This window comes from Gasterosteus aculeatus, chromosome X, assembly GCF_964276395.1.
Source record: "Gasterosteus aculeatus chromosome X, fGasAcu3.hap1.1, whole genome shotgun sequence".
Taxonomy (NCBI): Eukaryota; Metazoa; Chordata; class Actinopteri; order Perciformes; family Gasterosteidae; genus Gasterosteus; species Gasterosteus aculeatus.
This window is the reverse complement of record NC_135698.1, coordinates 12,997,680-13,126,663: the sequence shown is the minus strand read 5'-3', so window position 1 is coordinate 13,126,663 and position 128,984 is coordinate 12,997,680. Positions and strand designations below refer to the sequence as shown.

The window sequence follows — 128,984 nt, the reverse complement described above, 5'->3', positions numbered from 1 at the left end:
ACTTTACCTCAAGTCCTCAAATAACTGAGATGTGTTGTGTTTAGCAGTTGGCCAATGCAGGTTTAAAGACTTGAAAATATCCACTGAATCTCTGCATATTAATAGCTAGAAAATGCTTGTCTGGCATGAATTAAAGGTTTGAACCAACGAATATCAGTCACTTGTGTTACTGTAAAGTTATAAACTGGCTGAGAAATGAACGATCTTGGTGTGCAGCTGCAGCAGAGAACGAGCTGGTGTGTGTGGAGCCGCAGGAGGGCAAAGCGCCGTGTCCACAGGGTAAAGTAAGTTAATCAGAGGAAGACTATAGGGCAGCTATTGCCTTTGCAGTGACACTCAAGGAAGATAGAAAACTTAGTGTCCCTATGAACCATATTTCTCTCCGTATTGACGGATGATTTTATTGACTTAAGCAGGTTTATTTTCCCTATTTGTCAGTAACTACACATCGCTCAACAAAAGAGTGATGCTGACCAAACTGGAATTATGACCAGATCCATTTATCAATGGCTGATCATGGTTGGTCTTTCATAGTTGAATATCCTCAACATGACCTTTTTCTAAAACCAAAAGAAATTGCTTATTTTAATAAGTGACTAAAAGTAAAATGCACTTTTATAAAGGCAAAGATCTATAGTTAACTTTATAGTGCTGACAAAGATGCTCTAAAATCAATCACATGAGTGGCACCAGCTCAGGGACTCCATGCCCACCACCTTTCATTGGCTCCATAAATGATCAGGTTACAGCTGAATGTTTACTTTGTGTTGATAGCATTTCAAGGACAAATTATGAATTATAATTATTGTAAGGCACCACCAATGGTTCGTAGCCTGAGAAATGGGTCTAGCTGACATGCTAAATGCTAACATTAGCCTTAATAATTGCACGTGCACACAGAAACACTCCATACCAACATGCTTGCGGTGGATCATCATTCCGTGTTTAGTGAGGAGTTTGACGACTTTCGGCTGTTTGAGAATGACGTGACTGATCTGAGGCCACCATCAAACTACCTTATGATTCATACCCACTTTTGGGGTTAAGTGTCTCTACCAGTGAGCCACAGTTGCAAGTGTGTGCTACGTAGCCTGTGAAAACTTTTGTCTCTCATATGCATGATAAATATATACATATGTATATATACAACTGCATAAGATGCTGGAAGCTGAAAGACGAGTCTTTGCAAAGAATTTGAAAGTGAATTCTCGATGTTGAGTCAAACTTGTGATAAAACACACAGAGGTACCACTGAAATATGATCTAATACTTTGCTGAACATGTACAAGCAATTTGTGTAGCTCAAGTTACAAATTAACTAAGAAAAAAAGTCTCCACATTTGTGATTTGACCCAAGACTTTTAGAGGTGGAATTCCATGACAGTCAATGAGGCAGTTAAAGGGCTATCTGAAGGTTTGGAAGCAGAACATTTAGAATAAAAATATTTCGTAGACAGCACATCATCTCAAATAGGACACTAAAGTGAATATAACCTACATCCTGACAGCATTTACACTCTTTAATGGTATTTTCCCCACGTGTGCTGTAAAACATCCCAAAACGGACTCTCACTTCTCCCCCAGTCCTCCTCGGGTCACACATTAAGAATTCATTCTCTTTTTTTTTTTAATGTGAAATTTCTCTCTGAAGCTGAGACTCCATTCCACCCATGAACAATTCCTCTAATTTGTGTCTGTCTTGCTCCAGCAAACATGATGTGACCCCTAACATTAGGCGGCAGACATGTCTATTCTTCGTCTAATCCCTTCAACCCATGTCGCTAACAGTCAGGAAGACGTCCATCTGGCTAAGGCAGCAGCATGGGAGGGCAAATGGCAGGTATGCTGGTGCCAGGCCCCCCCACGCCGCCCTCCTTTCTACTCTTGTGTAAAAGGAATGTGACGGGAACAAGGCACAGGTTAACACATTAAGACTGGAGCAGTCTGGCCCCATAGGTCCTTGTCACACTCTGTGGTCACTTCACAGCACGACCCAGTGCTGCCGCCTGACAAAGACGTTTCACCTGCCAGAGGCTGACTTGTGAGCCTGAAGGTGAATTTATTCTGTAACTAAATATGGACAATTTCCTTTTAAATCATGTATGATAAAAGAGAAATTTGGCTTTTGAATGGGATTTGAAGTTCGGTTACAGAGGTTTTGAGTGAATTAGAAGATTAATGTGTAATATATAAACTAAAAACTAATAAAACTAAAATCAGTGCAGTTTTTGATTATTATACACATGCTTTTATAACACAGAATCAATACTAAATATCCTGTTTCAGAAACAAACTGAAGGGCTTCAAAACATCACCATCTTTAGTTCTTAGAAGTTGTGATTGGCAACAATGTTTAAAACCTGCCTTCAAACTGGCCTAGTGAATTGAAATGAGTTGATCGTTATTATTAATGAATGATGTCTACAGACACTGCAGGGAGTGATCAATGGACATCCAACCCGAGCAGTAGCAAGATAAATCCCGTCGAGGAGTCCGAACCTGGCGGTGATGTTGGCTGAGGAGGCTGCTAGAATGATTGATTCGATGAAGCGGATTAATCTGATGAACATTGGTCGGGGATGGAGAGGTGGAGGGATGCGGAAGGGGCTTAACGTAGTGAAGGTGGAGAGACATTCATATTTAGAAGAGACTGCAGCAAAGTTTATAGGCAATCATTGCAGTGGTTTCGTTGTGCTTTTTGACAGATGAAACACGTCCTGATTGACAGCTCCAAGCAATAACTGCCAGGAAATAATGAGTTTGCCTGCGTGAGGAGTGATGGGCAGATGCGAGAGAAATGCGCTACGGGCTTAGGCCTTGCATGCATGTGTATGGACTTCCTGTCTAAATCTGCTCAAGAGCTTCATTTGGTCAAATAGTTACTAAACCACTGGACCCTGACTTGATGCTTTGAGCCAAAGTGGATCAGTGGAAGAAGTACGGTGTATCTGAGATTCTTTAAGGTTCCTCAGAAAAACACTTTTTTGAAAATCCAGATCGAACAGTGAGATCACCAGCCGTCATCCTGAATAGTTTGGATATTCCTTTGTTGTTTCTGAGCAAGGCTTCTAAAATGGCCTCATCTAACGGCTGCTGATGATATCTGGTTAAGATTTCGACACCGTGTGCAACATGAAAAAGAACAGACATGACCGTTTATTTTTTGTAAAATGTCAACATTTAAAGAACGACTGGACACTTGCATGATATTTAGTCTTCCAACAAAACAGTAATCAATCAGTCTCCGGCTTTGGCAGAAGAAGTGGAATAGAAAATGGTTAAAGACCTCCAAAATAAACATTGATGTGATCAAGTTCTATGTCTGTGGGGATTGAATGTTTAAAATGTCTGTTTCTTGTTCTTATTGAAGTGAACTTAACAGTAGTACAATGTTATAATATATCTTCAAAGGAACAGTTGTGGGAAATATGCTAACTCTATTTCGGAGTTAGATGAGGAGGTCAATAGCAGCAATAGCAACAAATACACCGGATCCGGCGGTCGGCTAATTGAGCCAAACACAACGTGTGGAAAGAAGAGGAAACAGCAGACCTGACTCTGTCCGAAGGCAACACAATCACACCACTTGATATTAGGAGTTATGTACCGGATTATTTCACTTACTTCCTAGAGGCTTTACCTGTTTCCTGGCAACTGCCCCTAGCAGTGATTTATTATTTTAACCCTTTGATTTCTGTGAGGATTAAACAATCCAGCCGACAGACCTGAGAGTTATATCAATTTTCTCATCTAACTCTCAGCACAAGAGCAAACATGTTGAACTATTCCTTTAAATGCTTAGCCACACGACACCATCTGCTCTTAACTTTGTGTTGTGGCTCATTGTTTTTGCTAACGTGTGGCAGCCAGCTTAGTTTCATGGCATTAGAATGCTCAGACGTTTGTCACGTGCAAGCAGCGTGTAATGTTCCTTTTTCGGATAAATAACTCTTAACATCTGGTGTTACATGCTTTGTCAACCTGCCAATAACCTTCAATTTTGTAATACAGCATTTGCACAGGGGGTCTGGAATGTGCAGACTCTAAAACAAACTAAGGTGCTCAATGAGCCTTTTCGTCAAACAAATTTAATAAGCAATGTGTTAACTGATTAAGAATGCCAACTATCCCCTGGCTTATGAAGACTGAAGGGCCCCCTGCTGTGCTCTACAGCTCAACAGTTTTCCAAATAAGGATTTGGTGTGTACACAGTTACCATTATTCAACCCCCAGCATGGAAAGTATTGAAAGTTCAAAGTTCAGTAGCACATGGTGCTTTTTAATGGCTCATCTTACCGGTGTGTGTCTGTGCTTCCCTAACTGCGTTTTGCACACGGCACGGAGATGAAAACCTAACGTGAAATGCATACTTGTGCCGAAACAATAATTTAAAATCTAATATTTCTTTCTATTTTAATTTAACAGTCACTAAGAGCAGCGAGAGGGATAATTATTTTGACAAGTTGTAGGCTGCTCTTTGATCTGTTGGTTTTTAAAATCATTTACAGAGATGTTGTCATTATTATATAACACTTAACACAGTGATTCTAAAGGAATATTGTTTACTTTTCTTTGAGCAATGATACATAAATAATAATTTACAATAATAATAATCATTTCTATTTAAACTTTAGCATTTAAATGCACCCTAATTAACTCGATCCAGCAGATGAAGAGAACACGGGTTAGTTTGACCCTTTAATGCAACGTAGCACTGGATCGTCATGTCTGGAGGGCAAAGGAATACTTTGATGATTGAATACAGAATGGTTGATTGAGTTGGGAAAACGATTCCTTTGAAATGAGGGGTTCACAGGGAGGGAAATTGAACCTTGTGTGCAGGTGAATTGAATCAGGCATAGTGACGACGGACTGACTATGGTGTAACGGGTGGTGAAAGGTCGACCGCGCTTGCATGAAACTGGCCGCATTACTGACTATTTTAAGTCCAACTTATTTTAAAAACACTGAGGATTTAGAAAACAAATGACAAACAAAGCCCCTATATATTCACATGAGATGTACCCCAACATGTGCATAATAAGTCCTCCAGGCTCAAACATCTCCACAACTTTGGCCTTCAGCCAAGCTGAATTCACTGCAGGTGTTCGATGTTGTGTAACAGCTGCTTTGTCTGATATCCACCCGCTGAATTATGATAAAAAAAAAGGGGGAGTTGTGGAATGTGTCCTGAAAGTGAAGAATGCCTTCGCTTGCATTTCCAAAGCATTTCTCTGGGAGCTTTATTCAAGCCAAGGTCACACAGTAAGACGTCTTAATATTATGTAAACCTACAGGCTAACAGGACTAGCAGAAAGGTCGATATGTGGTAGTATTGTTAAATCCTTAAGGCATGAGGTGTGGCCATTTTTCCGTTCTTGCAGCAAAGGGAGGGAAACTCGTTTGACTCATTACAACTTGGGGACAGACTTTATTAAGGCGAGCTGAGCGCCGACTCGTGGGGACTCACGGCCAAGCAGCCGTCCAATGGGAAACACACCGGGATGAGGCAAAACCGCCATGAGGACTCGAGCCACGACCTTAACTTGACCAGGGTACAAGGGGACGAGCGCAGCAAAGAGGCAGAGAGAGAGGGGGAGAGAACGAGATAGAGGGAGTGGGAGAGAGAGAGAGAGAGAGAGAGAGAGAGAGAGAGAGAGAGATGCATAACGCATCCGAATAGGACTAAACTAGCTTTATCCATTGGTTGAACAATTAGACCCACTCATTATAAAATGTAATGTTCTATTTATTATATGTACCAAACACTACAGTTTGCGTTGCCACCATGTGTAGTATTTTTGCTTTGCTAATCAGTGGTGCAGCAGTTTGGTTTGTTTTGCACCATTGGGAGAATATACACAAAGTTATACATATTCAAATAAAGGCTACTTAATGGTCAAGTAGGCCTCTGTTCTGGTACATCAACAAGTAATTAGTAGCAATAGTTTTTAATGTCAACGTTGATATTGACAACATGTTCTAATTATTAAAATTCTAACGTATAAAGTGAGACAACATTTTGCCTGAGAGATGATGGCACACCTGCATATACGTAGATGAGTGTCGTGTGTGTAAAGTACTGAAAAATGTGCACACATCCCCACACACTAAAACACACTCACACACACACACACACACACACACACACACACACACGCACACACACACACACACACACACACACACACACACTGGATAATGGTTAATGTTAAAAAGTGACCACCAGAGGGCAGTTGTGTGTCAGCATTCTCTGTTTATGTATTCCTTTTCACCTCTCTGTGTCACTCGGTGTCTCTCTGACAATCATCAAAGTCTCTATTATTTTGATTGCGTTGCATTATGTTTCTTGGCAAGGCCAGTGTGGAAACTGATATATTTGGGAGAAGCTGAGGTTGTGCACACGTTGAAGTTTTTGCTCATAGTGAGGCACAAACAATCTTCTGTGAATCTGTGGGGATCATTTCACTTCTGTTGAGAAATGAGTTGCGCGTGAGTGTCGGTCGAGGAACCACATATGGAGAAGAACACTGGTGAGCTGCTTACAGGTGACTTGATTAGGAAGCTGATTGCGACACACAAGTGGGATTGCAGGGTATCAACCCACCTGTGAATGCGTACTATTGATATACTACTTTTCCCACCTTTGTCTACAGAAATGGTTTTACTCAGTCGGCTGATGAAATATCTTAAAAACTACAAATGTATTTTTGTGAAAATATGTATGTTCCCCACAGGATGAACTATACTGACTTGTTTTTTAATTTAAATATCGCAAAACAATTGGGTAGATTGCTATTTAATTTTATATTGATATTCATCCCCCGTCTCCGGATGAATCCCAGTGACTTTAATAATGCCTTTTTTCATCTAGCTGTGCATTTGCCCAAAGCTATGGTTTATGACTAAATCCCTGCAAATCTATTGAAGTTTTTAAAGGATTGCATTGGTTTTATGGCACCAACACCTGCTCAAAAAAGAAAAAAATAATGAATGTAAATATTTGGTTAAATATTCAGGCATATTTAAATCCCACCTCTAGAAATTAGCATAATATAAAAAACTGCAATTCACAAAGGTCAGCGGGTTGGTGGTAAATTAAGTGCATTTATACTGACACACTGGAATATTAAACCCTAAAATCATCTCTGTGACATATACATTTCTTGCCTGAAGTTTTGAGGAATGTGTCTGAACGGATCTTTTGTTTTGTTTTTTCTCTGCCAGTGTTTTACCTTCTGTGCTTTTGGTTCAAAGGGAACATTCATACTCTCCTCTCAATACCAACTTCTTCTAAAGAAAAAGCATACACTTAATAACACTGAATATTAAAATAATAACTGTTTTCATAATCAATCTTTTTGTAAGAGAAAGAGAAAGCAAGAAAGTAATGTACCACGGTAGAGTCTAGCTATTTTAAAGTTTAAAAGACTATAAAACTAGAGTTTCTGTGCAATTTTGATTTTAAAAGGAACATTTAAACTGAAGTCTGGAGAAGACCAGTAGTATGGAGCCTACTTATGACCTGAACACTTGTTTCTACACTTTGATGTTCAAACAGAATACTTGTGAATCCTTATAGCTGTAAGATATAACAGGAAATAGCCTAAAGTGTTCTCAATTTGCATACAAATTGTGGGTTCCTTTATATTTATGCTGGAAGCTGAATAGCGAAAGCGGTTCCGAAAATTTTGCTTTGCACAAAAAAAGGTTACAGCAACGAAAGCGGATTAGATGATTGCATTACTATTATTAGATGATAAGAAGACAACTGCATCTAAGTGATCAGCTGCAGACATATGAAGATGAGTATGGGTCCAATGTCAATCCTTTAAAGCTGGTTCAATTTGACATTGGTCTCTCCAATCTCTAGTGTTTACTTTGCAGTCAAACAAATACAGATGAAGAGTCTTCCTCTAGTTCTCTTTCAACAACAAACCCACACACATATGTTTCATTTTGGCCTCCCGCATACATTTAATGCATTCACTGATGGAGCTGTGCTGGAAATCAAAATATGTTATTTTCCTGTGCCTTCCTGAGTGTGTGCGATTATGGGATGGTTTCCACGCTCCCTCTGCAACAAGCACTCCATCGCGTTATGCAGTACGGAAGAGGAACATGCACCTACTGCTATGGGAGAGATGAAGAGGGCTGTCTGAGTCTGAGATGTCTTCAGTATTTATTCAGCAGATGTATTCAGCAGATCACATGAAGTCTTCAGGTCTTGAAAACATCTGTGTGGATTAAAGATACACTGATTCTACTCGACGAAATGTCACATTTCTCCCCCCTGCGAGTGACGAACATACAGGAAACATTTTGAGTTTTTTTGTCTGATCTTCAGTCTCAATAGAGAATATGTGAACAGATAATTTTTTCAGATTAAATGCTCTCTTCAACCCAAAGGATGTGAAAGCAACACACATCATTCAAAAGATAATAATAATATAATTATGAAGAAAATTATAAAATATAGTTGTGTAATTTTAATAATAGGTCAATCATGTCTTTCAGACAGCATTTGTGAATTTGAACTCACAAAACTGGCAATGGCTTTATCAGAGTTATTTTTTTGACTTTGTAATCTATAATAATGTTTTTGAATTTCTTTGTAAAGAAGGATAAGAAAATGAAGCAACAAATACATAATTTCTCCATCCTGAATACAATATTAAAATAAGATCAATGGACTTTAACAGACTTTATAAGAAAAAAAAGGATATATCAGCTTACAGCAATAAATTAATTAAGGAAAAGGTCACATTTTTTATGGCCTCATGACACACCTTACTATTGTCCTGTGGGGAAAGGGTGTTTCAAATGGACACACGCTTCAAACATTGTGCTTTGATTTTGACATACAGACATACGTATTTACATCTCATGTTTTCCAAATATGGCCTTTAACTTGACATCATACAGGTGTGCGCAGGCATCTCATGGAAGTCATCTGGTTCGATGATTATTCTTCCTGGTTGTGTAATACCCAATGAATACATTATATAGGCGCTGTTGCACCCAACGCCTCAAACTGCCCTCGGGGATTGAGACGGTGGCCCCCATAATCCAAGATGATAATGACTGCATTCTGATAAATACATGTATGAGAGGTGGTTCCTTGTCTCAGTTCAGAGTGAATGTATAGTATGACAGCGCTGAAAGAGTTCCTGATGCTGGTGCTGAATGTCATGTGTAATAATAATTTACACGCTTTTCTCATGCAGACTTCGCAGATACCAGGAGTTTGCTGCAATTTGTAGATATCCCACAAAATAAGCTCTCATTTAATCCAATAAATCATGAACCAAGGACAGAAGGTGGAGGGTTAAAAAAAAAAGTATTTGTTCACGTAAGATGCCTCAGGAGGGTTTGCATTGGAAACAGTTGAAAATCCGGTAAGTGGCATACAGCCTCTAAAAGGGCTCCGTGCTTTGTATTTCGATTAGGGTTATTGACCAGACATCTGTATTTGATGAGATGGAAATGACGGTTTGCCTTGATGTGGTCCATGCGGTTCCTGTGTGCGTCTGGAGCAGTAGATATTGGTGCCCTGAAGCAAAACGCCAACTGTGTGTTTGCTTGCAACACTATGGGCAGTGTTAATAATAAGGCCTATCGGCAAAAGTGGATCGTTTCTTTCCCTCTGGTCTCACCTACCCTCCATCAGCACATCTCACAGCTCCTTGTGCAATGCAGGGTACATTTATTGCTTTGAGAGAGGGGTCAATTCCTAGACAAATGTCATACAGAGTATACCAATTAAGATGCTTTTTATTTGATTTGGCTGATTGTCTTTATCATTGGTTGCATAATATTAGTAAATTTGGTTATTTTTGCCCCCGCAGAAATACTAATCCTGTAGAATACAGTTATTGAGGACGGCTAGACATTCCTCTGCTATTGCAGCTTTGGATCAATAAAGAGGAACAATAGATAATCCTCATCTGGCCCATCGCTGACTACTCTCATAACCTCAAGACATAAAAGATTACATAAGTATTTCATACAAATGCACCACTTATAATACTCAATATTTTGAATGTTTTTTTTCTAAACCCTGAAAAGAACCGTATTGTGACGATAAGCTGCTTTTTGGTGGAGCAGAAACAAACATCGTCTTTTAAGATTATCATTCCTTATTTTAAACATCCAGCAGATGTGTAAATAAAATGTTTCATTTTTTTTGGTGGCGATGTTTGAGCCCCCTTAAAGAATAGACACACTATCCTCTAGTTCAGTGGTACTCCTGATAGAAACGTGTCTTCTTAGCAATTAACGTCTTCACCATTTTCAGCAACAGGTCGCCACTAACTTTGACTGTCTGCGGTTTGGTGCTGAAGCGAGCTAAAAAGATCGCGGCCGACCCCTCCCACCCCGGACAAAAACTGTTTGTGCCCCTTCCATCTGGCAGGAGGCTGAGGTCCATCAGGACTACGACCTCCCGCCACACAAACAGTTTCTTCCCGTCGGCAGTCGGGCTCATCAACAGAGCCCGGTCCCCCACTGCCTGACTATAACATTCCACCGGTCACTCCCCCTCATACTGCACATGCCACTTTAACTGCAATTCATGACTTTGTCACTTGTCACTTTGTCTCTTGTCTGTTACTTGTTTGTTAGTGCACTTTATGCTTAATATTTTTCTTTTGAACTTTTTAATATTTAAAATTTTGTAACTTTATTCCCTTGTTTTATACTAACCCATAGCCTTAGCCTTATTCTACTAACCCATTGCATCAGCATTTCATTCCAATTTATTTTATTACTTGTGCACTGTTGTCTTGTCTGTCTACTGTCGCGCACTAACCGCCAAGACAAATTCCTTGTATGTTTGACATATTTTGGCTAATAAATGTTTCCTGATTCCTGATTCCTGATTCCTGAACAGTTGTGGTGAACCAATTAGTACTTTCCTGTTTTATTTCATAACTCTCCGCTCCCCTTGTTACAGATCCATTCACTTCCTGCCTCAAAGTCTGTGAGTGAAGGGTGGGGATTGGGATTGGCCCCACGTTTCAGATGTTTCTCGTTAGCACTCAGCAGACCTCCTGCTCGCCTGTTCTCACATCAGTCACAGAGTTCAGAGACCAGCGCAGCTGCTTTGACCTTTTAGGACCAGGCAAGGGCTTGTTACCGCTGTGCTTTTCCTTGCTTGCATCTTCAACTCTCAGTTTGTGTATGCCTTTTGTTTGATAATTAGTTAAAGTGCACCAGCAAAGCAACTTCTGTTGCATGCACTCCAACAACAGCAACTACGAGAGTAGTTGGAAAACGAAGAAACAGTGACCCGAAAATGAGTTCATCACGATGAGCGACACTTTTAAAACAGCCCGAGACAACCCTCATAGTCCTAGTTATTAAGTGTGCAGGGAATCTAATTCACAATGGGTGTCTTGATTTCATATTTCTATGTTCTCAATTACTTTGGATGTGTCCGTCTACAGGTGGGAGTCTGACCATCTGGTGTCGTGGTGCAGCCAGAACAACCTGGAGCTCAACGCTCTAAAGACAGTGGAGATGGTTGTGGATTTCCGGAGGAACAGAGCCCCACCCTCCCTCATCACCCTGTGTGACTCCCCCGTCACTATTGTGGACTCCTTCTGTTTCCCGGGCTCCATCATCACCCTGGACCTCAAGTGGGAGCTCAACATCAGGTCCATCACCAATAAGGGTCAGCAGAGGTTGTTCTTCCTGAGGCAGCTGAGGAAATTCAACCTGCCAAAGACGATGATGGTCCACTTCTACACGGCCATCATCGAGTCCATCCTCTACTCCTCCATCATCGTCTGGTACGCTGCAGCCACAGCCAAGGACAAGGGCAGGCTGCAGCGTGTCATCCGCTCTGCAGAGAGGGTGATCGGCTGCAATCTGCCGTCCCTGCAGGACTTGTTCGCTTCCAGGTCTCTGAAGCGAGCTAAAAAGATCATGGCCGACCCCTCTCACCCCGGACAAAACCTGTTTGTGCCCCTTCCATCTGGCAGGAGGCTGAGGTCCATCAGGACTAAGACCTCCCGCCACACGAACAGTTTCTTCCCGTCGGCAGTCGGGCTCATCAACAGAGCCCGGTCCCCCACTGCCTGACTATAACATTCCTCTGGTCACTCTCTTTCATTCTGCACACGTCACTTTACTGTCATTTTTCACTCGTCACTTTGTTACTTGTTCGCTAGTGCACTTTATTTAAAAAAAATATTTTTTAAGTTTCTAAATATTTCTAATTTTTAACTTAAACTTTATTCTCTTATTTTATACTAACCAATAGCCTTATTATACTAACCCATTGCATTAGCATTTCATTTTATTTTATTACTTGTGCACTGCTGTCTTGTTGTCTATTGTTACTGTCACGCACCAACCAACAAGTCAAATTCCTTGTATGTATGACATATTTTGGCAATAAATGTGTCCTGATTCCTGATTCCTAATTTTGTGAAAAAGCATTATCTGACCAGAGATGACAGAGATGTGTGCTAACTTCCAAAAGTAAACTGAAATATTTCCGATATTTCAGCTCTTGATTTCTCTGGCTTTCAATCCTTTAGTCTTTTGTGGATGTTTGTGGGTATTTTAATGTGACATGCATTATTTTTACTCAGAATGTATATTCCTTTGCAAGGTTTAATCCTACAAACAAGGTTTTTCTTATTATCCCAGTGTTGTACAAGCAAGAAGGTTGTTCACCTTTTATTAGAAGTTTCTCCTCTGAGGGTTAGCAGAGCTAACAAATGGTCTGATGTTGAGCTCCCTTCAGTCGCATGCCAAATGCATTTCTGGCAATGTTCTGCTCACTGGGAGCAGCTATGCTATAGGGTATCATAGAAGAATACAATGGCACAATCCCAATGGCTGAATCCCAATGGCTGGATCCCAATGGCTCAATCCCAGTGGCTGGATCCCAATGGCCCAATAACAATGGCACTCTGAAAACCTTAAACCCTAAACCCTGAGGGACTTTCTGACGTCACCTGAAAAATTATTGAGTGGTAGAGTCTCCAAGGATTTGAAAATTTTTAATTAATGGGAGAGCACTTTGCTGCAGCGGATCACGTCACCATGACAACGTAAAGAAAATATGGTTTACAATTGTGGGCATGAGAGATAATTTCATGTTTTTTAATTGTTTCTTCAAAACAGTTTAAAAGATTAAATTAAATGTCTGGTGAATAGATAAGCAAAGGTCTCCTTAATTTCATGTGTTTTATAATCTTTAATTCTTAATGTGAGTCATCTTCTATGCCGTTACTCCCTGGAAGGTCGCAGGGGGACTGCAGTCAATCCCGGCTTGCATCGAGCGAGTCATGGGGAACACTTTGGAATTACAGGGCTGACATAGAGTCAGACACCCATTTACACAACTACAGACACATTCAGAGTCACCTACTGTGAAAGCCTTTGGACTGTGGGAGGAAGCCGGAGTACCCGGAGAGACCCCACAAAGGTACAGGGAGAACATGCAACCTCTAGCCAACCACTGGACTTAAAGGCTGTGAGTCCGTAAGGATGAATGGGCCAAAATCATGCATTATTAGGGGGCTTTGGAAGCTTTGACAGTCTTGGACAATGAGATTCATCCCCATTTACGGCTTTCATTTTTTAAAGTTCAATTCAATTAGATTTTACATTTCTATGCTATCTGCTTGCAGCACAACATGAAGACATAATTTATTTATTAGAGGTGCATTTGCCTTTATGCTAACAATAAACACTCTAAACCAACATTTAAATCTGCTAATGCTTTGAAATAGTTTTTAATTGAATGTGATGTGGAAGGATGTTTAAATACATCATTGGATGTAAATATGAATATGTGTTGTTAGGGTTTGGAAAGCTCTCGAGGGAGGCCTCACTCCTTTGTTCTCGTCCCGGCCGGAAACGAAGAATCAAAAGAGTCAGCTTGCTTAAATTCAAAAATCAAAAAGTATTTAATAACTAAACAACGTTATAAGGAATACAATTACAAAGTGAAATACAAAGCGAACAGTAAAATATTTTGCGAAATAGAGAATTCTCTGAGCAAGTCTAAAGTGACTTATCAAAGCGGCTGCAGGAAAATTCTAACAGTCCTTTGCCCGCTTTGGTCATTTGAAAACTCTTGAGGTGTGTCTTCTTTGAATTGAATTGAATTGAATGTCATTGGCTTCTCCTTCAAAGTGTCACCTCCTGGATCGTCCCCTTCACATCGAGGTGTGAAGCTGCAGCTGTAACCTGAAACCTCTCTGTACTATCTGTCCCTCACATTCTAATACATTCAATGTAGATACATTTGGCTTTATGCCTCAATGAGTGAATATAACATAGCATGCCTAGTTTAAGTCTTCATCTTCTAACTAGTACACTTTAATTACAACACATCATAAATGATCACCGTTCATCACTCTTCATCATAAGATCTAAGACAGTTCATGTGGTCCAATTCTCAAGACATTTGCCTCAGTTGGCTGCCTTACATTAAGTTGTTCATTTACTACCTGACAGGAGAAAAAACTCCCAAAAAACCCTCTTTGGGAATACAATTGGGAGAAATCCATAAAGGACGGCAATTAGCATCCGTCCCCAGGTTTTAACATCACATTGTGACAGAATGTTAATGTGTACAGTGTTTATATGATTTAAATGACTATCTATTGTGTTTGATTCAAATTGCATTCACTTCATCTAACATGTTAATGTAATAACTAATATCTAACATCACAAACTACAATTCTAGCACTAAACATTATTACACATACTAAAACTTCCATGACTAGGGGTGCACTTCTGGCTTAAATCCCTAACAGTGTGGACAGAAAATGATGAATAAATTATTTGGAATCTTTATGATTACGATCTGATACTTTATACTGATTGTAAAGATAATGAAGTAATTAGTTACTATTGCTTTATATTACTTGGAAGGCAGGTAACAATAATCGATTATGAAATGAATAAGTCTTAGTTCGCTTTTAAATGAGTAACCCATAAACTAATCATTGATTCATTATTATAGGATATCATTCAGTTGATAGGGAAGTTTTTATTATTATTACTATTAATGATTCATCAATTACCATGTCGTTCCTGATTCGTTAGGAGTTACTCTTCAAATGTTCCTCATTTGTTATTTGGTGCCAACTCAAACTGTGCGTCAACGGAAGAATGAAGGAGCTCAGCAACAGCTGCAGTGACTGCAGCAGAAACGCATTGATCCCCCTCAGCACTCTCATCCTCAGCTCCATTCCTCCCAATTCAAGGTAAGCTATTTGCATCCGTCTCCAAATTTGGCTTCATTCACATTTCCTCCCTTGTCATTTTCTCCCTCTGGAGAAAATACCTGCTTACCTGCAAGAGCGTGAGAAAATCCAAGGAAAAGGAGCGTTAGAAGTTCAGCAAATAACGCTCAGGTATTGGCATCGTTGTTTTCCTCACCTGACGTGTTTAGTTATCTATTTTTCAGATAGGCTACCTTCTTCATTTATTTATGGTTTATGTATGTTACTGTTTAGGTGATCACTGTGCATGCTTCTGAAGATCTAAACTAGTATTAACGTGATGCTCTTTTACTGTGCGTAAAACAGCGAACGAACGAACAGCACCTGCACCTTGCGGCACCAGCTACCAAATCGGACCAATACATAATTTATTCATCTGTTACACTGTTGAAGTTCCAGTTAGCTGTGCAGATGGAGTAGACCGTATAACCGCGGGATCATTGTCTTTTTTCTTCCTTTTTTGTGTGCCTCCAGTTAGTTCATTATGTTCCACCAGCTGACGGATCAGACGGTGAACGGCAGCTGCCGGGAAGCCGCCTCAGCCTGCAACACCAGCGCGGATGGAGACGCGCTCCAGCTGCCCACTTTCTCCACAGCGGCCAAAGTCCGAGTCATCATCACCTTCGGTCTGTGCGCGGTTTCCGCCGTGTGCAACCTGGTCGTGCTGTACGCCGCCGGCAACGGGGGCAAGCGCAAGTCCCACGTCAGGATCCTCATCATGAACCTGACCGTGGCGGACCTGCTGGTGACTTTCATCGTGATGCCCGTGGACGCGGCGTGGAACATCACGGTGCAGTGGCTGGCGGGAGACGTCGCCTGCAGGCTGCTGATGTTCATGAAGCTGGTGGCGATGTACTCGTGCGCTTTCGTAACTGTGGTCATCAGCTTGGACAGACAGTCGGCCATTCTCAATCCGCTGGGCATCAGTGAAGCCAAAAGGAAGAGCAAGGTCATGTTGACCGTGGCTTGGACGATGAGTGTAATCCTCTCCATCCCTCAGGTAGGAGAAAACACCTTTAGTTTGCTGTGTCCAATATACTTCCCTCTGTACCCACACTCTTCTTCTTGTCACATGCTGGTTGCACACATCCATCAGCATAAAACCTTGTTAAAACAGAACACAGTGTGTTTAACTTTAATTAATACATCTCTTTATTCGCTGAGGGAGGTGAACATTCATTGGATAATTTGTAAAGTCTGCAGGAAACATTTTAAGTACATTGAGTTAATCAAGGCAAAAAACATTAAAAATAATTGACATATTTGTAAATATGTAAATTCAGCCTGCTCAATCAATTAAGATATTAATTTGTCCATGACAGGTTCTACACCTTGTGCTCATTAAATGAAGTGTAATTGTTAATTATAAGATGTGCGGAGCTTCATAATATGCATATGAAGGCCCTAGGCCTGTTGGAACAACACAATTCATCACACTAGTCCCGGAATTGGTTTTAGCCTGCCTACCACAAAGGAAGCACACGCTTGCTTGAATAGAATTGAATGTCTAATCCCGTGTAGCATGTTTTGAAGGTGTCATTGACCCGACAGGCTCTCATGAAAGCATCATGATAGCTTTTCAAGTGTGCCTGCTCAAACCTGTATTTCCTCCACCTCATCAAGTGCGACTGACACACTGGTGCAAAAGAAGTGAAGCTCTCACAGGGACTCCGTGTTGATTATTTGTCAGGACACAGGGATTATGTCCTCTACTCTTTTCACTGACTTTTGAAGAACATGTCAGTGGAGTTTTAAAAAAAATACGAATTGCTCACAAAATGGGAAAAATAAAAGTGCAACCGAGAGCTAAGCACTAAAATAAAACACATTGCAGTTATGAATCCATCCAGTCTAAAATCAGTATGCATTACATTCACTGATGGGAAATAAGGAGAAACTGCTCACAATGAGAACTGGTAGCAACCAGCCCTTAGCAACCCAATCCCTTACAATTGTTAATTCTGGACAGGTCCGTGATGAAGATGGTGGCGATGACACACGCCAAATGCCAATAAGACAGGAACTCATCTGGGGTTGCCCAGATGATATTTAATCATATATTCATAAAAGTCATTAAATGAATATGTGAGCCCTCTCAACTATACGTTGTTTGGCCTTGTGTCTCAAATATAAGAAGGAACATTGATGAATCAGTGCTTCTTCAGTGAACCCACCTGTGAGATGACAAGCTGGAGAACTTCAAAGACTGAACATCATGTCCGAGGGTCGGAGAGGCGGCTTGAAATTCAAAAAGCGAGAAAAAAGAATGAACTTACAGCGCTCCACAGTTGAAGGGTGAATATAGCAAAATATATTTTATCAGCAGGGAAAGCACCCAGTTATGGTGTTTAAGGAGTCATTATTTTTGAATACCTTCCCCCAAGATGGATAAAGATGCAATGCCTTTGAGCTTTCTTTGTTATCTCTGGAAGACGTGAGCCTGGGGTTAGGTTGTGCGTTAGACTGTGTGTGTGTGTGTGTGCGACTGTGTGGACATCCAAATATCCGCATAGTAACATAGGATGCTGGAGGAAAAACCGGAGCGTTTGACTCATAAGGCAAACTATACTTGACACATTTACTGTCAAGTGAAAGTAGCTCAGCTGTGAAAAGCTCAGTTTGTCAGTCAGTGCATTCACCTTAAGCTTGATTTCTGGAGGTGTCAAACAGACTTCACTAAATGTGTTGATAAAAAGAAATAGCCAGCAGCAACACTTCCGATATTTTCAATTTTGGGTGGCTGCAGGGTTTTTATAAAATTCTACTTGTGTCTTAGACATCCTAGAGATTTGCATCACAGTGGAGACTGCCTTCAGTTTAAATTATATCACATCATTTCATGAAAAAAAGAACTTCCAAACTGATATGTAGACCCTAACCGACAGATATTTGACACATTTAGGTAGAACGCATAAATGAACATTTTGTGCATATAGCATCTTCAACTCATAATGTGTTTTTGTGTGTCAATTTATTTATTCCCATTTTGTGTTTTCCTGAACAAAGAAGCACAGGAACTCCATGAAGACACTGTCCTGGGAGGCAGTTCTTGTTTTTGGTTACGAGAACACAATTGGCCATCAAATTAATGTGAGCACTTTTTTTACCTCTGAGGTTGCTGCAACTATTCACATGAATTGCAATTGCTTTCTTTAAGAGAGGATGGGAGGTGTTCATAAACCAACAGCCCAGATGACTCATGGGATCATCAACAAGTTGAATGAGGTTTTTTTATGTTGAACGCTTATGTCTTTTTTTGTCCAATGAAATGTGTTATTGTGTTCTTGTTACTGACGTAAGCACGTTTGTTCCCATTCATACTTTTCATCAAGGGACTTATTTTATATTTAACTTTGATTCAACTACGGACAGTTACGACGTGATAAAGAGACAGCATTCATATTGCATTATGAACAAGTCGGTTTGGAGCAGATCAGGTGCCGATCTGGCTGTCGGGAGCAAGTAGGGTTCAAGGATGCGTGAACATGCAGACGTAAGATCCGTATCGCCCTTCTACTTATTCCAACCGCTGCACCTACTGAGCTTTCACACTATTCAGTTAATAGTAACTTTGGGTTCTTTTCATTTGACAATCGTGACCCTGCGCTTCCTGCTTGAATAATAGGACGGAGGAATTTAATAATTCGCAGACAATCACAGTTTTTATGATGTAATCTCGTGTGCCATGTAATGTGAAGGGTTAATTATGTGACACTTAAGCCCCCCTACTGATTGCTCCTGTATCATACTGATTACGGGTCCATAATGACATCAGGGCATCATGGAATGTGCTGAAAAAAATATCAACAAGATAGAAGATTAAATGCTTCCATAATGGAAATGACTAATTGGAAATGTGGTATGAGACAATCAGCTGTCAAGTTGTGTGCAGATGTACTGTCTGTCCGTCCTTCACAGACACAAGCTGGATCATCATGTGACTATACAGCATACACAAAATATTAGGATGTTCTTACTGTGAATTTACACATGTGGTGTACTTTATTTAATTTTTACGAAGCTTATGGAGGTTCAGTTCCTGTTCCACATGTAATTTTCCAAATATACAGTACGATAATCATCATGTTCCATCAGATCCGCTGACCGATCAATAACTCACAAACTCCTTCCAGACGGTTGCGGTTTCAAGCTTCTTCTCCTCTTCTTCTTGTTTCCTCCATTCTGTCTGTCTGACTTATTCAGAATCATGACTGAGCAAAACCCTTCTTGTTTCAAATGCAGATGATTATATTTCACAATGTGACCATCACAGTCCCAGATAACTTCACCCAGTGCACCACCCATGGCAGCTTTGTCCAGCACTGGCAGGAGACCCTCTACAACATGTTCACCTTTGTGTGCCTCTTCCTCCTGCCTTTGGTCATCATGATCTTCTGCTACACGCGGATTCTCATTGAGATATCAAGCCGCATGGCCCGCGGTAACTGTAAGTTTCACATTTTATTCCCAATATGCAGTCGAAATGTGCTTGCTGAACGAGTTGTGCGTGACAGAAAATGTTGTTTTCCTCTCTTCCAGTGCAGTCAAGAGATGTTCATCTCCGCCGCTCCCACAACAACATCCCGAAAGCTCGGATGAGGACCCTTAAGATGAGCATCGTTATCGTGACGTCGTTCATCGTGTGCTGGACACCTTACTACCTGCTAGGCCTGTGGTATTGGTTATTTCCCGAAATAATGGAGGAGACGGTCTCTCATTCACTCACACATATGCTGTTTATCTTTGGCCTATTCAACGCCTGTCTGGACCCCATCACTTATGGTCTTTTCACTGTTCGTCTTCACAAAGGTCTTGTGAGGTGCTGTCAGAAAGCAAACATACAACCTGAAGTAGAAAACAACACTTGTCTTGTACACATGACTCACCTTTCAACCCGGAAGCAGCTTACGTCAAGTGTCGACAACACAGACACAGAGGAGAGGAAAGAAAACAACAGCACAAAGAGTGTTTCAAGGCCGATCCTCCCAGTGAGCAAGATGGTTTAGAGAATTTCAAATGATCTGCTCTTAAAATGCATTAAAAAAGTTGAGTTGTTGTAGAAAAAAAACTTCTTGGAGTTTGAATCAATTTACTGAACATGCCTTTCAAATATTTGTTTGTGCACCACTCTGGAAAACATTGGATTTCAGAATACAAATTGTGATTCCCAGTTAGAAAGCCACATACACACACACACACACACACACACACACACACACACACACACACACTGGAGGGATTTTATGGATGTTTATATTCGTATTACAATCCTTTGCCAGTCTTTGCTTATCGACTGCAAAATTATCATTTGTAATTCTGTATGTGCAAGAGGAAAGGCTGTGATTTTGCTTAATAACAAACCTCCTCTGTTGACCGTGACAGCCTGTTAAGCAGATGTTGTGGTGTACAGTTCTATGTATTTAATGTGTCTTGTTGCGCATTATTTATTCACTGAATAATTAGTCCAAAAACAATAATGTAGTATATGTGTTTTTAGCTTGTAATATTGTAAATCAGGTTGCTTAACCAAGAAAGAAATTCTTGACATTTTGGTTTGAAACTTAAAAAAATGATTGTATTGTTATTGTAAAATAAACATTTAACTGTTCCGCTTGTTTCCGATATGCAAAAAAAAGATCAATAGCATTTGTCTGTTTGTATGACATTGTTTTACAGTTATTGACGAGGTGTTATGTACAGTATATTTGCAAAGTGATTATTCGTTGAATTAAAATGGCATTGGCTGATGATGAATATAATAATGGCTTCCCACGGAGCTCCTGTACATTTCAACAAGCTGGAAAATGCTTAATCAGAAAGATGCCAAACTCTATCTGCCAATAAAGATAATGTGACACACAGTATTAAAGCTATTAAAAGGACCTCGTAGTTTGTTAATGTCATTAATGCAACTTGAAATTCAGTTTTTAAACCTGAATTAAAAAATGTTTCTCCTTAAAGTGATGTTATCATGCTGAAATATATTTGCCACTGACAAAAACCTTCATTCTCACTTTACAGTAATAAGTAATACCCCCAAATTTGACATCAAACAGAAAGTGCTGCAGCTGACTGCAGAAAACGCCTTTCTTTCTTGAGAATGAGCAGTTGAGACCAGGCCAACGACGGAGCCCTTATGATAGTAGAATAATTGATAGTTCCAGCATCAGTCAATTTTGTCCTTTTTAAAAGCTATTTCATTAAAATGAATTGCCATACTGTAACAGGTTTCCCTTTCAAACCAATGTTTGGATTTTAATGGGGCCTTTTGTTGGAATCAACATCCCTTGCGACTATCAAAGGTTTTACTGTTCGTTGGAATTCACTCGCAGAAAAAGGTCTTTATTAATTAGTAGCATCACAACATTGTTTCAATCAAGTGGTGCTGTTGATAATTTGTTTAAAGACATAACCATGTCAAGACATATTGTGTTGTTTTTATCGTGCATTGTTAATTTACAGTGTGACTATATTGTGGAACACTGTAAATGCTTCTTCACACAGAACAGTTTCCAGCACATGGGTCTTATCTGAATAATGAAGTGCTTTTTGGTTGAAAATCGTAATTTCAATAGAACAGATGTGAACCACTCGTGCTTCATTACGCTCCGCAATCTGCGCTCAGCGCTGGGTGACTAAACTACAAAGAAAAGTATAGGATGGCGCACGTTCACCTAAATTTGTCTTATTTACCTGGATACAAAAAGTGCATCATACACAGTGAACCCCACAAATAGCTCATATAATCAACCAGCTCAAATGAAATATCTTTTATTCTCAGTTGTGAACCTGTGAAAAAAGACATGAATGAGGCATTCATGCTTTAGTGTAATTGATGTTTCACGGTAGAGCGAATTACGAGGTAATTTATCTTTGCAAGACCACCGTTGAGGGTTGTCTTATTACTCATTATTATTGACACTATTAAACCAAATGTTGGTGCTGACTGTTCTCAAGGGAGGCAGCCACACAGCCAGTCACAAGAAAAGTCCACAGCACAATTAAAAGCTCTGCGCAAGATGAACAGAGTCAAGCGTTTCTTTCTTTCCTCTTGCCTCATGCAGCCCGCCAAACATGTGTGATATTTAGTTCTCTCAGTTTTACTGCAAAAATAAAAAATACATATACATATATATATGTATATATGTATATATATATATACATATATATATATATATATATATATATATATATACGTATACATACATATATATGTATACATATATATATACATACATACATACACCAAAGTCCACTCATAGATGATAAATGTTTTAACTTGAGCATTTTTTCATTTTCCTCATTCATCTATCTGCCCTGTTGTTTGCAGAATTACCCTAATTATAACATACCTATCAGTATCACATTGACCTTTTGTCTCACAGGAGATATCTCAGACACCACTGGAATCGTTTTAACTAGATAATCAAGGGATGTTGATATTTTTAGATGTGACGGGTCAGCTCACACTGAACTTTATTCACTCACTTATCAATGTGTCACAGACCATATTATACATAGTAATGGAAGGATTTAGATTTGGAACTCTGGGAGGTAATTAATATCATGTCTGCATGGTTGTTGTAGTGGCATATGGTGAGGAGGAAATACTTAAACTTACAATAAAGCAGTGAAATAAAACATAAAACCTACAAACATAGAAAAAGCAAGAGAGAAGCAAAGACACTACTGTCACAGCAGACAAAATGTTCCCCCCAAAACCACTGATGTAATTACTTATACAATATGTAAAATATTATTTTTATTTCTTTCCTTTCTTTTATTTACCACGAGAAGAAACGAGTCATTTAGGAACAATAAACCGTTCTACTCTGTTGTTTGTGTTCTTGCTTGCACAATAAATGAACAATGAACACTCATGATTGGGGAGGGTTGGAAAGGAACACGCCGGACTAAATACCAGGTTGCTGTGAGAGATAGTTTACAGCTGTAATATCAGCTCCAGAGAGAAAGAAAAATAATACTATATGTTAAAAACACAGACTTTTGTTGGTGTTTGAAACATTAAGTGAGACAGAGGGATACAGATATATTAATAAGGGAGACCAAGATGAAATAGTTAGTGATGATTGGGGGGATAGCTCATTTGGCAGCAAGGACGGATGACAATGACGCATAATATACTCCTATGTGACTCACAGGACCAATATGGATCCCCACCAACATCACAGCTAATGGCTTTACAATAAATACAAGCATTGTCCTTGTGCATGTACATACTGGAAATGGAATGTATCATGTTCTCTCTATTTACTCCTGTTCAAGAAGAACTGTGCCTCACCTGGAAAGTGGACGAGATCAGTGCGGCAGAAGCATCTTCTCGGTTCTCAAATGTTATGGTAGAAAATGTGGCTCAAACGTCCTGCAAAATGTCCCGCTGAAAGACTCTTCATACTCTTTAATAATGGTAGTGTTTTAGGTTCACTGGACGTCACATTGAGCGGGCTCAGTCAAGGGAAATCTTGATGGCAAAATGTGCCGAACTGTATATAAATGTTGAGGAATATCAGACCTGCACAAAGGACAATGAATGCACAATGAATGTCTCCTCAATCAAAGCACTGCAATGTCAATTCGAATAGTGAATGCAAGTAGAGACGCAATCAGCTTTCGTTATCAATGTGTACCTCCTGTTCTGAAGATGCATAAAAACACTTCAGCTCACAAGCTCTGAACTCTGTGTCACTTCCATATTCAGTCTGTCAGGTTTGTAGAAGCAGCAGTCCAATTTCTGGTGCAGAATTTGACAATCATATGTGTTTTCATGAATGTTTGTACTTGTGGTTTTCTCTTTGTATGCTCACCGTGTTGGATTGAGGACCAAATCATTCTCCATGTTTCTCCATTGCCCATTTTTTAAACCAGGCAAGGTATTGGGCCTTACAACTCCGGTCTGATCTCTAGTGATTAGCTGTGAAGCGATGATCGTACCCTCATCAGTCACGACACGTTTAAGGTCTTTTGTGATTCAGTGTTAATGTGAATGAGTCACCGATTAAATGATTAAATTGTAGCCCAGTTAACTCTTCAGTATCTTTGTAACACAAAGCAACGTGTCCATGGGGAGATATTATCTTCTGTCTCTGTTACTCTCCGCCGTTTTCTACCGAAATTCTCAAGGACCTTTGTTCTCAGTGTCTTAGTTTAGTTTGTGGCCTCCACATTCTTCTCCCAAAACTATGGAATTGTCTCTCGTCAGAGCTGCTTGCCTAAAGATTAATTTACAATCAACGCAATTGATGATAACCAGAAAGCCACGAAACACTTGATTGTCACTATGTTGGAGCCATTCCGGAGGCACAATAAACCCCAATGAATAAAACAAAAACTGTTGTTTCTTTTGAGGGTTTATTTGGCAAAGATCACAATCCCTCAAGGCTTATTTGAGACTGTTTCCATTGAGTCAGTAGCTGAAGCGAAGTTGGTCGGGAAGGCACACAATCTGAATATATTAGATAAATATGGTACGGTCTTTAAAACACTTGCTTCAGCGTGTTTGTTTTGTTACGTTCTGCCTGTGCCTGGCCATGCAACAGAGAGGGAAGACCACGCGGATGAGTTGATTGAAAGAAAATACCGTTTATTAAGGACAGCGAATGAGCAACGTAAAGTAAATAAAGTCAGTATAAGTGTTAGTCAGGAGAACTGAAAGCGAATGAAATCAGGGTATATGAAAAGTCATGTAAAAGGAAACAAAATCAGCAAAACGGTGCGGGAGAGAAGGAGAAGCGGCAGCCCTCCTTCCACCAGGTCTCTCCAGCTTTTAAACCCCTCAGGATACATAAAGCCATCCCAGGTGTTCCTGGAAGGAATCATAGGAAACCCGTCACACCTGTGCTCCGCTCACCTGTAGGGGAGATGCAAATAGACAAAACGAGGAGGAGGAGCCGGCAGGTCCGTAACAGTTTTGACAAATAGATTTTTCGTCTTTTCATCAACTATTATCACACAATATTATGTTTTTTTATTACATACTAGTATACCTTAGATTAATTATTTCCTGAATTTGAGCTATACTCTTCCTATGTGCAATCAATACCAAATACCACATCTTCTCTGGATTGTCAACCTATTTGTATTCATGAGTCAATCCTACTCACGCGTCCCTTAAACCAGTGAGGACGTCTGTGTTAACCTTGGTTCTGATAACGCTGTAATAAGTGAGTCGTGGCAACAAAGATATCCTCTTACTGAGGGTCAAACATTTTATACGAATGTTTTGCTCTGCCTGAAAATGTCTGCTTGTGCTATTTCTGAAAAAATAATGTCATAAAAACGTCTTTAATGCAGAATCAACAGGCAAATCAATCGTTTGTGAATAAGTAAAGAAAAAAGAAGCAGTGATGAGAAATATATCTTTTAAGTAGATTTAATATACAATGCGCAGTTTGTACTAGAATTGAAGTGTTCCATGTTTGTATTCATTTACAGCTTATCTCATCTTAACATTTTTCCTTTTCATGAGAAGATATTGTTGAGTAAAAATGATAAAAAGATAATTGAACACCATCCAATCGATAACATCATCATTTAAGTTAGCTGTTGACATTATTATGTTGTTTGCAAAAATGAAAGGCAGCATTTATTGAGTGGAAATTGTCACGACAAACCATTGTCGTTCCTCTTTTTTGATTGCCTCTTCGCTTTAGGACACATAATGACAAACAGGTTTATCCCAGTAATTGATGAGTGTGATGACATAAAGATTGACACATAATGAGTTGCTATGTGTACGACAGAACAAAATAAAGACTTGAGGTTTAGGGAAATATTGTGAATATTAATAGAAGACACAAAAGCCACTGGTCTTTGCAATGTTTTGGAAGCTTACGTGTTTGATATATAAAAAGACACAATCGTTTATGTTTAAAGATAACATGTGAGCCTCTGCTTACAGAAGATACATCTCAAAGAACGACCTTATGACTGCTCCTGAGGGCAGAACTCAAATGCGAAGAGAGGCATTTTTTGTTAATCATTCATTCTACCTCATTCAGGACCTCATCATTTAAACAAGCGCAAACAAGCATGAACTGAAGTCGATTCCTCTCAGACATCTGTGCGTTTACTGACGTTTCTTTCTGAACGTATAGAGTCTTTTGTGGCATTTCAGTCTGGATGGATAAGTCGGATGAAGAAAAGATGAATGTGTATTATGAGCAGATGACATGCTATGATAAAATCATGTCAGGTTCTTTGGCGCTCGTACTCTGCAGGGCGATTTTGGTGCCCAGCGGCAAGACAAAATCACCCGGGAAGTCCAGAGACTGGGGATGGTGGAAGCTGACGAGTTGATGAAAGGGCCTGAGCATACAAGATGCCTCAGTATGGAGGTGAAGTGATTAACAAACGGCCTCGCACAGCTTCCATTGAGGACGTCAATGTGATTATTCATCAAGAGATATCTGCAGCTGTGGCTTCAGCTTATTGAAAAACAAATGCGCGGGATATGTGTTGTCACACTCTTCATCACTTCAGCGTGCACGTAAAGAGCGTTGGGGGAAAATCGATCCCATGCACACTGCGAGTCTCTCAGGAACTCTGTGACGTGTTTTTACAGCGGGAACCCACGTGTTCCTGATCGATCCAGTTGTTCCTTCTGTGTGTCTACTGTCACACAGATGTGTGGTTGATGTGTGCATTCTTTTAACATGTGTTATCCTGCTCAATTTCCTGTGTAATAGTGTATTAAAGCTTTACACTAAGACGCTTTGTCAGACCTTCCTGCTCCTCTAAGGGAAAAGGAACCTTCTGTCCCTCTTCAGCTGAGTTGAGTCATGAACTCCTGTCTGTGGCTCATGTTTTACGATTTGTGTATTCTTCATGATTTTTCTGTATGTGAGTTTGTAATAAACACTTGAACGAGCTTACGATACTTTTGATTACTCACAAGGACATTATCCACTCGTTTCCACCACAATGAGGAACACTGTCACTGACATCTCTGTCTGTCTCTCTGTCTGTCTGTCTGTCTTTTCTTAACCATTATATCTGTTTGCTCTCACCTTCACAGAATTATTTCCTTGGAATCAACTTTATGTTGGTTGTCTGGGCTTCATCCTTCTCAAATTTCTTAACTCCTACTCGTCCCCCCCTTAGGTACTTGAAAACAAGCTCTTAGTCCTTCCACGGTTGAGACGGCAGCTTGTGGGAAATTGAGTGTTTGATGTCGAACCTCCTTGCTATGGAGGACGCTCCCACGCCACATCAGATCTGCTCCCATCACTGACACGTTCTCACAACCTTTCCCCCCCTTTGGCCCTTAAGTCTGCATTACACGCCAATACATACAGTGTGTGTGTGTGTGTGTGTGTGTGTGTGTGTGTCTCTCTATTTCTGGTTTAATGATTGTTTCACATCCGTCCACATCTATTCCTTCTTTTGCTATTGCACATTGAATAACTTCTGTTCAGATATACCCTAAACATTGAACTTGGAATTACATGTGGACATATGCTAATATCTTTGGGACGGTGTGTCCATGTAATACTGTCAAAACCAGCTGCTACATATCTAAATCTAAAGTATTTTAAAGATAGTTACCACACCACTGTTATTGTGAACTAAAGGAAAGGTGAGTTTCTTTATATAGAACATTTCAGCATCAAGACAATTCAACAGATAAAGAAAGGCATTATAAAAAGACATGCAAATACAAATACCCGGGTTGTGGTTGAAGACCAAAGTCAGACACAAACAGGGTCAAATAAAGGGTTGAAAGGGGATAATAGGTGGTGATGCTGTGTGTGTGTGTGTGTGTGTGTGTGTGTGTGTGTGTGTGTGTGTGTGTGTGTGTGTGTGTGTGTGTGTGTGTGTGTGTGTGTGTGTGTGTCAGGTAATGGATTGCGCTGTCAAGGTGGGAAGGCTTGAGGACCGGATGGTATAATTGAGGCACAGGAAGACAAGCCAAATGAAGATAGGAAACACACAAGTGAGCGGCCGCACACCAACAACTACCGCTGCAGTTGCAACAATGATTCGCCAACGAGGGGATGGGAAGCCAAGTTAGATGTATTGTTGAGAAGATGAGTTGTCAGAAGGCAGCTGGGTGGACTTGACAGGTGAGGTGAACGAGTGGTAATCAGGAGGAAGCTGGGGGGGACCAGGTGGTCCTGTCCTGGTTGTGACAGAAATTATAACATAAAAGGCAGCAGCAAAGAGAAAGATGTTGATTTAAATGATATGAAGGGTGGTTGATTTAATAGGTGATAGTGGAGTTTGTCAGAGAAATATTGTGAGGTCTGGATGGTTCATCAGAAGAAGGTTAGAAATGTGTTTTGGCCCTAAACCATTTAGTGATTTTTAAACCAACAGTAGTATTTTGAAAAACATTATTTGACAGTCAGGAAGCTGTAAAAACATGGCTATGAAAATGTTTGTCATCTGCATAATTTGAAATTAAGCAGAAGAGGAACCAACACGGAGCCTTGGTAAACTCTACATGTCATCGGATGTGTTATTAAGCTATAGACAATATGTAAGATTCAACCTTCAGTGACAGATAATTCACCATTATTCACCATTAAGTGCAATGCCTCATAGTGAACCTAGCTATTTTTCTACCAGCACCCGTCTTTTTTTTCTATACATATCAGAGTGGCATTTCTCCATGGAGGTATTTTTCTACAAGAGGCAGCCTTCATCTTATTGTTTGAAATAACAACAATAACATTCGCAATTTTAATTATATACAAGCTCATTGATTGACACCCGAGAGTTCAGGTGCGGAAGAGAAAAAGTGACCAGAGCAACAACACTCCCCACAAGCTTAGATATTTTCCCTTACTGAGAGAGGCCTTCTTCACATGCTGACTCTGTCTACAGTCATCAATAATACAAAACAGTTCTTCAGTTCCTGTGTCCTTGACAGGAATATTTTTTTCTTACGGATTAAGTATTTCATGTCTGATTCACTGTGCCTCCAAGAAAAATGTTTCTCAAGTTTGTCGGGACATTTTAAAATATATTTCTTATTTATTTTTCATAATCTCTCTACTTAATATCTACAAAGTCTCCTGAGAACCTGTTGCTAAATTAACTTGTCTTTTCAGTCCATATCAACACTCATCGTTCATTGAGTGTACTACTAAACCTTTGGACGTTGGAAAGAACTTAAATACAGTATGCATTACTTGCATCAATTTTGACTTGATGATGCCATCAAGTCAAAATTGAATAGAAACGGAAGTCATGAACGCCCCACTAAGCCTTCACAGAACCTTCACAGAACCTTCACAGAACCGTTCACGTGTCCTCCCATCAGCCGGCTTATTAACATAACAAAAGCTCAAATCCCACGCGCTAATGTGGGACCAGATTGTATTTTTAGGATAACATCTTCCTTAAAGCGATCATTCTGTTTGTGACTACCACTGTATATTTGTATCCCGTCATTTGACTACTTGATGGGTAAATTTCAGATAATGACTCGTCATTCAAGTTATGCAAAATGTCTACCAGTAAAGAGCTATTAGCTATAACTGGTTGTTGATTTGCAATTTAAGTATCATCTTATACTCTTCGTTACTCCTATACTCGTCTTTACAGCAGTTATTGAAGGAGACATCTCTCTCCCCACAGAAATTCCTCGAGTACTGGCGAAAATAATCAAAATATTTATTTTCAGAATTTAAAGCCTCGATTTTGATTGGATTTTTTGTTGTGCAATGAAGGTCAGCTTGCACAAGAACAGCATGTTTGACATTCACCTCCAACCATGTCTGCCATGCCATGTTTGATTGAAAGGTTTCTTGACCCTACCATAATGAAAAAGGAGGGACACTGGAGACACCGCTGAAAATTACATTGTAAACATATGATCCAAACTGAATACGTACATCTGTGAGTCTACAGTTAACAGTAGCCTAAAATCATCCATTCAATGCATGGGAACTGTCACAAAATCTGTTCACACATCAATACTAACATTATATAGATCTCCCCCGGGACTCATCTGTGTTACATACCGTAATTTGTCTTTAGTATAAAAAGTACAAGGGCCATGTAAATTGGGGTGGAATTCAAACTCAAAAATCTGAATTTATCTTTACCGTCACTTTTTTTTTTTATTAAAAAGTATTGTACAATACAGAACACTGATGATTTGTCTGAAACTTTAGTTACATTGTAAAAAATAAACGAAGCGAGGCCATGCTATATATTATTCTGTATTCTAACATCTTAAATGATGACGTAAAATGAAAAAGTTGCAAAAAGAGCAAATTAGGCACTTTTACAGTTTATTGCATCTGACCAAATATCTGCTGCCACATCGCCCCCTGTCGTTTAAAACACCGACGTGCATGACTGCACATTTCTTTGGCCTGATTTTAAAATATTTCTTCTTACTTAAAAGGCTGCATTTTTTTTTCAAAAGTGCGATTACTATTCAGTAAAATGTCCACAGTAACCGACGGTAACGCGCCGGTCCGTGAGTAAAACCCGTTAGGCTTCTGGTCCGTTTGCAAAGCCGTCCGTAGTGAAACAAGGTCAGCGCCCTTCGGTTCCCCAAACATACTAGGAAATTATCTGAGTGTGAACGTGCAAAAAGTTCCACAATTCAGATGATCTGGGTGAGTTTCAATCAGCTAATTGAGGTAAACCACCATCACCGACATTAAAAGTGACAAAAGTGAACACAACTAACGTTAACCGACATTAGCACGCTAGCAAAGCGATGTGCCTGCGGGTAAGGTCTCTGAACGAGGGTGCGACTATTAACTGACTAGAACAAGCTGTCCTTGTTGGATTCAACCATGGACGCGGTGGTACGATTCACGAACCAAAGCCAAGGAAAGGACCGAATATTCAGGCGAGTCTTTAACCTGCTCCTAAACTGTCCACCTCGTCTTGTGTTTACTTACAGGACCTTTGACACAAGTGGCCAGAGTGCAAACAGCATTTCATTGAACGTCAACTTTCTGCGTCTTCTTACACTCTTTTGTCTGTATTTCTTTGTTACAGGGCAGCTCAGTATGCATGTGCACTGTCTACATACATACTACGAAACCATTTGGAAAGGAAGGACCTTGTGGCGAAACTTAAAAGTCTGGAAAGCAGCATGAGCGCAGGACGTAAATGTGAGTTTGAGGTTACCTGTGGCTGTAAGGTGAGACGGAGGGTTCACCTGGTGCCTAAAGCACGTTCGGTTGGGGGGGGGGGATTTATTTCTAAATCAAGACCCCGAGGTGGTCTTATGAGGTCCCTAAAACAAAACCGTGGTTGGGTAACTTAAACCGTAATCATTTGTTTGACTTTCTCCAGCTTTTTGTCAAGCTCGGATGCATCTACTGTATTGATACATTCATCTGCTCCACAAAACGTTTCTAACTGTCACCTTTTTTCAAAAGAAATACAGTATTAGTTTCCTCACTCAAAAGCTAGTTCTAGCCGGGTGGTAAAGAAACTTCTTACTTAATCATTTCAAAATGTTTGACAATCACGTAATTCATTGCTCTGGGTGTCACGGAAATGAAGAACAGGTTAAAGTCTGATAACATGTTTCCAGGGAAATGTGCCAGAGCATAAGAAGCCATCAGAATGATGATTGTACTGTAAACCCTAAACTGCCTGCATGCTGTTTAAAAGAAGACACGTCTACAGCGAATTTGAGCCAGTGTAAAGTTGAAAACATGTATACATACGATTAATGTTTAATTTTTTGTAGCTACCACGATACCTTCATTCTCTATATGCAGCACATGAACAATCTCCTGGAAGACGTTCAGAAAAGTCTGCTCAGGGTCACATTTAATCAGCCTCTGTTAAAGTACAGTTGATTCAGTCCTCTTTTTGGCATCTATGTACGTCAGTCATGGTCTCCCACCACATACCACACACTGCAGTTTGTGGCTGTGTTGGAGTCTGTAGGATTTTCTCGTGCGAGCTGAGAGCGACACTGGTTGAGTGACAGTTACGGACTGTGGCTGTAACTGATTACACTTGAACTGGCCTTGACAGCGCAGAGATTGGTTTACTTTACAACCCTCACTGAAACCTTTTGAACTTTGACATTCTATGGTTGAATCTGTGTTGTTTTTCATTTTGTCCAGCCCCAAAATAGACCGTATTGTAATGGGGTATTTGACATTTTGATCCAGTTTTAAACTGAGGTTTTAGTTGAGTGTCTGTGATGAGTTTGAATGGCGGGTTAATTTTCTGAAGCAGGTGTCAACATTTGAAAACGGAGAGAGATAAGCGATAAAGCACGCTGCATTTCGTGTCACTTAGAAGTACAACAAATATCAAAGGTGACGCCGACTCCTCCAGTGAAGCCTCTACAGGTCTAGCATACAGCTCTATGTGTGGCGCCGACAAAAAACATTACCACAAGTCCTAAAAAATACATTTTCTGTTAAATAGTAACTTTAAAACATTTAAAACAACATAAAAACTTTAAATCACTTTTTTTTTGAAAGAATTCTAGGATTGATCTGATTTTATTTGAAGTACAGACTACATCTGTACAAGGTAAAGATATGTAGAAAGACAAAAGGGGGAGCGTGCTCTTTCTTTACCAAATAGTTTCTATTATTCATTTTATTGTGATTATTTATTTTCAGCAGCAAACACCCACATGCTGCAGCTATCTTTCAATCCCTAATTTATCAAATGATGGATCTCGAGTTTTGTTTGTCATAGAAGCAGCGTTCAAGTAATCCATTTTTCTTTCATGGCTCCCTGAAGATGTAATCTCAGTTTAGAAATGAATTTAAAACATAAACCAGCTCTTCCTACCTTTTCGTATCTTTAGCTATTACAGCTGACACTAGAACAATGGACAACAAGACAAGTTACACAGTGCAATGTTGAACTTACAATTTAAATAGAATGTTAGAATAGAATATGAAACACCATTAAAAAGTTGAATGACAAAGTGTGTAAACCTTTGACTGGTACTGTAGCATAACTGCTCTCCTTAGCAGACCGCCGCTGTGAAATGTTGACATCCCTCTTTCCTCCTCCTCCATCAGTGTTGAGGTTGGGGAACACCGTAAACTCCATTGCGGCCGCCAAGCGAAGCATGCGGCTGCCTGACAGAGCGCTGTGCCTGAGCCTCACCGCGGCCAACGCCAGCCGCGCCCTCTACTTTCTCCTCGACAATGTAGTTTGGGCCAGAAGCGTGGGTCTAATCCGCAATATCGACAAGGAACGCTGGAGCCTAAATTCCTCCCGCTGCTACTTCCTCTCGCTGGTCATGAGTCTGAGCAGAGATGTTTACGTGGTCCTCCAGCTAATGGCACAGAGGGCGAGAGATAAGCAGTTCAGACAGAAGATGGAGGCGCATCTCAGCGAGAGTTGTGAAGTGGCTGAAGCCGTCGTTCCTCAGCTGGATGCGTTTCTCTTTCTGCTGTTGGAGAGCCTGAAATCGCATCCCGCTGTTGCCTTGGACGTGCTGAAAAATGCATGTGACCTCTTCATTCCCCTGGACAGGTTGGGTATATATAAATCCAATCCGGGGGTGGTGGGATTCTGTGGTTTGATGTCCTCAGTTATTGGGATTGTAACACTCTTGGAGCCCAAGTTAACACTAAAACCATGACAACAAGGGTGCAATCACGCCATACTAACTGGAGACTCAAAGTTTAATAACGGGCTACCTAGCAGTATTGGTTATTCTTCATAATTTAGGAGTCTAAGCTAAACCCCTGTGCAATCCTGTCTTTTCCAACACCAGCACTTTAGTAACTACTATAGTAGCTTTTTTACACTTCTTTGCTCTGTGAGAAGAGGTTGCTCAAAGCTTCACCTCAGTGATTCAAGTGATGAACAAGCTGCTTCTCAGACAAAAGTTCTTCCAGAAGAAGAAAAAGTTGAGATTTCCAGGAATAGCAGTAGTCATTGTCGGAAAACTACACGTTACCAAGAACACAATGAATGGCTCTGTTGTATCAAAGTGTTCCTGCGAGTGACTGTGTGTCAGCCTGCAGCAATTCCCTGAAATCCAATCTGCACAAGTGCTTTTCCTACTGTGACCAGTTGAAATTGTGTGTATGTATGTCTCCCATTCATGCGTGGCCTGGACGTTGCATATGATGATCTAATTTAATGAGCTAAAACTCCCCTGATAATGTGATTACAAATACATTCTTAATATATTGCTGTATGTTATTTTTTTAAATCTGACACAAACCAAACAAGTGCGCCACAATTAATGAAAAACCTTCAACTTCTATGAAATTATTTGAAAATGTATTTTCTCATGTAGTAGTAATGTAACGGATCAATGCTTTGTTTGTTGAAAGGTTAAATAAATCTTTATCTGACATTGTAAAATGTGCTTTTTCAAATGTTTTGTGTTTCAATGAAGTTATCAATGTATCTGTGGGGGAGAGGGGGAGACCGTTCAGTTCAACACTACCCTCTTGAGGCATCATGACACTGTTCAATTCAGAAGAGCTTTATTTTTCATTAAGACGGAGACGACAATACACCTGTTTTTCTGAAAGCTTTTCTCAAGAAGATGATCGATAAAACATCCATCAAAAATTGTAAAAATATATTCCATTTCCCTTTAACCGTACTTTGAGTTTTGTTGAAGAGAATGAACTATGAAAAGATGAATCCCATAACAAACGCTACAAAGCAATAAATACACTAATTTGTTCTCCTAGGTAGATCAATCGCAGGGGTTAATAATAGGCAACATATTTGATTTCACATTTCCATTAACTCCATTTTTCCAGTATCCAACAAAATTGACCAGTATTACATTTGTGGAAATAAGTTTCCTGGGCTGGAAAAAAATGCAAAAAATCCTGGTCGCAAACAAAATCCTAGTCATTCTTCCAGATGCACTTGTATCCAAATAGCTTACATTAAATGCAGTTTAATTTGTGTCCCAGAAAACCTCACATTTCTGAAATGCATTAAAATGTAAGTGTGAATACACTGTACATCCTAAAGGCATCTTGTATCAATCCAATTAAAAAAACAAAACGAACAAAGCACTTTAAAAATTGGCACCAGTGTGAAACTACAGATGTGTAAATACTGCTGGCCAATGTTGATTTCTTTCCACAATACCAATGATAGTTACGTGCGGCTCTTTGAATGAAAAAGGCACCATCAGTAGTTCGCTCCGTCAACAGTAAAAAACGGCATCACAATTAGCTCGAGGGGCGAGTCTAGTTCCCCGAAGCATTATATTAACATGAATGGTAGCATCATCTTCATACTGATTAGACTGATATTTTGCCTTCCCAACAGCATCAAAACGCCGTTTCAGTATCTTTCCGTTTTGAATGAATGACTTTATTCATCAGAGCAGGCCGTGTGCTCTTTTCTTTTTTTAAATAATTCCAACCATGGATTTCCAGTTCTAGTACCGAACACTGTTCTTTCTATTCATTACGACCGATCAGACCGTTTCCTCCAGCTGGGTGGAGCTGTGTGGCACATTCGCCGAGCTTATCAAACTGCATATTAACAAAAGATTTGTAAAATAGTGCGACCTGTCGTCCTGAGAAAAGATTCACAGGCAAAACGTGTCTAGTCGTACTGGAGGTTTAAGAATCCAGCATTTTTAGCTTTGATGATATTTAAAGGCCAAAATCTGTGCTAATATTTGAAATAGTCAGTGCTAATAAATATGTCTTTCCTTAAATTGTTCCTATGTGCCAAGACTCAGCAATTGTTGCTAGTCTCAAATCCTTCAAACAAACCAGAAATAACCAATCGAATGTAAAATAAAAAAAGTACATTTACGTCTTGCAAAAAAGCGGCCAAATATTTGACAATAATCCCAGTATTATCTTTCAAGAGTATTTTCTTTGAAGAGCACATTATTGTGCAATGATTTCTTCCGATACTGGTGCTTGACAGGATTAAACATTAAATCATATTCCTCACCAGTTCATGATTATCTGACAGAAGTAGAAAATGATCAACAAACAACAAACAATAGACCAAACAACAACTAGCCAGTAACAACTATCCAGTAACTGAAATTCCTTCAAACTTAAGAGACATTTACAGACAAGGTCTGAGAAATGTTGGAAATGTCTGACATACATGTTAAGGCAAATATTAGCTTCATTCGCTCATTTCAAGCAATCGTTACGACAACTGTTGTGAGTGCAGCTACATTGATGCAAACGTCAGAGAGAGAACAGAGAACACTGCAATTTGATCTCTATTTCCTACTTAAGGCTACAGCTAATTATAAGGAGAAATAAAAGTACAGCTTTGGGGGTTCTTCCGGTGCACCTTCCTCGGGACAAATGTTTCATAGAGCCTGTAGTCGCTAAGCGTGAATGATGCATGATTACGTACAGACCTGCAACCAGTTAACAACACTTGACGGAGTTGATAAAGAAAAGGCAGTTTGTGATAGGCTACATGTGGGTGAATTTAACACTGGATGTGCACATCACCATCTTGAAACCAGCATTCATGTACTGGGAGGAGTGGTTTTGTGGCATTCCAACATTCCTTAGAAATGACATAGGACGTTGACAGAAAGCTAGATGCTGAAATTCCTTACGGTCGAAGCCCACAGGACTTTGTATATATTGCTTTAAACTTAATTTTGGGATCTCTTCGTGCCTTTTTTTAAATAGATTTTTTTCATGGCCAATAACATTGTGTAAGCATTTGGTCTGGAGGGAAATACCATTCACTTACTGTTACAAATGGACAATTAAGTGATTGGAGGATTGGTTTTGACTTTTGGTCAGCAAACAGCAAATGAACAGATTCCTCTGCTTGTTAAATATAAAGACTTAGAAGTAACATTAGTTTCCACCTAAGATTGATTGTACCATCAATTTAATACTCTTTTTTTTTTTTTTTATAAATCAACACATTTCTTGCTAGTTCTGATAACATAAAGGATCAAATAAAGATGCAACCGAGCAGGAAGGATCACATCTGCTGTGCCTTTCAGAAAAATAGATTTGGCTTTCACTTTTACAGCAGAAGAAAATCCAGCAATGATCGTAGTTGAAAACCATAACGTTAAAGGGCAACTTTTAATCACGAGTCGGTGGTCGCAAACCACTTATGAAGGAGAACCTCGGTCCTCGATCCCATTCACACTCAGAGAAGTAAAGTGAACAGTGTCTCAGCGACCGCAGGACCAAGCTGGGAAGTCTTTGGGTCCATTAGGAGTCTTTTGGGTCCAGTCTTGTTACCCCTGCGGGGGGCAGAAGACGGTTACTAGCAGAGTCCCTGTGCTTGGTCGTAATCTGTGATCAGGCCTTTGATATGCGACAGTTTCTGATGCAGGTACTCGCAACGCTTCTTCTCTTCCCGATAACCAGGAAACCTCTGAAAAGATAAAAAAGCAAGTGAGCTTTTGGTAACGCGTGTCAGCGCCCTAGATGTTTGTAATAACATCAGAAATCTCTCTTTACTTTATATTTGGGAGATTCAGGGGGTTACTTATGTGTTTTTGTGGCATAATTGTTATATAAGGCTCAATTTTCTCATCAATTCGTAGGAGATCTCACTCATAACAGAATGATAATGTGTCAGTATGTGAACATAATATTGATGATGCTTATTTGACAACTCTTACTTTCTTATACTTGCGGTACTTTTGTAGTATTTGGACCTCCATAAGCTGAAAAGATAACCAAAAAAAAAAACGTAGCGTTAGGTTTGCCGTGTATGTGATCAGTTCATCGTTTGGTATTCGATCGGGAACGCAGCAGTCCGAGACTCCCGGTCCAGACAGTACCTTGTACTCTTGTGTTCCCGGAGAGAGGGTGTTGATCTTTGAGCCCAACTGAACAAACATCTCCGTGATGGCCCCGATCCGATCATGGAGAGCTCTGTATTCATCATACTCTGCGCAGAAGTCGTCTTTGTACTCTTGCCGCTGCTCCAGTGCTTTTATGGCGCTGTATTTTCTGAAGAAACGAAACAAAAAACAAACATGAGAAGTTTTTTGTCATTTCTGCCAGTAGATGGCACTGCAGAAGGGGCCAAGGGCCTGACACGTCACTGATTAAAAGCCCACGATGTGTTGACCAGATGTAAGAATGTAAGACATAAGGTCAAAGCTTTGTGACAGCTCGTTCAGACATGTGCTTTACTTGACTCTATTCACGCAAATGTTAGCTGATCAAAACCCCTTTGGGACAAGTTGGTTTCTCCTCTCAACAACAGTGGGTTAGACTTCCAAATCCTAAACCGCTCAGTGACAGATAAACAACTTATGAGGACTCATTGACAATCATTTTTATTTAACTCTTGAATCGTGAATCCCTTCTGGATTTGTATGAAACGCAGGGCAGAGATTGTGTTTGCGCCTTACATTAAATAGTCGGGAAGTTCCTCTGCCGAGGTCCGATTGACAGGTGTTTTCTCTCGTTCGTGGTCTGTTAATAGAAAAAGAAACCACGCAGACATTGAAGGAAAAGCGGTTTGGGAAATCTGCCAATGCAAATGCGATGATGTAGCCATCATATCAAGGCCGACGGAATCATTTATCACTCTCTGATAAGAGATCAGATCCAAGGCGAGCGCTGACGTCTGCAGCCGCGGAGTGGGAGGCGACGCCGCCTGCTGACTCGCTCGAGCGTAGGTCACCCAGCTGTTTGCCGGTCAATCATCAACAGACTGGAGCAGAGACTGCAGAGCCGACAAGAGGCACTCGCTGCGTTTTGAAATGTAAATCAATGGGTCTCCAGCTGCAACCATGACTTTTTTTTTTGTTTGCTTAAGTAAAGAATAACGAGAAACAGACCCATGGCAGCCGAATACAAAACATGCAGTGTGACAAAACCTTTACACACACAGCTTAATGGTTTCAAGGTCATTCACCTTTAAGATTTTCTCGGTTCTGCTTCAGGTCCGGGCTTTTCTCAATCCAGTCCGGTTTTAGGCGCTCCCGTTCTTTGTCCTTGTGCTTTTTGGACCTCTTCTTCTTATGTTGGCCGTTGGTGGGTTGTTGATCGGTGCAGATGGACGCGTCAGTGTGTGGGGGCTCGGGGCTGGTTGCAGTGGGAACTGGCTCTGCCCTCTCCAGTTTGGGAACGGTAGATGACCCGCCGAGTTTGTGCGGCGAGTACAGACCGTTTGGACTCCCCTGGAGATGATTGCTGGTTTTGTCGAACTCCAGTTTGATCTGTGCTCTGGAGTTTCCGTGGGTCGAGGAACTACGAGCGCCGATGGTGGCGTACTCGGCATGAGACGGCGAACACAGAGGCAAACACTGGTCTAATAGTCTTTGTTTTTTGGGGGTGTGACAGTTGGATGAATCTGAGGGCAACGGACGTTTCTACATCGGAAAAAGGAGAACACAGTAACGGATTAGATCTGCTCCTGAGAACCTGTATTGTGTACATGAAGAGATTTTAAAGCAAGTTGGGTGAGAAGATTGACTCAGTATAGACTGAGCCCCGTCAAGAAACAATGTGTCATATTGCACGTTGAGCTGGTTTTCACTTCGCATGAGACACATGACAGTGGTATCGATCCTCTCACGCTCACAATAAGCAATTTCCCCACATTATCTCGTCATTTACTATGATAACTTCACAAAAATATTGCAGTTTGTCAGTATCTGCAAAAGAGGAAGAGATCCTTTTTCAGTCACATAAGTAAGAGAAAGTAGAAGAATATAATTCACTCAAGGTGAATAATTACCACGGAGAGACTCTTGGCAGGACTGAGATGTGAAGGAGAGTCTTTGGGGAGTGAATGGTTGGACTGGGGACTCTTCAACTGGCAGTTGTTGAGTGGCTGAAGTTTCCTGTAGAGACAAGACAAACACGGCACCTTTAGCTGGACAGTGACTGAGGCCAGTGAAGCTAAAGGTCAAAGGGCAGCATGTAGGTTACAGATTCACGAGTAGATGACCATCCATCATGTATTATGACATGGCTTGCCAGAGAGAAGACAGCAGGGGGCAGCTTCTCCACAGTTTGACATCAAAGACATAAAATAAATGATCTTTTAAATTGTATGAAAAGGTTTTTGGAAGGTTAGCCTGTATAGTTTTGTCTCCGATGATAAACTCTACAGGAGGTAAGCGCCAATACCAAACACATCCAACGAGCAGAACAATAGCAGCAGATTTAACCTCTGTAGGACCAAACCCTCCTCCCTGGTAATCTGCTTCCTACAGCTCCTTCCTCAAACAGACGCTGCTACAAGTCACACCCCAAAATGGATTCATGCGACCTTAATCATCGCCAGTGAAAGAGGACTTGGAAACAATTAGACATTACTCTCAGTGAAATGAAACACGTGAGAACGTCTGAAGAATCTACTGCAACAAATCAATAAACTACAGCAAATAAATCTGGAGTTTATTCTATTTACAGGGTGGCACAGTTCTATCACACTTGGAAAACAATTTAGAGACTACAATTGTAAGCTTTTTTTTAGCTTAGCAGTGGTGGAGAAAAGAGGGGGTTGTGCAATCAGCCAAAAGGATTTGAGCTTTTTCCAAAACGCTCATGAAGCACATGGCCTGCTGATGTTCACTGGCAGGCAGAGGAAATGTACAAGGGGATGAAAATTACCCTGAAAAGCTCTGCCTTGCTGCTCTGAACCTTCCATTCTAATGCCATTTGGCAATTTGGTTCAGGAAATATTTCCCTCTGCTTTGATGTGTCCATTAAGTGATTCATCAGGGCAGAGAAGGAGCGATTTAGAAGCTCCCCCTTTCAACATGATCAATGCAGACCTCAACATTAATTAAGCAGCCTTTCTGTATTAACGCCAGCACTTTCAAAATGCATCCATTGTTTAGTGCCTTGCCCGAATGGTTCTCTAAAGAAATGAAACTTCCAGTAGTGATTTCAACAAAGTCGGATGAAAAGATGCACAGCTCTCAGCATCTCTAAACATCCGTGTGAGTATGGATTACACAAAGCAGAAATAATGTGTTAATTCGTTGGCCATAGAGGTGCTGAAAGGTCTTAAACACACACTGTAAGCCGTGCTATATTTTTGGCGTAGCCAGGAAACTCAACCGTCTCATCTAGCTGGATCAACTTCCAAGAACGTTGAACTATTTGTTAAAAAAAGTAATTCCAACTCTCTCCGTGAAGCAAAGCGGTGCATCGCGGCCAACCGAAAACCCACCTGAGCAGGAGCCTGTGGATGAGTTGCTTCTCCTCCTCCAGATATCCAGGCCATTCTCTCTGGACGTTTCTGTAGAGCTCATCCTTGAGGGAGTAGCTTTGGTCTTTAGGGTTTAGTTTACCCACCTGAAAAACAAACAGTTCCCTATCTTAATACACAAAAAGAGAACACACCTCAACCTATTAACCTGTGATAACCTCCACCTTACCTTTAAATAACCAAGTGGGCCTGTATTGTTCGGCGGTAAACACTTAAACCCCACCTTTCTTATTCCTTATTGATACAAATCAAGACCAACCCACCACTTTCAATTCTGAAATTAGAGCCCAGCTGGAGTCACCCTACCCCTCACTATCAAAACACAATCTTTTCCTTCAAAGAGAATTAAAGCCAAGTCCTAATTACTGATACCAGGGGTGGCACAGTTTGCACTTGATGACTGCAGCGAGACACTCAGATATTTTAAACACAGGAAATAGGCCTGAAATAGGCCTCACCTTTTAATAGCTGCACAGCGGTGGTCTGGTCATTAGTAGAATTAGCAATTTAGGGACTGACTTACGTTGGTAGTTACAATCCTTCACCTGATATCAACGTATACTAAAAGCCCTCCATATTTCGGTACCTCAGTATATTTCCCCAAGTATCGAATGAGTTGTCGTGGCGATGTGGCTGATGTCTCACCTCATCCAGTAGAGAGGTCAGGTCAGCCTTGTCCTTTGGACTGGATCGCTCCCTCTCCAACCACAGTAGCAGCTCAGGTTTCCTGTAGGGCTTTAAGGCCAAGAGATGAATGATGCGATCTCTCAAGGGCCGGTGTGCCACAGGGCTGGGAACCAGGTTCCTTTTATTGCTTGGGGAGTGCTTGTTGTTGCTCTCTGAGCCTGATACCAGACCCTGCTTCCTCTGGACCTTCACGCACTTACCTAAGACCAAAACAAAGGGACACATGGCAGAGTTTCAGCAGTTGATTTTTGGAAGACACCAGCAAGGTTTTGAATCAAAAAAGTTGTCAGTGCAATAACTTAAAGCAGTTTTGAATGGCCGTACTGTTGCCACAATAGCAGAAAACTAGAGAAGACCGGAAGAGATCAAAACTAATCTGACAACAGGATTCAAACAGGTTCACAGTATCCTGTAACAACATAGCAAACATATCATTCCTAATCCAGTCATCAAGCCAGTAATACAAATCACACCCAGCTCTTAAAAGAGACGCCTGCACACAATGTTGTATCGCCCTGCTGTCATGCCATCTCCTTTACGGACAAGCAACACTTTCATCCCCATTTGAAAACGCTTAAGGAAAATACCTCGAGCACTTCTGTGAAGTGTTGTTGTGAGTGGAGAACAGTGAAAAGGGGTCAACCGTAGAGTTGGCCGACTGCAGAGTAAACAGAAAGAGTGCGGAAACTGGAGCAACTAACACAGAGGCCCTTTCTTCCCTTTTGCAGCACTAATGCAGTTGGACCTGTCCAGGCGGTGCTTATAGACATCTACAGATCGTAATCTCGTTACAACCTTAAGCCATACTTTGGAGGTTGATATAGGTCAAGTAGTGTAAAACAGTGTGTTCACGGGAGAGCATGGTAGGTCTCACACAAGGTGTTTTAAACATTGCACTAGAATGTATTTTTAGCAATGGTCAGTGTTCCTTGTAAAATTCAAACAAAGTCACTTTAAATATACAGTACTTTGCAAAAGTCTTGCAGGAGTTTGTTTATACATCTACCTTGAACCGGGTCATGGCATGCAGCTATCCCTGCTGCACTGAAATAACCCGTACTGTCACATTTCAAATAAGCTGCAACTTCAACTGGTGTAGATCGTTAGAAGCAGCTTGGGAAGTCTTCCCCTCTCAATGAAATTCTTTTCCCTCTTGAGACTGAACTTTAAATCATACATTCTTATATAGTTTGTGGAAATTCTTCTACTCTCAAACCTGTAATTGTGACTTAGTGTATGGATTTTTCCCCCCTTATGAGTATAGCATTACTGCACCATAAAAAGACACTCAGTCACCACATAACAACTGTCTACTGTCTACGGCTTAAGAAACTGGGATCACGACCCGTCTGTTTCTCTCTCTGGCGTCCAAGAGAACAGAAATGACACGTTCAAGTAAAATGGGAGGCCTGCAACTGCATATTTTTAACCGGGTCTTTTCTTACAGCTGCATTAAGTGCATGTATTTGCCAGATTAAGATTATTTTGCAAGAGCCTCAGAGGCAGCAAAAGAGTGGCTTAATAATAATAATAATAATAGGACCCGGCTCCAGCAGCAATTAGTAGCATTGGTCTTCACAACATGTTATCATGCATAAAATATGATCCACACAAGCATTTGAATCCGCACCGGACATCTAAATGTCATGAAGCATCAGATCATTTTTAATGTTTCAGCATGGTCACTTTAATTGAAAATAAATATAAAGACCAAGGTTCAGAGAAGATGACAGCAGTGCAAAATCTCAATCTAAAGCCAAATAGTTCCAGGTTAAACATGGTCTCTTTAGATATTCTGAAGTAGTTCATCAACTAAAAATCAATCAAATTCCAGTCAGTGTAATTAAATGTTAGGGAAAACTTCCTCAGCATGAGACTTGTTAGCGCATACTTCTGGCAAACTCAATCACATTAATGGTGCTAGCAGGCAAGCTGGCACAGCGCCTGAGCAATCTGGTCAAAATGAAAGGAAAATTACAAGACAGAGAGACGTCCCTCTCGCATGAATAATTGCAACGCAGCGCTTTGATCAATTATGTGATAACTTCCACACCATATGGCAATTATCAACAGGATAAAATGTGGAGGAGCAATGCTTTAGAAGCTTTCTGGGAACATGGGAACTCTCCGGTTATCTTTCCTTGATCCCTACACGCTTGAAGGCTGATACGTAGACACGGAGGCCAGAAGACGCACCACAACGTAGATACGGCTGTTAAGCAAAGGCTTACTTGGTCCCGGCTTTATCTCGATTGCCGAGCGGCTCCAAATGTCCTTCTCCACCTGAGACATGCGCTCCCGGGTCGCCTGGTAGGAGTCGTCGGTGGCACAGACTGTGATCTTATCCTGAATGCTGCCCTGGCCCTCCAGGTGATCCCTGCCCTCCCTGTGGGTAGGAGAAAGGAGAAGATAGAAAGGCTCAGAGAGCTGGCTCAGCTCAATTAAACGGGCCAGCTGCCAAACACAAGCAGCGGAGATTCTTGCTGTCATACAAAACAGTCAAATGGTTTGTGATAAACACAACCGGTTATGTGACTTGCGCCTGGCTTGTAAAGTCCAGTCCCGTGCTATAAATCCTCTAGAAAGGCTCACATCTGTCCTTTGATCCTTCGACACTGCAGCCACGGTCACCACCTCTCTGTTCTCAATTATTACTGGTCAAACCTCTGCGGTCAGTTGCAACATGGCGCCTTTTGGCGTTATTGTGGTCTTGTTTGAATACAGCCGGACAGTCTCACTGTCTATTGTTGCACTGAAGAGAGAAGCCACTGTCTGGTGAGGCCCTGCGGCTGTATAGTCCGACACCAACTTTACTACAGAATCACATTTGTGGTGGACTGTGGGAAGAGTTACGGGTGCAGCTTACCCAGAGACGTACTGGTGAACGCAGTCGAAGCTGGACTTAGGTTTGTCTTTGCTGTCGCTGGAAAGGTAGAATGAGAAGACTCTGAATTCGTCAGGAGACTCGGGTGTCGGCGCCGGGATCTTAACGTACTGTCGGGAGAAATACAGACAGAACATTTTCTTTAGGACCAGTGAAGTATCTTTCAATAAAAAGTCAAAAAGTCGGAATATCGGTTTACAAGGTTGCCTGTTGTGGTCATTTTTTCCTTCAAAGCTTTAGTGTTTTCCAGCACAGTATTTTACATACGATTTATTCCTTACAGACCTACTTTAGAAAAATGGCAATTCATTGTTGAACATCTTAACTCCACTGAAATGACTTCATTTTTAAATGATCTACGTTGTCCAATATACTTTTCATAAATCACAACCATGTTTTATTATGTTAGACACATCATGAATACTTAATAAACAAGACTAAATACTGTCAATACATTTAGGCAAAGTTTCCTTTCATCAGTGAAAAAAAAGAATGAATTATAGTCTTATAAATTCTGCAAATTGATTTAGCAAATTGAATCAAATCTCCTGCGACCCACCAGCCTTCAGCGATGACTGACCTCACATGCGTCAGAGTACAGTATCCACTCACACTGCTAATTTGAGTGGTGTGTTGTGTAATGTTTTATTTTTCCCAGATGTAACCGGATCGGATTCAATGTAATCTCAAAGTGGGGGAAAGCACATCAACAAAGCAGCTGCTTTTATTGAAACTGATTAGAGCCCCGACTCACTGTCTTTTGTTTTGGTTTGTTTTGTTTTTTCACCACAGAAAAATGTGACCTAAATAATCTTCCGCTTGGGCCAATCGCAGCGTCTACATTGTACCTCCCAGGTCAGCGATGATGACCTGTAGCCAGTGGTGGGGGGAGCCCGTCTGAAAGGCAAAACATAACAATGGTATAGCAGACAGCTTTTCCACTGAGACGTTAACCTCCTCTGTCACAGACTGTCCACCGCTCCCTAGCAACAAACAAGCCAGCTGGGTGAAGTCTATCCCCGTCAAGGACCTCTTACATAAAATGACCCAAAAACCTATTTCCACCAAAAAGACAGTTCAACATAGAAAGTCATTAACCAACAAGTAATTTGTCCCTTAAAACTCATTTAGCAGGGGCTCTTTTCAACGATGCCTGCAGCTGTGTTCCATTCTGAAAAAAAAAGATACAGCTTAGTACTTTTGCTGATAGTGTTCTGTCCCAGATACAAGAGGAACCCCGTGATGGTCATCCGTTCTGTACAAGCGTGAATACATGGCCCCTTAATGTGAGGTGGCTGCAATAGCCCCCACCACGCAGGACCTTCTCCAACCGCAGGTCTCAAAGAACAAGTCAGATGGACTTGAAGCTGCCGCTTTAGTCATCAGTCATAAGTGATTGATTATAAACTGACTTGCTGAGAGCACAGTGTCCCCGGCAGATGTGGCAGGCAGGACTATAGCTGTCACTAATGCCCGGTCATGCAGCAAAGCCATAAGCAGTTTTTTTTTTTTTTTTTTTGCAGCACGTAGGCCAACAAACAGCCCCTCGCCTCGGCACCCCTCCTCCTCTCCTCTACAAACCCAAATGCATGCCATTCACCCCACCCCCATCAGCCTCCAGCTTTCCTTCATGCGCACAAGCCCACCCGTGTCAACACAAAAACGCAAAGAAGCCCACAAGACCATGAACACTTGAGACACACAGCTGACCATTAATTCTGACCTATTTATGTCCGACCGTTCTCGCAAAGTGGTAAAGCAGAGTCCCCGCGTACACGTCTGCTTTGGGTTTTTACGCTAATTAAGTACGATCAACCCCAAAAATAAGCATCAAAGTGAGCGGGGACGGGCCGTGTCTTCAGGACCCATTACTCAAAGCAAAGTAGTAGGAACTTTAACCACAATTTCGAAGCAACAAGCCATTCACGTTATTGACGCAGAACTGCAGCTGATTTTGATTTTAAAATGAGATCCTGCGAAAACAAAAGCTACAGCCCAAGATGAGATGGGAGCAAACGTGTAAACATTTAGCATCAAAATAGTGCCACCACCTCCCCTTTCAGTCGATGGCAGCAGTATGAACCCCCTCCAGTCATGCATTAGTTTTGCCCCCCCCGTCCATGCCACCGCGCACACTTCACATTCTAATTCTAATCGATGTCACTCAGGTCAGACTGTTCAGAGGTCGACCCCGTTTTATTCACAGCTTCCGTCCCGAGCTTCATAACCATATGTCATTTAACCCATTAGTTTCCAGTTTCTGACTCCGATAGGAGAGCCTGTCAGTCCAACGTCAGGTTCACAGACAAAAACAAATCGCTCATTCGCTTTCTGTTGAGCTTGTTTAGAGGATTGGTACTCTCATTACATGTGTTTACGGTAAATATAATTCTAATTAGCTTCATTTGGCACAAAGACTGGAAACAAGGAAATGGATAGCTATCTAGTTTATTACTGTACAGAAACATAAGTGTCTCAAATGATTACCTGTCTTAATGTAAACATCCCAGTAAAAATGTTAAACCAATCACAGACAAGTTTGACTCGACATTGGACACTAAACAATTGTGTAATAGTAGCGAGAGAATGATAATTAAGTCATCTAATGGAGTCAGCACTGCCAGTTATATAGCAAGTTTTCTGGCACATGCTAATCGGTCTCCACAATACCTACATTTAAACTAAATTCCATATATTCTGGTATGGGTGTTGGCCAATAACAAAAGAGGCTTGTTTGTGTAGAAAGGCCAAAAATTATGTTTTAGGTGATGAAGAAAGTGTCTCTTTTAAACATTATAGAAATATTGATATCAGCAATTCAGCATCAGTCAGGCTGCTGGTCAAACCAGCCCAAAGTACAAACACCAGAGGGTATTACATTTAGCCACGGTGCGTTTTACTGCTTACTTGGTCCCGGCTTTATCTCAGTGTTGAAGTTTTAATATGCGAGCGGAAGACAGCATTTTTTTCTTTCTAAAGCTTCATTCGTTTTGCTTTAGTGGTCTGAACCCAAAGTGTTTTATTATCTTATGTCATTTTTAGACTTTCTCCATCTGTAGTAGTGCATTTTAAATCGTTATATAAGGGTGTGTTCATCATGGGTGGAGACACCTTGACTTGATAATCATTACTTCAGGAAACATAATGATCATGATCACATTACCTGGTCAGTCAACGACGACCAGAGGAAACAACTTTGCTGTAGTCTCTAAACGACACAAGGTTGTGACCCAGAATACAGTTACCATCATAGCCAAACCATGCAAATTGGCCTGTGTTATCATCACGCCACTTAGCCTGATAACGGAGTTTTTATGTGTTTCAGTGACACCACTTGTGCCCACAGGTTTGGGATCCTGACGCTGCTGTCAGTCAAGTAGTCGGTGTAGATTTACATAGAGACGCCGAGTCATAGTCACACCTCAATCGGGATCAGATGATGGATCCTCAGGGGATCCATCATCTGATCCCCTGAGGCCGCGAGTCAAACTTTGTGAAATCCCCCATCTACAATTATAAATAAAACAAGCTAATAAACAAACAGAAATAAAAGCAAAAACACTGAAATTGCAATCCAAAGTTTAAATATTAGTCACAATAAGTATGGTCAGTTAAAGGACTGGTGGGTTGTGTAAACACATCCATCCAACACACAAATAACTCAAGCTGCATGTATTTCTATAAGTAAGTGCATTTGAAGTGTTATGCTTACGTGCTTATTTAAAGCCAAATCAATATATTTATTCAATGGCACATAAGTAGAGTACAAATTATACAGTTAATAATGTCTTAATGTGATAAAGCAGAGTCCAAAAACAGTCACTTTTACTAAGTTGTATTCCTTTAAATGTCCTTTAAATAATTACATGAGTATAGTTGTTTTAGACATTTTCATTAATATAAAAAAAATGTCGACTCTAGTTTTGAATTATTATAGAAATAATGATAAAATCTGGGTTATTTGTCTAGCTCTGATCCAGTGAAATAATTCATTAAATTGCTTATGCTCCATTTTATAATTAAGACAGTGTGAATCCTATATTCTTACAATTAATGAATATGAGAAAAGCTTAATGAGGTATTATTGTCATTAGAGAATGAAAGGTATAACAGAGACCCATGCGCCGCAACGCCGCCTGTTCCCACGTTTGTGCGTGAAGTTTAGCCATGGGACAGTTACAGTAAAAGCGACCTAATGGCATCAGAAACGACAATCCTTAACACTTCCTCAGTGTGGCCCCCCCGCGGGGAGGCAGAGCCCGTACAATAACTGCCTCTGTGGCCTCAGCACAGCCACATCTGCTGCTCCGGGGCCCCGTGTGTTGGGAGACGTCAAATACTTCCAGGCTGTTGTAAGGTGTGAACTGGACTGGAACAGAAAGCCTTGGCAGGGGGGGTCAGCAGTTCAACGAGGACAAAGGACACCATCGGTGACGTCCGCGTAGAAGTTTAACCTGCTCGTCTTTTGATGAGGGTTAAAACAAAGGCTGTGTGGTGCGGAAGGAAAGCGCTTCACTTAAAAAGAGATCTACTGTTCGCTCCAGCCCAAACATCTGCAGGGGAACACGAGAGGACGGAATATCTTCATTAGCTCTCCGGACGGAAGCGCGAGGTTCTCCAGCTTTCGGTATTTGGCCGTGGCGACGCTCAGATGGGAGCAGGCGCCTGGGTATGTGATTTACTCCGAAGCCTTTGCCCCCCCCTGCCCCTGTCTGTACTGACACTAGTTACCATTGTCTTCTCATCGGAGTCTACTCAGCCGTAGCTGCTCTCTGAGCTGCCCGTCTTTTGTTCTAGCTTCTTCCCCCACAAAGCTGAGTGCAGCGGCCTGCCGGGCCGCCTGGATTATTCATGAACAGCGGGGACGTGTGGCTGTGTGTGTTGTTGGAGGGTAACAGGAGGGATTGGGGGGGGGAGGGGGGGGGGGTTGAGTTTTAATGGAGGAAGGGAGGGGGGGGTGGCAGTGACTCCCAGCAGAACCAATGCATGAGGGACGGCCCTGAAAAGTCCTTTCCTTTAGGAATGTGATGAGCAACTCAACGGAGAAGAGGGGGATGGATCCCGGCGTCAGCAAGTGTTTCGCTTTATTTACATTGAATGCTGGTGCAAAGTTGCGATCAAACATCACATGACGGACTCCATAATGAAAACAACCATCAGCCACGTTACAGTGTCAGACAAGTCAGTGCCGTGTCTCAGAAAAAACACAGGGGGGGTCACATTATTTATGCCAATTCACTGTCCCCAATCTATCTACAGTGTGATCAACAACTCCCCCGTGACTCCTTTGTTTAAAACAAACAGAACGAGTGACGACCCCACTTCCCGTCTGCATCGAGCTTCCAAGTGAGCCTTTGGTTGGATGTGCTTCCTGTGCTTGAGGATCTATTTATTGAGGGGGGTTGGTAGAGACAGGAAAGCAAAGGGGTGGAGAGGAGGAGGGGGGGGGGGGGGGGGGGGGGGTTTGCGTGGGGATGGGCAACTGACGAGCATCCCCCAAGGTACCGCCTGTTATGCCAAGCAGAATCAGTCTTTTTCCAAGAGGCTGGGGCTAATCTGTCAACCTTAACAAACACACACCGTCTCCCCTCCCCCCGATGGCCCATCCCTCCTAACGGTAGGTGCCTTCCTCTTTAGGGATGGAGGTTTTTTTTTTTTTTAAATGTTAGGCCACTGTTTGCTGTATTTGCAATATAAATAAAAGCCTGATCCTAAGCTTGCCTAATTGTCATTAGATGATGGCGGTTAGGAAATATTCCCATTACACGCTAGTTAATAGACCTCGGATACGCTGATGCTCGTAATGTTATTGTGTTTCCCTTCATGATAACTTGCCTGTTTTGCAGCAGAAATCCCACAAACCACCTGCAGCACTGCGCTAAACTCCCGTTACTGGACTTTTCTCTTCACGCAAGGCAATCTGTAACGCTTCTACAGTTTGCAGATTGTGTCTTGGAATGTATGTCCAAACCTGATCAACGTGCAGGGAAACACATCCAAACATTCATAGGATGTGTGATGTGTAAAATGAGGAGGCAAAAAGCTGGCTCAAATAGTGCCCTCATTGTGCTCAAATGCCAGTAAGATACAGGTGTAAGAAAAGACAGACAATCCATGTGTCAGGGGGTTGGCTTTGAGGTTAAAAGTGTCCCCGTCCCTTGGGAAAAATTTAGAAATACAGAATAAACAAAGAAATCGTTGTATGAGGTCTTACCTCGAAGAGGTTAGTTTGAACTTCCTCTTTCTTGTTTGAACTTATTTAGATGTCAAAATGGGGCCTATAGTTCCCTTGAAAGATGTATACAATTTTGTGAATAGTATAAAGCTACCGAGGAAACTGACTGCAGCTAAATGCTTTACCGCACTCTGCCACACAGTCCGTCTCCACATCAACAAGATATTTTTAGTAAATGAGAATCAAACTGCCATCCATTCCACAAAGCATAATTAGCATTATATTTAGTCATTCCTCAGATTTTGACCCTGATGCAAATACCCAAATAGCCTCTGGGGTGAATGAGCACAGTTGCATTTCCTCGTGAAACAGCGTCTCGTTTCCTTTTTCCCGTCACTGGCTCGCAATTTATGTCAATGGTAATATTCGAGGGTTTGTTCAAATGGGATCTTTCAAGCCTTTCCTGGCTGAGTTGACTAACAAGCCCATTACCTGATGACCAATCCAACCAAAAGCAGTTGCTATTTTGATTTTTTTCTCAATGCCTTTTCCTGTTTCCCCAGCTGACGGTTCCCTCTTTCGTCTTAATGTTTCCGGATTAGCACGGAATGTAAACAAGCAACACAAAGCCACAACAACAACACACAACTGCGTGTTTTTTTTCCTTTTGCAGTTAGTGTTTTTCATCACACATTTATTTGTGCCATTTATTTCCAATCTTAAACTATAAAATACTCCACTCAAACCTTCCACCATCACATTGGCATCCTCTGAAAAGCAGAAGAGCACAATAATGACAGAGGGGCTAAGTAAAGAAAATTCCTCTTCAACTAAAGGATCTCATGAGGTTTGCTCCTAAAATACACTATACAATCTGAAAAGCCAAATCGCTCTGCATAAACAAACTCTGCCTCAGACGAGCAGAGAACACAGAGACTTTTGCCTCGTTTAACACATCTGGATGAATAGAGCGGCGTGTGCCCTTTCAGAAACACGTGGGACAACTCTTCCTCTCACTGCTATGCCACTGGGAGAAGACGGCTCTCGAACCACATTCCTGTTATTGTTATTCTAATTAGCTTCCAGGAAAGAGAAAAATGAGAAGAAAAAAAAGGTGTGTGCATGCATGCACGCACCCACACATATACACACACACACGCACATTGCAAAAGCTTATTTGCAGAGCGAGCGGGAGGCGAAGCAAAGCGGCGAGGTGGCGGGGGGTAGAGTCGGAGCAGCCGTGTGTGAGATAGAGGCCCTGAAGTCTCGCAAGGATTCAGCCAAGACATGGGGTGAAATGGCAAAATAATCAAGAAGGCCGACGGGAGGTGGCCCAGGGGAAGCTCAGCCTTCACACACACACACACACACGGTCACCATGAGAATATCTTTAAGAGCACCTCTACTCTTCCCCTCGTCCCGACACCTTCACGCGACAGCTGCGCGCATTAATACGGACAGGGCCATAAAACAAAAACAATTGCGCTGGCAACTGCAGTTCAACATTTATGGACTGAGGAGGAAATTAAACGGCTTTCACACCTGACACAGCACAGCAAAATGTAATATTCATGTTTACCCCAACAGCATTGCTCCTATAAAATGTCTTGTCGTCCATTGTCGTACTGTCTGCTGTTACGCACCAACCGCCAAGTCAAATGCCTTGTATGTCTGACATATTATGGCAATAAATGTTTCCTGAAAAGTTATGTTCAGTGGCACGGAGGAATAGTGAGTAACTCAAAGGCACAACTTTGCAGTGTAACAGGTAAGATGCTCACTAGCCCATGCAGATGTTTGAATATAAAACTATGGCATTGGATAGAACATCTGTATGTGATACATAACTAAAATCAACGTGATTTCTTAGTGTTGCAAGTACTAAGAGAAAATTAGCACTACGAGGGGAAATTCTTTGACACACTTTTAATAATATATATTTCACTTCGCCAATCGCTAGTTATTGATCACCCCTATTCGGTTGACTTTCCTGCAATAGGTTTCAGTTTTGAATCTCTTTATGCCTGTAAAAAATTCAAAAGCAGAATTTCTTAGATTGTAGTTTTTAAACTTGACTTGCACATGCTTTAGAAGCTTCTGTGAGCTTGTGTCTTTCATCATACGATAACCAGCTCGGCGGAGAATTTACAACAGTCGGGGCTAAATATCACAGGGTCGGAGTGAAAGGCAGCCGAAAAAAAGCCTCCGCGTGCTCTTTCTCGATAGGAGCCCTGGCCCCTGATACCGCTGAGCCCTGGAGAGGTGCCAGTACAGTGATCTCAAAAATTCCTTCGTTTTTGTTTTTTCTTGCAGCCCTGAAAGTGTCCCGCTGACAGGAAATGTGTCGTGAGCGAGGACAAAGATCAGAGAGGGGCAGTCGTGGCTTCTGTGATGGAGCTCTATGGCTGGCGACTGATACGAACCCCTCCCCGCCGGCACGCGTGACCTCCCGACGCCCGTGCTTGCTTGCCTGCTTTTGGGGGAGAAAAACTAGCCACGTCGACTGGCTGCATCTGTGGCGCCGTACGCCTCCAAAATGGAGACACACACACACAAACTGGTTATCTCCTTGTTCCGTTTTGTGCCAGACTGCCATGTTCACCAACAACCTCCCCCCACTAACGGCTTAATCCGGCCTCCCCCACTACCGATGGTTGCAGCTACCTCATTAATGCCCAATCGTCCAGCTCGGGGACCATTGTCAGAGGGGGAGGGAGCTTGTGCTCGAATTCCGCAAAGCAATTTGAATATGTAATGTGCCAAACGTGATATAATCACCAAATCCTATTCAGTGATTAAAGAACACTTAAAATTGCACTCACTTAACATTTCTTCACAGGAAACCTCTCATAAGCAGGTTAATCTGCTGCTCGTTTTACAGATGTTTCATTACACGCTTACATTATTTGTGTTTTGGACACATTTAGCCTTCCTGCCAAGCAAAAAAAAAAATTCCACCGCTCATGTATCATTCCCGTATTTCAAATCTTTCATGTCTGCATAGAGATGTGGGGGCTCCCTGGGGTTCGCCAACTCCCTTATACCTCCTCCCCCTTTCCTGAACAAAGCCTCCCCAGTTGCAGGCCTGACCCAGTAACCTGGCTGGCAGCCTGGGGGTAAAGCGTACCCTGTCTTCGGGCTTCCAGGGTCCCGTGTGAGCGCACAGGGCCGGCGTTTGTGTACAGTGCAATGTCACTTTCGTCGACGCAATCGGCTCTTGCGGGGATTAGGACGGCTCTTTTTAGACGGGCATGTTTTGTGGTAAATGCGGAGCCGCCCAGCAGGCAGAGTCAGGGTGTAATAGTGGCCCGGACAACCTGGCCGGACGCAGGCATCCCTCTTCTTGACGGACACTGCAGGAATGCCCTCGGGGTTTCAGTGCCATGTATTTTTGTGTACTTTGTGCACTTTGTCTCTGTATGTCCAGGCTATTTAACACAACAATGTACAGCTGTGACACCTTTCCTTCAGGTGCGTCATGATGTGGATGTTTCATATTCTTTTAAGGAAGAAAACCGTTAAAAGGCAACAATATCAAACCAAATAAATCACAGTTTGTGGATTTTCAACTTCCTCGTTGATGCTTTCATGCGCTTATCAAATGCTCAAGAAAGCAATGAGATGTGCGAAGGAACTGTCACAAGTACGCTCCACAGCAAATCAGAACCAATTAGAGCGTTCACATTCTCAGGCATTAAGGAGAATATGCAAAACATCTTACCCCCTGGCTCCCCTTGAAGCAAATCGCTGGCTGATTTGATAGTGATGCCTGAAGAGAGAGAGAGAGAGAGAAAGTAGAGAATGGTAACGAATTCAGGAATCATGTCTAGTCTAATGGACAGCTCACACATTAGGAGTAAAAATATATTGCCATTGTTCTATAGCTCCGCTCAGTGGGTCTCTCAATAGGATGGATAAAGTCTTGCCAAAACGTTGCCATAATCGCCGGCTCGTATCAGGTTTCGCCCTGATGAATCGCTGTATTATTATTTTTTTAATATCATTTAGTCTATAGTTGTGGGCTTTCTGGCCATAATATTCAGAGGAATGTGTGCGACTAATAATTTCATAGCCTATACAGACCACTTAGGTTGTGTCAGTCAATGCATGTTTGTGGGTTTCAGCTGATTTTCCCTCTAAAAGAACAAGTCAATAAAAGCTAAAAACAATCCAATTGGAAAGCAAAGGGCCCTGAATAAATGCATTTATTAGAATGCACTTTTTACAAGCCCTGTGCTGTGGTTTACAACTGTAGTGCCACCAAGAACACAGTGTTACGCATCAGAAAACCACATTGTTCTTCTACCTAACTGATAAATAAATATTGATATCATAAAATATAGCATGCCTTCAGGGCAACATGATGCATAGTTAATAGATGAAGACATTTATCTGTGAAGTACAGCTGTGCACGTGATAGACAGCGCTCCTGATTTATTATTAATTGTTTGGGGAAATGTCTTCCCCATCGAAGAAAACTGTTCGGATTTTCTTCATCGTTCCATGGTTTGAATATTGAATGGAGTAATATATATCAGCAACACACTCATGGGGTTTATCACAAGTAAGAAGCCTGCTTTTTATGTCAACCAAAAATATTCCAACAATTTTGGAATATTTTTGAGTGATGTGGAGCTGAAAAAATATGACAATTAATTGTTACCATTTTTTATTAAAGGCCCTTTTATAAGGGTTGTGTAACAGATTTATAGATATCAGTTATAGATGATGTATTAGTAATGTGCATTAATAGAATGTAGAATTAAAAGAATGTCAATTTGGGGGTTTTCAGGTTGTACCCTTTATACATCTTATTCATATCTGACAAGACTTATTAAGGAGTAATACGTGTTAAAATTCTTTAACAGTATGGAATTTTAATGCTGTTGACTAAAATTGAAACATGGGATATTTTACAACCTGGTAACCCAAAGGTTGTGCAGAATGCCAACCCTTTCAATAACTGTAAGACTGTCTCATTAGATAGTAGTAGAGGTTAAGAAATCACAGGATTAATAGAAAATTAATCAACTGCTTGATAATCTCTTGATTATTAAAGTCATTTTTTAGCAAAGGGTAGAAGTTTTACTGGTTCTGACTTGTAATATTAAAGCCAATCAATCTATTTGACTTTTATGAAGGTAGGACTCTCGCTTTTTTCTGTAATTTCATTGACCAACAATTCCCCCCATAACCTGAGAAATATAGTGCATCGTTCGTTGCAACCTTACTTTGCTTTAAAGGCTCTTTCATTTAAAGTATAAAATCCTTTTTAGGAATAAATTCCATCTAATAAAGAAACGTATTTCAGTCTGAGAGGTTCCTGAGGACAAAGTCTCAGTGGGGGGTCCGGCAGGCCACAACAATATTTTGTGCGGTGGTCTTTCACTTGGGAAAAAGTTTTGCAGCAGCCCCTCTCGTGCCTGGAGGAAGCTGTCAGGCTGCGCGAGCCCCGGAGTTCACTCCGCCTCGCGGACCAATGAGCTGCGGAGAGGGGCGGGCTCCCAGGGCGTGTAAAGGACAAACAACAATAATACACAAGAGCACAGCGACAACTTGTCGAGCTTTGCCACCGAGCCCGATGTGGACTTTACCGTCTCATATCCAGGTCCTTTCTGCCCCGTGGCAACACTTATTATAAATGCAAATAAAAACTAGAAGAAACAAAACACATATGGATCTCTAGCTGCAGTCATGATGTGGGGCTTAAGTGATTTATCGAACCTCTGGAAAGGACAATTTGGAGAAACCAACCTTGAATTATCTTGATCTAACGTAATGAATCGTCGCAGTGACAAAACTGTCTGATTAAAAGCTTGACAGCTTTTTCATTGATTGATTCACGTGAGCAAAACAAGCTGATTATTGAAAAAAAAGAAAATGACTGACGATCATCTGTAGTCGCCCGTGCTCTAAAACAATGCATTTCAGATGCAATGTATGTGTGGAAAAGCAGATGAAAACAACAAGCTGCTAAAGCTCAGGGCAATACTTGTTAATCTCTCATATGGGAACTTTCATTCCGTTTGTTTTTTCGGGAGATTACGCTTGGAAAAACAAGTAGACACGCATAATTGAAAATAGCCTGAGCCTCTCCTTTTCCGCCCAAAACACATTTTATCCAGGTCTTACAGAGCGGGCGGGTTAACAAAGTCATTCATTAAAGCATAATGGATTTTTTTTATATATACGTTCATAAATAATACAGCTTCTCTATCCGCTGTATAAACCCCCCAATCCTCAATCAACCACCAACGCTTCTGTCGACGTGATCTGCCTTATTTAAACTTTACTTTTTTTTTTTTAAATCAAAAAGGGAAGATAAAAAAGCTTTTTTCTTTCCAAATCGGGATTTTACAGTTCACTGAGTTGTGAGGCGATTCAAGAAAATGAAAATACAGCTGAAAAAAAAAGAAGAAAAAAACCCACACAAGCTCCAAAGTTCAACACGATAACGTGTTCCTACCTTGAGGTTCTGGTAGGCTTCCAGGGTCCGGATGGCAGTGTCCGTGAGCTTGACGTGAAAAAGAGTTTGATTCGGGTTGTTTTTGTTGATCTGGCCACAGGAGAGCCCATAGCGATGCTCCTGCCTCAACGCTGCCATTGCTACAACTGAGGACTTATTGGCGACATAGTGCCTGCTACGTCACGGAGGAGCGAGGCTGTGGGCGGGGCCGGCGCGCGCGTAACACACGTACACGCACGCACGCACGCACACGCACGTAGCGTGTGGAAACCAAACTATTTTACTTTCGTTTCACAACACACACAAACACACACACACACACACTGGGTTTTCGCCTCGTGCCCTCAAGGTTTCCAGCCTGTAGGTTGTTTATCGCGTCGTTTATCCAAGATGCAATCCGACCGGTTTAAAGGCGCCACAGTGTTTCTGCGTGACACACCGGCGAGGAAGCGCTAACGCACCCGAGTGAGAGGTCTATGCCCACATAGGTATGTTTGTTTGGGGAGAGTGACTTTGTAAAACTAACTTTACTCATTACTGAAATAAAAAGTGGAATGTAGCGTTCCAATGAATACAACCAACAATATAAAAGTGCCATCTTACATGTAGCAAATTATGGGTTGGCAATATTTACAAGAACACTTTTCAGTATTAAAAAAGCTTATTGTATTATCTAAATATATGTATATTAATTAATTAAAACATATTAATATGTCTTTCTTCAAACAGCAGTCCACAATCTAAAGATATGCAAACTAAAAGACAGCAAAAAAAGAGAATAAATCAAAAACAGTTCAATGAAAGTTCCCAAATATGGAATTTGGATTAACTTAATCTCTGATTGACACCATGCTTTGGCTGTAGATTAAAGCGTAGCCCCACAGGAAAGTTGTTTTCATTTACCATATGGCTGCGTAGAAGTTTTCTGTCTAAATGAATCTTCTCTTGCAGTGCCACAACTTATTTTTGTCATTTCCCCTTCTTAGTTGAGTACTTAATACTTAAAACGTATCTGTATTAGAAAAATGTATAATATAGTTTCTGGTTACAGCTGACAAAAGCAAATAATTTAACCTCCATGGGTTAAAAACAAAGACATGTTTTCAGTTTTTAAGCATAGTTGTGAAATGTCCAAATGAACTATACAACATGAGATGGTTATCTGCTTTAAACCTTAAAAAGGTTTTAATCTGTATTCTACTGTAAATTTGACAGCCTGCGGGTAATTAGTATTGTATCATTCACTTAAAAGCAAAAACAAAAATCTCTCAAAGCAAATTGCATTACATTTCATATCTTTATTGGTCAACTGCGTTCATGGGAGCTGTGTTGTGGGGCACGCCGGTGAAGTCATTAAGAAGCTTACAGACGTTCTGGCAGATTAGGTTTTTCTCTTCTAATCCTGCAGATTACCAATGCACAAGCCTGCCGACTGGGACTGCGTTGTTTTTTTGCGCTGCAGTTTCTTAACATTGGTCATTTTTGGTCGCTGCCGCATCACTGGACTATTGTATGTAGCCCGGGACCGGCACAGGCGGTAGCAGGAGGAGGCCAAGAAGAAACAGAACAACCGAAATCACAAAGCCTCCGGCGGGAAAAGCTTTTTCTAAAAGCTGTACACGAAGGCAGGATTTAGGGATGTCTTCTGAGTTGGATTTAATATAACACAACATGGGTTTGAACCTCAGGGAGATCTTCTCTTTGGTTTGAGACGCTGAAGGTGGCAGAAGTTGGTTTCCCGACCGAACTACTACCAACCTGCGGCCCCCGAGTGGAACATTGGCTCCGACTAGCAGGATTATCTCTTTTGGAGGCTAATGCAGGTGGCGTCCATCGCTCTCGGCAGTGAAATGGAAACCGAGCCGTGTAGTGGAGAGCGCGAGGATCCTGCAGTGGAGCGTACCGTGTCTGAGGTTTACCAGCTCGCTGGTGGGGACAGTCCCGCCGAGCCGCCCTGCGGGCCTGCAGAGGACAGCAAGGAGCCGGCTGAAACGGAGAGCTGTGCAGGTGAGAGTGAGAACGCAGAGGCGAAAGCCCCCGCTGGTCCCGAGAAAAGTGGAGACACGGGATGCAAGCAGCAGAGGAAACTGAAAAAAACAAACAGCTGGAAGATGGTGAGATTTCAAGAACCATCAACAGAGGATGATGTCCTGGAGAGAGACAGCTCGGCGGAGAGTCTCTTCCCAGAGTGTGTGACTGCTGAGTGGACTTCCTCCTCCTTTGAAGACCTGTTTGCGGCAGACGATTGGCAAGACATCACAGGTGAGGAGGCATCATCCTGTAGAGACACACCTTAGACTCAGTTACAGTGGATAATCTGGTTTGTAACTAGTGCTTCACCTTTAATTAAAGCTAAACGTTATATTTTAGTTTGCACTAAAGAAATAAAATGACCTAAAATGGCAACGAATTCAAGCATGGCGAATTTCTGAGCATGTGTTTACCACCAACATGCAGATTAACTCCGCTTCCTCCAGCATGACCTTCTCTTCTCCCCTCACACAGAGGATCGTCTGTTGAGGAAGAAGGTAGTGGAGTTCGGGGCCCCGGACACGCTCAGCCCCACCTGGGGCCAAGCGGTTACCGTGAAGATGCAGTGTGTCCTGGAGGACCGCACCGTGGTGGAGAAGGACTGTAAGCTCGCCCTTGTTATCGGAGAGGGAGATGTTAACCAGGTAAACCTCTCAGTTTTCTCGCAGGGTATTTTAGTGGGTCGCATGTAGGTTGTCTTCAACGGTGCTTTGAGCCAAATACCACATATCAGCACCGTGCGTTGATAAGGCTGATGGCAAGCAGGTCCAATGTTTACCATGTTAATTTAGCATGCTAGCATTTACTAACTGGTACAAAACATGAAGTACAGCTAAGGCTGTTGGGACTGTTGTCAGTTTTGTCATGGTGGTGCTAGCTAAGGAGTCAGAGGATCAACCAAAATCAATTAGTTTCATCGTGTGGGAACCACGTATCATTATGTTACTTAACAGTTGTTGAAGTATTTCAGTCTTAATAAACTGACCTACGCTGTCGCCCCTGGAGATTGCGGTTATGAGCTGGTCCACATGCATGAAACGATTAAATAATTGCATAAAACAGAGTTATGCTTCAACGTATTTAGTGCAAGTGTGTTAAAAGTCATTCCCCTAAGTAGCATGTTGTGCTTTGACACCTGTAGGCCCTGGAGGAGTGTGTCATGTCCATGCAAAAGGGTGAGATCACATTACTCCTGGCGGATTCTTTGTATGCCTATGGACTACTGGGACGGTAAGGATCCTCTGGTTAATACTCTTTAGTAGTCAAGTATTGAATTAAGGAGTATGTTGAAGCAGAAACAAGTCAGTTCTATTGTGTTTTTTATTCCAGTTGGCTTCTTGTACCTGTTGCTGTGGGGGCAGCTTGGTAGTCCGGGGGTAGCGGGGTTAATGAACCATAAACAGGAGCAGATGGCTTCCTCCAAACACCATTCACAGGCAGCCTATGAATGGCGTGCTTGTAACCTCACAACCTATGGGAGGACACTACTTATATAACGGCCAATGGCTCAGGTTTATAACCCTTTAGGCCATTAAAGAGCCTGTATAAACGCAGAGGAGATTGGTGTGTAACTGAAGAAAACCCATTGTTTATAGTTTTAATGGTTACTTTAGATAAGCGTAACATGTGAGAAGGAGACTTTAATGTACAACAGTGATTTGATTTGATTCTGTACGCTGACATCAAAGGATTAAAGAAAGCAAATGTGTTAAATTAGATTTAATTGGTTCGCTGGTTTATAATGTTGGGGCAAATTACTTGTGTGTGGTTATGGCTGTTAAAAGACTCTTTTGTAAACAGCTGAAATTTTGCCACTTCTGAAAGCAATTATGTCAACTTGCACAAGTCCACCCTCACCAGATTAAATCTAAAAGTGTGTGCTCTCGTTAGTGCACTGCACAAACCGTTGTGAATATAAAGCTCCAGGGCCAAAAATAAATAAATAAAGAATCTGCTTCGAGGACTTTTCCGAGGACATTTGCAGAGCAGTTATATGAAATTGTTCATTCAGCTGCATGTAGGACATGCTGTACTATTAACAGAGTAGCCGTACTGAGGAGTAGTGCATGAAAACAAACATGCACTCACATTTGTCATGTGGCCGTAAAAGCCTTGAAAGGGTGCAGGATTCAGCGCCAAATTAATACTTTGGTCCCATTTTTTTCACTGAAAGTAAAACACATTCCATCTGAACATTGTTGACTGAATGAATTGTGCAAATGTGCTGGAAATTGTGTTACAAAAGCATTTTTTCAGTGTCTGTGCTGTGTGTGAGGTCCTGCTTGTAATGGGATGACGTGGGGTGACGTGGGGTGAGAGAGAGAGAGAGAGAGAGGAGTCTCTAGGTGTTGTCTAGACTCTCGCCCTCTGTTGTCTGTTAGCGAAGGAGGCAGAGAAAAAGAAGGAGGCAACGGGAGGTTAGTTAATGATTGTTTTGAAGCAGCTGATTAGGGTTGTGTGCCGTGGAGTCAAATTCAGCCGTGCCAGAAGGTAGACAGTCAGAGCTTCAACTCCTCAAACGTCACTCATTATTTTTAACTGCAAAACTATTTTTCCGCTTTGACCAATGGCCGTGTCAAAAAGTTAGTCCGGCTCATAATTCCCAATAAAAAAAGCTTTGCACCTTGATTTAAAAATATATACTCAATAGCGGGGACCCTAGCAGAATTTGTACCTTTTTAAGAAAGTCATTCTGGGTCTTTCCACCCGTCTCCACTGAGACCTGAGACCGTTATCAATCATTTCACTCATGGACAGAAAGTGAATGAGTGTTTTTCACATAACGTCCCCGAGCTTCTACCTTCTCAATCATGGCATGTGGACAGACGTGCTTGTTGAAGTTAATATAAAACATATTTAGTAAAACAATCATTTGAGCAATTGAGCTCAGAAAAATAAGTAACTAAAGCATGAAAATACATCATGTTTCAGGGTAAATTAGACGGCCACGGCACGTCTGTGCTATAAAACCACACACGATGTGGTAAATGTGTTTTCTTGCAGAGGCATTGATTGAACTCTGTCAGTCGCCTGCAAACAGTAGTACTTCATAGGTATTTATCAGTACAGTGTGCAAAGCTGTCCGTGTTGTAGACCAGTATCTCCTTGAAAATGTGAATACAAAAACAATGAAACCCCCTTAAAGGTCTGAGAGCTTTTACCTGATTGATCACAACGGACAAGCTAGTCGGTCCTCAATCCACAGTGAGAATCTCTAACGTGTTTTCCTGCGAGATTGAAGCCTTTCAAAGTAAAGAGGAACCATAACGAATGTCACACAAACTGCCTCCGCTCAGCGAGATGTACGGAGATCAGTGGTGGCCGACGTCTGTTGGTCCAACATGAACCCCCTCTGAAGCCTCCATGTATCACAACTCAGACAGAGACCCAAACGCAGATATGGGGAATAAGGGTTTTAATGAAGAGGAATTCGGGCAGGCAGTGTCGTTGTCGGAGGCAGGCAGGAGTTCGGTGCACGGGAGATCAGGGGTTCAGAGGTGGCAGGCAGTGTCGTTGTCAGAGGCAGGCCGGAGTTCGGTACACAGGACGTCGGAGGTACAGAGGTGGCAGGCCGTGTCGTTGTCGGAGGCAGGCAGGGGTCAGTACACGGGGGATCTCAAGAATTGACTGGAAACTACTGGAAACTACTGGGATATAACGCTGGTAAGACCTGGTGAAACACACAAGACGAACTGGCAACAAGAACAGGGAGAAGACACAGGTTATATGCCCAAGGGATAATTGACAAACAGGGAACACCTGGTGTGGGAGGAGACAGGGGAAAAACAGGTGAAAACGGGTGAACACAATTAGGGCGTGACAGTACCCCCCCTCCTAGGGGCGCCACCTGGCGTCCTACCTGGTGCCGTACCTGATTGACTGGGGTGGCGACGGCGAAAGTCGGCGATGAGGGAGGGGTCCAAGATGTCCCTGGAAGGAACCCAGCAACGCTCCTCCGGTCCGTAGCCCTCCCAGTCAACCAGGTACTGGAAACCCCTGCCACGCGGTCGGACCCTCAGGAGACGCCGCACTGTATAGACTGGGCCCCCGTCAACCATCCGGGGAGGCGGCCGAGGAGGTGGGGGGGGAAGGAGGCGACAAAGAGACACAGGTTTAATACGGGAGACATGGAAGGTGGGGTGTACTCTAAGGGTACGAGGAAGAACCAAACGGACAGCAGAAGGACTGATGACCCTGGAGATGGTAAATGGGCCGATGAACCGGGAAGACAGTTTCCGGGATTCCACACGGAGAGGCAGATCCCGAGTGGACAACCACACTATCTGCCCCTTACGGTAGCGAGGAGCAGGGGTCCGACGGCGGTCAGCCTGTCGGCGATACCTGGATGCCGTCCGGAGAAGAGCAATCCGGGCCCTCCTCCAAGTCCGACGACAGCGGCGAACGAACATTTGGGCTGAGGGCACCCCCACTTCCGCTTCCTGGACAGGAAAAAGGGGAGGTTGGTAGCCGAGGGAGCACTCGAAGGGGGAGAGGCCCGTAGCAGATGATGGAAGGGTGTTACGGGCATATTCCGCCCAGACCAGCTGTCGACTCCAAGTGGTGGGATTGGAAGATACAAGGCACCGCAGGGTAGTCTCCAGGTCCTGGTTGGCCCGCTCCGACTGACCATTAGACTCTGGGTGGAATCCGGAGGACAGGCTGGCTGACGACCCGATGAGGGCGCAGAACGCCTTCCAGAACTGGGATGCGAACTGGGGACCCCGATCCGACACCATGTCAGTGGGAAGTCCATGGATCCGGAAGACGTGTTGTATCATGAGTTGGGCCGTCTCCTTGGCAGAGGGGAGCTTGGGTAAGGGGATAAAGTGGGCTGCCTTGGAAAACCGGTCCACGACAGTGAGGATGACAGTGTTGCCATCGGAAGGAGGAAGACCGGTCACAAAGTCCAGTGACAGGTGGGACCACGGGCGGCGTGGCGTAGGCAACGGTTGAAGGAGGCCGGCCGGAGCTTGCCGCGAGGTCTTACTTTGTGCACACACCGTGCAGGCGGAGACATAAGAGGGCACGTCCACCCCCATGGTGGGCCACCAAAACCGCCTACGGATGAAAGCAAGGGTCCGGCGAGCCCCGGGATGACACGAGAGGTTGGATGAATGGCCCCACTTCAGAACTTGAGACCGCATGGGGTCCGGAACAAACAGGCAGCCTGTAGGAACATTCCTAGGGACCTGGCTTGACCGCTGTGCCTTGCGGACCTCCGCTTCTATTTCCCAGACCAGGGATGTAGCCAGGCAGGAAGTGGGAAGGATGGGCCCGGGATCCGGAGGGGTGGTAGCAGGGCTGAAGACTCGAGACAGGGCATCCGGCTTCACGTTCTTGGAGCCAGGGCGATACGAAAGAAGAAAATTAAAACGGCTGAATAGCAGAGCCCACCTGGCCTGCCTGGAGTTGAGTCTTTTAGCGTTGCGAAGGTACTCAAGGTTCTTATGGTCGGTCCAAACCAAAAACGGCAGCTCCGAGCCTTCTAACCAGTGCCTCCATTCCTCCAACGCCATTTTGACGGCCAACAACTCCCTGTTGCCGACGTCATAGTTCCTTTCCGCTGGACTGAGTCTGTGGGAGAGAAAGGCACAGGGATGCAGTTTCTGGTCGAGGGCTGAGCGCTGGGACAGAATGGCTCCCACGCCCACTTCCGAGGCGTCCGTTTCCACCACAAACTGGCGAGAGGGGTCGGGTTGGATGAGGATGGGGGCCGTGGTGAAGCGCTGCTTGAGATCTGCAAAAGCACGAGCCGCTTCAGGAGACCAGCGAAAGCGGACCTTGGTAGAGGTGAGAGCGGTGAGGGGAGCTGCCAAGGTGCTGTAGCCCCGGATGAAGCGACGATAAAAGTTTGCGAATCCCAGGAACCTCTGGAGCTGAACCCGGGAGTGCGGTTGTGGCCACTCCTCCACCGCCTTCACCTTGCAGGGATCCATCCGGATGCTCCCAGCTGCAATGATGTATCCCAGGAACGAGATAGTGGAGCGGTGGAATTCACACTTCTCCGCCTTGACGAACAGCTGGTTCTCTAGGAGGCGCTGGAGCACCTGGCGGACGTGAGCAACATGCTCCTGGGCAGAACGGGAGAATACCAGGATGTCATCCAGGTACACAAAGACGCACCGGTTCAGCATGTCCCGGAATACGTCATTGACCAGTGCCTGGAACACTGCAGGGGCGTTGGTCAGACCGAAGGGCATCACTAGATATTCATAGTGGCCGTTAGCGGTGTTGAAAGCAGTCTTCCACTCGTCCCCTTCCCGGATCCGAACCAGATGGTAGGCATTTCGCAGGTCCAGTTTGGAGAAGACCGTCGCCCCCTGAAGGAGCTCGAAGGCTGAGGAGATGAGGGGAAGCGGATAGCGGTTTTTGATGGTGATGTCATTAAGGCCCCTGTAATCAATGCAGGGGCGTAGGGATTTATCCTTCTTGTCCACAAAGAAGAATCCCGCCCCCGCAGAGGATGACGACGGGCGGATAATTCCTGCCGCTAGAGAGCTCTCCACATAGGCCTCCATGGCCTTGGTCTCCGGACCAGACAGGGAGTAGAGACGCCCTCTAGGGGGGGAAGTGCCAGGAAATAGGTCGATGGCGCAATCATAGGGGCGGTGCGGGGGCAAAGATGTCGCCCGGGACTTGCTGAAGACTTCCCACAGGTCCTGGTATTCGGCCGGAACGGAGGACAAGTCAGGGGGGTCCCCCGATGCCGGGTTGGGGGAAGGCGAGGAGTGTTGTGCAGCCCCCAAGCAGTGGGCGTGGCAGAATGGGCTCCAGCCCTTTATGGAGCCCGTTGTCCAATCAATGAGGGGGTTATGCTTTTGAAGCCAGGAATGGCCCAGAACCACAGGCACGTGAGGAGAACTTATAAGTAAAAACCTGACGGGCTCGCTATGATTGCCAGAGATGCGTAGAACCACTGGAACGGTACAGAGCGTCACCTTGCCAAGGGGCCGGCCGTCCAAGGCTCGAGCCTCTATAGGAGTGGAGAGGCGTTGGGTCGAGATGCCCAGTTGCTGGACCAGGGCGGAGTCAATGAAGCTCTCGTCAGCCCCCGAGTCAATGAGCACTCTGATGGTGTTGGATTGGGCCCCCCACACAAGAATTGCATGCAGCGGGGCACGGGTAGTATGAGTCCAGGGAGTCTCTGTTTGGCCCACCAGCATACCCGCCCCTACTGATGAGCCTGCTCTTTTAGTGGGCAGGTGGAGATGTAATGGCCGGAAGTGCCACAGTACAAACAGCTGCGGCTGCTAAATCGCCTCTCCCGCTCAGCAGGGCTTATTCTCGCCCTTCCGAGGTCCATGGGCTCTGGTCTATCGACTTCGTGAGGCCTCGGATAATTACGGAAAGACTCTGCTGAGCCCCTAGTGTCTCTTTGGTTGGAGAGCCGGATACTTACAGTTTGTGGGGGGTTAGGGGGGGCTGATTGTCTCTCCCGGTTTCTATCCCGCAGCCGGCTATCTATCCGCATAGAAAGGTTCACGAGGGAGTCGAGATCAGGGGGCAGCTCTCGTGCTGCTAGCTCATCCTTGATAATGTCGGACAGCCCATTAAGAAAAGCGTCGAAGAGAGAGTCTGAATTCCATGAACTATCCGCAGCCAGAGTGCGGAAGTCCACCGCGTAGTCTGACACGCTGCGAGAGCCCTGTCGGAGTCGCAGGAGTTTACGCGCTGCTTCCCTCCCCGACACCGGTGACTCAAAAACCTTCTTAATTTCGGCCATAAAGGCAGCCAGACTGGAGCAGATGGGTGTTTGCTGTTCCCACACTGCCGTAGCCCAAGTTCCTGCCCTCCCGGACATAAGCGAAACGATGTACGCTACCTTGGAACGCTCCGATTGAAACGAGGATGGTTGTAGCTCGAAGATCAGGGAACACTTGGAGAGGAATGAACGACAGGTTCTCGGGTCTCCAGAATAGCGCTCAGGAGGTGGTAAGTTGGGTTCCCGAGGGGCCGTGTTGGTTACCGGCAAGGCCGCACTTGCTGCGAGGCCACCTTGGTCTGGGGCAGGTGTCAGCCCCGCTGTAGTTGACTGTCCCATAGACATCCCACGAAACTGCTCCATCAGGGATTGATATGTCCGATCGTGGTGGTCAGAGAGGCTTTGAAGTCCCTCCATGACCCGTTGTAGGATGTCTTCGTGCCTTCCTATAGCAACTCCCTGAAGAGCGACGGCATTCCGGAGGGAGTCAGGTTCTGCTGGGTCTGTCATGGCCAGTTCGTACTATCACAACTCAGACAGAGACCCAAACGCAGATATGGGGAATAAGGGTTTTAATGAAGAGGAATTCGGGCAGGCAGTGTCGTTGTCGGAGGCAGGCAGGAGTTCGGTGCACGGGAGATCAGGGGTTCAGAGGTGGCAGGCAGTGTCGTTGTCGGAGGCAGGCCGAAGTTCAGTACACAGGACGTCGGAGGTACAGAGGTGGCAGGCCGTGTCGTTGTCGGAGGCAGGCAGGGGTCAGTACACGGGGGATCTCAAGAATTGACTGGAAACTACTGGAAACTACTGGGATATAACGCTGGTAAGACCTGGTGAAACACACAAGACGAACTGGCAACAAGAACAGGGAGAAGACACAGGTTATATGCCCAAGGGATAATTGACAAACAGGGAACACCTGGTGTGGGAGGAGACAGGGGAAAAACAGGTGAAAACGGGTGAACACAATTAGGGCGTGACACCATGTCTGTGAGCTCCGCACAAACCCCAAAGTCAACAACATTAAGAGTCCATGGCAGGGGCTTTATTTGGGGGAATAATTTGTTTTTAGCCATATGGGAAACGCCACGAAACAACTTTAAAGAGTAGGAGCGGCGTGCTGTGAGGTTGCCTTTGGCCGGCTGTCAACAAACGGCGGCTTAAATCTCGCTGCTGGAAGCAAAGGTGTTGGTGTGCTTTAAATCTTGGCACGGATGAGAATTAGCCCAGTGGCACATTGTTGAACTGGAGTTAATTAGACCACTGGGATGTGTCATAGTTGAATTAACAGTTTAATCCGAGTCCAGATGTACAGTGTCAATGACTTAAGCCTTCTACTGTTGCATTGGGGCTCAAAAACACTTTTCCCCATGAGCCTACACTACTTTGGGAAAGAGACATCTTTGTGTTAATGAGAACAACAGTTGATTCTCGCCTGATTTAAAAAAAGACAACAGTGACATTTGTCAGCGGAGAAAGACATGCAGGCGAGGAGATTTATAAAGCGGGAGGGCAACGTCATTCATCACATGCGGCACTCGCCAGCAGACAGGTAGTGACTCACTAGACGCAGAGTTGTACTGGTGTCTGTCACCTATGTGCACCGGCCCTGCCCCCCTACGTCCAGACACGTAAGCATGTTGTCCCCACATAAGATCTGTGAGGTGGAGCTCCTCCCTGTGCTGGTGGTAGGGTGACTCACACACCGCCTCGGTAAGATGAATAATCTGACCTTTGAGAACTGTGTAAAACGAAAAAAGACTGAGACTGTTCTTCTCGACGTTGCCGTTTCCTTCTCAGTGCAACTTTACCATGTTTGGAGCAACTCTGCGTCATCGAGCACGGATTCCAGCAGCAACTTGTTGCACGGTCATGTGACCCAAACAAGTTTGACTGTAGCTCTTTCCCTCCGCGTGTCTCTTTGCCGACGCTGCAGGCTGACAAGAAACCCCACCCAGACCTCGAGCTCCACCGGCGACCGGCAAGCAGCGACAGCTGCAGCACGCCCCAGATAAAAATCAGGTTTAGGCTCTCCTGCCTCTCTCCTTTGCCAAGGCCACTGGCACAGTAGTTTGAGACTTCATGTGTTGACCCGAAGCGTAAAAGAAATAAGCACATTCAATTTGATCTGAATACTACTTTGTTTTAAATGCCGAAAACTACTATGGGGTGTTTTTGGCTGTCGTCAACATCTAATCTCCCTGGATGTTTACCCCCACCCCCCCCCCCCCCGCAGACTTATCTCTCTCATCGACAGTCATGTTACAGCACTGCTCTTTGTTATATCTAGTTCTGCTTTGTGTGGTCAGGGGGTGTCTAGTGGAACAGTAAATCTCCTCAACTGATTTTATTTAAGGTGGATAGTGGATTTACTTTACTGGTGGAGTAAAGTTGATTTTGCATTACAAAACCACCACGCTCACATACACAGGTTGCATCTGTGTATGTGGGGTTGTTTTAATTTGACATTGCTTTTGTTGATTGCTGTCCGTGTGTTTTAGACATGCGTGATTTTTATGTAATTCAAACCTTCGATATTGTCAATCTACCTCAGTTAAATGTCAAAACAGCGCTACATAAGGCAACAAATAATAGCAAACAGGACATCAGTCAGAAGTCCAAACTGACTACGGCGACCCGAACCCAAGCCAGCAAACCAGCTGTAGCGGCTCTGCCCACAAACCCAAACATTTCTTGTAGGTTTGTATTAACGTATTACTGAACGTATTTTGAAGTAATGTTAATGCATTATTGTTCACATCTGTGTTTACCAGCTGGCCCTCTTCCACCTCACTCTACCCATCGTTCCGTCGCACCACACGATGACGACGTTCATGGCTTTCAGTGAAACAATTTCTCCAGCTTACTGGATGGAAGTCTGGGCCCGCACACATTGGGTGGAATTGCACTTTGTTCCAGCCCCGTCATCAAGCCCAATCATTTGGGTTTATGACATTTCTATCAGCATCAGCTGTACGTGTTTAGTGCTACTAGTTAGCAGCAGAATGTTAGCTCTGTCTTGCGATTGTGTCGTGTTACCGTGCAGATTCTAGCATATAGATTAAAGTGTGCATAGACCCTTTTTTAGCTTTTTTTTTACGTTGCTTTCAAAAATATTTTAAAAACTTTTCATGTATAGGTCTAAAGTTTGAGTAAAGATATCTTCTACATTTATTAGTAGTTATTGCGTCACACTCCTTTGCACGTCAACAACAGCTTTAGAAACTCACACAACATGTTGTAGGTGTAGTTTGATTCAAGCATTAACCAGCCTCGACTCTCCTGTTTCATTCATGTGTCCGTGGCTTTGTATTAGTAGCATTTCCCCAGTGGAATTGGAGCACATGGGATAATATGTAATCATGTATCATGTAATGTGGTGATTATCTGAGGAAATGAACATATTTGTGTACGGTGTGGTGCTGCTGCAGTGGAGGCAGCAACACGAGCCAGAGGATGGAGATCTGAAGCAGGGTGACAAGTGGCACTGGTGTGTGTGTGTGTGTGTGTGTGTGTGTGTTTATGTTAGGAAGAAGAGGTACCTTCGGTGGGGACGTGGCGTGTGAGTCATCTTGTAGAGACGTCACTGCTCCGTCATCAGTCGTCTGCAGCAGTCTGATACACACACACACACACACACAGATACATCTAATAGGCTTTCAAAATATTCCTCTCAAAGTTAATTACCGGCAGACTCCCACTGACGTCCTCATGCAAAATCTAAATCAGATGTGTAATGATTAAGCGCAAGTAATTAAAGTAAGTAAACTCCATTCTGAATGAAACAATCTCAGTCGTTTGAAAGCACCAACGGGGTCAGTTGCACTGTGGTTGTGTTTTATATTGTCATTCCAGATGGTGATGGACAACACAACTACGCGCACGTAGAACAAAAGACGGCATTATCTCTGCCAGCAAGGGAATCAGTTGCGTGAAAAATAAGAGCAAAAACCATTGAATTTTCTGCTACAATGCGACCCGTGTCATAAGCGCTGGCTCTGTAGAGTCAAGCCCGTTCCTCTTGGAGAGGATTGATGCTGCGTGTCTCGTTGCTCCGCTCAGCCATCGGGGAGGGAGACTAAAGGATTGTGCTAATGGCCCTGCTACATTTGCTTTACCCCGGCTGCTCCTCCGTGACAACCTGACTAATAAGTCGGGAGTTCAGTGGGCTGCTATTGATTCGTAGGCTGCATGAGGAGGTCGAGCAGGCTGCTGCTGGAAGGAAGCTGGATCTTTGTCGGTTGGATAGAAGACACAAACCCAGGCGGTCCTATTTATCGGGGGCAGTGATATGACAGGGAGGTGAATAAATGATAATGATGTTTCATGCACGCAACGTCAGATAGACAACATGTGCACATAATGTATGTGCTTGTAAATTACTCCTCAGCTATTTCCGCCATTAAAGACACGAAGGTCAGGTTTGTCTGCACAGTGGCAAATTCTGCTTTAACGTTGCATTTCATTAAATGATCTGTCAGGGAGGGTGATAGCTGCTGTCCATTTGTTGTGCACTCAATTTGCAGAACAATATTCGAGACACTGACATTTTCTCAGTGGGAGTAATCTGGTTTCGGCACACGTGTGTGTGACAGCTCCGACTTAGAAGGGAAATGAATTTCTGATCAATATCTCTCTATGACATTTATTCCCCTACCTGAATGTCATAAACAAAGCAATGAGCAGCTTGTGATCACAAAATGTAATGTTCACAACGGTGTAACCTCAAAGCGAGTCAAACAGCGACCCTTTAAAACGGTAATGAGTGCATATTTTGTGCCAAACCCTCGTTTTTTTAGGGGGAATTCCTTTTTTATTTTGTTCTGACTTCAATTTAAATTGCTCATCTAAACAGAAGGCGCCAAATATCCCTGCAAAATTCAGGGATTCATATGTCCACCGAAGTAGACAGATCTTTTATGTGTAGTATAACCGTAATGGAAAAGGAGGGCTTTCATCTTTCAAAGGGCAGGATTTTTGGCTGCCAGCTAAGAATTTGTAGGAACTTAGAAAGCTTTGAAGTTCACAAGTGAAACCTTAAACTGGCAGAGATTCGGTTTGTGTAATCAGTAGACACAACGTCTCTGCAACGGAAGATCCGAGCCGTCATTGCCGTTTACTACCGCTTCACAGTCACCCCGCTGAGAATCCACTGAAAGCAGACCTCCGTCCCCCCCGCGGCCGCACGAAACGGCCATTTGACCGCAGTGCTCACACCTCACAGACGTCTGATCGCTCCTATTGATTGCTTTCAGATTTAGAGTCAATCCATGGATAGGATATCTTCCACGGATAAAAGCCCGGCTGATATTCCAGATAATAACCTCAGGTGATGTATTTCGGTGTAAGACAGATCGCTCCCGTCCACCATGATGAAAACCAAAAGCTTTGAACTTTTTTTGTTTGAGTTTGTGAGTGGTTTCAGATCATTGCATAAGGTAGAAACTGAAACTTGTCCCGCTCATCTTTGAGTCAGGCTAAAGCTTTGGTTTTGTTCAAACACTTTAAACTTCCCTTTTCATTCACTCATGCACGTATTCACAGCAGAGAGGGGATTTTGATTTGATTTGAAAAAATGAAATTAAAATAAGCTTTATATGACGGAACATTATTGTTGGTCACACTCAGCAGAGAGAGGAAGTAAGCAAAGCCAAACATTTCACAAACCGGAGACTCTTTTCTCAGGAATTGGTGGAGACCAAACCGGAGGTAAAACCTAAGCTGTGTTGTATTAACACGGGGCTGCTTTTCCACAGCAGTACATTACATTACATTACATTACATTACATGTCATTTAGCGGACGCTTTTATCCAAAGCGACGTACAATAAGTGCATTCAACCATTGCTTTGCTCCCATCCTGGTTCTCCCGCCTGTTTCCCCAAACACTGACTATGGATATCTACAACTCCACTTCAACACAGATGGACTTGAATTCATTGCAATGGTTCTCTCACATGTTTCCTGTACACGCATGTTCACGTTTGAAATAAGGCCCTTGTACGTTTTTTTTACCCCGCCTACTGCAGACAACTACCGCGTTGTTTTCTACTTAAAGCTGGTTAAATAAAGATCAGCGGGTCTGCCTGATGGAATGCACACTGCACATCCCTGCTATTTAAGCAGCCACTATATACCCTGCAGGTAGTCCAGGGCTGAGATTGGATTCATTTTAACAGGCTAAGAAAACCTGCTGTAGATTATAGGGGGACTTTTGAGACGCTCAGCAGCCAGGAGGTAGGCAGTAGCTGCCCTTGATCCCTGCGAGCACAGTTTCATTGGCTCATTGCCCGAGGAGGAAATAAAAACAAAAAGCAGAGGAAAGCGCATGCTGCAGGCGGCAGCCGAAGGGGTCTAACGCTGTTAGTTTCTAGATATTCCACTGTGCAGGGCTGTTTTTCCGCAAATTAACTAGAATTGCAGCGAGCGAGGAAAAACAGCTGTGACGTCTCACCAATGCCTGGATTAAAGCTAAGCTCCTTTGCTCGACTGTATTGGTTGCTGTGTGTCCATCCAAGAGTCAGAACAGACACAACACTGAACGTCAGCAGCAGCAGCAGCATCAGACCTGTTTTCACTGCAGTATAAAAAAAAATAAACAACCTCATAAATCCTCTTGGATTTAGTATTATCATACAGGCTGCACACCGCATTTATCACAGTTTATTAGTGCACTATCTGAGGTTGTAACCATAGAAACCGGTTCGAGGTGCATCACTGGCCTTTCCCTCATTTGAAACGGGAAGCGTGACGTCAAAGTAACCGCAGTTTTCCCTCCGTTGGAGTTTTTCCTTTCATTCAGAGTGGCGAGGGCCATGCTTGACAGATAACAGGGTGAGTCATCGGCACCATCGTACACCTCTGCTGAGCCACAACACATGTATCAAATCCATCTATAATGAATATCTTCCCGTCCTTATCGCCAAATACGCACACAAGAAGAGGTAAACATTACTCTTTTAACGGGATCCTTTCAGTCGGTCATGAAACGCGGTGGGCCTCGTGAATGAAGATCGGATGTTTAAATTCCGTAGTTTTTATTGAAAAATGCAGAAAAAAGCGAAAATTCCCCTGACTAATGTTTCTCTGACTGACTATATACTATATTTTTGCAGGTGTACATACAAACATACATTCTGTTATGTTACATTGTTATTGTTAACGATATATATATATATATATATATATATATATATATATATATATATATATATATATTTTTGTATGTGTGTATGTATAAAAACAACCGGGTGATAAATTCTAAGTTTCTCTGGCATCTTGTGGAGGTATCTCCCTGCTGACCAGCCTCGGCTTCCTGTTTTCACTAATAAGGCCCCCGGGGGCTCATTGGCTGAGCTAAGCGCACATTGTGGTGCTAATCACCAATGACCCACATGACGCTGTAAACCTCATAGATCTGTCAGCGCACTGCATTCTCAGATTAGTTTCGACAGAAGTTGCCAGTCGTGCCCATTTCGTTTATTCTCACGGAGGACCCTTAACTCTCAGCGCTTCATTTCGGACTTAAATCCTAACTCTGTTTTCCGTAACAGTGCGGTTTGCAGGCGTAACGCTGCACACCCTTCATGTAAAGGGATGTGTCGCGCTGGTCAGGCGGTGTGTCTACAACTTGTGTTTCCTTTGTAGGATAACACATTGTTTGGGATTCATGCAGTTTTGAATTGGCACATATGGCCGTGCCTGCATCGAAATGACTCACTGCTGTGTGCGTCACAACTGAAGTGGGTGTTTTCTCTGTTTAAGAATAAATAAATATGTAGTGATGATAATAAGTAAGGGGTTTTACTGCTGAGTTACTACTTACAAACCCAGCTCTGCCACATTTTCAAAGACAGATTATTAAAAGGTCAGCAGGCAGGACGCTGTGTGTGCGATTGGTGCACGCTGTGACGTAACACGCAGCCCCACGAATACTGCGTAATACTTTCAGATATGGGATAAGGAAAAGCGTGCATGGACGACACGTAGTTAAAGTATGTCCATGTGCTGCACGAGCTGTGCAGTGGATCGTTTAGTGATGGTTTCACATTCTTGGTAAGCCACCAAAACACACGACATAAGCACGTCAGAAGGATCCGTATCTAATCGACCAGATGTGGAGCATGAGGCCTGTTTTAGAAAGGTCATCACCTGGTGCGACCTAAGCCGTGTGCTGTCTGTCCACAACTGTCTTCTTCTCTGTCTGTTATGCAACTCGTCTGTTAATAACCCGCAGTGGTGTGCAAAAACAAGTCGGTGAGACTTGGGCGCTACGGTCTAAAATAGTTTTGACTGGCTCCTAAAAGATCTGCATCTACTTATTGATGGCACTATATGCTAGCGGGTGTGGGCGCTACTTTCTCCTGTCCCGTGCTCAGGGATGCGGCTCAGGTTTCTGAGGCCTCGGTTCAGTGGCTGCTTTCACACGCCTGTGACGGTGCACAAGGTCTCCAGAGAGGAGAGGTGAAAGGGTAATCTGATGCCACAGTCTCCCAGTAACTGGTGACACAACTAATTCTGTTAGACAGACATAAAATGTTCCATTGACACCCACCAGTTTGAATTATTCATAACTTGACAAAACACACTCCTGCAGTAGGTGTGATCTGCAGGAAGCAGAACATCCTTCTGCATTATTGCTGTTTATTAAACTGATTAAACTCTAAATTAATTTGTCTTAATTCTTTTTTTTGTCTTTGTTAGATTCAATAAAGTAGGCCACTTCTAAATCAGCTTTTTTTTTTAAACGTAGTCAAGCTGTCATTGCATTCTTTCCCTCTCTGATTCTCTCTCTCTCTCTCTGACACAAACACCTACAAACCTACACACACACACACACACACACCCCTCCCTTTGGAGCCAGAGCCTCCACAGAGTAACTGATAATGGACCATTGTGCACCATGCGGTCACAGGAGCCAGATGATTGAAAACCAAATGAACTTTCCTTCTGAGTGACTCTCGGGTAAGCTGAAGCCTTCGCCGGCTCACAGGTTCATACCGATTTCAAATTCTTGTCTGCTTTAAGCCGAAGTTACAGGTGTTGATTTGAGGGTGCGAGTGAGGTGTTTGGTACAGCAAAATGTAATGGACACAGAGAGCAACTAAAAGAGAACGAATTTACTTACAGTGTGCACTTTGTATTGTGATATCACAATTATTTTGTATTTATTCTCACACGTTTGTTGAAATACTCTCAAAACATTTAAAAAGAGGCTGTGATACAAAAAATCAAACATTTAGTGCTCATCCTGATGGAAATATTATACCGCTTCTGCTAAAAGGAGTCATCACTTGATCAGTGTGCGAACGCGTAACATAATTATGAGCACAGTCACCAAATGTCATGCACACGTTACAAAGCCTTGAGTTTCTGTAGGATGTTGACCAGCTTGTCTCTGCTTTTCTTGAAGCTTGCAACGACCAGATTGATTTCCTGACTGATGTAAATCATCGTTTATGATCTTGGCTCTTTCACTCTTCGCCCCCTTTGTGATGTTGATGTTGAGTGTTGTTGAGTGAGTGTTGTTTTTTTTGTTGTCTTTGTTTACATGCAGGGAGCCTGATATTCCAGCCTGGGCTCCTTTACTCTACCAGCTCCAGCTGCTGGACGTCAGAGAGAAACCGGACCCGCTAACTCTGCCCGTCGCAGACCGCATCCGCATTGGCAACCAGAAGCGAGAGCGAGGAAACTTTCATTTCCAGCGGGAGGAATACAGCATGGCTGTCAGAGCCTATTCGATGGCTCTGGATGTGTTAATCACATGCGGAAGAGGTCTTCAAAACTAAATATATTTCTACTCTTTCCCAGAAATGTGTTGCAGTTTGCAGTCTTTGCGGGAAATAGGCGAAAAGGAAATAGAAAACAGATGCAAATGATCTCACGCACAGATCCATTTGAAATTTAAAAACACAGGATTTTTAAGGTTCTACATAAATCACATCAATCTGAGCCCATAATGACATAACTGTTTAGTGCCCTCCTGCAGTCTGCCAACACACTAATCACACTGTCACCATGCGGAGCCACATCTATCGGAGCCCGGCGCCACGATAAATGCTCGCGCTAATTCTTTTGCATAATCAGAGCTAACCAAAATTCATATTATTTCCACCTCCTTAATCGTTGTAATCATTGACGAGGCAGGGAGGGCCCGAGAGGGAAATGTGACTGAACAATGAGGAGAAAAACATGGATCGCATCATAATGCTTCAATGATCGAGGGCCAGAGAGCGAACTCGGTGTGGCCCTGCAGAGAGAGGTTTATCAGGCCATCGAGATCATGTCGTCAGTGGACGAGAAGACCACCCAAGAAATAATAACAGTAAACAAGTAGAAATGTACACATTTCATCTCTTTTTGAGGCCCATCAGACATATTATCATTCATCACATGTGGAAATTAGAGATCACTACAAGCTGAACATGCGCTTGCATTAACATTAGACTTCATCGTTTTGCCGTCTTAAAGGGATTCAATTTAAAAGCATTTGAACAGCATTCCAAAAAAAGATCAAAATTAGGAAAGGCATTTTGATACCTTTTTGAGTGACAGCGAGATCCTCCTTGTGGCAGTGGCAAGTGAGTGGCATCAAACTTGAGAGCCCTGTATATTATTTGAGACACGTGAGCCCTCCTACCCCCCCACACGGAACCCGCCGGTCCAAACCTAAAATTAGCCTCTGCAATAAGAAGACGGGGGCTTACGTGTCTCAAATAAAATAAAATAAACTTATTTACAGCAGCTGACCTGTCGTACAAATAAGTCGTTTCTGGGAAAACTTGGCTCCTCCCACCCAGCGTGCCGTTGTGACGCCGGCCGCGGACTTGCGACTGATTTACTGGCGATGGCCACTCACTTGCCACTGCCACAAGGAGGATCTCGGCCCTACTGACCTTTTTATGATGCCAATGTACAATTAACGAAGTCATAATGTATTAAAAATCTGCTTAGCACCATCTAGCAATGGTTATAAGCAATTATAAATATTCACAATGCTTTATAAAAATAAAATGATTACACAATAAACTTAATCACTATATAATGTCACTGACAAATATTTTGCGAGAATCAGCATTAATTAAAATGATCTGTTTTAACCTTGAATTTTATAACACGTGTGATAAAAAGCTTCTGACATTTACCCCCCATTACCAAGGGTGAAAGTTCCTTTGTATGAATAAGGGCTCATTACTGCGGCCACTACAGTATTCAGCTGGACATGCTTGGGTCTAATGATGAAACCATACAGATGTTACAATATCAATAAAAAATCCATCTCAATATCTAACATTATATTTTCCATATCCTGCAAATCACTCGCAAGATTAGATAACTAATCTCCGCCAAAGTGGTTTTTGTGTCACCAATTAAGAGATTTAGGTTGGACGTCCACAGCAGAGCAGATGTCAGAGGTGACGTGTCTCCGTCTTTGCACAGATGGCGGCGAGAAGGTTGAGGAGGAGGAGGAGGAGGTGCGGGACTACCGGGTGAAGTGTTTGAACAACCTGGCCACCGCTCAGCTCAAGCTGGAGCGCTACGACGAGGCGCTGCACACCAGCCGGGACGTTCTGACCCTCGAGCCAAATAACGTCAAGTCCCTTTTCAGGCTGGGAAAGGTGAGGGGCCCCGCGCGGCTGTCTCATTACCAGGAGACAATGTCCCTCCTTCTAATTTGATCTTTATCAAGCCATATGTGAAAGGGAGAGTCCTTGGAAGAACTAATAATCGGTTTAATGGACATAGATTTTACAGCGGCTGTGTCATTGCCCTGTGTGTTTCTTTATGGGTCCAGCAGCCCTGATCACACCGGACGGCTTTTCTCTTCCAGCTCCAGTCAGATATGGGGGAATACGAAGAGGCAATGGAGGTGCTAAAAAGGGCCTTGAAACTGGAGCCGGCCACAAAGGTGAGATCATGTGGGTCGGCCGGTCAATCCCCCTCCATCCCTCACAGAGGAAGAGGTCACTTAAAAAAACAGGCTGCATTTACTATTACAGCTACTGGATAAACCAATCAATCAACAAAGTAATGGTGACAGAGAAAATATATATAATAAATATTTATTCTAAAATGGTTATATATTTTGTCATACAATATTCTTGATAATCACCTTCCAACACAAATTGTATGGCTTTATATATATTATTTAATTCATACAAAATATATTAATCCGGAACTTTTGGTCCCAGTGCTGCAAATCACAAGAAAAAAGTCTTTGAAAGACTGTTCAGACCTCTGCTCTCCCCTGGTGGATGTTTTCAGAACTGCGGCCTCGCCTTTAGCTCAGTATAAAAATGGTTCATGACTCCATTAAAAGAACTACAGAAAGCAGCTTTTGAAGCACTTGTTAAACGTTTTTGTTTTTTGTTTTCAGGCGATCCACGTTGAGTTATCTAAACTGGTCAAAAGGCAGTCAGGAGGCAGAGATACTCAAGGGTGGAAACCTAAACCAGCGGAGCTGCTTGGAGAGAATATCACACCTTTTCTGATTCCCTCGAAGAAGAAAGAATCTGTAAGAAGATTAATATCGCCGATGCGTTATTGTGATAGGCAGCAGACGGGATTCTGACAAAGCATTTCGTTTTTTCAGGGAATATCCTGGAAGTTTATACTCGGCGCGCTGGTTGTGGCCTTGAGCAGCTTAGTGACGTCGCTGATCCTGACGGCGAGAAACTGACGTCGTCTGCAGGATGAAATGTTGATTCAAGTCCTCATTAATTCATTTGTAAAGAGTTTTTTTTTTTTTACTGTGAAGTTGTATTTCTTGTAGGAAAAAGTTTTCAAAGAAAGGTGTCCAGTATTATTGAAAATTGAGATAGTAAAGCATAAATACCAGCAGAGATTTCATCTTTCCAGAGGTCTGTTTTATTTGGAAAAGTGATAAAAACACAACAAAAGTGATCCAGGAACTTTTGTCAAGAATGTAATCTTAGTAAACAGACATTTTTCAACATCAAAATTCTTAAAATATTTGATCAGTGCTCCAATAATTGAAGGTTTCGAAACTGTGATGTAATCTCGATCACGCGGATGCTTAATAAAATTGTTAAAAATGCAAATTTGGTCGCAAAGGGGAACATTCATTTAAAAATACTATTGTACATGAGTCTCAAATAAAATCTTATTATTTATTTAATTCATGAAATGACTACCAAATAAATAAAAAACCCTAAAGAAAAGTAAACATGATTACAATACGTACATTTGTATTTGTAATTGTGCAATTTTCCAACAATAGAAATCTTACTTTTGATCAGAGAAGTAACATTTATGAAAATATATTATATATCAAGAGTTAAATATGCCAAAGATTAAAAATATTCACAAAATATAAATCACTTTGTGTCCTTCATTGCTCCACCGTATCTACTGCTCTGGACCTTCTACAGGCCACAGCAGGCGTTCAGAGTCTTCTTCGGGTTGGATGGACTCAGTCGGACCTGAGAGAACGACTGCCTCCTCAGTTTGACACTTTTCTTTACTTCTCTGCGGAATGGAAAAGCGGTCAAAGCGTTGCTTTGAGGCTCGTGGGGAACAGCTCGAGCGCTCTGTGTGGCATCCTACCTGGCCAGATGGAGCACAGTCTCCACCACGTTGGTTCCCTCCTTGGCGCTCGTCTCGCAGAACAAGGCGCCGTACGCCTGCAGGCAAAAAGCATCAACATAACCGGACCGCAGTCAGTTTATTTGGAGGCCGGGCGCCTCTACTTTTCGGTCCCGGTGGAATGAAAGGTGACGCACCTTGGCCAACTTCTCTCCGTGCAAACTGCTCACACAGCTGCCTTCTGGGAGCTGCTCCCTCAGGTCCACCTTGTTTCCAATAACACACATGGGGATTTTGTCTTCCGTTGAATCCTGTATGAAAACAAAAAAGGACACTGAATTTTACTGCCCACAGGTGCCGTATTTTCCCCTCAAGGGCGTTTTGTCAATCAGCTTTTTGCCAGTTACCTGGATCTGATCCACCCACGCTCTGACGTTGAGGAAGCTGCTCTCTGAAGTGACATCGTAGAGGAGCAGGACTCCGTGAGCTTTACGGAAGTAAGACCTCGCAATGCTACGAAACCTGCGGTCCAAAGAAATACAGCGACTTCTGTCACTATCAAAAGAACATCTCAAGTTTTAATTTTCAACAGTGTGTTTTTGTTAGACAACAAACTGTAGGAGTGGGTGCAATACCTCTCCTGCCCGGCTGTGTCCCAGATCTGCAGGCTTGTTTTCTCTCCATCCACCAGCATCCGCTTGATCTGGAAATCCACACCTGAGAAAACAGAGCAGATTCAAAACGCCCGAACTCCAGAATGTGTCAGTGTTTGAGGAAACGCAGCACGTTTGGTGTAGCGTCTTACCCAGCGTTGTCGGAATGTCTCCCCTGAAGTCGTTGAGCGTCAGTCTCAGCAGGAAGCTGGACTTTCCGGCTCCCGCGTCTCCGGCTAGAACCAGACGGAACATTGGGGCAGGCTCCGTGGTTTCCTCTAGGTCGGCTTCTAAAGGCTTCGGAAGAGCAGCAGAAGATAACCAATTTACTCTTTACATTTGTGGCGTGAAAGCAGTGAGTATTCATCTGAACAAACTCAATCTGCTGATAAAGCTGGAGCGGAAACCTCCATAAAAACCTAGTGAGTAGACCGTGAGTTGAGTTTTAAATGAAATTTCAGTAGATAACTAGACTACAAAAAGAATTTGGTTGGATAAAACTCTCTGTACAGCATTCCAATAACCCCATTTCCACACGTGATTCAAATGTTTACTGAAATAAAGGATTTAAATGGAAATCTATGAACTTTAAATAAATACTGAAGGTACATCAATGGTTCCCAACTTGCTGGTTGCAGTCTAATTATTATAAGTTAAAAGATGATTGGACAGAGAGAGAGCCACACACACACACACACACACACACACACACACACACACACACACACACACACACACACACACACACACACACACACACACACACACACACACACACTTTTTAAACTCTACCTCCCTCCGGGACCACAAACAGCAACGCATTAAAATAAAGTAGTTAAGTAATCGTACCTTTGTGGAAAAGGCCGACAAACGTCTCCGTAGAGATGACGCAATAGAGCTCGCCTTGCTACGAGCCATCTTCGCCGCAGATTCAGATTTCACTTCTGATACCTGCAACAGAATAAAACTCATTTTAAGCGACAGCTCAGAGTTTACCGGACCGGCCACCTACACCAGGCGTGCGTTCTCACCTCCACATCAGACGGGACGTAGGAGTAACTGTGGTGCACGGTTTCCACCGAGGCCCCCTCGTCGTCGTCGTCGTCGTCGTCGTCATCATCATCATCATCATCATCATCGTCGGCGCCGCTGTCGTAATCACTGCCTGAGCTCTCGGCCGTGTCCATCGGCAGGGAGACGCCGCTGTCGAGGTACTTATCGGCCCAGGTGGCCACATGAGAGTAGCTGGCTTTGCCGGGATCCTGCTCCGGGCTGCAAGCGCCGACACACTTGCTTTTAGCTGTGACAATTTAATTGACGGGAAGATCAACCGGCAGAGTCACAGAAGTGTGCAAAAGGGACGTTGCATACCTGCCGTGGTTGAGCGTGCTCTGTCGGAGGGGCTTCATCCTGCGGGCTGGGATTTCATCTTGAGGAGACCGCTGCGGAGCAGATAAGGAATGTTGCTAGGGAGGAAACTTTTACAATTTCAGTGCGAGTTTCCGTTTGACTGAGAGCCAGCGGGTGTGAGGACTCACCCTCCGTTTAGCTGCAACCGCTTCGCTGGCCAACGCAGAGCGGAGCCCGTCGTTGCTGTCATACAGCTTTTTGTTTGTTTCCCTAATGAAGTGTTCAAGGAAATAGAAGACAAAGTTACATGTAGTTTATCGTGATGGTATTTAACAGACTGGACAAGTTTGGTTTTATTATCCACTTCCCGGACTCTGCGCTGCCCAGTAAACAGACTAAAACCTGTTCTTCTGGTAATCAAAGAGTTTTAAATCTTCCTTAAAGTATATTTTATTAGAATTTTCAGAGACATCGGATATTATTTAAGTGTGTTAAAAATAATTTATTATGCATTTTGATCCACTATATGTGGGTGGCAAGTCTTTTGAAAGCCTGAGCAATTAAAACCAAGCTATCCATCGTGTCTACATAGACGATGGAAATGAGGATTGTTCAAATTTTGATGAACCAAACCAAAATAAAGGATGTAATCATTTAATGGCAACACAGACCGACTATAAAATGACCAAATACGCTGCCAAAATAAAAAAGGCGTTCACGTCAAACAAGTGACTTACTGGAGAATCTGAATCTGGTTTGAATACGACTGGTATTCCATAACCATCCTCTTCAGTTCATCGCTTTCTCTGTAAAGGAATGAAAGCCACGTGTACCGTTGACGTCGTGCTGGAAGCTGGATCACACTTTTGTGTCAACAGACGTGAGCAGAGCGTAAATACACTGCCTCACCTTTTATGTTGAGCTTTCTGGTCCGCGTACATGTTCTTCAGCTTGTCCAGCTCCGAGTGCAGGACGGCGCTGTCCGTCTGGGCTTGCAGCAGAGAGGTTCGCAGGTCCTCGTTTTGCTGTGAGGAGATTACGTGAATAACTGGAACGACTCTAAACACTATACTTTTCACTCGGTGTGACGACTCTGGCATGAAGTACCTGCGAGAGATCACTGATACGCGTGTTCAGTGTGTCCACTTCCTCCTTTGAATGGTTGAATTCAGAGTCCTCTTGGCTCTTGAGAATAGACATTTACACAAGCATTTTGTTAAAAAATGACCTGCAGTTATGATGTCCTAATTACAAACCAAACAGGTATTCCGTTTGAATTGTTTTATTAAGTCTAAAATGTAGAGACACTGGAAATGTTTGCTTTAGTTTAGTAATGAATAGAATAATACTGCCATGCAATCAATAGCTCAAGTAAATGTGTTTACACGATCTGTGGAAATGGGTGTCAGTGTTTCTACACGAACAACAGATTTCTGAGCCTTTCTTTAAACTGCTTGATATTAGTCTTCAATCTCCAACCATGACAACGCTGTTTTACAAACAGTATCGTTTTACTAGCGCGGTTCACGAGTTGGACCTAAAAACAGTCTTGCCTTTCAGTCACAGAATTCTCGGGAATAAAAACAAAAGCATGCTGCGGGGTAAAAACCTACCTTTAACAGTCTGTCCACAGTTGCATGCAGGTCCGTGACCTCGTTCTTGTGCTTCCTTTGCACGGCCGCCATAAGTCCTTCCATTTTTTTACGTTCCTACAAACATGAAACCGAAGTAGTTAAACGGTGCAGAGCGGCTCAGGGCTTGAAGAGGGGGCTTTCACCTGCCTATTCAAAAGGCTCTTTGTGAGGAGTCTTGTAACCTGCTACCATGCGCTGCACCACAAACATGCAGGCAGCACACAGGAGCCACTGAAGGGACATTTTCACTTTGATGCATTTTTGGCAGTTTCTCAGTGCGCATGTTGAATAGATGCTGCAGTTTCATTTGGTTGGATGTGGTAAGACACATGGTCCTCTAGGACGCAGGGGTCAGACTCACCTCGTCTCTCACCCTCTCCTCGGTTTTGGCCAGCTGCTGCTTTATGTCGTCCTCCAGTTCGGACAGCTGACTGTTGTTCATCTCCTCGGCTCTGTTTTGACGCAGAAAGTTACGCTCGAGTTTGGTCCCACCGAAGCGGAGCCGGCTGTCCAACAGGAGTCCCAGGCACCAACAAAGCCGGAATAATTCACCTTCTATCTATTGTCTCGATTGTACCGGACTTCTAAACGTGCTGCAGTTGCCACCTCGTCGCTTGTTGCAACACGCGAACCAACCGGAGTCGAGGGAGGGAGAGGCGTGTGCTTAATGTCGTCTGTCAGACAAATTACGCAAAAATGCCTGACGTGCGATTTATTTTTCTTTGGTTTAGGCTTTAATGTCAATACCTAAAAGGGTCAGTTAATTTCAATATAGTGGAAACAGTTGCAGAAGCTTGTAATATATTGAGTTTAAAAAAACTAAAGCTAAACTGTAAGACAACAAAGCGGAGCAGCACATTTATGTCGTCCTACTTCCCTGAAAAAGGAATGTTACCTTTTTCATGCCGCGTAGTTACTGAACCACACAAAAGCAGGTCAGACAGATTCACTTAAAAGGGAAACTATTCAAACATTTAACAGACATAACACCTAAAATATAGTGTATAAAATCACTGTCTAGCTTGAACATCAATAACCGCTGAGATTATAGTTATTATAGAGATTTCTTTTTCTAATAAAGTAAATCTAGTACTACCAGAACTAGGTGTGACCACAGAAACATTGTTGATTGCCGATCATATATTATGTTCATACATTTTGCCAGCTAGCAGGACGCATACTAAGTTACAGCAACAGGAGGAAGGCTCAATAACTGTTAAGACTTGAACCGATATTTACATCGACTCAAATAACAGATAGGATTGCTCATAGTGAAAATTCACAAAGAAGAAGTAATAAGTGTTTTTATTTTGAGCTAATCTCGATCTCCATAACACAAATGACTTCTTATTCAGCCCTAAAAGGCAGACGGGCCCAGTCAACGTTTGGCTGGAACAAAGGCCGTGGCTCTGTGTGCTTTTATGTTATTCTGCACTCCAGTCCGATGGTCTGAAATCTAATCAGGTGGCTTTCAATCAAGCAGTCAATCAGAGTAGGTGCAGTGGACTCAATTCTGTTTGTCCTCAGTTTCTATAGTTTACAGCCACAAGAGGGCAGCAGTTCACCATTGCTCTGTGAAAGACGGCTACAAAAAGTTAGTTGCAGTAAGGATATTAAGCTGATTTATGATTAATTAAATAAATTCAACAAAACTTTGCAATGATAATACTGGGCGTCACCGCTCTCATTAAAGCCACATAAGCGAAGTGTTTGTGTGATGCGTTTACAATAATGGCCTTTTAATTCATAATCAGTCTGAGTTTCACAGGTCGCGTGCTCTTAACTGACCCTCACCGCTTAATACTGGTCTCCAGCTGCTCACACTCCAGTCGGTTGTCCTGGCTCTGGCTGATCAGCGAGTGGATGATTTCCTCATAGTGCTGCAGCAGATTTGTGTTCGCAGAAGAGTGAATGGCCTGATAAAGATGAGCCAGCTGCTCCCGGAGACTGTCGGAGACAAACGTTCTATACATCAACATTTGGATCACATATAGTGTACTTTTTTTATGAAATATTTCCACATTTTTACAAAAGGTCATACAAAAGCAGTACATTTTTGTGTTACCTTTTTTTTTTTTGCGTACAATAGTACGGTTTTATCATGCAATTTACACTACACCATTTTAAATACACCTCACTTGCCCGACTGAACACATTGTTTTTTCCAGGGCTGATGGACGTTTTTAAGGAGGGAGCTTTCTCGCTTCTGTCCCATCAACGTTGGGACTTGCAAATGCAAAAAGTACAGAATGTGACAACCGCTCATGAATAAAACAATGTGTACAGGGACGAGTCAAAATTGTGGGCGCGACATCCACTGAAAGTAAAAGTGAAAAAAAAAAAAAAAAGATCAAAACAAACAAAAGCGGTAAAATATAGAATAGCATCATACTATTTGGCTAAAAAGGTGAAGGAGCAATAAAACTCAATCACTTTACAGACGTACCAACGAAAATATACGATATGACCTGAACCAAAAAGAATGAGCACCACCTTCACTTCTCATGTAGTACGGTCCAAAACAACTGGAGAGACATATTTACAATGTGTCCATCCCAAATGTTAAAGCCCTTAAACACATCAAATTTATGTTCAGTTTTCATCAGCCACCTTTGATAATAAGTCGCCATACAACAAAAGCATGTACAACATAAGATCCATCTGATGACAGGATGCTTTCCTCAACAGTTAGTAGTAATAATGGCGTTTTTCAGTAGTGTTCTATGGCTCATAACTGGATCACCTGTTAACTTGTCCTCAGGGGCCCAAGTTAAGCTCTTGAAAAGGTTTCCCGGTACACCTCGAGTTAAGATTTGTCATTCGGCTATTTGAACTTGGGGGGGAAAAGTTACTAACGAAATGTGTCGTTGGTGTTCAAATGGCGTTGCCTACTGTTTGCATTGCAGATAGGTCTTCCTTTATTTAAAGTGACGCAGCTTCGTGTGCTTTATGAGTCACCAACAAGGACAATCCGACACGCTGGAAAAAAACAATGAAACAAATGCGTATTTTCAGCTGGTCTATGAAATAAGGAAATAGCACCAGGAGCAGGTGCCACATCAGCTGTTTTTTTGTTTTGTTTTTACTGACCGCAAACGAATGTTTGCGTGGTGCAGGCGGGGATGTGGGCTCACCTTTCGGGGAGGAAAGCCTCAGCATCTATCCGGCTTTCAAACTCTTCCCACGGGCCGCCGCGCGCGCCGAGGGACGCAAAGTCCAGAGTCTCCGAGACCTCCTGGAACCTGGACGCAAACCTGCCGTAGTCGATGCCTCCGTCCTCGTCCGGGTCGAACTTGTCGAACAGGGTTCTGACCTCGGTTTCGGAGACGTTGAGCTCCCGACAGACCGCAGTGAAGTCATCGTACTCTATCTTACCGGACTTGTTCACGTCGCACGCGGAGAATAATCTCCCGAGGCTGAGGCGCTCCATATGTCTTCTTTTAAAAGGTAAAAAACACACTGAAAAATATAAAAATAAAATTAAAAAAATGTCACGTTAAAATCCAGCACGACTTCTCTCGCGAGGCGACTTCGGCAACGTGCCAGCCGAAATAAAAAAAAATAAAAAAAAGCGCGTTAAAGTCTCACGGGTGTTGTTTTGCAGCCGCTCATTGGTCCACATCTCATTGTGGGCGGGATCTATCCGCATCAACGCACCCAATTGTGCCACTTCCCTCCGGGGCTCTATCAGGTGATCCCCCCCCCCCCATCAGCCACCTACCATAGGTATTTGGTTTCATCAAGAGCTGGATGTCATCATTGCGTACAGCTGTCATACAATGTACACACACGCACACACACACACACACACACACACACACACACAACAGATACGCAAGCGCTAGCCTCTGTTTACTTTTAAGGTGTGTGGTGCAAGTTTTATCAGACACTCCTCTTTGTTCCCCTTGGTTTGCCCCGCTTCTGACTCCACCCTATTTGATGAGGTCAGCAACACTTTAAAAAATCGTAACATTTATGCAGAGGAAAACAGTAGGGCTTGATATAATAATGGGACGTTGGAATAAAAATAAATGATCCATTTGATCTTTATTTGAAAAATAAAAATAAAGTGCTTTTTATATACAATACAAAAAGGAAAAAAACAAACACTAGTGATGTATGATACAAAAAAATACAATTCACAATATTTTACATTGGCAGCTGAATTTACAAAACAATTTTACATAAAAAAAATATTGTTTCTTACACGTTGACAAGCGTCTGAGCAACTTGTACCGTCACAAATAAAAGGCCAGACTATAGTGGTTTATTAAGAGATAGCGGACAACGATACTTTCACTGTGGCATTAATATGTTAGGCTTCTTGTTAGCATGTTCAGTACCTGCACATGTTTCACTAAGTCACTGCCACGCAGTATTTCTTCTGCGATTGTATATTGTTCTGACAGCCACTTCACTAGAAGCTGCCGTTTGTTTTTTACTAACAGTCTAAGCATGAATCTTAATAGTTGACCAGTCTTTGAGTCATTTTTTCAGTGCCGTTTACAATAAATGTAACATAAAACATATCAATATTTCAGTATTTTAAAATAAGCCAGTGGTGTTTCATGTGCTACAGTTTTAGAATAAAATGTTGTCCCTGACTAAAGTTGAAGCCACTGACAAACATTAAATAAAAGATAAACACCTCGTGAGCATGTACTGTACAAACTTGACAGTATTACATCACACATATTATATTTTTTCACTCTTATGTCTGAGCGTCCTCTCACACTTTCAGTGTAGCGTTTGACTCTACAGCACTACTACCTGCTTAGTTTGTCATCCCAAGAGGCACAACTCTTGATTATTGTTTCAGAAGGCATTATCCGTTTAAGATTTGTTATCAAATCCATAACCTGCATTATACTAAGGCTTTTCAACATCATGTGCAAATCCTCTGCATCCTATGAGTCATGGAAAATGCCTTCCTGCATTTTTGCGAAATATTAATTTTGCTGGCCACATAACAAGACGAGGGCTCAAATCAGGTAAGACTTAAATAATATGCTATAAAATGCTATTAAGTTATTCCAACATATCACAGACAAAACATATGCTTTATAATTCACTATTTGTGAATTGACTAATCAAGATTATTAAAATGCACAATATGTTTATTACTGGATGAGAATGAAAATTATTGCTTTTATGGTTGCCTTTAAAAACCATCTAAGCAAGCGGAGGCCATTTTCTTCCATTTATTAACGCTAAATTCACATAAAAGTTGAGGCTATACAGATGTGTTCTTTAAATCAGATTATGAATAGGTGTATTATTTATATATTTATCATTATTTCTGCCCTAATATACAGCAAAATATCTCACATCTCTTGCATACCTAGCGTTAGTGTGATGACAGCTCGTGTGTGTGTTTGCAGGGCCACTGATCCTAAAATAATTAACAGCGCCAACACCTTTATGCCAAGCGAGTCTCGAGGTGAGGTTGTCTTGGTGTTTACCCTACTTCACATTATTTGCTTTGCATAGACTGCATATCTCATACAGCATGATAATACCTGGAATGACATTCAAAACCTTGTTGAAAGTCAGGCTCTGACGGAGGAATATTTGTATCCACTATAATACCAATACTTAAAAACATAGCATGTCTTGATCTATGACCATATATTGTTTGTTTTTGGTGTGTGTGTGTGTGGGATCGAGGTGGAAAAAATGTCTAAAACAGTTCCACTGTTCTCTTTAAAAGTTTAACAAGAAAAACATTTATTTATAAAGTATTTTCTACTCTCAATTATTTCTCTGTTGCAGTGTTATATTCAAGCCTAAATAATCAGTATATTTCTGTGAATGCAAACTAGCCATAAAAAAGAAATCTATTTCTGTTCCCGCCTGCCACCGGTAGTTGGCATTCTGGTGTGAGTGTTTACCTTTCTACAGTTTAGTACATAGTGCATGGCCTCAGCAAAGGGTCGGCTCTTATCAGATAACAGGATGTAAATAAACACTATAAGTTGTTATAAGTTGTTAGGGGGAACATGTTTGAATATCACTGTGCATTTCATAGCATTACCAGTAGATTATATGGACGAGCTGAGCGGCAATGCTTTGAAATTAAATCACTGAATTACTTATTTGTGGCTCCACCGCCTCACTTGTTACATTTCTTTCAGCCGCAGTGAAAGCGTCAAAAGTCTGAAGGCAATCTGGAACATCTTCAGTGTGCTTCAAATGCACTTGAATAAGAGGCAGTGAGAAGGAAAATAGGGACAGAACAAAAAGTGCAAAATCTGTGACATGAAATGTCCCTCCATGAAAAGTTGAATGATCCTCAGTTTTCCCTCTTGTTGGGGTTTTTGTCTTTCTCTGCAAGTGCACTCTCTCCTCTCAGTTCCACGACGAGTCCCTCGGCACAGCACAGAGCCCTCAAACTATGGAGTCTTTAATCTCGGAGCCCAGTCGGACTCTTGGCCGCGGGCACGTGGGAGAAACCTCTACATGACTCTCTTTCAAGTTCGGAGGCTTGTTCTCCGGTTCTGAGAAGCCCCTGCTGTTGTCGGGCGACGGGCCCTCGTGCGGCGGAGTGCTGCAGATGTAGTTGTCGTTAAGGGTCTGGTAGCCCTTGTGATCCGACGCCGACGCTGGGACGGCGTTGCCGTTCAGCGGCAAGTTCTCAGCCGGTTTCCCCACTGTTCTGGGCTTCTTCTGCTGCATGTTGGCCCGCTCTCCCTCCTTGAGCATTGACTTCACGTCACCGCGGTTCCTGAAGATTGCAAACAGACAGAAGACCAGCAGGGAAAACGCCAGGAGGGAACACACCACAATCAGCTCGTTGAAGTAGGTCTTGGTGTCGATTTGCGGCGAGCGGGCCTCTTCCGGCAGGGTGAGGATCTTCCCCTGGGACACCTGCGGGGGACGCGAGCGCCCTCTCAGCGTGGTGCTCTCCTGCTTGGCCTCGCCCCTCACACAGAAGTTGGCCAGCAGCTGTCTGAAGCCTTCCTCCACCGACCAGCACTCGTAGGTTTCCTGCCGGTCGGCTTGGGCCACCACTACCAATCCCCCCTGTTGGCTGGGGTAATGGAAGTGACCCGCGCTCTCGCTGAACTCCCACCGCCTTTCAGCCAAATTAGAGCGCAGCTGGCAAGGGAGAACCTGGAACGTGTTGGCCGGGATAACGATCACCTGGCACGAGGACATTCCTGCGGATGCAGGCGTAGAGCGTTTCAGATTCATAATCAAGACTCAAGATTGAACTGTAAAAGTATTTCACTTACGTGCAGGTGGAGGTCTGGCTAACCGTGGGCTCGCCACCGCCTTGTTGCAAACGGCCGATGTGTCAGCTTCGTCTATGTCCTGCTGCAAGGCACTGAAAAACACACGTATTTAATTAGAAACCACTTTTTGTTTACGTGCGATGGACGCGTTTGTCTCAAAAGCTGTAGCTGTACAAATGTAGATCGTTGAGCAGAGGGATGCGTACCTGCTTGCCGCAGCCCGTCTGACATCCACACACAGCCTCCCGTTCCAAGCGCAGTAAGGATCCCTGGAGAGGATACACTCCCCGCAACTCTGATAATTAGTGCAGTTGGCTACTGGGACCGCCGCCAATTCAGAGAACGATGAAACATAAAGCTGACCCTGTGGGGGAGAGACGACAAAGCCGGGGACAGAAAAGACGAAAGGGTTATTTATTTATTTGAGAATGTTTTCTGTCCGTTACTAATCACAGTGCGGGACATTTAGTTCTTCTGAATACCGGCTCTGTGGGAATTTCTTTGAGTATCAAAGACAAGCTAGAATTCAAGAAGTGTCACTATTCCAGCTGTTAAAACACAAGCTCTTTTCAGATCCTCTGGGCAAAGTTGCATTTAATGAACATTAAATTGAACATGAAGTCTGCTTCAGGCTGCTAATCTTATTGGTTCATGGTATTTGCAAACTGCCACAGATGCCTTTACTGCGCCTGCTGTTAGTACACACCATGCCAAAGCTCTATAAAACAAGCTGGGGCGGTTTTCCTCTCAGCACTCCACTATACCTTTTCAGTGTCCAGCTCAATGCGTTGCACCGGCTGACTGTCACGGAAGATCACCATCTCCTCAATGATGTGCATCTTGTTGTTGACATTAATGGCTTTATGAAGTCTCCCATCATCTAGAAGGCAGCATAGCTTGAGATTAGATTGAACTCTTTGCAAATATTGAGAAATGATATTCTTCAATAAAGATACTTAATGTGTCATTAAGGGTCAGGGGTGTCCTACCTGTGCCAATGAAGATCACATTATATGCCTTTTTCGCTGCCTGCACCAGATGGACGGCGATCTGCGTGTAGCGAACATTGCGCTTCAGCAGGAGAGGCTGGCTGCGGATCACGCTGTCCATCAGGAAGTGGTCTTTGACGAAATTCAGCACCTTGTCCGGCATGTGCAGCGAGGAGGAGATGCCGTCTTCCCTGGCAGCATTCGTGATGCACTGTGAAGGCAAAATAGAGTCCTTTAAAACATACTGCAGCTGTGCAGCACCTCAATGTTTCTACCTCGCCTGGCCTAGAAATTAAAACAGTAATTGTATTTTTTTTTAGGACTGACTGGTGAGCCGAAGGGGAATGGGTGAAGCTTTAAAAGCTGACATGAAATCCTGCTGAGTACTGGCAGCCATTTGTCCAATAGAGGGCAGCAGGTATTCACTCACCACACCAGGCCGAGGCTCAGGGACCGGGTGATTGTACGTGTACCACTGCTGAGTCTCCCTGTTGACCTCACGGTAGCGCCCATTGAACGCCTTTTCCACCTGGTCCATGGTGAAGGAGCACACTGCAGAGCTTCCCGAAGCACCATTATACCTTAAAAGACACAAACAAGCATCTCAACAATACTCACCGATCATTCATCACGGTCTGATCTTGAGATTTTAGAGGGAATGTTTTACAAAGAAAACCTAAACTCTACATAAAGACTACCGGAAACACTGTGGCCTTATTTAACTGCCCATTGGAGGAAAGATGGTAACTGGCAGCTGAATCTGATACAAAGCATCTCCTCTCTGCACTTCCATAGAACTCATCAGACAAAGATGTATTAAAATCCCTCGCCCGTGCCATATTTGCATTACATATCCGAAGGCATCACCACATTAGTTTGGTGAATTATTAATCAAAGCAGTGGAGGTCGGTCCTCACCACTGAGACGTGAAGACTCCATAAAACACGGTGTTCTTCCAGTCCTCGGGGCTGGGTGTCAGCACAAACATGTCTTGGATAATGTTGAAGGGGAAGCCATCGTCCGGCAGAGTGCACAAGAGTTGCGCCTTCAGGAAGGTCGTCCATTTCTTCTGCAGGACCCTCTCACCTCCCATGTCACCCTGCAACACACGTGTTGAAGGCGTGGAGCTGTTTAACATGTGGACAGTAGAGGGTGCACAAATATAAGATTGACACCTTTCTGAGGAGATAGAAAATACCTCGGAAACAAAAACGTGATTTGATACTGAAGCGTGACGCGATTGGATGTGACAGGCATGTAAAGGGCATGAAATAATAATGCGCACCATATGGTATGTGGCATACCTCACATACCACGATATACAAACACAATATGTCCAGAGGTGAAGCTTTTTGAATTGAAATAACTGAAAAACCTCATGTTGTAAAATCATAATGAGCTAAAGACATTGTCCCCGTAACACAGCGATACCCAGAGGCAGCAGACTTGTAGGTCATGAAAACAATGCACATCATCACTCAGGGCTTTGAGGGAGGGCAAATGCTTTTAAATGAAAAAGAAAACAACGCTTTGGTCCCCGGCAATCCTTCTTTACTGACACTACCGCTGCGATTCAGCGCCTTCGGCACGAGCCTTCAAAGCGGTGTGGCACACGGGACCTCCTGACATGCTGACTAATTTGACTACGCAGGGGTACGACAGGGTATCTGTGCAGATCGGAGTGCAGCTACTTCTTGGAAAGATGGCTACCGATGCTTTACAGATAGAAACGACAAAAGTCTACTTCTGCAAAAAAAAGACTATGCATTTAAGGGGGAGGGCGATGTCCTGCAGCAACCGGACTGTCTGTTCACATTCAGTCCATGGCAACAATTATTCGGGGTTGCTCACAGTCTTAGATCAACAAGATGAAAGTTGGCTGCTGGAAGAAATAAGTAGAATTAAAAATGTGCAGGGGACCAAAGAGAACTACTAAATGATCTAAGCCACGTAAAAGCCTTTTAACGTGAAACTTCAATCGGGTCCACTTTAGAATGACATTAATCAGACTAAATGGCAGCCTCAGACCAGAGGAGGAATGGCACATGACAAGCAGCTACTTATTGCAGTAACCCAGGCAGATAATGAGCAGCATACAGGATACTCTCCAGTCCTCCTGGCTGGACCTGGTTGTATACTTTAATGCCACTGTGCTTAAACCAACTTCTGAATAATTGAAGCAAATGCATCCCGTACATTAATCCCTTGTTAAAGCATCCCTTGTATGTTCAGGAGTATATCATCGTGTCAAAAGTGTTTTATTTTGGATGGAAAGACTGAGTGGATAATTGCTTTAAGATGCAGAGGATGTAAAGCTGGGGGTAGAGTCTGACTGAAACTCAATCGGCCATAAAAAAACAGACCGGCTCTTTGGAAGGTTGTGGTCAAAAATAATGAAAAAATGTAAAGAAAGAAACTGTACAAAAAAGACGTCACAGTGTCACAGGACAAGTTTGAAATACAAACAAAAGGTCCAAGTACCCCACACACTGGTATTACTGTCAAACAGTTTGTCAGTATCCTTAGACTGTGGTAAACCTGATTATTTCCACAGACAAGCAACAGTCTGATCTTTAAAACTGGTTTGGGGAATTAATGAGGTTTACAGAACAGAACACATTAAAGACTGTGTGTGGTCTGCATTTTAGTTCAAAAGCGCCAGGTTTAATATTTCAACTTGTGATAATCCAATTCTGCCCACGGATCTGGTGCTACACTATATGTTACGTTTTGACTGGGCCAAATATTTGGTGAAACACGATAAGAATAGAGGGAAGAAAGCATTTGGGGAAAAATAATCAAATAGAGGCAAACGTGCGGGAGGAATGTTTTTCTGTAACAAGAGATCCTGCCCAGAAAGACCATGTATAGGAACACAAAAACATGAAATGCACAAATACGCCGGTCTGATAGATCCCTGTAGTGATGTGAAGGGATGTCAGGATATGTTGCTTAAGGGGGAAAAAGTTCCCTTTACAGAGATCATCTGCCTCCAGCCGTCCCTCACCTTGCACACACGAGCAATGCGGGACACAATGGTCTTGTCAAAGAAATCAAACTCCTTTCCTGCTTCGCTGAAGAAGAAGTAAATCTTATCGTCATCGCCCACTAGATTGCCTTTGGGCAGGCTCTCCTGAATGTAGGCAGAGCCAACAAAGGCTGGGTCTGAAAGAAAGGCGACATGAACAATATCTTCAGCCTTCAGTGTGTCAAATGCAGGTATCCAGGGACAGAGGTCATGCAATCAAATAAAAAAGCGAATCTTGACAGATTGTTGTTAAACCATTTTGATCTATGTCATTTCTGATGATGTGAAACTCTATTCTTATACAGCATATCTGGCAACATTATTAAACGGGCATACATCTTGAATAATATGAGATAACAAATAATATATGTTCTTTTTTTTTATTCATGAAGATTTAAACCAAAAAGCATTGCATTCCAGCCAACACAATTTACCTTGAAGCCAGTTCAGTGAGTTTTCTGTTTTTAGAGAGGTTCCTTGTCTTAGACCCTTGTAAATGATGGGTTCATTTCCTTGAAAATTACTAACTGTACCGGCGTACAGCTCTCCATCTGCAACACAACCAAGAAGTGCACCATAAAAACAGCGTTCACTACGACACACCTTGTTGCAGACTTAGTTTATATATGCAAAAGAATTTCTTTGTATTTTACGCAAACAAAATATGAAATGTGTTTAGATAAGCTGGTACCGACCAATTTCAACCACAAACAGTCGCAACTTTTAGCAAAAGCAAAAGCGACTTGTGTGTGTGTGTGTGTGTGAGTGTGTGTGGAGCCAACAGTCCATATCACGCCACATTATAGGCCCGCCCACTTCTAAGCGGCCCAATCCGATACAACGGATTTGATTTGTGTCCGTCTCTTAACCGCACACCACTCAAATATTCACTGAGGAATACATTACGGTACGAATATTAAAGATGCTCCAACTTCCGCTTCAGAAGGACTTCAAACGAAGCCTCGGGTACCTACCAGCCATGATAGCAGTGGACTTGTATTCAGGGTTAAAGGGGCAGCGGCCTCGTCCGTCCTCTGTAACAATCTCACCAGTATCGCTCTTGACGAGGGAGAAGTCTGCCGTGTTCTGGTGAGCACAAACACACACATCGAATGTCACACTGTAACCTTCTCTGACAGTGATTGGCGTCCTTCCGTCCCGCAGTGAGGCGTCAGTCTTTGTTTAAAGTTGACACACAGGTCATCCCTGTGTGCTTGCAGGTAGTTTTAAAAGGCTTTTAAAGGGCACAAACTGGGTCGATCCTCATACAACCTGTTTACATGCATTGAATATTTGGATCTGTTGATACAGGAGATAATGACATAATGTGCATGTGAGTACATTGTGTCTAGCTGGGCCTCTGCCAGACTGCTAAGTGAGCCGAGAGGCAGGAAGCCGCATGCACCACATATCAGATGCTCTTCCTCTCAAATTTAATGAACTAACAGCAGATATAAAGTCATGCACCGGGGAAAGTTCTTTTAAAAACACATTCACAGGTTGCACGCAATGGATCAGCGCAACGGATGTGAGTGGTTCATATAAACACTTACTATGTAAGCACAGGTGGGGCTGAAGGCGTACGTCCCACACACATACAGATGAGTGCTGTTCATACGTAGTAAAATCTTGATGTAGTTGAAGCAATCCGTCTGCATTCGAAACACAGAAAATACATTTCATGAAATAGCTCAAATGTTCAATGTATTATCATACTTAAAAGTAGAAAAGACAAATGATCTGCAGACTTCACCACATCCAGCAGAGCAGTCAATTAAAACAACAAAGGATCAAACTGGAGTGTTTGTACAATATGTGGTATTCCTGAAAATCCACTTTGCACTCAGACCTTTGAGCCATTTTCTTCATCTGGCAATTCTTTGATTGCTTTGAATAATAAAAAAAAACATTCCTCCTACCAATGTGCTCCACCCTCACAAATATGTGATCAGAATTCTGGGTCTGAATGTTTGCATATGAAAGTGGCGGTGGAGTACGGTTAAGTTTGTTTGAAAGGAAAGGAAAAATCCTTCGTTGTGTAATGGAATGTTACAACATGACAGAAACTTCCAGGGTTTTTCCCTTAGTCTGTCTCAAAAGTGCTTTGCAGCAATGGTCAAGTTGGCCAGCGAGGTGAACCTCTACTTATGTTAATGCAATTTGGGCCATTTGAGTTAAGCTAATTGAGCTTTTATATAAACAGTTTACTTGCCTGCAGGTTTTTGCCTTTGAAACCGCACTCGTCTCTTTTCCTCTCTGGAGTTTTCCACGTGAGCTGCAGAAAAGAGAGTCTGTCACACTAATACTGGAGGTATAATACGAGTATAATAAGGTGGGTTGAATTCACATTGGACTTCTGGGACATAATCATATCCACATTGTACCTCTGGGAAGCTATAACTGCATTCCTATTGATACAATATACTGTATATTATACAGTATAATAGGGACGCTGGGCTCCTACATTTCTTTGTAGCTTGATGGCGCTGAGGTCAGTGAGGTTGAGAGCGAAGAGGATCTCCCGAGCGCCAACATACAGTGTGTTGTCCTCTTTGCTGAGTAGCAGGGAGGTGAAGTTGAAGACTCCACTGAGTGAAAAACTTCTGGTTGTCCTCTCCTTCGCATCTGGACAGAAACAAACAGAGAATAAAAATATTGTGTAAGTCGTGGATGAGTCATCTGGAAAGCCTCACTGAGTTGCCTCCTATCCCACAACAACTACAGAGCCGAGAACGTTCAGTGTTTCAGTGTTGATGAAACAGCTTTACGAGAACTTGGATTTCATGAAACACACCCATAAATCGTTTGCATGTCATGTACTCTTTAGAAAACCTTTTAAGCATGTCTTCCTTCATCAGACAGCACCAGGCGGATGCTTTGCGACGGAGGTCCCACACAGACTCAAATTGGGGATTTGTATGTCAGATCTGCAGGACGCTCCAGAAAAACAGTTCTTGTTGGCAATCAAGGTGATTTCACTCAGCTTTCGCTACTCACACGGTTCTTCGACTTTGACATGGTGGGGCTACATACCTAATACATACGGCTAAGTCCTGCTATATGATGTATATGATGAGCCCTGATGTGGGATGAATGAATGCTGATTGGTACAAATCAACGCGTCTGTGTTTCTCAGGGAAGATTTCTCATATTTCACCTGCAGTAAGTAAACTATTTTCTCCAACCACGTTTAAACCCACCAAATAAAGCCCCGGGTTAAATCATCAAGCCTCCTAATCACGGCTTTAAAAGCCCATGTGTATCTCAGATTTGCAGCAGCCTGGTGGCTTTCACCGCTGGCCCAGCTCGCACAACTTGCCTTAATTTGCACGCCAGCGTAAACAGAAGCAGAGAGCTGTTGGGAACATGATGTGTACTATGCTGATACGGGACTTTTAGAAATAACAGTATATGTACTATATATATATATATATATATATATATATATATATATATAGAGAGAGAGAGAGAGAGAGAGAGAGAGCAGGTGGGTGCTAAATATGTACATGTAATTGTTTATTCAAATAATAAAAAAGGACCTGCCTAGAGTTCATATTCATAAAATCTGACGGAATAATTCTCCTCCCAAAAAACCCAAACTAATGTGAGTGACCTTTTTCATGATAAAAAGATGCAAATCTTCAACATGTTGTACCCCAACTTAACCCTAATGTATTAATGGAGATGGAGACAAAATGCCCAAATTTAAAGTAATACTGAAACTTCCAGATGACTCCTCCTTATTATAAGAAACGAAAGCAGGTGAAATATTGTCAACAGTATCAGAATCACATGATTTTCTTTCTTACTGGATTACAACCAAAGACGCTTGTGGTGGTAATTACAACTATAGTGCTTCCTGGCATAAAACTAATCCAGTCCAGAGAGGGTAAGGTGTCATTACGTTGTATAATAAGCACGCTATGCAGCCTCTACCCGGCAGTACATGTGACCTGATATAACCTCGCCTCGGTGGGTAAGTACAGGAGGTTGAGACTTCCTCCCCCTCAGGAAAACTATGTGTTAATAGACGTCCATCGTCATGGCAACAGACCGTGGTTAAATCTGTCGGTAAAACCTCAAGAGTCTTTGTTACTGCGCCTGTACAGTACATGGACCCACTGGGACAATTTTCACCATTATCACTGGATAAATTGGAGTGCGGTTTCGTCCCCCGACTCCCGACGGAGTCTTGAGAAGTTTAACAGTGATATACGACGACGAGAGACATTGGCCAACGCCTCAACCAAGTCAGATCACCACTGTCATACTTAACGACCACAGCCGACTCAGAAAAACAGTGGAGCCCCTAAATGATTATCATCAAAGAGATCCAGGAGGGTTTGCAACCACACAAAGCTTCCATTCACAGCTTCAGGAAAACATTCAGTGTAGACCCATCGGTTTACAATGCTTTATTCTAGATGGTGTATTTTAACATCATCTTTGCCTGTGTTGTCCATAAACAGGTACGCTTAAAGAATCGACATGATGGTCTTCAGGTGACCGGATCAAATCGTAGGGTTATGGGTCAGGGGTTAGGGTTAACTTAGGACGCCAAGTAAACACAGTTTCAAACATGGTACTTGGCTTATTCTTCAACTATACAACACTATTTTTAACATAAACGTAAGTGTTATTTGATAACTTGACAACATTAATACACGTTGACTTGGAGCATAAGAATAAGAGCGATCAGTCAATCATTCAGCAGCAAATATGTTAAAGGTTCCAGCTTCTGAAATGTGTGGATTTATGTTATTGTTATTTAAACAGTCTGGGATTTAGACCCTCCACAACTATTAAATCAGGAGCACAAACTATGTTCACTATTTTATGAGATAATAAACATAAACAGGGAGTCACAAACTTCCTGTGCAAGAAAGAGGATTCCTGTTGCAGCGCTGGATGACTTTGATATTTTCTCAACATGAGCAGCAACACAATCCTGAGACCACAAACCAGCTCGGACTGTTAAACACCAAAACGACACCCCCATCACAAGCTTGATGATGCTCCATCCTTGAACTCGCCCTCCTCACACGCCACCGTCTCTTAAAAGCAGCCCCTGTGTTGTTGTTTGATGGAGGTTTATTCCCCAGGGACCATTTCATGACAATGCAGCCCCAGAAATGCTGTGGTGCATCAGAAAGAGGGAAAACAGGCGTGAGGGTTCAGAGGAAGCACTTGAGAGCGGAGGAGCAGCTTCTCAGAGACACAGCGTCAGAAAGCGAAGACGAGTCACCTGCCGGAGAAGCACAACGCACATCAACGCTTCACCGTAGTTCATCTTCACTCGGTCGGACCTCCGAGCCCTCGTGCTTTTTGCCTTGTTAGTGTTTGTCTATTGATAAAGATCGAATGAATGAATGAAACATGAGCCTTTTCACAGTGACCGCACAGGATTTAGGTTCTGTGAATGTCAAAACAACTAGCATGTTTCCTTGTAGAAGGATCAAGAGAAGGAGAAAGAGCATCAGGAGGAGCAGTGGATGTGTAACGTCTTCAGAAGCGATTCTATCCTGCTGACCGAATCAAGTTCAGTAAGACGGTTCTATACGGGACGGCTCGCTGAATGCTTTGATCTCCACGGTCACCTGATCTCAATCCAACCGAACGCATACAGTGTGGGAGATTTGGGAATGAGATTTGACGACGGAATCACTATCATTAAATCACAAAGTTATGTCTTTTGGAGAAAGTTATTCATATTTCTAGTCATTCTGCAGAGACGTGGGAATGGCACAACGTCTTACTGAGACACTTTGTAATGGATTGCTTTCTTAAGTGCATTCAAAAATGATACCAGTAATTGAGAAACTCCGGAACGATGGAGCTATTTTAGACAATCAGACTTTTGGATTAACGACATTGCTGTTTGGTTTTATTATCTATTACCTATTGCCTAGCATATATGTCTTCAAAGTAACCGTTGCTCTATTTTATAATGTATCACACAACATGTAACTTACAGTAAGTGCCGACAAGAAACAACTGAAGTCTGCGCTTGGCTGCCTCTGCTTGACTGGTGCTGGAAACACAGGTCACAGGTTAAGCAGGTATATGACCCTCTGTTCACACATCCCAAAGAGGGAACCAGCAGGCGCGGCTGCAGGACTTTACACCTCACCGCGTGGCCGTTACTTGACCTCTGACCCGGAGAGGGCAGCTTTGTTGGGAGCGGCCCTCTGACCCCTTGTTGGGGTGCATGAACAGCACACTGGCAGCTGGAAGCAATGTGAGATCATTGCCATTATTACGTAATTAAAAGTAATTTCTGCAAATTACACAGCTAAATGGATTTAAATACTCGCCTAGACTGGCTTGCTAATCTATTTCTTTCTTCGGAGTGGGCGGGTAATTATTTTGGGCTTAAAGGAATCCTTTTACATTTTTACATCTGATTTCCTGATGAGTCTGTGTGCAAAAAAAAGGATTATTAAGCTTGTAAGATCCCCTCTAGAGGGGAACTGCGCAGTAATTTGTCCCTCTGTGACAGAGATCAAAGTATCTTTCATTGTAGGGCAACTATAACAGGCCCATTCAATCAGTGCCCCCCCCTGATGAGGGAGCTGCTTCATCGACTCCTCACCCCGTGCCTCAAAGCTTCTCGCAGCATCCCTTGTTTACTTTCTGCAGGACCACAATAAAATACAGCGACAACATACTGTGTTTGAGTGTCAAATGACTGCAACCCTGGAACTGGAATAAAGGCTGCATACTAGCACACTTCTTCTCGCACAGGATGTGGATACATTAAAAATTGGTATCAGCTCCTCAACCTCCAGGAGTTTGGTAACAGTCTTCTTATTTCACGTAGGTCTGTGTTGGCTGTAGTTGTAGATAACCCGTACAAAAGGGCCACCTCTGCATTGTGATCGAGCGTGAGCAATGGACTCATGATGGATAATCTTTGAGGAACGTCAGATGCCCACTTACAGTCCTCTGACCAAAAACATGACCTACATTCTCAATATTATTAATATAATAATATAACTAATCATTAATGTTATTTAATCTTCAAAACAACCACAGAAAGGTACCGCATTGACTGGAACACACTGGATGGATACAAACCTAAAATCATAATGCCTCTGGCCACAGCTTAAAGGTAGAACGTTATTTGAAAGTATCCACAGATCATTGGGGAATAATCTAACAGTCATTAACAAGCCTTTGACAAGAAGAGAGTCGGATTTGATAATTCCTTAATTAAAAGAATATTGCTTATTTAATTCAATTGCACCAACATTCAGGACAGGTTTCCTTTTCCGTCTCACAAATACAAAGGTCAGGCAAAAATATACTCTGTATGTCAATTTATTTGGATTGTCTAAGGGAGAGAGGATTAACATTTGAGCTCGGACATCTCAACATTATAAAAAGCTTGCAAAAAAAAAGTATAGAGCAGAGAGACACCGGAACCAAATTTTTTTTTCTTTATCTTCATCCCGCCAATGTACTTGTGTCTTTTACTAAGTTTACTTTGAGACATAACAGGTGAACCTTCATCTTAAGTCCACTTGCTTTGAGGATAAGTGACCACGACGTCGGGGAGGAGGCACTGACCCCCGCGACAGAAAGCCACACTGCCAACAGAGTCCCACCACCACCACTGCTGCATTGTCTGGTGACATCAAGACAGAAAACAGGCCCCACTGGAGTGCTAACTGAATTATCCCCAAGTAATTCCAAACTGGCTATTAAGAGCTGCTGTTGCTGCTGAATGGGTAATTGTGTGGGAGAATAGCCCTGGGAAGCTGAAGGACAGAGACTGAAGCATCTGCAAGGCATTAAGACAACAGGCCAAGAGGGTCAATTCACCAGGAGATGCATTAGGCAAGCTGTGAGCCTGCTGTTTATAATGGTAACGCTTAGTACTGCATCTTGTTAGCAGGATTTAGTCCCGGCTGCACCATGCCGATGCTGAGATTAGTAGCAATTTTGAACACAGCTTCAGGAAAACAGAAGCTGGAAAGTCAAATTGTAAATGCTGCACATACTGTAAATGCCTGTAAATGCTAAAGTGTAGAGATAGAGCCTGTGCATTACATATCAACGCAGTAATGGGCTCTAGGCTTTGGTGGTGCAATTTATTAAGGATATTAAAACTTAACATTCAAAGAAAAACACCTTCCTCCAAATCTATTAAACCTGCACCTCAGCTATGAAGAACTATTTTCCCATGGAAATCTATTGGTCACAAACTGACCCTGGACTAACCACAATAGTGTGAACCAGCTGCGGGTTTATCAGGAACTCACCATGGCCTCATGTGAAGAGTGAACATGAGGTCATGACATGTTTTTTAACTGTACAGCAGGACTCTGACCTGCCTCCATGATGTGTATTTACAGTAGGAGAACACCATGAAAATGAACATGCAAGGAAAGTGCTTTCACGGGGTCTGCTGACTTTCATCTGTGTCCGGGTTGTAGACAAAACAGGTGTCATAGACATCTGCAATATAAGGATCAATGATCTGTCATTTTATGATGGATTGAAAACAATTGCTGAGGGGAGACAGCTCAACCTCTCAAGCAGTGCGTTACTGAGTGTTACATTTTACAGCATCGTGTCATCCTGCTGCATGTTTAAATACAAATAAATCACTTAACATTCCTCTAAGCCGGGTGAAGTAAATGATCAATGATCTAAAACCCAAAGATATGGCATTCTTTATAATATATAACATATAAAAGAAGGTAATGTTAAAGCTGGAGCCAGAGTCCTTTCCTCTCTAGTGCTTTGCCACTTTAGAAGCCATATGCGTAGTATCACGACACACAGTTTGCACACAGTTTGCCGTGTGCCGGTATTAAGACGCTCACCTATTAAGGCTCACCTGACCATTGTGAGTCTTTGACACCATGGGAGTTAGACCAGCCTGCCTAGTAACTATTTTTTCCACTTTCTGTTAAACTACATTATTATTCAGTTTTTAAAAACAAAGATAATATAATATACAGTAAAAATCCTTGTTAAAGTTACTGTGACTTTCTAGTAGAGTGTTTAACACCATTAACAACGGCTGGTCAGCTCTGTGGCAGCAACCCAGTGCTGAAGTGCTGTTATCTCACTTAACACTGCTGTCATTTTGAATAGCTTCAAAGTGGTTGATTGGACTGGTCAGCTTTTGAATAATTAAAATGATTTACTCCCAGCGTGGCTGTGGGCATGGCCACGCCTAACGATGTCTAACAGAAGGTTGAACAGATCAACAGGCAAAGACAGGCAACGTAAACAGCTTAAAGGTGTGCCTTTAAGTAGTGTCCCAACCCACTAAGCCTCCCATCAAAGCCTGGAACAAAAGCAGGGGGGAAAGCAGATGCAGGCTCTACTTGAACCCATGATCCGTCCTGATAGGTGCGTAGCGACAGAAGCGTTCACACCATAACACGAACAAATCCCCATTCTTTACTCACGGGGGGATTACCCTCTTCATTATGGAAGGGACCAGGGGACAGCGGGAGCATGAAAGAAGAGATGGGGAAGTCTAGATATACAGAAGTGTTACAGGATGAGAAGCAGCCAAGCAGCTGCGGCCCGCTTACACTAGCTGAGCAAGCTTACTGACATCCAGAGAGGACCAGAAAGCATGACCAGAGGAGACGCTTTCTGCTGCATAATGTTCCCCGAGGGCCACAGCTCGGCGCTCTGCTTCGATACTGAAAACACAATGTGACAAAGCGAGGCTGGAAGTTGTCAGACTAGCAGAACCGACATTAAAACAGCAAGACAACTTCTACCACCGGGCCAAGCTAATCTCTATCAGCCGGATGAAGCGTGTTCTTTGTTTTACGTCACAAATGAAAACCGTAAAAACTGGTATTTTAATAAACGACGTCTATAATTGAATCGGAGATCAGACTTTTTCCGTTGTATCCTTTGTAGGACTCGCTGTATAAGTCAGCAGATGTAAAGGCACCTGATACAATCACTCCCTGGAAACACGTATGATTGTTCATCAAAGTTACGGCAACATAAATCACATTAAAAAAACAAGGCGGTGACTGAGCTTAGGGGTTAGTCTGGTTAGCTGCTGTGCTCAGTACTCAGTGAGTGAGTGATGGTGCGTTGTTGTGAAACGCTCCGCCGGGGACAGAGCTGTGGGCTTTGTTGAGGGTGGCAGGTGAGAGGGATTACCTGTTGGTATAGAGGCCCTCCGTGAGGGAAGGCACAGGCTCAGGCAGGCACCTATTTGAAAGCTTACCCGGATCAAAAAACGCTAACCGTGTTTATAATAGATTAGTAAGAGATATCTATCAACACAACCCTGACGATAAGACTCTCGTGATGCATAGATGTGACTCACTAACCGCAGTTCAATCATTGAAAGCCCTTATTGATCTCATAATCCAACATTTTGTTTAATGTTCCATAGAGATGCCAAAGCACAATACTCGTACAAAGTCCAACTTGTCATCTCAAGTGCAATGTTACATCAAGTGAATAATGGCATCAGTGATGATGAAATCACTACTTGGCACTGGTGGCTATGGCAACCGTTTACCAAGAAAACTCATCCAACCATACTGTGCAGAAATCCAGCACACAAGACTTATTCAACAATATCTTCATATTAAAAGGTGAAATATGACACGCATATGTGTTAGCAAGATTGGAGTGACGTCCTGCAAGCCAGCCGCAGCGATGCACATTATAAAAGATAAATAATTCTCAGTGCTCGTGAGACTATGTCAGTCTGCCCTCAGTAAATCGCAGCACAATAGGCCTGTTCATTTGGTAATTATGTCTGACCTGTAGGTACTCACAGTACGGATTTACATGGATTTTAGAGCATTATGGTGTAGACAAACACGATTTCACCCGTATAAATCCTTTTAGCGCTTACTAGTGACGCATATAAAGTGTTTTGCTTCATTTTACTGAACAGAGTTAATGAACAGGGACACCGCTGGGGATTGCATAATCCGTGCGGTAGCCAGGATGTGACGGTGAAATAGTTTTACTTTTACGGTTGTAACTGTGAGATACAATTTGTCAGATTCCAGGATTTGATTGGTAGAATATCACTTCACAGACCCAGAGAAAGCGAATTTACAAAGTGCTGCTGTTCATTCAAAATGCTTTCACAAAGCACTGAAGCCCGAAGCTTCATGCTGCCAGAAAATCTTGGGACTAAATAGAAAAAAAAAGAAAAGAAAAGAAAAAAAAGACCCCCATAGAAGTACAAAAAGGAAATATTTAGTTATTCAACTGTCAAGAAGTTAAATAAAAACTTACTGTAGGAGAAGGTGAGGCGTGGAGTGACATCGCTTTCCGTGGCAGCCGCGTGAAAGCAGCCAACGAGGAAGACAGTGTAGGCTGGGAGGTAGAGCCAAGCCATACCCATTGTCCTCAAACCTCCTTCGGACCTCCTGCCAACTTGTGTTTGCCTTTCAGGTTTTTGGGGAATTCATAGGGAGCGTCTTTTTAAAGCTGTGTTTATTTTCTATGCCTCTCTCTTCCTTTGCGCCGCTCGAGGCTCCTTGTGCACTGTGGTGAAGGGGGGGGGGGGACTCCTTGAGGCCTGCAGAGGAGGATGCTGGTCTGGAATGAAGATCTGAGAGCTCAGTACAAGACACCACGTCTCCACCGGTCAGCCTCCATGCAAACGCGGCACTGCCGGGTCTCTGATGAGATCTGTGAAGAATTGAGTGAAAACATAGAAATTAGCATTTTAGGGTTCATAGGGGTCAATTGTAAATTATCTTTAAAATTTGCAATTTGTGCAATAAACAAATTGTACGTATGATTAATAAAGAGAAATATCATTGGTTGCAGCTCCAGTTCCTCATAAAGGTACAATTTGAGCACCTTTCTGTACAGCAATATGTCTTTCTCTTTTCTCAATCCAAAATGCCATATTGAATTCAACAGTTTAATTGTAAAAGGGCAGAATAGGATACATCACACGAATGAGCTTTCACCAGGCTCAGGTCAGCTGGTCTGATATTGTAGTGTCGGTTTCTGTCAAAGCAACCGTATCCAAATCTCCTTCTAAGAACTGCACGTACCCGCGACACCCAATACAGCGCAGGTAATAGAGGAGTTTCTGTCTCACACTTTTCCTCGGTTGAACCGCGTTTTAATTAGTGAGTGGTGATACAGTGTTTGTGCAAAATAACCCTTGATGCTGCAAAATGTTTGACACCCACAGGTCCTACAGGGCTTTAGGAAATCGGAATTCCTGAATATAAAGGCGTCCAAAGAAAAAATAAATAGGTTAAATATTTCCATAGGCCAGCAATTCAGTTTTTTTTCCTCAAATAAATCCCCGCCGACTTACTTTTTTCGCCCACCCTGAATAGGTTGTCACTGGCGAACCCCTTTATCCACAGCTTCAAAAGAAATTCTTAAGAAAAGATCAGAACAAAGCCGCGAGACAACTACCGTACCTATAATGCTGATTAAATGAGCCCAGGTAGACGTGGAGGAGAATTCAATACCGACATCTCTGTTACAGCTGCAATCACTCCATTACAACTGCCAGAGGGAGCTCCTCATTAAATGCAGCCAACAGGAGATTCAGTTTCACGCGGCTTATGGCAATCAATATAGCGAAAGGTAGTGAGTGAAGCTTTTCCCGGTTTCTATCACAGGGGCTCCCGACTCCCGTCAATAAGCAGTCCGACTCTTGTTACAAACGTAGACATCTCCCACTCTTAGCAGGAAAGATGGCATTTGCAGGAGCAGGACGTATAAAGGCCAGAGAACAAGACAGAAAGAGGGTTATTTCTACAGCAGAGACGGGGCTCCATCATTGTAGTCTGCAAAAGGTTGAATAACACTTAGTGGAGCTAAAGACAAAGTGCGTCTTGTTCTTTTGGGTTAAGTCGTTTGTACACGTCAATCAGAGTTCAAATAGATTCAAATTCATCGTTTCTATTACCACTGGTAAGCAGTCCAAAACTTATAATACGAAATATGATCAAGTCTGGACAATAAAGAGTTTACAGAGCAGCTGGAATGTGAGTCTTCATGGTCACGACTACAAAAGCAGACGAGTTTACGAGCCTCGGCTTTTGAAACACGTTTTTGTGGACAATGGCCCCCTCGCCGCCAGGCCGACTGTAACAAGCAACCGACAAGGAGGGTGGCCACGAGCGTCATTAGCGTCCTTTGTGGGGAGCGATTCAAAATGAGACGCGGCTTTGTGAAGCCAACATTAATTCTTGGTTTGTGTGACAGTTAGAAAAAGAGGCCCGCATGCATCAAGCTGAATCGGGGTAGGTGGTGGGAGAACAAGGGCCCCTCTGACAGCCACAAAATCTATATGCAACTCTGCTCTTCACCGCTCTCTCCTGCATGATGCGTAAACTGAATCATCCCTTTCACTCCCAACACAGATGTGATAGTGTGCTCTATGGACGATGCTCTCCCATCTATTTGTCTCCTCTTCCTTTCTTTCTACGTCCCTTCCAGCAACATATCGGACTCATCAGATCATTTTGACATAATCACTGCGTATGTCAAACCTACCGAGCGCAGATAATGAAACACTGAGGCTTGAATCATAGACTCAGGTTTGGTTTTAGTCATTTAATACCAATTAATTTCACAGGACCTTTATCTTTGATGGATGCTCACTGGTGACTTTACAGTCAAGTTACAAAAATACACCTTATCTTGATCTTCAAGTCAAGACAGATATGTCATAAGTCTCCTCCCCAAAAACGCAATCGAGTTCTGGGGAAGGTTAACGGAGTTTCCCTTAAAGCTGAGACCAAACTAACCAGTTCCATGAATCAGCGGGATGGGGCAGCCTGCATGTGGCTGCAGAGGCGAAACCCGGGGCAAATAAAGTTCAACAGGAGCTCAACACTGCTCGCAAAGCATATGCACATGGTCATGATTGAAGAATTTATCGGCAATGTCATCAAATCTGGGCTCCCCTCACCTGAATGATCAGAACAGCACAGTAAGTGAACAATATAAAGTAAATGAGACAAAACGTGCTCCTTTCTGACCGACAGGACATTTGCTCATTAGCCCATCGCCCGCATAAACAATATTTCTGAGAGACCGTGAAGTGAAAATATTTATCTGAAGAGGAGGGGGGAGGGAGGAGAACATTCAATGAAGCAATGAGAGGCCCTGCTGGGAACAGGGAGAGAGTTACACACCACAAAACGACTAAAACATTATCACATATGGTTGTAATATGAATAAAACTCCGATGCATAGGCAACTTTAACTAAATGAAACTGAAAGCTTACATGATAGCTGCAATGCCAGGGGAAATTCAGTATTTCTCAGTAAGTTAGAAGTTATCATATTCCAGAATACACTATTGCAGACATAGACATGTTTTAAATTTAACCAAACAAGGAGATTCCCAGCAGGTCCTTTCCTGTAAAAAGTTCCTGGTATACAGAATATATCACCATAGCGCTGAATGACAGAGACTGTCCAATGGCAGCACTACTTATAAGACCCTGTGAGTCTTATTAATAGCAGCAGCGCGTATACTGCTGAAACAGGTGGCACCAACATTAGCATTTGCCATCCGAGTAGAGCAGGAGGGTCATGGCTGCCTGGATTCCACACACAGCCTGTTGACTGGAATAGTGTTGACGGATAAATACGACCTCTTGGCATGCCTGCCATCCCAGGAAGCCACCTGTACTGACACACACACGCACGCTGGCCACTAACGTCACACCCCTCAGACAACCCAGGACCCGCGCTCCCAGATGTGGCCTTCAACATGTGATCAGCACTTCTCCTCCGGGCTGCTGAAGGGCTCTCGGCTTAGTGAAGGAGCAGATGTGAGATGTGGAGGACATGGTCTATCAGGAGAGCCTTTAAGGGAGTAACGTGCCCACACGTATGCACAGGCTGGCAGATGTGGCAGGTGACCGATGTGGGAATACGGTGTTGACACAGTTCTGCACCTGTCCTACTGTCCTCTCAGGTTACTCATTCAGATCTAGATACCAATCTGTGAGTAAGACATTACAGCACTTCTGCCTCATCTATGCGTCAAAGTGATGTCATCATCATGAATATTACTAATCTTGAAACATAGATGTATTCGTGAAACCGTGTTCTGTTTACATAGTGTATTGCTTTAGATTAGGTATAATACGTTTCCTAGCAACCAAGTTAAACATTAATAATGTCCTCAACAGTTTCTTACATCTGAATTGTGCAACCTGATCAGAACAACTTGATAGACAAACTTAGTAATGGACTCCTGAATATAGCTGGCGCAACTCAACCCGGTTCCAACGTTAATGTAGAAGTCTGTATTTCTGATTAGGGAACTAAAGATTGAAAAAAGACCCTCTTTTTCCTGCACGACCCATTTTAAGTCCAATCCCCAGACCGAGTTAAGAGTAATTAAAGGCTCATTCATCCCTGAGTGAACTGTACAGCTGTAATTATGACCATATGCTATTCCAAAGACTTTTAATTGCCCAATTAAAATCTTATTAAACTATTGAACAGAGATAGGGGACATTTTGAACTTAACAGTTCAGGGGAGTTAAATTCATCAAGCTTGCTTCTCCTTTGGGGATTGGAACACACGGTCAGAGGTTGGGATTTTCATCACAAGCGCTGCTCCTTAAAACTAACCAAATTTGAAGCTATCAGGAATTACAAATGTATCGATAGATCAGAGCACTATGCGGCTGTGAAAGCGGATGAGCGTATTTCGTCACCTCTGCCTTTGAAACCTTTTTTACAAGTGCCTAAATCAACCCGGTTCCAGAAGTGAATATAACTGAAATGATATTCTATTTCATTCCATTTCCCCTCCGCGCTAATTTCCATAACAGATGTGGAGCCGGCAGAAGCAGCTCGCTGATGAAATGTAAAGTTGCAGCGAGGGTAGGTCTGTCTTCGGGCCTGCTATCACTATCAATGCTGGAGTGGGTGAAAAAACAAGCAGAAGGGGCTGTGCGACAGAAACGTGCATTAGGACTCAAGAGGGGAAAGAACGACAGAGAGGCAAATGAGAGGGCAAAGAGTCCTTTTTCCATTCTAACGATAATAATAGGTCATTGTTTTTGGTACTTGTATGCATCTATGTAGATGGAAATCATCTGAGAGTAACTAATCTCACGTTGAAAATACTAAATTCAATGAATTCTTTACTACTATGTGAGGGTCTTTGGCCTTTCTTGGCTTTGTACCCTCTAATCCTTGGCACTCTAGACAAATCTCCTTGTCAAAACACATCACACAGGGCATAAACCTGGTTTAAAACTATCCATGTGTTGTCATTAATAAACCGCTCAACATAGTAAGCACCGAGGGACTCATGAGAAACTTGCAGAGTTTCGTACTTTTCGCTCTCGTTGCAGTCTTTTCAGTTTTTTAACAATCCAGTGTAAGCTGATCCACTTTTCGGAAGCCGCCTGCCCTGTTGATCGTGCTGAAATGGCCTATTTCTTTTCTACAGTCCGTGTTACTGTTGTCACACCCTTTTGCTGAGAAAATGGAAGACCTACATCTTAAGAGAGTATTCAGGGTTGAAAGCATTCCGTAACCTACTGGAATGATCCACATTACATCTCATTTCTTCATCAATCTCTGTAGCATTTTGACCCTCAGTCCGTTGACCCTTTACAGGATTCCTGACGCTTCGAAAATAGTTGAACTTATAACAAACTGTTCGGATAGATAATACATCTTGACCTTTGTTAGATTGGCAAAAGGGAGCTATACTGCAGCTGTGCCAGCAGCTTGGATTAGCTGTCAATTTAAATTAGACAACATTTCACTGTTAACAAAGTTGAAGAAGTTTTGGCTTCATCTTTAAGTTCTTCCTCAAAAACTCCTTACACTTCTTACTAGGTTACTAAATGTTAGAGAGGCAATAACCCAAATGTTTGAGCCCCGATTCCAATACCTTGGCTTTGGGTTTACCAGTCTTTAATGAATAAATTGTGTGCCTCACTTTACCTAAATATTTAATTCCCCATCCAAGTACATGTCAAATTAAATCTCAACGTTGCACCACCAGGTGATGATCTGACACTTCCTACAAATTGATACAGGTCACATTTTCAATCTCAGCTACTGCTGGAAAATCCAAATCATCCTGCCGAGCGGAGCAGAGTGTCTCGGCTCTCACCACCGCATCCTCATGAGCGAACTTAAAAATTAAGCGGCTCCGCATGTATCTATGCGGCAGTGTTTGGATCAGGAGGACATTTTTGTGGGCTTTCCTATGTCAAAATCTTCTGCTACAACTAATTAACTACATGGCGGGGCTGAGATATACACATGAATCTCTTGCAATGCAATTACAGTATTTAACCGTTTTTCCATTACACACATGGAGCAAATGCCTTAAGAGAGGCTCTTTCCATGAGCATTATGCTTGAAACAGAGGTGTCATGTACAGAAGTCACTTCATTGTAGGCTGTGAACTAGTTTGGACCAGCCAGTGAACGCGTGATCATATGCAGTCAAGTGGAGTAAACCAAAATATTCTACGAAAGACGTGTAAATACATAGTTAAATTGCTTAATGTAGTGTATAAAATACAGTAACATCCTGTTTAAGATGGAGGGCCTATGTTTTTTCATGAGGTGTCCTGCCGTCTGACAGACACGCATGAGTAGCTGTTTCTGCTCTGGCTGCTTTAAGTAGGTCAGGCCTGTTGAAACACTCACTCCCATTCAAAATGCCTCCACTTGTTTGCCATAAAATTCTCACTGGAGTGAAATATTGACCCTGACAGAGCAAGTGCTGATAACACGGCATCAACCTGAAGGTACGTTATCTCGCTTGTTCTTGTTTACCTTCATTATCTTCATTTGTTAGAGTAGATACGTCTGTGATACACAGCTATGGTATGCAGATGTTCAATTGAATACTATTTTATGGCAATGTGTGATAAATACTCCATATCTAAAACAATAAATTCATTATACAATTATTGTGACATTAATTTTCATTTTGCAAACCAACATCTATAGCGTTTAATAGATCCGGACAGTATTTCACACATACACCAGAAATGAAACACTGAATAGATAAAGACGTGACAAATAATAATCATTTAAAAATACAAGAATACAAGCCAACATTTCTGAAATGCCAAGCAATCTTTGAATTCAACATATTTCACATCACAAATACTGTGACATTCCACTTGTTTTTTTTCAGTTGACTTGTCTAAAAGATAATGTGCACCAATAGTATTCGGGTCCATGTAAATGATGCACCAGTCAATCACCAACAGCAGTGCATTGAAATATTTATCCTGCTTCAAATTGATGAGGCTGATGCCGCATTCACGGACGGCCGTAAACAAAGCGGCGTGGCCGTTCTCCCTCGAAGTCCGCAGCAAGACGCGGTAAGCATTCCAGTAGCTTAGAGGCTTATGCAGCTCAGGCTGGAGGCCATTGGGGCAAAGAGCTGTACACATCCATCACTGCGTGGGACCGATAAAGGCTCAGGGAAGATCTGCCTCCCTGTACATGCCAATCAACGACGCGAACCACAGACCCCACTCAAATACAACGGGAGGGAGTTTTTGGGAGCTTATGAAGGACATCGTAAATATAGAGTTGGGACTGTTGGGTGACTCGATGTTCAAGGTGTCACGAGTCTGACTGCAGAGGTGTTTAGTGGAGCCATGTAAATAAATAAGACTTGTTAAGTCTATCCTTGAGATCTAACAAAAGACCTAATAAAAGACTTGCAAATTTAATTTCAAGCATCACAAGGAAGGTAGATGAGTGTGGGTCTTCGTCCTTGGGTCCTCATGGGTGCAACCAACAAAAGAGGGACCCCTCAGTGAAAAATATCACCCTTGACCCTCCAGATACAAATACCAGACATCTGTCCAAATATTTATAGGTATGCTTTATATTTAGTTTTACAGAATTAGGAAATTGGTGTTTAAGTCAAGCCTGACATTGCCTTAGTCACAGAAGAATGAGCCCACACTGGAATCCACACACTGAGCCAGCTTATTAATCAAGCACTCGCATCAGCCGGTTCCCAAAGACCCAGGTGTGGTCTCCGTAGCTGTAGAAGCAGGGACAGGAACATCCTCATCAGACACGACTAGTAGTACTGTTCGTCTTTACGCTGGATAGCTGCAAACTCTGGAGGCAACCAATCGCGTTTCAAACAAGGTGTTATGTGCAACTGAAACTCGATACTGTTCATTTAAAGGCCGGTGTGATTCCCAAACAGCTGTCATGTCGTTTGACCCTTTTGAAAATCAAAAGCAGGGATTCATTAGTGCAGCAGTGTGTTCATCCCAGCAGATATAATCATGTCCCCTCTTCAATCCCTTTTGTGTACAGCCTAATTCAAATGACACCTGTGAGAACCGTTTCAAGGCTAATCCAGTTGTGGTCAAAGTCATTTTCATCAACATTGTCATTCAACAAGGAGAAAAGTGAAATCTGCACTCAACTTTTTAATGTTGACAAATAGTATCAGATATGTTTCTAACTTGGTTTGACTATCTGCATATTTATTCACTTCTCTCAACATGCCACTGAAGCCAGTCTCGCTTACATTATGCTGAGAAGACGTATTTTAATGGATTCACATGGTGTTGTAGTGTAGTGTTTTTCAACAACATCAAAAAAAAAAAAGAAATCCAAAATCTGATCAAGACTGTCTGGTACTCGCTAAATCTAATACGACATAAGACATAATAAAAAACTAATATAAGAAGTAAATCAGCTTTCTTATACCTGTTGTATCTGCTGCTCATCTCTTTGTATAATCCTCAATAGTGCCTCATAGCTGATGTAGCACAAATCCTGTTCCTTTGTCCTCATTATAAGGCAGATAAACCATACCTTTGTGGGGGTAGTGCGTCGCCTTAATGTGGGGTCTCATAGTGGGCCGGCCGCCCCCCCACATGCAGTGACCTCACATAGTAAAGATCAATAGTGAGCTGCACATTCCTCACTCAAAGTCCCGAGGAGTCACTTAGGCCTTGGCATCCCAGCCATTCAAGCCATTTTGTGAATCTTTAGCTCACAGATATTTGGGGTAGATTCCAATCATTGACGTCCAACATCCAAGACGACCAGCTTTGACCTATCTGCCGCCCCATACGGCCGGGGGGCGGGCTCTTGTCACTCAAGAGTACGACCCTTTAGACAATGCTAATGCAGCTGTCAAGGGCAACTATCTCAAGCATTGCACACTTTATATCTAACTTGAATTGATCTTTTTGATTTTTGTTATTTAATCACACTACACAGCAACTTTCTGGGGCTCATATTGATGAATCTTTAGCCCGCCGAGTGTTCTACTTAACCAGAGAAGCATAATAAAAGGATTAGCAACCAGATTACAGCGTTCAGTGGGCTTGATTACAGGTATACAGGCAGATATAATATATTGCATCATTTCCTTTCGCTGTTCACATGGGATGAAGTGGTTCATCCAAGGGAAGTCAAGTAAAATAAAATATTTTTTGTGCCAAATTCTCGGCTAAGAGTTTTAAAGCTGGAACGGTGTTTATGACTTAAAAGGGAACCTCAAAGTTCATGCACTCATGTGATACTGAGATACAATCTCCTGACACGTCCACACAGCGCCCAGGTCCACATAGCTGGATGCGTGCAGATGGAGCTGATGTCATGGAAAGATGGAGAAGAAATGATCCGGTACACGAATGCTGAGATTTCAGAGCATGTGACGTCTCCTCCGACATCTTCAACTACTTGGGTAACAAACGGTTAATGATGTTGCCACCAGATGGACAAAACGTACTAAAATACAATTGATTTGATGATAAAACATATTATTTTTGACTTTTAGATTTAGTTAAAAAGAAAAAGAAAAAAGGGTTTGGACAAATTATGTGTTAACACAGGCGAAAGTTCAATTTTCTCTATAAAAATGTCTAAGATTAAATGTTTATGTGTAAACATTCTAGTCATGTTGGTAAACCTCTAACCCTTTTTCATCTTTCCTCACTTGATTTCCACAAACCCAAAAGGCTGCACTGAAGTTCCTTCTGCCCTCTGACTTTACTCTGGGGCAAGTGAAACATGACATTATTTATAAAGTGACCCTTGAGCGGGGGACAGATCAAATCAAACTCATTTCGCCTGCATCGTAACTAAACATAAGAAAAAAAGAGGACAGACACTAGAATACAGACTGTTAGCAGATGTTAATACATTTTTATAGCACAAAGTAAAACTTCATATAGTATTGTGAAGTTAAAAAACTGAAAAAAAGACAGACCATTATTTCATATCCGGAACTTGCTCCCTGTCATAATAGAGACGGACAATGTAAAACATATTCTGTCAACCAGTAAACCAGTGTGCACAGCAGAAGTGATATAGCGGAGAGTAGCACCGTCAGGGTTAGTTCCTGTGAGCTTAAACGGCACCTGCATGCTGAACGGCTTCATCCCCTCCAGATGTCTCGAGGCCTCGCTAGACCAGGAGCCGCACATCTATAACGGTCTCCTCGCCTGCCCAGACTCGGCAGGACAACTGCCAGAAAGAAAGCGGAGATGCAGGGGGATCGGAGCCCTGCAGCCACTCACGCTGCACAAAAAGTGCTGAAAGAGGCCATAAGACGGCTTGTGTGCTGTGTCTTAATATATAACATCTTCAATCCCATGTAATGAATTATTCACACTGTGCTATCTACTGTGCCTCTCCCCTAAAACATCTGCCCTGCCAGCCTGTCTGCCACGTCTGGCTTACACTCTGTACTGCCACAGGAAGCTTTTAGTCCGCTATCCTGCTGTCTCCGTTACATTTAACCCCCTTCCTCTATCTCTATTTCTATCTCTCGGACTAGAAGTGTAATGCATCAATGAGAAAGAGATTATGTTACTGTGTCAAAGATCCATCTGAACAAGATTTCAACAGGGAAACTTCACAAAAAGTATCCTCAAATTGGGAGGGGCATGAGTAATCGAGTATTTGATTCGGATGGCACTATTTGTTCAACGCATCGAGTGACAGCGAGTATCATGTTAGGAAAGCGTAGTGACATTGAGGGCTGATCTGCAAAGTGCCGACAAGGAAGCAAAAGCGATTAAGACCCCCTCCTGCTCTGCAAAGCCATGTGTGCAAGTGCCCTCGACGTGCATTCTGTCAAATAGCCATCAGGGGGCAACTTGTTGCAAGCATGAGAAAATTACATGATTTTTAAGTCAAACTGTGAGTTTACGGTTTTTCAATGACTAGTTTGCAGTCTTCTTTAATACAGCATGATGTTCGTCTGGTAACTTATGGTCCCATTCTGAGTAAGATAAATGAGTTTCCTTAGGGTGTAGCTGCCTAGTGAGAAAAGGTTGTTACTTTGCCGTTGTCCAGTCTTGGAGTCTTCAGTTTTCATCTTAAAATTTTATACCTCTTTGTCTTATTCGAGTTTCATGCTACACATCTCTGGGGAACTGTCGTGACAGCGAGAGTTGAAGTTGAATTATTTAATGAGCAGTCAAACATAGACATCATTCAAAATACTCGTGCCTAACCTGCCTAACCCTAAGTGTAACATAGACACTAAACATCTAAACTAAAGTCAGATTTTCCCAGTTCTGCCCCAAAAAGGTCCGATCTGACAGAGACTTTGCGGCGATGAAGTGTTTAGCATTCCAACTCTGTGATAAATCAACAAGGGGGGACAGCAGGCACAAAACAGCGGAGGGCAGGTTACATTGCATCCTTCCAGATCAGTAAAGGAACAACTGAAGGGATGAAAGGTGCAAACTCACACTACCCCTCCCCCTTCCCGTGTACCCTTTATGGATCTAGAAATAACTTGAAATCACTCCACCCACCTGTCGTCTTCCTCGAGACGTTTCTCTTTCAGAACTTTCAGCAAAGATGTCTGACTGAGAAGCATGTGACTCACCCAACACTATTTGTGTCCAAGGTCCTGAGAGTAATGGGCCTCAAATATCTCACTGAAACCTAATTGTTAGTAAAGAAATGTACCGTACGTTCATATATAAAAATGAAGAACAGACATGTGAACGCAGAGTCACGGCAGGAATCTCTGAAAAATTCAGTAGCAGCATTGGCAGATTAAAATGCACAAGCTGGAATGCTGAGAGATATCAAATCACAGCGGTGGGGGAGGGACGGGCTGCTAAACAAGGCTCGTTGGTGGCTGATCCCATTAATCAGTCCTACTCTCGTACTTGTGTCAGCAAGCACAAAAAAACACATCCGACCGCTAACAACAACCTGATGCACGTTTGCTGTGTGCGGCACTCCACGGGCATCCTCCACGTACAATGTCAGCGGTGCAGACTTACACATAGCTACTAGGATTCAAATAGACCTTTATTATTGAACAGGTGACGTGCAAGAATAATGTGTGAGTTGAAATGTTATGGAAACACACCCTAAAACGTCATTTTTTGCGATCCATCACACAACAAACGCTGAAAGAGATGCAAAAACACTTTGTTTCCTAAAGCCTTCTCACAGAATTGTGTACAGTTAAAACAAGATCCGGGAACCCTTTACCCCTAGATGACGTCATTCGGTGAATGTTTCATATGGGGTTTGGTGGTTTGCGGGACACTGAAACAAAAACAAAGAACTGGCCTCAGTCCATGGCCAGAGTCATTTCCCACAGCGTGTCATAGTGCTGGACTGGGAATAAACAGAGGAACCCGCTGTGCTCCCAGAATGCATGTTTGCAGAGTTCCCATCAGTGAGTGCACAGTAATAGGACTCCCTGATGGCCTGTATTTAACCTTTAGGTTACAAGTGGATGGCCACTCCACTGCCCACTCCTCCTCTGCCTCAGCCATTAACCCTCAGTCACTCATTTCAGTCGGCACCGTCTGAAACTGCATTATTGAAAAGATTCAGAACAGCTACTAAAAGGACTTTTTGGATCATTGGACCACAAGTCCAAAGTCAAAATCATTTTTGAATCAGGTTCCCCACAACCGTTTATTTAGTATCTGTCTGTTCTGCAGAGGGGAGACTACAGTGTGTTTTATGACGAGCTGTTTGTATGTGGCTCTTGTTGTGTTACTGCACCAAGCATCGGTATAGTCTTTAAAGATGTGCGATACTTGGGCGGCCTGCTTAACACAAAGCTGCCTCGAAGTTATTGAGAGAAATAACAAGTATGAGTTCTGAGTCAGGGCTATGCTCTTGTCACACAAATTCTCACTTGGAATCTAAACTAACAAAAACAGCATTTGAAAGAAGAAATCCAGAAAATGTCACACACACACACACACACACACACACACACACACACACACACACACACACACAATTACAGTGGTAGTGTTGACTTGAACAGATGAAGGAGAAGGATCAGAGTATCCCAATGCTGAGAAAATGCCCTTGGGATATTTGCTGACAAAACGGAACCTGTGCATATGGGGCCAGCATCGAGAATTCAACTGTGATAAAACAGTGAGATGCATTATGAATTATTTTGTCTTTGTCTTTTCTCCTCTGAGCAGATGTAGTTATCTGCAACAGGTTGCTCACTGCTTTGAGCGTGCTTTATACGACAGAAGCATCCCTTCATCCTTTTGCTTGCATTCCTTTCAGCAGACTCCAGCCCTGGATCAGATACATTATCACTGTGCAAAGGAATGTTTAAGTGTTCCAGTTAAACTTTAAAACACAGATATACTCGGCCTTTCTGCAAGTGACTATCAGCATGTTTTGTGATTTATTTTTTAGTTAAAGCAGTCCGGATTCGGGGTTTTGATATTACGGCCACCATGCTTTACCAACGAGGCAAAGCTTTCCTGACAGCATCATACAAGCAGTTCATTGTCAAGGCCGCTGGTATCCAGAATGCAACCGCCAGCTGTTTTCTTTGTGGATCAAACCAAAAGAAAACAGCAGGCCAAGGTCAGCACAGACAGGCTTTTCTCCTACGGCAGACAGATAAATCTCCATACACACAAAAACGCCCTCTGTCACAAACAAGATAGCACGGCTGATTATATTCCTCCTACTTGTGGAAAAATATCTCACTACCACTCACTAAATGAACAATTCTGTTTGTTTGTTGATCACAAGGATCTGTGTCTAAAGGTGGCTTTCTATCTTCCTATTTTCATTTGAAAGAACCGATTGAAACAAGAAATTCCCCACAAATTGGGCAATACGTTTGGATGTTTGAGGTTGAAGAGTTGTTGTATTAATAGCAAAATTCAACGCATTGCAGTAATAAAAACAAATCATATAAGCATGAGATGCTATTTTTAGGGAACTTCGAATAGATGAAAGGGAATTGCATGTTCATAGTTTGTGAATGAGAAGAATTATTATACAATATAGTATAAGTGCATTTAAATGCAAATCATTATTCCCAGCAAACCTTTTTTATAACAAGACTATAATTGATCTTTAAATATAACATATGCAACAGTAAAACTCTATGCCTGCAGCTAAAAAGTAGACAATACTTCACAAAACAGTTGCTTTGTAAAACTCTAATGACACCGGGGAAGGAGCCTTAGAGCTTTTCAAGCAAAAGGCATTACGTGTCAAAATGAGTATCTTAAATTGACCTCATTGACTTTTGACAAACTTTTCCATTAACGCTCTTTATCCATTAACTACCACACACACATCTGACAATTTGGCAATAGCCTCGACTGTGCTGCCAGCAGCGTGTGGGTGAGAGATTAGAATTCGACACAATAACACCTGGTGCTTCTGTCTTGTGGCTGCCAGCATCACATCACGACCCCCCCACCCCCCACCCCCCCAAAAAAAACCTCACTGTGCCGGCTCCCGGCTATCACAACCTTCAGCTTTTCCACACTGCTCTGGATTCACACACAGTTTCCAGGCTGGGAAAACACGCTTCTGTTCCCTAAGCTTCCATCCGTGGAAAGAGGCCCCCCACTCCCAGTCACTGGGAGACACACACACACACAAGCCAGCAAGCTTTAAAATATAAGCACAGCCGGGTAAATAACCCTGTTTTCAAAGTAAACGAGCTCTTACGCACAGGATCACCCACACACGCACATTCATATACAGGAGCTTGGTATGTAATGACCCCCGTGCCCTGCTATCACCTTGCGATAAAGACCTACTGGACAGGGCAGAGGACTGTTTTGTGTCCGCTCACACCCACTTTTCCCTTTAAACAGAGAAACTTACACCAATCTCACACAGGCTTGGTCATAAATGGTCTTTAAATAGTTCCCCAACAGGGATATGATAGGTTATCCTCCCATGTTTGCAATGGGTAACCAAAACTGCAGCGTTCTCACATCTATGATTCATGGAGCCAAGGCAGCACTCAGTTAATGAACACACTCTGCAAGCACAGTACTTACACTCTATTACGCTCAGCCGAGAAACAAAAACTTCCCTCAGAAATCAAAGCAAGGTTTCCCTTTAGGGGATCCCTCCTCCGTCAAGTGTCAGAAGAAAATCCACAAAAAACAGGGCAGTCTGTCGGGTGACAGCTGTGGATCCGCAGGTCCGCACTCTCCCTGACGCTGCTTCGCACTGCGCTCTGCCTCTGGCCGCCCAACACACCGGAGCCCCTCCCACCGCACACCGAGGCCCCTCCCACCTCATTTCCCGAAGGAGCCGCAGGATGACTCCTCATCGTCTTGTCGAGGCTGTGCGTCCCTCCTTTTTCACTTTAACCACCAATGTGAAGGACTGAATAGTACTTATATTGTTAAGAAGCAGGGGAGACAGGAGACAAGCTGTTGGGGGGGTGGGGGGGGGGGGGGGGGAGGTTCATGGTCGAGGGGCAATAAAGAGCAAGTGAAAAAAACTAAACAGTCTTTGACTTGTTCTAAAATGCTGTATTAATATATACAATTTTCAGATGTATCTTGTGATTTTTTGGTCACAAGACTGCTGATCTTCCACTCTTAGGTAATCCTTGCCACATATTGCGAAAGCGTCATTTAAGGTTACATAAGAAAAGTATTGATGCAACATAGCATGATTTATAAATGAGACAAAGTCCTAATCAAAGTTCTAGCTCTAATGTGAGTTGATTCCCTCAGATGTAGACCATGCAGATGTTTACCTCTCAGCCAGCTGCCTGCATCCATATAAAGACTGACTTTAATTATTGTAATTACCAGTAACTCCAATCAACCAGAAGAAAGGAAATCTGATTGTCCCAAATTACACTCAATTAGCCACTTTTTCATGTGCGTTGAATATCAGTAAACATCTGTGTAAAGTAGTAAAACTTAAAATCTGCCGAGATCCAGACCAGAACTGTAACTCTAGAATTAAAAATGAATGAGTTGATAACATGAGCCAGTCCCAGTTTTATTAACTGTAAATGGAACATTCAGCTCAAATTTAACCACAAACGCCTCTTAGGTGTCATTTACAAAAAAGCTTGAATGTGTTTGCTTTTTATGCCTTGATATTACAAAAACTATCTGAAACGTGTTATTCAATGTTGAACATGTATTCTAACGCCATCGAAAGAAGACGTGCAAGATGGTGACGCGCAAGTGAATTTACACCTCAGAGTTAAAAGAGTCTTGTTAAAAGTGAAGTGACACCAAATTAACCAAAAATATTTCCAGGGTAAGTATACAAAGGTGTAAGACAGATGGGTGTTGAGACGGGGAAGCCGGTGTCTGAAATAGCGTATGCTAATTATACACTGCAGGCAACTGCTAAAGAGGAAGACGCGATGCCAAGCTTGAGGTGTTGGGATTCTGAATGTCGGCTCTGTGAATCTGAGCAGAGTTCAGATTCCTTGCGGTGATCTGAGACGCACATTGCCACAGAAAAGCTGCCCAGTGGATGTCTTATTTACAGCGTATGTCGGTTAGACATCCCCTCCCCTACTGGACTGGTAACACGCCTCTTGTTGGCTTGGACCACCTGCCAGCGCCATGCAGACGACCTTTGGTAAACAATCCGTGGAGCATGAGGAGCACACGGCTCAGTCCAGTCGAACATTCTGTGCTTCTCATTGCTTGTTGCCTTGTTAATCTCGCTGTTCTCAAAATTTCGCTTTTCATTGCCTCCATTCTCCCTGATTTCAACACAAACCAGTTACAATTACAAAACAACCCAAATGGTTGCAGAAAATGATGTTTTCACGCAAAGGGATGGAAGACATTTGAGTATACTGTCATTTCTACAGTGAAAAAATTGTTTATATTCTTAGTATTTATGATCATTTGTTTTCAGTTAAATATAAACTATTCTAAGAATATATTCTTTTGTGTATTTTGTCATTGTTTTTTTTGGGGGGGGGGGGGGGGGGGTTACATGCTTGAATATGTTTAGAATCAATGTTGATCTATTAAACACGAGATGATTAATACATTATAAAAGAAACTCAGACAACACCCTAATGAAAGCATGGTTATTTGGAGCACATGAAAATGCGAGCCTGATCGTTGTCCTTAAGATGTTAAATACACATGTGGCAGAAGTGCTGACGGGGCATTCTATATGAATGAATAAGACTCTCTGAATCAAAGCCCTGCGATAAGACCCCATGTTCCACATATTAGCTAAATGCAAACACACCAGATAACAGCACTTGGCTACTAATGGCGCGTTTCCACCGAGCGGTACGGTACGGGTCGGGTCGGTACGGGTCGGGTCTGTTAACCATGATGTGGCGAGCGTTTCCACCGCCAACTGTGCCCTTACTTGATAGGCGTGGTGTATTCCAGAAAGTAGTGATAACGTCACTTGATAGGCGTGGTATATGACGGGAAGTAGATTGACGTCATTCGATCGCGCAAAAACTGAAAGCTAACCGCAAACAACAATGGAGGACATACAGCCGATCCTGTTCTTGCTTCTCGATATGCGGCTGTTTGTCACAAGGAGACGACAATCTTTGTTTGAGCAAACTCCGGCTGTTGTGGTCGTTCCCCTTGCGGCGCACGCAAATGACGACACTATTTCAACCAATCAACGTTCTGCCGTGAGTCTAGCTCCACCCTTTAGTACCAAACAACTGTGCCAGGTACCCCAACGGAAGGGTACCCAAAAAGTGGTACGGTACGGTTCAGATTTTTGGTACCATTCTCAACTTTTGGCAGTGGAGACACAAATAAAAGGGTACCGACCCGACCCCTACCGTACCGCTCGGTGGAAACGCGCCATTCGAGTCACAAAGGGCAACAGAAGCACTAAAAACAGCAGAGCGGCCCCGACCCCTGACGCCCAGCTTCATGTTATCCCCCTTGTGTTCAGCGGTTGCACACTTTGACTGTGCCATCAGACAGACCTTTGTTTCACACCAGCAGTGTTGTGTAACACGGCAATGTTCAATGTGTCGAAACGCAACTTTTTCTGATTCAAGTGAAAGAAAAGTGTGGCCAAAGGTAAAAGCGTATAATTCACATGGCCCCTCTTCCTTTCCTTTGTCTTCGCAGTTATACACTATCAAGGGTAATGTGAGAGATTTTCCACGGTCAGGCTACCAATAACCTTGTGATAACTAAGTGCAACACAGTGAAAGCTTTTCACCTTTTAACGAAAACCCTGCTGAGCATCTCACAGGTTGTCAGTAGTTACATTGCAACACGTCAGACATCTGTGCAGTGCTACCTATTAAAAGAAAATCCCAGTAGAGAAACTCACGGCGAGTCGCAAAGCAAAACTGCTGCCAAAGTCACAACTTGTCCTCACGCTGCTTACATTTCTCTTTTGGCCTGCTTTTCACCCTCAGTCTAAACGAGGCCACTGCAAAACACAACACAAGTGACTCTGACGGGGGGAAAAACTTTAAAACATTATTTTACGTGACCCTTTTCCACTTTGACAACTTAAAAGCAATCTTGCACAACTTGCACATCTTAACAAAGCGTTTTGGTTTCAACATATTTTTTTTCAATGTTTTTTGGTGGGTTTGGATGCACAGCATAGGTTTTTAATGATTGCCTGGGAACAATCACAAATACCAAACTAAATAAGCAACATTTCCAATCTTCCCTATTTGGGTGACTAAGCTGTCGGGCGAAGCACCAGCTGAGGTGGTGCTTCACTGTGACCTACAATTGAGGTGAGTGACTCATTGAGATATCGAGTGTGACAGCACGCTGGCTGCGGAGTGATGCACGTAGCATATGATCAATCACGCTCTTCTCAGATGCTCTGCTGTTGATATGTGGCATGTTGAGGTTGTTCATCCGGTGCTTTGTTTGTTCGGGGCAAATGAAGAAGCTGTGATTTCACGGCATGACTCAAGCAAAGCATTACTCCACGTGCTCGCTCTCCAGCAGAGGGGGTTTGTGGGATGAGTGCCCTCTGGCATGGAGGTGATGCCAATGAGCAATCCCTGTGGAGTGTGTGTGAGAGCTTTATAACCAACTACATGACTCACCCCTGGTCCTTTACACTGTTGCATGCATGCTCATTTTCTCCATGTCACCATATTGTCTATTACTCACTAGTCTGAAACCGTTGCTGCACTTCCCGGTAATTCCCGTCACATGTCTACAACATCCTCATGCTGTAAAGTGTGACTTATCACACCGTGCTCTCGTTCAGGTGCTTGCCCTGGATGTGGCAAGTTCTCCTGCGTCGATACTTTTATAATCTGTTTATCTTTTTCGAGATTTCAAATTATGTTTTAAAGTGGCTTTGACTGCCAAGCTATTTATTGGATTAACAATTTGTCAAACCAGAGCCAATGGCAAAGCTCCAAAGCAAGTAGGTCGGCTTGAAATTCAACAGAACAGAGCAAGAAGAACAGCTCGGATGCTCCTCAGGAGGCCCTCCATGTGCATGGCAGCAGCTCAACTTTCCACTGTTCCACTAGCTCAGGTCCCCCCACTAACACCTATATGTCATCCTCTGTGCCACAGAGCCTGAATTAATCAAGCAATTGTTTTTACAACAAGTTGTTTCTAAAACTATTAGTAGTAAAAAAAAAAGAAAGAAACTGAAACATGTTTTCTATTAGTACATATACAATTTCTAAATATCTTTAAGCTGTTAATTGCTCAATCTGTGGGTGAATGGTAAAAATTATAATAAAAGCAAAACCAGTGTCTGGTTTGATATTCTCAGATGTAAAAATTTTGGACTTTTGATTTGTCAAATTGAAGCTGTCGTTGCCGTGGCGTTTAGGAATTGTAAAGCGCAAAAGCGCGTCAGTTTTTTGATGTTCTAAAGACTCTTAAGGACGGAAAAAAATAATTGTGAGTTGCAGGCCGAAACAATATTGATTTACAATACAAAATAAAAGAATCGCTTTCCAGTTATTTTACATTCCACAACATATTCAACATCGTAGATAAGAGCTTAAAGAAAAACACAATCACAGCTAATTGGCAGTACAGTCCACTGTGTTGATGTTACCTTGTATATTAGTGAAAATGACAGTGGGATATCTGCTTTCCATACATGCTGTGACAAGACAACCCATTTTCAGCCAAAGCAGAAGAGTAATGATCTTCGGGATGCTGCGTCTGCTGAGTCTCAAAAACCAATTACCTTTACTGTAAACATGACCCCTTCCCTATTGGGAAATCATAAAATGACCCCAAGAACCACATGGTTTCTCTTGACTTAATCCAAGCTGGGTCACTTCTCAAGAATACATTTAGATCCCTAATGAAATTGGGATTTGGAGAGTAATTAGTCCATCTAGATCAGTGGTCCCCAACCACCGGCCCGCGGACCGGTACCGGTATATTTTTTCTGAAAAATGTTTTATTTTGAAAATTGACCGGATTTTTTCCTAATTATATGCGCTCGTCCCTCTGACAGATTCCCCACGCGTCACCGGGCGTTTTTCTTCACGTTTACAATTGTCCTCTTACCGTGCACGGCAGTCCCCCCCCCCCCCCCCCCCCCCCTGTTGGACCTTCTCGACTGGTCCGCGAAATATTGTCTGACATGAAAACGGTCTGTGAGGTAGAAAAGGTTGGGGACCACTGTACTAGATGATTACAACAGACGATAAATGTTATACTTCTGCGGCCCGGTGAGATGAACGAATGGCGTTAGACAAAGAGGAAGTGGAAACTACTAAACACAGGGAAAATCCTGAGTTTAAATTAGTCATAAGGCCATCTACATGTGGGGCAGACGAGACATAAAATATTAAGTTAGCATCTCATGCAGTGCAAGATTTAAGGTTAAACAACTCCTGAAAAATCCACTACTTTATGTATACAACCAACCCTCTCTGGTCCTTTGCCAGAACTACGCATCCTGTTGACGGACAATGACGAAAAAGTAAAAGTGTTTGGTAAAGCATCCGCGTAACGCACTGTAAATCATTGTTACGTTTCTGTAGCACTCGAAAATCTGCATTCAGATGACAGTCACCGCATCCTTCATCTCGCTACATGAATGTCATTGCACACGCCCAGTTTTTGTCGAGCAGACAAATCAAAGTGAAACGTATGTTCAGAAGAAGTAAGCAGTAACCAAAAAACTAGAACATCCCTGTGATATTTAAAAGAAATAACAGTAACATAATAATAAAGCTTCAAGTCATCTCTGATAAAGGATCCACAGGAGATGAGAAACCACTTCACGCCAAAATGTGATTGGAGCTTTCCGCAACACATGCTGAATTACCTCTGAGCCAGCATGGGATCTGTGTCATCTTTACCATGGAAACCGACATCATACTACAGCACATGCACACACGCAGGGAGCAATTACCATGGCATCCAGCTCCGTGGCGACGAGAAGCTTTCTGCGACCAGACCAATTCACTCAGCAGCTGACTGGACACTCAGTCAAAACCTTCTGCCTATCACTCCCTAATTCCCTCTCCTCTTCTCTACTTCCCTCCTCCTTTCTTTCTTCTTTTCTACAATACACTCCATTTGTCATGACCTAGAAAGATTACCTTTTATCGGCAGAGGACAAGGTCTTGCAGTGCTCTGCAGGAGCGGCTCTGTGTCGGCTGGTGACAGAGGAGGAGAAGCTCTGCAGGGATCCCGAGAGATGCAGCTGAACCGGCACCGCAAGCACGCACGCATCCACAGCCACAACCACCACCAGCGAGAGCAGCAGCAGCAGCAGCAGCAGAAAATCGGAAGGGGAGGGGAATGAAATATAAAAAATTAAAAAAAAGCAGGAGAGGGGGTTGCTCTATCAGCAGCAGGAACATTACATCATGGGCTGCCTCTGTGCAAGGGTGGGAGAGGAGTGGACGGAGAAAAGGGAGGTGCTCCTCGTATAGCCGCATTCTCTCCGTCAGCGCTGAGCTCTTTTCAGAGCGTGCACAAATCCAAATTCAATATTTATGAACTGGTAACGGTAAAAGCCCCTCAGTGGTTAGAGGCAGAGCAATGAAATAATCAGATCAAGTGCTCTTAATTGCGTATGATCACTGGGGTTTGTTGTCAGAATGGATATAATATGA

General features: G+C 42.9%; 6 protein-coding genes across 9 annotated transcripts; 3 read left to right on the top strand and 3 right to left on the bottom strand.

The window, feature by feature from the left end:
- The first annotated feature begins 14,842 nt into the window (after positions 1-14,842).
- gnrhr4 (gonadotropin releasing hormone receptor 4) lies at positions 14,843-21,013 on the top strand. Of its 2 annotated transcripts, none has more exons than XM_078082809.1 (4): positions 14,843-14,863; positions 15,730-16,251; positions 19,494-19,698; positions 19,791-21,013. In XM_078082809.1, the coding sequence occupies exons 2-4, from the start codon at positions 15,736-15,738 to the stop codon at positions 20,255-20,257; spliced, it is 1,188 nt and encodes a 395-aa protein (XP_077938935.1). In that variant the 5' UTR covers positions 14,843-14,863; positions 15,730-15,735; the 3' UTR covers positions 20,258-21,013. The 2 variants fall into 2 exon arrangements, with proteins under 2 accessions (XP_077938935.1, XP_040019891.1); XM_040163957.2 differs by lacking the exon at positions 14,843-14,863 and adding an exon at positions 15,198-15,383 and having other exon boundaries at positions 15,726-16,251.
- A 9,542-nt stretch (positions 21,014-30,555) lies between these two features.
- On the top strand, positions 30,556-34,547 carry pex11a (peroxisomal biogenesis factor 11 alpha). The gene is made up of 3 exons (XM_040163737.2): positions 30,556-31,083; positions 31,236-31,351; positions 33,245-34,547. The coding sequence occupies exons 1-3, from the start codon at positions 31,028-31,030 to the stop codon at positions 33,811-33,813; spliced, it is 741 nt and encodes a 246-aa protein (XP_040019671.2). The 5' UTR covers positions 30,556-31,027; the 3' UTR covers positions 33,814-34,547.
- A 108-nt stretch (positions 34,548-34,655) lies between these two features.
- LOC120809318 (RNA polymerase II elongation factor ELL) lies at positions 34,656-57,773 on the bottom strand. The gene is made up of 12 exons (XM_040163029.2): positions 57,564-57,773; positions 54,819-54,866; positions 44,905-45,032; positions 44,270-44,424; positions 41,997-42,238; positions 41,313-41,437; positions 39,867-39,972; positions 39,042-39,498; positions 38,533-38,596; positions 37,954-38,125; positions 37,792-37,836; positions 34,656-37,541 (listed from the first exon to the last, which is right to left on the bottom strand). Exons 1-12 carry the CDS (start codon positions 57,699-57,701, stop codon positions 37,431-37,433), a joined length of 1,791 nt encoding a protein of 596 aa, XP_040018963.2. The 5' UTR covers positions 57,702-57,773; the 3' UTR covers positions 34,656-37,430.
- Positions 57,774-57,879: 106 nt separating this feature from the next.
- fkbp16 (FKBP prolyl isomerase 16) lies at positions 57,880-80,792 on the top strand. Its single transcript, XM_040163030.2, has 8 exons — positions 57,880-59,825; positions 60,069-60,238; positions 60,736-60,824; positions 76,849-77,066; positions 78,732-78,910; positions 79,123-79,200; positions 79,669-79,806; positions 79,885-80,792. Exons 1-8 carry the CDS (start codon positions 59,381-59,383, stop codon positions 79,969-79,971), a joined length of 1,404 nt encoding a protein of 467 aa, XP_040018964.1. The 5' UTR covers positions 57,880-59,380; the 3' UTR covers positions 79,972-80,792.
- Positions 80,137-88,346, bottom strand: rasef2 (RAS and EF-hand domain containing 2). Of its 2 annotated transcripts, none has more exons than XM_040163028.2 (17): positions 87,609-88,346; positions 86,269-86,421; positions 84,836-84,926; positions 84,454-84,549; positions 83,948-84,025; positions 83,750-83,865; positions 83,578-83,646; positions 83,029-83,110; positions 82,862-82,932; positions 82,522-82,762; positions 82,340-82,441; positions 81,643-81,787; positions 81,473-81,554; positions 81,245-81,359; positions 81,035-81,148; positions 80,859-80,935; positions 80,137-80,780 (listed from the first exon to the last, which is right to left on the bottom strand). In XM_040163028.2, the coding sequence occupies exons 1-17, from the start codon at positions 87,902-87,904 to the stop codon at positions 80,678-80,680; spliced, it is 2,031 nt and encodes a 676-aa protein (XP_040018962.2). In that variant the 5' UTR covers positions 87,905-88,346; the 3' UTR covers positions 80,137-80,677. The 2 variants fall into 2 exon arrangements, with proteins under 2 accessions (XP_040018962.2, XP_077938934.1); XM_078082808.1 differs by having other exon boundaries at positions 86,263-86,421; positions 87,609-88,023.
- Positions 88,347-88,502: 156 nt separating this feature from the next.
- LOC120809569 (semaphorin-4B) lies at positions 88,503-128,620 on the bottom strand. Of its 2 annotated transcripts, none has more exons than XM_040163467.2 (15): positions 128,466-128,620; positions 106,974-107,372; positions 98,191-98,351; positions 97,939-98,001; positions 97,280-97,378; positions 96,701-96,812; positions 96,161-96,277; positions 95,706-95,863; positions 93,616-93,797; positions 93,129-93,279; positions 92,699-92,909; positions 92,474-92,589; positions 91,916-92,073; positions 91,710-91,801; positions 88,503-91,634 (listed from the first exon to the last, which is right to left on the bottom strand). In XM_040163467.2, the coding sequence occupies exons 2-15, from the start codon at positions 107,080-107,082 to the stop codon at positions 90,862-90,864; spliced, it is 2,502 nt and encodes an 833-aa protein (XP_040019401.1). In that variant the 5' UTR covers positions 107,083-107,372; positions 128,466-128,620; the 3' UTR covers positions 88,503-90,861. The 2 variants fall into 2 exon arrangements, with proteins under 2 accessions (XP_040019401.1, XP_040019399.1); XM_040163465.2 differs by lacking the exon at positions 128,466-128,620 and adding an exon at positions 121,978-122,174.
- Between the last annotated feature and the right edge of the window lie 364 nt (positions 128,621-128,984).

Coding starts and splice junctions, on each gene's coding strand:
- LOC120809569 (XM_040163467.2), bottom strand. CDS start 107,082: ATGGGTATGGCTTGGCTCTACCTCCCAGCCTACACTGTCTTCCTCGTT. Junction 98,352..106,973: donor ACGCCTCACCTTCTCCTACA/GTAAGTTTTTAT, acceptor GTTTCTGTCCAG/ATGCGAAGGAGAGGACAACC. Junction 96,278..96,700: donor GTCCACTGCTATCATGGCTG/GTAGGTACCCGA, acceptor GTTGTGTTGCAG/ATGGAGAGCTGTACGCCGGT.
- rasef2 (XM_040163028.2), bottom strand. CDS start 87,904: ATGGAGCGCCTCAGCCTCGGGAGATTATTCTCCGCGTGCGACGTGAAC. Junction 84,026..84,453: donor CTGTGGACAGACTGTTAAAG/GTAGGTTTTTAC, acceptor TCTATTCTCAAG/AGCCAAGAGGACTCTGAATT. Junction 80,936..81,034: donor ACGGAGAGAAGTTGGCCAAG/GTGCGTCACCTT, acceptor TTTTGCCTGCAG/GCGTACGGCGCCTTGTTCTG.
- gnrhr4 (XM_078082809.1), top strand. CDS start 15,736: ATGTTCCACCAGCTGACGGATCAGACGGTGAACGGCAGCTGCCGGGAA. Junction 16,252..19,493: donor TAATCCTCTCCATCCCTCAG/GTAGGAGAAAAC, acceptor TTTCAAATGCAG/ATGATTATATTTCACAATGT. Junction 19,699..19,790: donor CCGCATGGCCCGCGGTAACT/GTAAGTTTCACA, acceptor CCTCTCTTCCAG/TGCAGTCAAGAGATGTTCAT.
- pex11a (XM_040163737.2), top strand. CDS start 31,028: ATGGACGCGGTGGTACGATTCACGAACCAAAGCCAAGGAAAGGACCGA. Junction 31,084..31,235: donor GGAAAGGACCGAATATTCAG/GCGAGTCTTTAA, acceptor TCTTTGTTACAG/GGCAGCTCAGTATGCATGTG. Junction 31,352..33,244: donor CATGAGCGCAGGACGTAAAT/GTGAGTTTGAGG, acceptor CTCCTCCATCAG/TGTTGAGGTTGGGGAACACC.
- LOC120809318 (XM_040163029.2), bottom strand. CDS start 57,701: ATGGCAGCGTTGAGGCAGGAGCATCGCTATGGGCTCTCCTGTGGCCAG. Junction 44,425..44,904: donor GTTCACCAGTACGTCTCTGG/GTAAGCTGCACC, acceptor TCCTACCCACAG/GGAGGGCAGGGATCACCTGG. Junction 37,542..37,791: donor AGTACCGCAAGTATAAGAAA/GTAAGAGTTGTC, acceptor TTATCTTTTCAG/AGGTTTCCTGGTTATCGGGA.
- fkbp16 (XM_040163030.2), top strand. CDS start 59,381: ATGCAGGTGGCGTCCATCGCTCTCGGCAGTGAAATGGAAACCGAGCCG. Junction 60,825..76,848: donor GCCTATGGACTACTGGGACG/GTAAGGATCCTC, acceptor GTTTACATGCAG/GGAGCCTGATATTCCAGCCT. Junction 78,911..79,122: donor CCCTTTTCAGGCTGGGAAAG/GTGAGGGGCCCC, acceptor TTTCTCTTCCAG/CTCCAGTCAGATATGGGGGA.